The sequence below is a fragment of the Molossus molossus genome, unplaced genomic scaffold (genome assembly GCF_014108415.1).
Source record: "Molossus molossus isolate mMolMol1 unplaced genomic scaffold, mMolMol1.p scaffold_m16_p_6, whole genome shotgun sequence".
In the NCBI taxonomy this organism is placed as follows: domain Eukaryota; kingdom Metazoa; phylum Chordata; class Mammalia; order Chiroptera; family Molossidae; genus Molossus; species Molossus molossus.
The window spans coordinates 60034076-60163529 of NW_023425399.1; the positions used below are offsets into that span (position 1 = coordinate 60034076).

The 129454-nt window shown below is 42.3% G+C and overlaps 1 protein-coding gene and 1 pseudogene across 2 annotated transcripts; both read right to left on the reverse strand.

Annotated features, from left to right (window-relative positions):
• Window positions 1-52613: 52613 nt before the first annotated feature.
• On the reverse strand, window positions 52614-104876 carry IMPA2 (inositol monophosphatase 2). Of its 2 annotated transcripts, XM_036245747.1 has the most exons (8): window positions 104595-104876; window positions 81733-81866; window positions 74027-74131; window positions 70736-70781; window positions 68657-68765; window positions 55029-55137; window positions 54144-54295; window positions 52614-53537 (listed from the first exon to the last, which is right to left on the reverse strand). In XM_036245747.1, the coding sequence occupies exons 1-8, from the start codon at window positions 104688-104690 to the stop codon at window positions 53422-53424; spliced, it is 867 nt and encodes a 288-aa protein (XP_036101640.1). In that variant the 5' UTR covers window positions 104691-104876; the 3' UTR covers window positions 52614-53421. The 2 variants fall into 2 exon arrangements, with proteins under 2 accessions (XP_036101640.1, XP_036101641.1); XM_036245748.1 differs by lacking the exon at window positions 81733-81866.
• On the reverse strand, window positions 96757-100468 carry LOC118618370 (annotated as a pseudogene).
• Window positions 104877-129454: the final 24578 nt, after the last annotated feature.

Below are 129454 nucleotides of genomic sequence, written 5' to 3' on the forward strand. Positions count from 1 at the left end.
CCCCAGATGTTCCACGGGTCACTTGATGGTCGCGTGTCAGCCTACGTTTGTCTTGCACTTTCTGGAGGTTGGGGCAGTTGACATCATCAACCCCGACAAAACTGCTTTGACTGTGGAAAGGCGGATGTGCTGTTTTAAACCCAGGTCACAGGTGGGGAGAGCTAGGCACAGGGTGTGTGCATTAGAGACCCCCCAAGCCGCACCCGGTCAGCTCTGGGGCTGGAGCCCCCACGTCGGTTCTGACTTCCTTACAGAGGTGAGGACGTTGCCGCTGACGCTCCGACACACCAGAGGCACATTTGCTTCCTTCCAGTTAGGTTGCCTCCTGGCTGTATCAAGGACATTCGGGGGCAGTAAGAACGAAGGGCATCAGAATCGAGGAGTGAAGGAACCGTGTGGACTTCATTGACAATCGTTTAGCCGTAGGTAAGGGACTTTCTCAAAGTAAGAAAGGAAAGAGGGAACCGAGCCATGGCTGAGGGGGATTCTATTCACCTCCCTCTTGCACAGATACCCATATGGGAAGATACAGTTCTGCATGTTTTAGACCTCTGAAGAAGGAGGTTTGGGGTGGCGCTTCTCAGGGATTCGGTAGAACTCTTTACAAAACTGAAGGAGTCTCTCGAGCAGGTGAAAGATCGGAACAGACCCTTCATTCCAGCCCTTTAAAAGATGTAAACCTTTTGGGATAGAGATTTGCTAGTGCATACCCTCCTGCACATAACAAGTGATTGGTTCTACCGATTACTAGCAACTGCTGACTGCCCTGTTGTGAACCATGTTTCCAAAGAGCTGTAACTTGACCTGAAATCTCTCCTGACTCAACTTGGTTTCAGCATATTGACTTGATCGCTTAAATCGTGCCCACTTCTGTCTGCCTTCCTTCTCAATTGACCACACAGAAACAAACACACAGTTCTTCCCCTACAGTCACTGGTGCCAACAAGCCTCATTTGACATGCAGGAATGTTGAAGCCAAAAGCAATTTACTTCCAGAATCCTGGACCCCAAAGGGCCTTCTGGGAAGGACTCAGCTCCAGGGCTCGTGGAGGGTGGTTCCTGCCCTGAGCCACTGGGGCTGGATGGGGCCTTAAGAGATCACTAGCTGCCTGCCCTGGCCGGTTTGGTTCAGCGGTTAGAGGGTCGACCCGCAGACAAAAGTGTCTTGGGTTCTATTCCGGTCAAGGGCACGTACCTCAGTTGCGGTTAGGTCTCAACAGTTGCGGTTCTGTGCCAGCCCTGGTTGGGGTGGTGTGGGAGGCAACAAGTCGATGTTTCTTTCCCACATTGATGTTTCTCTCTCTCTCTAACCATCTCTCTCTCTTCCCCTCCCACTCTATCTGAAAATAAATGGAAAAATATCCACACAGAGGCTTTTTTTTTTTTTTTTTTTTAAAGAGAGAGATCTGCCCAGTCGGTGTGGCTCAGTGGTTGAGCCTGGATTCATGCAGGAAGAAGTCGCTGGTTTGATTCCCAGTCAGGGCACATGCCCAGGTTGTGGGCCAAATCCCCAGCGGGGGTGCTGCAGGAGGTGGCCAATCTATGTTCTCTCTCATTGATGTTTCTATCTCTCTCTCCTTCTTCCTTCCTCTTTCTCTAAAATCAATAAAGGAAAAAAAAAAAAAAGAGATCATTAGCTGCCACTCCCACCGACACCCTGCTATGGCCTGAGTGTTTGTGTCCCCTCCCCCCAGTCCAATCCTAATGCTCAATTTAATGCTATTAGAAGGTGGGCCCTTTGCAAGGTGGTTAACTCATGAGGGTGGAGCCCTCAGGGACGGGAATAGCACCTTAAAAAAGAAGCTCCAGAGAGATCCTTAACCCCTTCTGCCATGTGAGGACACAATGAGAAGTGACCAGGAAGTGTCCTCACCAGAAACAGACTATGCTGGCACCCTGATCTTGGACTTTCAGCCTCCAGAACTGTGAACAATACATTTCTGTTGTTTTAAGCCACCCAGTCTATAGCATTGTGTTAGAGCAACCAGATCAGATGAAGACACCCTCCAATTGGATAGATGAGAAAATGGACCCAATGAATTCAAGTCAATTCGCCCTTTAAGAAACATTTTATTATGAAAAATTTCAAATATAAAGACATTACACAGTCCCTGGATGCAACCACTGTTAACATTTTGACACATTTGCTTATAATTTACATATATTTTTATTTGAACCCCTTCACATAAAATCCTTCAACTTGCATCTCTGTAGAAACAAGATTATTTTCATATATACTATAGAGACATTATCACTTCTAAAACAAAATAAAAATGATCTAGTAGCACCTAATAGGCTATATTCAAACTCTCCAACCATTCTGGTTTATTGCCACCTTAGGTATAAGGCAGTATACCCATGTCTGAGATACAGTGTATTAGATCTGTTCTGGAGCAGTGAAGGTCAAGACCACAGGTGATTCTCACACATCAATAACCAATCAGGGCAATAGGTGCTATTCATTTACTTATTCCTAGGGCCTAGAGAGATGCCTACTGTCGGAAAGTATTTAGTATAGGCTTGTTAATGACTGACTGACTGGATGAATGAGGTCCTATGTTAGCAGTAACATATGAATGCAAATTGTGAAGGTAACAAAGTGATAAATTTTGACCTTGTCCAGGAAGGGACAAGGGTGAGTGAGGTGAGTGGTGGTGGTGGAAGTGGGGGTGTGGTGAAAGTGGGGGTGTGGTTGGGTTGGGGGTGGGGTTGTGACTATTCCTAACGGCTTTTAGGAAGACCAAAGGAACAGAGGGACAGACAGTAATGGTGTATCTGGAAGTCCTGGGTGGGTGTGGGGGGTTCTAGAGGCAAATGGTAGAAACCAGTTAGGCAGACATGTTGGAACAAATAGCCCTGAACACATAGTGGGTATCTCTCAGTGAGGAACAAGCCAGGGTGGCAGGGTGACCTGCTGAGACATAGATCTGAGGAGGACATCTGGGGATGGCACAGAAGCCAGAATAGACCATGGAAGCCTGTAGGTGATCCAAGTAAAAGAGTCAAGAGTCAGACCGAGGCACTGACAGTGGGCATTGAGAGGAGGAAGGAGCCAAGGGAGATTTTGTAGAATGTGGTGATGAACAAGCAGGAGGGTAGCTAGAGACAGCTACAATATCTTCAGTTTGGGTAACTGGAGAGGTGGCATGCCTTAACTGAGATGAGAAATACAGATAGGGAAACAAATGTGTGGTTAGGATTGAGATTATATTGAAATCCACGGACCTGTGGACCACACTGAGCAAAGATGTGGAGCAGAATTTCTGGGCCTGTGGACCACACTCAGATGTGTGGGCTGGTGCTTGGGGAGAGGCCCTAGCTGGAGTCAAGGCCAGTCAGCTACCTGCCTGCTCATAAGTGGAGATCTGTATTATATAAGTGGGTAGTTCACTCTAGGAAGGTGTGTGGAGGACAGGGTATGTTGTGCTTCAAAAGGCTTGGCTGTAAAACCTAACAGACAACCACAAAGAAAATGGGTTAAGAGCCAGCACTGTGCTGGAAGGGTACCTTTCCAGCCATCTCCATCTTCTAGCTCTCACACAAGCTCCTTTCTCATGCAACATCATTGAGTACATCTTTATGCAGCAACTACTATGTTCCAGTGCAGCCAATACTAGAAATCCAGTGTTTTGTGATTAATTCAGCCACTGATTGCTGACATGGTCCTTTTAGAGTCTGTGTGTGTCCCCCTGACATTGCGCCTGAGGGAGGACTTCCAGCATGCTGAACTTCCTATTCCCTGCAGCTGTCTGTGGGTTTGATACTGCAGTTGGCTTGGCACCTTCTCCAAGGCAGGGCTTCCTCCAGCCTCTCAGAGTCTGGGCAGGTGATTGGCAGAGCACATACTCTGGAGCACAGAGACCTGGGTTGCTAGTCCTACCTCATTCCAGCAGAGTAACCTCACCCAAGCCTTAGATCTTTATCTGTAAAAAGGCACAGGGCTCTCTATCTCATAGAATGGGGGAAGAATCAAATCCTATGGGGACAGGCTGGCCTAGCCCAGAGTCAAGATGACCACCATACAGGTGATGGACAGCTGGACTCCAGCCCCTAGCTACTACAGAAACTGCTTCTCATGTTATGGAGATACATTGCAGAGAACATAGATGCTTAAGCTCGAAGAAACTTTTGCAAACATCTAAACCTATTTCTATATTTTGTGAACAAGCCGGATAAAACAATGACCACTGAGTCTGAATCCTGGCCTTGGTACGTTCAGATTCTTTGACTGTGGGCAAGTTTTCTATTCATTTCTTCTTCTTTTTTAATGAGTTTCAATTTCTTTATTTCTAATAATTCCTGATGATCAGTACTCCTTAGCAGCTTTCAGTGGGTTGAAGTGAGAGTTAAATGAGATAATACTTTTGAAATACATTGTAAGCTGTCAAGCACTAACAAGTGTTATGTCTTATTCTAACAGTGATGAAGGAATAGAGCCCTGGAAACATACTAACTCAGATGCCCATAACCAGGGCATCTTCTACAGAATTGTCAATAAGGCAAATAATTTTTTTAGTTTGCTCCACTATTTGCCACAGCCAAAGTTCCCAGGGTCCTCCTATTCCATATTGCTTCCTAGCAAAGCTTACTGTTAAAATAATTCCATATATTTATTCATACTAAGGTGTAAATGGTTGCTATCCCAAACAGCAAACATTTACTGAGCATGATGCTAATTATTCCACAAACCACCCCCAATCCATTCTCCACCCAGACCTTAGGATTGCTCTAGAGGTACCTTGCCCTTTGGCTTCCAATTGGTTTCATTAAAGAGAGGCACTGGTGGACTTTTAAAAAAAGATTTAAAAATAATTGTATTGCAGAATAACATACATATGGTATGGTGCACAGCTCTTTAGTGTACAACTAATAAAATTTATATGTTCATAAATAGTTTAGATAAAGATAAAGAATATTTGCACTCTGGCTGGTTTTGCTCAGCGGTTAGAGCATCAGCCTAGAGACCAAAGGATCTCAGGTTCCATTCTTGGTCAAGGGCACATGCCTGGCTTGCAGGTTCGATCCACAGCCCCATTTGGGGTCATGTGGAAGGCAACCAATCGATGTCTCTCCCTCACATCTCTCTCTTTCTCTCTTCCCCCTCTCTTCCTTTCACTCTATCTAAAAAACAAAACAAGCCCCGGCCAGTTTGGCTCAGCTGTTGAGTGTCGGCCTGCGGACCAGAGAACCCTGGGTTTGGTTCCTGCTAGGGGCATGTACCACAAAAAAACAAACAAAAAACTTGTAGCAAAGATTTTTTGTTACCAAAAGGTATCCATTCTTCTCTCCTTCACTAGTAAAAAAAACCCAAAATATTTGCAACACCCAAGTAGGCTCCCTCTTGCCCCGTCTAGGCAGTACTCTCCACCCTCCACCATCCACCAGCAATAACACTATTTTGACTTCTACTCAGATTAATTTTACATGCTCTTGAACTTCAGATGAGTTGAATCATATGGGATGTTTTCGTTTGTGCCTGGCTTTATTTGCTTGGCATTGTGTCTGTAAAATTCATCCATGTCATTCCATAAATTAATAGATCTACTGTTGATGGGCTATTGAATCCAAGTCACAAACACACAGAACTATGCCTTGATCATGAGCCAGGTAACAAAATTTGAGGTGAATTTTCATAAAATTGGGCAGCATTTCTTGTGGTCAATGAAGCTTTTTCTTTTCATATAAATTAACTAATGAGATCAGGGACCACAATTAGGAAAAAGAAACTGGGGGATCCAGTGTGTTTATAGTCAGGAGAAGTGGGATCATAAATGGGGGCATAAGCCAAGTCACGTTAACAGTCCCAGGGGCTGAAAAGCCCCTGTGGTTTGGAAGGGATGTTCAGAAAGTCAGCTCACCATCTCGCATTCGTACCCCAGGCGTCTCACATTCACACACTGGGTAACCGGAATCAGGAAGGAGCATGAGGAGAACTGTGGTGTGTGCAGCAGAGCTGAACTGGAGCCAGCCCGACCACTTGCTGAATGAGACCCTGGACAAGTCACCCAGTCTGCCTGAGGCTTAGTTGTGATACACTCAGAACAGGATACGTGACAATTCACCTCCCTCAGCACAGCCTGATCTAAAGACAGCGGTGGGTTTGATCACTGTAAGCATGGCTGCCAGAGGCCAGGGCCGGCAGGAAGCTTGTACAGGAACCCTCAGTCTAGACAACCATTTTTCCAACTAGGTTAAATGCAAAAGTGCCTTTAATGCTGAAATGGATATTAAGATTTTCACAATTTCTTTTTATTTTGGTCAGATAGAGTGGGAGGGAGAGAGAGGAAGAGAAAGAGAGAGAGAAACATTGACGTGAAAGGGACACATCGAGTGGCTGCCACCCACATGACCAACCAGGGCCGGGGACAAACTGCAACCGAGGTACATGCCCTTAGCGGGAACCAAACTCGGGACTCTCTGGACCGCAGGCCGACGCTCTAACGGCTGAGCCAAACTGGCCAGGGCAGATTTTCACAATTTTTTGTGAGTGCTGGCCAGTGTGGTTCAGTTGATTGGAACCATTGTCCTGTACACTGAAAGTGGCAGGTTCAATTCCGGGTCAGTGCCCACACTGGGTTGAGGGTTCGATCCCCCATCGATCAGGAATTGGGAAGCAGTAATTGGATTGATGTTTCTCTCTCTCTCTCTCTCTCTCTCTCTCTCTCTCTCTCTCAAATCAATAAAAACATATCCTCGGGTGAGGATTGAAAATGAAAATACAATTAGTATTGAGTCTTCAATACAATGAGGCCTTCAATGCGGTGGTTCTTAACATTTTGGGATATAAGTTCCCTTAAATATCTGATAAAAGCTATGGCCTTTTCCCCAGAAAGTCTCATATAATCACCCCACTTTGAGGGTCAATGTGCCGCAGGCTGGAAGCCAGCCCAGCTCCTGGTGAGCAGGCTGTGCTGGGCTGTGAGCCACCTGGGGTCCTTGGCCCCCTGTCCCCGCCTGACTCCTGTTTTGGTAGTTGTTACTGGGTGTGAATGTTTCTTTTCCTCCCAAATGTAGAAACAAAGGTGATGTTCTCTTCCACTGACTTCAATTAGAATCTTTCTCTCCAAAGAAAGTGTCCAAAGGAGCCTGTATTTTGGGGCTAATTCCAGGGTGAACAGTCCTTGGCCTTCCCCACTGGGCAGAAGGGCACAACAGAGCTCTGCTTTATGCAACCAGTTGTGCCAACGTCAACAGTAACATGGCTACAGAAACCAGCACCAGGCTCTCCCTGCAAAGGGTGCTGACCTTTTAATAAGGTTTCATTGAAATTTTAATTCTATAAATAATACACTAAAACCCTGTCATTATGAGACATTTTTTTCTTAAAACATTACAAAATATGGTTGTCTAGACCACTGTCACTAATTCTGGCCCCTTTCCTGCCCAGTTTCTCTGCTCAATCTAAATTTTTAATGCCTTTTTCTATGCTATTATATACATACAAAATATGAGTATTTATTCATGTGGTTTGTTTACATAAAAGGTATCATATTATGTCTAATGACCCAAAATTTGAGTGTTTACTCAGTAATATGTAGCTTTTCCTGTCTTAGTACTTACCCATATAACTCAACTCAGACTTTTTAACTGCTACATAATATTCTACAGCATTTATATAACATATCATGTTTAACTTTCCCCTTTTGCTGAATATCAAGCTGTTCCAATCGCTCATGAGTATGAAGAGTGCTGTACATGCAGACTGTGTGCTTTTGTTTCTCTGGAGTATGAAATACAACCTCAAGAAGTAAACTTGTTGGTTCTTAGGGTATGTACATTTAATTTTTTTTTTTTTTATCTTCACCTGAGGACATTTTTCCATTTTTGTTCAGATAGAGTGGGAGGGAGAGAGAGGAAGAGAGAGAGAGAGAAACATCAATGGGAAAGGGACACATCGAGTGGCTGCCTCCCGCACGACCCAACATGGGCAGGGGACAAACTGCAACCGAGGACCGTGCTCTTAGTGGGAACTGAACCCGGGTTTCACCAGACCACAGGCTGACGCTCTAACTACTGACCCAAACTGGCCAGGGCACATTTAAATTTTTATATTTTATTATTATTTTTTTAAATTTTATTTTTGTTACAGATGTTTCTCCTTTTTTACCCCATTGACATCCTCCTCCCCATCCCCCCGACTGCTTCCCCGGCTTTGTTGTCCATGTCCATTGGTTATGCATACATGCATATAAGTTCTGTGGTTTATCTCTTCCCACCCCCAACACCCCCTCTTCTGAGAGTTGTCAGTCTGTACCCCACTTCCATATTTCTGGGTCCTCAGACTTTTATGTTCATTATATTCCATATATAAGTGAGATCATATGGTATTTGTCTTTTTCTGCTTGGCTTGTTTCACTTAGGATAATACTTTCCAGGTCCTTCCATGTCATCTCAAAGGATAAGAGATCTTTCTCTCTTACAGCTGCATAGTTCTCCATTGTGCATATGTACCACTGCTTTTTTAACCATTCGTCTACTGATGGACACTTGGGCTGTTTCCAGATCTTAGCTATTATAAATAGTGCTGCTACAAACATGGGGGTACATGTATTCTTTCTGATTGGTGTTTCAGGCTTCTTAGGGTATGTTCCTAGAAGTGGGATCACTGGGTCAAATGGAAGTTCAATTTTAAATTTTTTGAGGTAACACCATATTGTTTTCCATAGTGGCTGCGCCAGGCTGCATTCCCACCAGCAGTGTACTAGAGTCCCCTTTTCTCCACACCCTCGCCAACACTTGTTGTTTGATGATTTGTTGATGGCAGCCATTCTGACAGGTGTGAGGTGATACCTCATTGTTGTTTTAATTTGCATCTCTCTGATGATGAGTGATGTTGAGCATTTCTTCATATGTCTCTTGGCCATTTGTATGTCCTGTTTGGGGAGGTGTCTATTCAGCTCCTCTGCCCATTATTTAATTGGGTTCTTTGTCTTCCTTTTGTTGAGTTGTATGAGTACTCTATATATTGTGGAAATTAACCCCTTATCTGATGTATCATTGACAATGATGCTCTTTCATATAGTGGGTTGCCTTTCCATTTTGATGATTGTTTCTTTTGCTGTGCAGAAGCTTTTTAGTTTGATGTAGCCCCATGTGTTCATTTTTTCCTTTATTTCTGTTACCTTAGGTGATGTATCAGTGAAAATTCTACTGCGTATGTTGTCCAAAATTTTGTTGCCTACATTTTCTTCTAGAATTTTTATGGATTCACAGGTCACATTTAAAGTCTTTTATCCATTTTTAGTTTATTTTTGTGTATGGTGTAAGTTGATGGTCTAGTTTCATTCTTTTGCATGTAGCTGTCCAATTTTCCAACACCATTTATTAAAGAGGCTGTCTCTACTCCACTGTATGCTCTTGCCACCTTTGTCAAATATTAATTGAGCATATTGCCTTGGGTCCATTTCTGGGTTCTCTGTTCTGTTCCACTGGTCTATATGCCTGTTCTTGTGCTAGTATCAGGCTGTTTTGATTACAGTGGCTTTGTAGTATAACCTGATATCTGGTATTGTGATCCCACCTACTTTGTCCTTCTTTTTCAAAATTGCTGTGGCTATTCGGGGTCTTTTTTGGTTCCATATAAACTTTTGAAGTATTTGTTCTAGTTCTGTGAAATATGTCATTGGCATTTTGATGGGGATTGCATTGAATCTATAGATTGCTTTGGGTAATATGGACATTTTAATGATGTTAATTCTTCCAATCCATAAACAAGGTATGTGCTTCCACTTTTTTATATCTTCCTCTATTTCTTTTTTCAATGACCTGTAGTTTATTCCTAAATACCTTAATTTTTTTGCCTCAATGGTAAATGGGATTTTTTTTGTTTCTTTTCTGTGAGTTCATCATTGGTGTACACGAATGCCGTGGATTTCTTGATGTTAATTTTGTATCCTTCCACTTTGCCAAATTCATTTATTAAGTCTAGTGAATTTTTTATGGAGTCTTTGGGGTTTTCTGTGTATAGTATCAAGTCATCTGTGAATAATGACAGTTTCACTTCCTGTTTTTCAATTTGGATCCCTTTTATTTTTTCTTTCTGTCTGATTGCTGTGGCTAAGACTTCCAGTACTATGTTAAATAAAAATGATGAAAGTGGGCATTCTTGTCTTGTTCCTGTTTTTAAGGGAAATGCTTTTAGTTTCTACCCACTGAGTATGAAATTGGCTGTAGGTCTTTCATATATGGCCTTTATTATATTGAGACATGATCCCTCTTTTTCCACATTGATGAGCGTTTTTATCAGAAATGGGTGCTGGATTTTGTCGAATGCTTTTTCAGCATCTATTGATATGATCATGTGGTTTTTATTCTTCATTTTGTTTATGTGGTGTATCACATTTATTACTTTGCAAACATTGTACTAGCCTTGCATCCCTGGGATGAATCCCACTTGGTCATGGTGAATAATTTTTTTTGATGTATTGCTGGATCCGATTTGCTAGTATTTTGTTCAGGATTTTGGTGTCTATGTTCATCAGGGATATTGGTCTGTAGTTCCATTTTCTTTCTGTGTAGTGTCTTTTTCTGGTTTTGGAATTAGAATTTTTCTGGCCTCATAAAACAAGTTTGGAAGTCTTCCTTCTTACTGAATTTTTTGAAATAGTTTGAGGAGAATGGGTGTTAGTTCTTTTATGAATGTTCGGTAAAACTCCTCCATGAAGCCATCCGGGCCTGGGCTTTTGTTTGCTGGGAGAGTCCTGATTATGTCTTTAATTTCCTTAGTTGTTATTGATCTGTTCAAGTTTCTATCTCTTCCCGGTCCAGTTTTGGGAGACTGTGTGTTTCTAGGAATTTTCCATTTTGCTTAGATTGTCGAATTTCTTACCATATAATTGTTCATAGTAGCTGTTAACAATCTTTTGCATTTCTGTGGTGTCAGTTGTTCTCCTCTTTCATTTCTGATTTTGTGTATTTGGGTTCTCTCTCTTTGTTTCTTGGTGAGTCTAGCTAAGGGTCCATCAATGTTGTTTATCTTTTGGAAAAACCAGCTCTTTGTTTCCTTGATCCTTTGAATTGTCTTTTTGGTTTCCATGTCATTTATTTCTGCTCTGATCTTTACTAGTTCCTTTCTTCTACTTGATCTGGGGTTTTCTTTCTGTTTGCTTTCTAAATCTTTAAGTTGTGAGGTTACACATTCAACTAGAAATTTTTCTTGTTTCTTGAGGTAGGCTTGTAGTGCTATGAACTTCCTTCTCAGAACTGCTTTTGCTGTATCCCATAGATTTTGTGTTGTTGTGTGTTCATTTTCATTGGTTCCCAGGAAGTTTTTAATTTCTTTCTTGATCTCCTCGGTAACCCATTCATTGTTTAATAACATGATATATAGCTTCCATGTGTTCAAATGTCTTTGCATGTTCTTGCCGCAATTGATTTCTAGTTTCATGCCATTGTGATCTGAGAAGATGCTTGATATGATTTCAATCTTCTTGAACTTGTAGAAATTCAGTTTGTGTCCTATCATGTGGTCTATCTTTGGGAGTGTCCCATGTGCACTAGAGAAGAATGTGAATTGTGTAGATTTGGAGTGTAATTCTCTGTAGATATCTATTAAATGCATATGTTCTAGTGCTTCATTTAGAGTCTCTGTTTTCTTGCTAATTTTTTGTCTAGAGGATCTATCCAGTGGTGTCAGCGGGGTGTTGAAGTCCCCTGCTATGATTGTACTGGTGCCGATTTCTCCTTTGAAGTTTTCCAGAAGATTTTATATCTATTTTGGTGCTCCTATATTGGGTGCATATATGTTTATCAAGGTTATATCTTCCTTTTGGATAGATCCTTTCAATATTATGTAGTGGCCTTCTTTGTCTGTAGTTATGGTCTTAATTTTGAAATCAGATATGAGTATTGCTACCCCAGCTTTTTTTTGCTTTCCGTTTGCTTGGAAAATTTTTTTCCATCCCTTCACTTTCAACCTATGTAAGTCTTTTGTTGTGAGGTGGGTCTTGTAAACAACATATAGATGAGTCATGCTTTCTTATCCAATCAGCTACTCTGTGTCTTTTTATCAGAGCATTCAATCGATTTACATTTAAGGTGATTATTGATATGTACTTATTTATTGCCATTTTTGTTTAGTGTGGTTATATTTTTCTTCCTATTTCTTCTACTAATTGCAGCAGTGCTTTTAACATTTTTTGCAGTGCTGGTTTGGTGCTAATGTATTCCCTTAGCCTTTTTTTTTGTCTGGGAAGCTCTTTATTTGACCTTCTATTTTGAATGACAGCCTTGCTGGGTAGTCTTGGATTCAGATCCTTGTTTTTCATGACCTTGATAACCTTATGCCATTTCCTTCTGGCCTGTATGTAGTGTTTCAGTTGAGAAGTCAGCTCAGAGCCTTATGGGGTTTCCTTTGTAGGTAACCCAATGCTTCTGTCTTGCTCCTTTTAGGATTCTCTCTTTGTCTTTAATTTTTGGCATTTTAATTACTCTGTGTCTTGGTTTGGGCCTGTTTGGGTTTTCTTATTTGGGGCTCTCTGTGCTTCTTGAACTTGAATGCCTTCTTCCTTCACCAAATTAGGGAAGTTTTTTGTCATTATTTCTTTGAATACATTCTCTCTAACCCTTGCTCATTTTCTTCATCTTTGGGGACTCCTATGATGAGAATATTATTACGTTTCCAGTTGTCCCACAGTGCTCTTAAGCTGTCTTCCTGTTTTTTAATCATTTTTTCCTTTTGGTTTTCTGATTGGTTGATTTTTTCTACTCTGTCTACTAATTCATTGATCCGGTCCTCAGCTTCCTCTACTCTGCTGTTTAGACATTCCAATGTGTTCTTTATTTCTGATATGTCATTTTTTATCTCTTCTTTCTGGTTCTCAATTTCAAATTGGTTTATTTTCAGCATCTCTATGTCCTTACTCATGCTGTTGAGCTTCCTCAAGATCATGGCTCTGAATTCTAGCTCTGTTAACTTGCCTAACTGCTGCACATTGATCTCATCTTCGGTTGAGGTCTATTGTTCTTTCATTTGGCTTTTGTTTCTGTGTTTCACCATTTTGGCTATCACAGTGGGCTTTGGAGCCTGCCCAATTTTCCCTGTGGGTGTTGGTGTTCTGCTGTTTGTGGCTCCCTCTCCTGGGTTTAGATGAGTGAGGGAGAACCCACATTAAACAGCACTGTCAAGTCTTACTTTCCTGGTTAGAGTTGCTAGCCCAGGAATGGTACTGTTATCCTCTAGCTTTTTTCCTGGAGGCTAGCAGTCAAGGTTACTTGAAGAGTTTTGGGTTGTCAGTTGATTGAAAAACTCCCTCAGGTGCTCAGCGTAAGGGGATTTCCTGAGGGTGGGGCAGATACTGGTTGTTAGTGAGCCTCAATTTGCATTTCAATGGTCCACCTGGGTGGGGTTGAATCTCTGAGGGAGGGGCTACCATCTTTCCCCAGAGCCCTGGGAAGGAGCAAGATGGCCACTGTCCTGCATGTCTGCAACTCAGCAAAAGCTCTGAGTGCCCTCCAAATCCCGAGTGTCCCCAAGCAGTTCCAGTCCAGTCTGCCCTCCTTTTGCCAGAGCCCAAGGTGAGTGGCTGTGGTTATTTTAGCCTCTGTGCTGTGGAGCCACTTGGGACTTTAACCCGAGGGCGCTCCTCACAGCTATGGCTGCTGCTGTCTGTGGGCTCCCGGTCCCCCTCTCATGCCTTTGCAGTCCTACCAGGATCAAGTCAGTGTCCCTGGTTATATGGTCCTCTCAAGCTGCTTTTCCGTTGCTTTTCCCTGTCAATTTATCTGTATTAGTTCTAATTCCAGTTTGGTCCTGGGAGACAGTCTGTGTAGCTTCCTTTCACTCTGCTGCCATTTTGGAATCTCACATTTAAATTTTTGAATAGATACCACTTTGCTTCTTATTCCTAGTATGCATGCATCTTTGTTGGTATCTATCTAGGCCCTTTCCCTGTCAATTACTGTATTGATCATGCAACTGGCTGACAGATTTCTCTGGAATGTCCTTCTCCTCTTCTATTAAATTGTCATCATCACAAGTATGATTAAATAGCTGTCATTTATGCTTTTCTTAAAAACTTACCTTTATCAAATAACATAAAAATTATTTCCAAAAATGGAAAAACAATGGCTTGTGAGAAATATACTTGAGAAGATGTTTATGCTTGCTGATGATCAAAGGACTAGAAATTAAAACAGTACCCAAATGCCACCTTTTGTCTAGTCTTTAAGTAAAGATTTTTTTAAAAAACCATCAACTCTGTTGAAGATGTGACAAAATAGGAATTTGTACTTTTACTGCTGGTGGGAGCATAAATTGTCCCACCACTATTGAAAGTAGTTCAGGAGTATAAATCATACACGTGAGAAATGGTCATTAGCTTTGATCTGTTAGTTCTACTTCAGAGAATCTATTCTGGCAAATACCAATATCATTTTTGCATATTTTATCTTCTCAACTAATCCATTAACTCCATGTTTCTCACATGAACTTGGTACAGCAGGAGGATTCAGTCCAGTCTACCGGATCATGCAGTTCTAAATGTTTGCTTGCTCGCCTCAACTGTCTCCTTCTTTCCTCCAGTGGGACCCTGCCCTGGCCGTGCCCTCTGCTGCATCCAGCCTGGAACTCATTCTTCTGTTCTCCCTGGCACCTCCACTTTCACTCTGTGGGAGTGTTCATCTTTTGAGCCTGTTGGGTTGGGGTGGTCCTGATTGGAAACCAGCCCTCACCTTGTCTGTGGCAAGGTTCAGTGTCTTAGGAGGAGGGTGGAGTGCAGTGATCTCAGGGCCAGGATCACTCAACTTCCACATGTTCGCTGCCAGGTGGTATGCATCCTTGCTCTGAGGGCTTAGGGCTCCAGCACATTTATGGGATGCGTAATGTTCCTAGGATCCTCTCTTCCTTTTTAGGTGGAATAAGTTACACTGACTGCTGCTCTGGGACTGACCAAAAAGAACTTCTGCGAAAAGGGCAAAGTTTTGCCCTGGCTGGTATGTTTCAATGGTAAGCATGTTGGACCGAGCACAGAAGGGTGGTGGGTTTGATTCCTGATCAAAGGGCATGTATCTGGGCTGCAGGTTCCATCTTGCCCCAGTCAGGGCACGAGGCAAATGTGGGAGCAACCAATCGATAACATACTAATGTTTCTTTTTCTCTCTCTCTCCCTCCCTTGTTTCTTCCCTTCCACTCTCTCTAAAAATCAATGGAAAAAATATCCTCGGGTGAAGATTATCAACAACAAAAAAAGGGTAAAGTTTTGACATTTCAGAAGGATTTATAGTTGAGCAACAATGGAGCATGTTTTATAAACTTTCTAACTTTATGAATTAGTAAGCACATTTGTTAAATGATGTGTCTGGATTCAATAGTCAAGAATTCAGAAAAAGGGTAGCTTTCACAAAAAAGAAATTGTGTTAACACAGCCTGGATCTTCGTTACTTTATTATTTTATAACACTCAGGATTGGCCCCTAGAGACAGGTAATTCCTACTTTTCATTTTATAATTAAAGCAAATTTGTAATGGTGGAATCCCGAAGACCATATGAATAGGTGATAATTACTTAAAGAAGAGAAAAAAAATCAGAAACCCACTAAGTCTACAGATTACACTCACTATTGACATACATGCTTTTTTCCCTTGCTTTTTAAGAAGTGTATCCTAATTATTACTGTCTTTCTGAGTCCCTTCACTTTTTCCCTATTAAATTTGCAACTTTAGACACTCTTATGGTATAAGGATTCAATGAGTGGTCAATAAATATTGCCAAAAATAGAAAGAAAAAGAAAACAGAAGAAAGCATACCACTTCTCCTTCTGAAGAAACCTAACACTCAGTCATACAATATTTCTCTTTACCTATATAAATGGGAAGGAGAGAATTAAATAAGGCTTGTCAAAAAATTCTTAGGTGCTGTTTCTAATATCTTAGGTGAATGAATCCCTTAGAATGACTGAGGAATTGTTTGTAATACCCAGATCATGCTTTGTACCTGTGACACACACACACACACACACACACACACACACACACACACACTGGGGTCTCATTCAGAATCTCCATGCTGGGTTCCATGAAGTCTGTTTTTAAGTTGCTCAGAAAACTACTAAAGTGTTTGCTTTAATGAATGGCTCTGGAGACACAAGACAGATGAAAAGAAAATTTAATTCTTATTCCATAGCCTTTTGTACCTTCTGAAGCTTGTACCTTTTAACTCAAACCACATACATTTATTACCAATTCAAAATATTAATTGATCAATGTTTTAAATTCGCTCACAAAGCTCTTAGATATAATTTTGGAGAATTCTTAAAAATATATTTTTCTCTATATTGATTTTAGAGAGAGGGGAAGGGAGAAGGAGAGTGAGACAGAAATATTGATGAGAGAGAACAATGATTGGCCTCCTCCCGCATGCCCTCACTGGGGATCAGGTCCACAACCTGGGCATGTTCCCTGACCGGGAATCGAACCAGCGACCTCTTGGTGCATGAGTTGACGCTCATCTACTGAGCCACGCCAGCCGGGCTAATTGTGGGGAATTCTTAAAAGGAAATTAAAACTGATTTAGGGGCCAAGTAAATCCAGTGGGGAAAGGAAATTGTTTTGTAACAAATGAGACAGGAACAGCTAGATATTTATATATGAAAAAAATGAACCTTGCCCCCTATCTCAGTTTATCTGTAAAAATTAATTCAAGATAGATCATAGATTTCAATATAAGAGTCTGAACCATAAAGCTTCTAGAAGAAAACAATAGGAAACAATCTTTGCAACCTGAGGGTAGGTGAAGATTTCTTGGACATGGCATAAAAAGCATTAATTACAAAACAGAATTTGATAAACTGGAATTTATTAAATTTAAAAATGTTCCAGTTATTAAACAATAATCTCAATAAATTGATAGGCACCATGACCAGTGTGGCTCAGTTGGTTGGAGCATTGTTCTGTGTACCAAAAGGTGGCAGGTTTGATTCCCCATCATGGCACATACCCAGTTTGTGGGTTTGATCCCTGGTCAGGGTGCAACGAGAGGCAATTGATCAATGTTTCTCTCTCTCTCTCTCCCCCCCTTCCTCTCTCTGAGATCAATTAAATAGAAAATTGATAAACAAGTTACTAGCTGGGGAAAATATTTGAAGAAAATATATCTGACAGAGAACGCTTAGTAAGAATGTTTAGAGAAGTCCTGCAAATTAACAATAAAAAGGTGAACAACCCAAATAAAAAATGAAGAAGAGACTTGAACAGTCACTTCACAAAAGAGGATATACAAATGGTCAGTAACTACATGAAAGGTGCTCAACATTACTGGTCATTACTGGTCAAGGCAGTTCAACATTTGAAAATTAATAAAGACATTTCTTTATATCAAAAGACTAAAGAAGAAAAACCATACTATCATCTCAGTAGATGCAGAGAAAGCATTTGATGAAATTTAACACCCGTTCATAATAAAACCTCTCAGCAAACTAGAAATAAAATGGAACTTCCTCAATCTGATTTAGGGTACTTAATTAAAAAAAAAAAACAACAGAAAAAACTACACTGGACTTCATCAAAATTAAAATGTTTAATGCTTCAAAGGAGCCCTGGCCAGTTTGGCTCAGCAGTTAGAGAGTTGGCCTGCGGTCCAGAGAGACCTGGGTTCGGTTCCCGCTAAGGGCATGTAACTCGGTTACAGTTTGTCCCCAGCCCTGGTTGGGTCATGCAGGTGGCAACAACTCGATGTGTCCCTTTCACATCGATGTTTCTCTCTCTCTCTCTCTCTCTCTTACCCTCCCACTCTATCCGAACAAAATATTGAAAAATATTCTCGGGTGAGGATACAAAATAAATAAATAAATGCTTCAAAGGATACTAACAAGAAAACTGAAAAGACAGTTCACAAACTAGGAGAAAATATTTGTAAGTCATATATCTGATAAGGGTCTAGTATCCAGAATATATATAAGAAGAACTCTGACAACTTAACAATAAAATTAACCTGATTAATAAGTGGCAAAGGATATAAATAGACATTTTCCAAAAAAAAGATGTCCAAATGACAAATAAGCACATGAAGGATGCTTGACATAATTAGCCATTAGGGAAATGCAAATTAAACCACAATGAGGTACCCCCTCACACCAACTAGGATGGCTATAATATGGAAAACAAAAAACAACAATGGAAAATAACAGGTGTTAATGAGAAATATAGAGAAATTAAAACCTTCATCCATTGCTGGTAGCAATATAAAATGGTATAGTTGCTATGGAAAACAGTTTGGCAGTTCCTCAAAAGCTAAATAAAAATGAGTTCCCATAGCCCTAGAAATGAAATGTATATACTTGAAGGAATTGTAAACATATGTTCACACAGAAATCTGTACATGAATATTCATTGCAGCATTATTTATTATAGCAAAAAGTGGAAATAACCCAAATATCCATCAACTGGAATGGATAAATAGAATGGGGTATATTAATACAATATGATACTATTTAGTCATAAAAAGGAATGAAGTATTGATGTATGTTGCAAGATGAATCAACCTTGACCCTATTATGCTAAGTGAAAGAAGCCAGGAATATTCAGATTGGGCAAATCTATAGAGACAGAAAATAGATTGGTGGTTGCCAGGGCTGGAAGGAGAGAGATGTGGACTGACTGCTAGTGGGTGTGGGATGATGAAAATGTTCTGGGTTAGATAGTAGCAATGGTTGCAGAACTTTGTGAATATACTAAAAACCACTGAATTATAAATGTTTAAATTGTGACTTTTATGCTATGTGAACCATACCTCAAATTTTAAAATCCTGCAGTTAACATTATACTTACAGTGAAAGATTGAATACCTCCCTCCTAAGACTGAGAACAAGGCAAGGCTGTTCACCCTCACCACTCCTATTCTACATCGTCCTGCAGGTTCTAGGCAGAGCATTAGGCAAGAAAAAGAAATAAGAGGCACACAGTTTAGAAGGGATAAAAATAAAACTTTCTCTTTCCTTTTTTAAAAATCCTCGCCTGAGGATATTTTTTCATTTATCATCAGATAGAGCACAGGGAGGGAGAGAGAGGGAGAGAAAGCAACATCAATGTGAGAGAGACACATAGACTGGCTGCCTCCCACATGACCGGACCAGAGCCAGGGATTAACTGCAACCGAGGTCCCTGCCCTTGACCAGAATCAAACCTGAGACTCATTGGTCCGCAGGCCCACACTCCAACCGCTGAACCAAACCAGCCAGGGCAAAATAAAACTTTCTCTTTTCTATGACATGATAGTCTACATAGAAAACTCAAAGAATCTACGAAAAGAATGACTAGAAACTAAGAAGTGAGTTCAGCAAAGTAACAAAGTATAAGGCCAACATACAGATATCAATGATATATACATATACCAGCAATGAATACTTGAAATTGAAATTTTAAAAAGGATCACTTACAATAGCACTGACATATGTAAAATAGTCACTGTCAAGAGAGTGAAAAGGCAACTCACAGGTTGGGAGAAAATATCTGAAAAATGATATATCTGATAAAGGATTAATATCCAGAATATGTAAGAACATCTATAAATCAACAACAATAAAGCAAACAATCCAATTCCAAAAAATGGGCAAAGGACTTGATATTTCTCCAATGAAGATATACAAATGACCAATAAGCTCATGAAAAGGTGCTCAGCATCACTAATTATTAGGGAAATGCAAATGAAACTTGCAATGAGACACCACTCTACCCACATTAGGATGGATAATTTAAAAAAAACAAACAAACACAGAAAACAATAAGTGTTGGTGAGTATGTGGAGAAATTGGAACCCTTGTGCACTGTTGGTAGAAATGTAAAACGGCACAGCTATTGTGGAAAACAATTCTGTGGTTCTTCAAAAAGTTAAACGAAATTACCAAATGACCCAGCAATTTCACATTAGGTATACACTCAAAAGAACTGAAAGCAGGGACTCAAACAGATATTTTTACACCCACATTTAAAGGTAGAAACAACCCAATGTCCATCAGCGAATGAACAGATAAACAAAACATGGTATATTCATACAATGGAATATTATTCAGCTTTTGAAAGGAAGGAAATTAGATGAACCTTGAAGACATTGTGCTAATTGAAATAAGCCAGTCACAAAGAAACAAATATTGTATGATTCTACTTATATAAGGAACCTAGAGAAATCAAAGTCATATTGACAGGAAATAAAATAGAGGGGTTACCTGGGACCAAGGGGGAAAGGAATAGAGAATTGTTGTTTAATGGATATAGAATTTCTGTTTGGATTGATGAAAAAATTCTGGAAATGGAGAAGTGCTGATGATTGCACAACACTGTAAATATAATTAATGCCATTGAACTATACACTTAAAAATAGTTAAAATGATAAAATTTTATGTTATATTTATTTTATCACAATAAAAAGTAGAAACCAACAACAACAAAAGTACTTGGGCAAAAACCCAACAAAATATGTACAAGATCTGTATTCTAAAAACTACAAAACACTGATGAAAAAAATAAAGTAAAATATAAATAAATGTGAATTTATTTATTTGTGGATTCAATATAGTTCAATATTGTTGTTTCTAATTTCTCCCCAAATGATCTATAGATTTAATGTCGTAATCCCAATCAAAATTCTAGCAGGAATTTTTTCTTTTAGAAATTAAGAAAATAACTGAAAATTTTATATGGAAAGACAAAGGAACCAAAAGAATTTTGAAAAAGAATGAAGTTGAAAGACTCACTCTACCTGTCTTCAAGACTTACTATAATGCTATAGTCATCAAGACAGCATAGTATTGGTGAAAGAATAGACAGATTAAAATGGAATAGAAGAGATTTCAGAAACAGACCCATACATATGTGGTCAATTATTTTTCAACAAAGTATAAAGATAAATCAATGAAAAAAATTATAGTCTTTCAACAAATGGTGCTAGAATATAGCATATCCTATGAAAAAAATGAGTTTTGATTCATATTTGTAGTATATACAAAATTTACTCAAAATGATTCAAAGACCTAAAAGTTCAGCCTAAAGCTATGAAATTCTAGACGATAAAATAGGAGAAAAATACTTTGACCCTGGCTTAGATAGAGATATCTTAGCTACAACACCAATGTTATGATTTATAAAAAATTTGATAAATTGAATCTTGTAAAAATTAAGAACATTTCAAAAGGCTGTCAGGAGAATAAAAAGACAAGCTATATATTTGGAGAAAATATTTGCAAATCAAATATATAATAAAGGAATTATATCCAGAATAAATAAAGAATTCTCAAGTTCAATAATAAGAAAACAACCCAAGATAAAATGGGCAAAAGATTTGAACAGAACTAATAACAACTAAGAAAATTGAAGAGGTAATCAAGACTCTCCCAGCAAACAAAAGCCCAGGCCCGGATGGCTTCACAGTGGAGTTTCACCGAACATTCATAAAAGAACTAACACCCATTCTCCTCAAATTAATCCTAAAAATTCAAGAAGAAAGACTTCCAAACTTGTTTTATGAGGCCAGCAAAATTCTAATTCCCAAACCAGAAAAAGACACTACACAGAAAGAAAACTACAGGCCAATATCCCTGATGAACATAGACGCCAAAATCCTGAACAAAATACTAGCAAATTGGATCCAGCAATACATCAAAAAAATTATTCACCATGACCAAGTGGGATTCATCCCAGGGATTCAAGGCTAGTACAATATTTGCAAATCAGTAAATGTGATACATCACATAAATAAAATGAAAGATAAAAACCACATGATCATATCAATAGATGCTGAAACAGCATTTGACAAAATCTAGCACCCATTTCTGATAAAAACGCTCAGCAATGTGGGAATATATATAATAAAGGCCATATATGAAAGACCTATAGCCAACATCATACTCAGTGGGCAAAAACTAAAAGTATTTCCCTTAAGAACAGGAACAAGACAGAGATGCCCACTTTTGCCACTCTTACTTAACATAGTACTAGAAGTCTTAGCCACAGCAACCAGACATGAAGAAAAAATAAATGGGATCCAAATTGGAAAGGAGGAAGTGAAACTGTCATTATTCGCAGATGACATGATACTATACATGGAAAACCCTAAAGACTCCATCAAAATTCTACTAGACTTACTAAATGAATGTGGCAAAGTAGCAGGATACAAAATTAACGTCAAGAAATCGACTGCATTCGTATACACCAATGATGAACTCACAGAAAGAGAAACTGAAAAAACAATCTCATTTACCATCGCGGCAAAAAAATTAAGATACCTAGGAATAAACTTAACCAAAGAAGTAAAGGACCTATTTGCAGAAAACTACAGGACATTGAAAAAAGAAATAGAGGAAGATATAAAAAAGTGGAACCACATACCTTGTTCATGGATTGGAAGAATTAACATCATTAAAATGTCCATATTACCCAAAGCAATCTATAGATTCAATGCAATCCCCATCAAAATACCAATGACATATTTCACAGAACTAGAACAAATACTTCAAAAGTTCATATGGAACCACAAAAGTTCCCAAATACCCACAGCAATTTTGAAAAAGAAGGACAAAGTAGGTGGGATCACAATACCAGATATCAGGTTATACTACAAAGCCACTGTAATCAAAACAGCCTGGTACTAGCACAAGAACAGGCATATAGATCAGTGGAACAGAACAGAGAACCCAGAAATGGACCCAAGGCATTATGCTCAATTAGTATTTGACAAAGGTGGCAAGAGCATACAGTGGAGTAGAGACAGCCTCTTTAATAAATGGTGTTGGGAAATTGGACAGCTACATGCAAAAAAAATGAAACTAGACCATCAACTTACACCATACACAGAAATAAACTCAAAATGGATAAAAGACTTAAATGTGACCCGTGAATCCATAAAAATTCTAGAAGAAAATGTAGGCATCAAAATGTCGGACATCGTATGCAGCAGAATTTTCACTGATACATCACCTAAGGCAACAGAAACAAAGGAAAAAATGAACACATGGGACTACATCAAACTAAAAAGCTTCTGCACAGCAAAAGAAACAATCATCAAAATGGAAAGGCAACCCACTATATGGGAGAGCATAATTGCCAACATAAGGGGTTAATTTCCAAAATATATGGAGTATTCATACAACTCAACAAAAGAAAGACAAAGAACCCAATTAAATAATGGGCAGAGGAGCTGAATAGACACCTCTCCAAACAGGACATACAAATGGCCAAGAGACATATGAAGAAATGCTCAACATCACTCATCATCAGAGAGATGCAACTTAAAACAACAATGAGATGTCACCTCACACCTGTCAATGGCTGCCATCAACAAATCAACAAACAAGTGTTGACGAGGGTGTGGAGAAAAGGGGACTCTAGTACACTGCTGGTGGGAATGCAGCCTGGTGCAGCCACTATGGAAAACAAAATGGTGTTACCTCAAAAAATTAAAAATTGAACTTCCATTTGACCCAGTGATCCCACTTCTAGGAATATACCCTAAGAAGCCTGAAACACCCATCAGAAAGAATACATGTACTCCCATGTTTGTAGCAGCACTATTTACAATAGCTAAGATCTGGAAACAACCCAAGTGTCCACCAGTAGACGAATGGATTAAAAAGTGGTGGTACATATACACAATGGAGTACTATGGAGCTGTAAGAAAGAAAGATCTCTAATCCTTTGAATCAACATGGAGGGAACTGGAGAGTATTATCCTAAGCAAAACAAGCCAAGCAGAGAAAGACAAATATCACATGATCTCACTTATTTGTGGAATATAATGAACATAACAGTCTGAGGAACAGGGTAGACCCAAAGACGTGGAAGTAGGGTACAGACTGACAATCCTCAGAAGAGGTGGTTGAGGGGAGGGAAGAGATAAACCACAGAACTTATATGCATGTATGTATAACCGATGGACATGGACAACAAAGCTGGGCACGGGGTGGTGGGGGGATGGGGAGGAGGTTGTCAATGGGGAAAAAAGAAAAAACATCTGTAACAAAAATAAATTTTAAAAAATAATAAAAAATAATGAAAAATAAATATTTATTTAAAAAGAAAATATTTGAATAAATACTTCACTAAAAAGATCATTCATGTGCAAATAAACACATTCAATGATGGTTAAAACAAAACAAAACAAACACTAAAACTATATAACCATGATGAAGAAAATTAAAGACAAATAAGCGGAGAGAAAAAAAGATGTACAACATTATCAGGCATTATAGAAACACAAGTTAAAACTATACTAAGGTACCACCTATTAGGATGTGTAAACTTGTAAAAATCTTACAATACTAAAGGCTGACAAGGGTGCAGAACAACTGAAACTCTCATGCATTGCAGGTGGAAATGTAAATTGGACAGCAGCTTAGCAGTTCAACCAAACAACCCAGCATTCCAACTCCTAGTTATTTACCCAAGTAAAACAGAAACGTATGTTCACAGAAGTTTATGATGTAACTGGAAACAACCCAAATGTGCCTCAGTGGGAATGGATGAACAATGGATTACTGCTCAACAGTAAAAAGGCACAAAGTAAGCTGATACATGCAAAATATGATGAACCTGAAAAACATTATGCTAAGTGAAAGAAGCCAGATTCAAAAGACTATAAACTACAATTCCATTTATGTGACACTTTGGAAAAGACAAAAATAAAGGAACAGACCTTTGGTAAAGGAGCTGGGCTTGGGCAGAAGGTGACCACAAGAGAGCACAAGGGATTTGGAGGGTGATGGGTTTGTTGAAACTCTTGGTTGTGATGGTAGCCACACAACTGTATGCATTTGTTCAAATGTGCAGAAATGTACATTAAGAAGGGTGAATGTTACCATATGTAAATCGGACTTCAATTTAAAAGAAGACTAATAGGAGTGCAAAAGAGTATCACTTTGGAATTCTTTTTGGCAGTTTTTAAAAATAATGCTAAAATACATTTATTCTACTAGTTAGCAATTCTACTACTCCCAGTAATTTTATCCAAGAGAAATGAAATATTTGTCCACAAAAGTACAATAATATTTATAGCATCCTTATTCATAATATCCCCCAAACTGGAAACAGCCCTAATCTCCATGAACAGAATGGGTAACACATTTTCAGTACAATTATACAATAGGATACTACTCTTCAATAAAAAGGAACAAAGTATTGATCCACAAGCAACATGGATGAATCTTAAATACATTCTGCTGAGTGAAATAATCCAGACATAAAAAAGCATATATTGTGGGACTCCATTTATGTGAAGTTCAAGAAGAGATTAATCAATCTGTGGGGACAGAGATGGGAACAGTGACTGCCCCAGACTGGGGAGGGATATAGGGAACTTTCTAGAGTTAAGGAGAAGATCTAGATCTTGATTAGGGTGTTGGTTACATGATACAGACATTTGTTAAAACTCACAAGTGATACTATACAAATTGTGTATTTTACTGTAGGTAATTATAAACTAAATGAAAAAAATATATATATAGTGATAAAAGTCAGAAAATGATCGCCTGTGGGAGTTGCTGACAGGAAGAGGGAACAAGGGAACTTTCTGGGATGAAGGAAGTATTTATATCTTGTTTGTAGTCAAAACTTATCAGACTAACCACATAAGAACAATAAAATTTATTGTATGTAAACCATACCACAATACAAAATAATGTAAAAATATAAATAAACAAATAATGCTGCAAACAAAAGAGAACAGTAAGGCCTTTAGGCATCATATTTTTTAAAATATTTTAATTGTGGTAAAAAAATACACATATAAAATTTACCATCTTGACATTTTTTTTTTTTAATTTTTAAAAATTGATTTTAGCCCTGGCTGGTTTGGCTCAGCGGTTAGAACGTCGGCCTGCAGTCCAGAGAGACCCGGGTTCGGTTCTTGCTAAGGGCGCGTGCCTAGGTTGCAATTTGTCCCCGGCCCTGGTTGGTCGTGCGGGTGGCAGCCACTCGATGTGTCCCTTTCACGTCGATGTTTCTCTCTCCCTCTCCCTCCCTCCCACTCTATCTGAACAAAAAATGGAAAAAATGTCTCCTGGTGAGGATTAAAAAAAAAAATTGATTTTAGAGAGAGAGAGGAAGGGAAGGTGACAGAGAGAGAAACATTGATAAGCTGCCTCCCACACACCCCCCGAATGGGGATCGAACCTGAAACCTGGGTATGTGCCCTGACTGGGAATCGAACCTGCCACCTTTGGTGTACAGCATGATGCCTCAATCATCCGAGACACACCAGCCAGGGCCTATCTTAAAAATTTTAACTGTACAGTTCAGCAGTGTTAGATATATTCACACTATTGTCAACAGATATCCAAAACTTTGTCATCTTGCAAAACTGAATCTCCATACCCATTAAACAATTATTTTTTATTTCCCCCTCCTACCCCAGCCTTGGCAACCACCTTTCTGTCTCTATAAATTTGACTTCTCTAGTTACCCATGTAAATAGAATCATTTGTGTTTTTGTGACTGGCTTATTTTACTTAGCGTAATGTCCTCAAGGTTAATCAATGGAGCAGATTGCAGAATTTCCTTCCTTTTCAAGGCTGAATAATATTTCATTGTATTGTTCAAATCCCAGTCAGGACATAAGCCCAGGTTGTGGGCCAGGTCCCCAGTAGGGGGCATGCAGGAGGTGGCCAATCGATGTTCTCTCTCATAGATGTTTCTATCTTTCTCTCCTTCGCCCTTCCTCCCTCTCTTAAAAAAAAAAAAATTAATAAAAAATATTTTAAAAAATAATTCCCCTTAAAAAATAAATGTAAAATAAAATAAAAATAAAAATGACAAAAACAGGGTCACATACTGTTTTACTGTCATCTTTTCTTTCCTTTTCTGCATTGACCTTGCTGATGACCAGAAGTTTGTCAGAGACCAGTGTAGTAACAGGATATGACACCCATGCCAATGATTGAATAATGAAAGTGACCCTGGCCCGGCCCATGTGGCTCAGTGGATTGAGCATCATCCCATGGACTGAGAGGTCCCAGTTCGATTCCTGGTCAGGGCACATGCCTGGGGTGTGGACTCTATTCCCAGTAGGGGACATGCAGTAGGCAGCTGATCAATGTTTCTCTCTCATATTGATGTTTCTGCCTCTCTCTCCCTTCCTCCCTCTCTAAAAAATCAATAAAAACATATTAGAAAGAAAGAAAGAAAGAAAGAAAGAAAGAAAGAAAGAAAGAAAGAAAGAGAGAAAGAGAGAAAGAGAGAGAGAAAGAAAGAAAGAAAGAAAGAAAGAAAGAAAGAAAGAAAGAAAGAAAGAAAGAAAGAAAGAAAGAAAGAGATCCTGGGTGAGCAAAAGTTCATGTTATTCCCAAAGGCAAAAATGTGTCTTTGGAGGCAATGTAGAAATACAGTTGGAGATTATTCCAAGCCAAGAGATAGCAAAGGTCATCTTTTGTATGCACCCAGGCACAAGCCCCTCTGGAGAAGTAGCTCTTGTTTTCTTACACAACGCTGACTCCTGGCCGCATTTGGCCCCTCACATGGCCTTCCACCCACATGAGGAGGGATAGCAGAAAGCCTGCAAGGAGATGTGTATCTATCACCAGCCACCAGGTGGTAGCAAGTAGGATGCTTTCCTGGGCACACTGACAGACTTCGGTGTTCAGCTGAGAGGTGAGACACTTAGATGACTGGCTGGTTTTTCTCTGGCCTGTTGTCCTCTCTCTTTCCTGAACCTGTCTGTTTTTTCACACTATACGCTTTGCATGAAGATTCTTCAGCCACAGCTGTCAAAAGATGAATTAGTGACACCACTGGGGAAGCATTGAGGCTTATAACCTGTTGCTTTGCAAACTTATACATTCTATAAAACTCTGGGTAAGACAAAATTGTGGTGGATTGTAGTCCAATCACCTGGGCCCTTCCAGAGCCTGTAGTAGTGATATAGTAGTTATTTTTGCATCCCCTGCACCCATGCCCAGTGCGAGTACAGCTTCTGTGTCCCTGAACAATACCTTCCAAGTCCATGGGAGAGTGCAAACCCCATCTCCAGGTGCACTCACAAAGAGATGGACTGGGAAGCCAGAAACTTGCCTTCCATGGGTAAATGTGATTTTCCACAGATCCTTAGATAAGAATGTGGAATGCACATCCCTCCAGCCCAGAATGACCTTTTTCTGTCCTAGCTCAGTGATTAATCTCCTCCTTTTCACTGCCTCGGGCATAAGATCCTTCACTGAGATGCTCTATGCTTATGTTCAAGCTTTGTGGAGCAGGGGTCCTAGATAGAGAGAAACTGCTTTCCTACTTGTCCTCATAGTTTTTATTGATTATAAAACAAGCCATGTGTCTTGAATATTGTGCCTACTCATTCCTTCTAGGTATCAACTATATTTGGACTATGTCATTACTAGTATGTCTATTTTATATCCTTTTTTATCTGTCTGGGACTTGCCATCAGATACATTCTTTTCACCACCCTCTAGTTCAATTTATTTTAACAGGCATTTACCGAAAGCCAGCTGTGTGCACCATCCTTCTGCAAATAGGGAACTGCTCAGATATCTTTGATGGCTCCTCATTGTCTGTAAGACAAACTACACATGGCTCATAAGGCCCCATGATCTTCTCCCAGGCCACTGTGCCTGCATTGGGTAAGCCTTTACCAAATGCTCACTGACTGCCTGCTGCCCCAGACCCTACTTCTATTCCCATTGTCCAGTCAAACTGTCCAATGGATGATGCTGAATTTACTATATACTTTCATGATATCTCAGTGTTACTGTTCATGAAATTCTGGCAAGAATATGTCTCTTCCTCCATCTAAATCCTAACTAATTCTTCAAAATCTAGCTCAGTATAACCTCTTCCATAAATTCTTCTCCCACTCCAACAAATACATTTTTCCTCTTCCTCGTCCCTAAGCTCTTTGTTATGTTTTCATGGTATTTATCATTTATAACCTTACATACCTCTTTATGTACACACTTATCTCCCTTTGCTCCAAATTGTAAACTTGAGGACAGGAATCATGTCTTATTATGAGTAACTCCAGCACTGTAGTAAATATGAAAATAATAAACATTTAAATGAGCCCTCAGTATATCCAGCAATGGAGCTAAGAATTTGTGTGTGTGTGTGTGTGTGTGTGTATACACACATATATATAATCTTTTACTTCTTACCCTGTGAGTAGGTATTATTGTTCCCTATTTGAAAGATGATGAAATGAAATGAAGGCACAGAAAATACAAGAATCCTACCCAAGGTCTCACACAGATGTATTAAATAAATGATTATTAGTATGTTGAATTGAGTTGAATTAAAATTTTTTCTAGTGTTCTGGGAAGATGTTGGAAAAATAAAAGCCATGGTCCCTGTCCTCGAAATACTTCACTGACAACACTCTTCACCATCACAAAATTGGACATGTTAATTTCCAGAAGTATAACTCCAATTTACATATTTAATTTAACTAAAAATCATTAAATGGCTTTCCCAAATATATTATTTTATTCATGAAAACAAAACAACACACACACAAACTCTCTAATCAAAAACGATTAAACTCTGGATGAGCTAGTTCAGTTATGTCTTTTTTTTACTATTGGACTTAAATTTTACGTGTTTTTACTTTAGCCATGAACTATGTTGACATTTTTGGTTATACACAGGCAGTATACATTACATTAAATCCTGTGTCCACACATTCACGGATACATGAACACCGCCGCTAAGCTCTCCCTGCCGTGCAGAGACAAACAATCTCCTATCAGTCACAATGGCTCAGGGTAGACTGCGAACCCACCTGATTTGTTTTTGCCGCGTGCCAACATCTGAGAGCCCTGGTGTCTCCGGCGCCGCGCAGTTCCTCAACACCGACAGCAGGCGGCGCGCTGCCCGCCAATGGGAAAAAAGCGCCTTCGTCTACCAGCGAGCTTTGAGGAGTACTGGACCCGGGCCCAGGGGTGCTAAGAATCACCCCGGGGGTCGGGGCCAGTTTCCCCAGAAGCAAGTTCCTCTTAGAGGTGGTTCAGCACGTTCAGTTCGCAGCGGTCACTGGTCCGTGGCTTGGTGCAAGAGTTTGTGTCTGCCTGGACCTTCACAGCCCAGGGCTCCATTAAAATGAGGACACAGCTGCCATCAGCCAGGACTCACATCCCTGCAGTGCAGGTGGGCAGCCAGGCTGGCGTGGTCCCGGGGAACTGGTGTAGTCACCCGTCCAAAAGCTTTGGTGGACCAAGGATTGCAGTGTGACCATAATGTGGGGATAACCCTTGGACATGGGAGGCTGCTTTCAACGTTCTTCCGAGCATCACCGGGCTAACTGCATGTGTGTTTAAGACGGGCACACACTGTCCAAATGCCCTTTCTTTCTTTCTTTTTTTTTTTTTTTTATCCTCATCTGAGGACATTTTTCCTTTTTTGTTCTGGTAGAGTGGGAGGGAGAGACAGGAACAGAGAGAGACAGAGAGAGAGAGAGAGAGAGAGAGAAACATCGATGTGAAAGGGACACATCGAGTGGCTGCCACCCGCACGATCAACCAGGGCCAGGGACAAACCGCAACCGAGGCACACGCTTTTAGCGGGAACCGAACTCGGGCCTCTCGGGACCGCAGGTCGATGCTCTAACCGCTGAGCCAAACTGGCCAGGGCCCAAATGCCCTTTCTTTAGCAGCGAAATGGACTTTCCTGCTCTGGGGAGAAATAAAATGATTCATGGGCAGGCTGGCCCTGAGATAGGCTTGGGGCGCTGTGGTGAGGCAGGGTTAGGTAATGTGCACAGGGCATGGGGAAACTCACCTGCATCCTCATCTGAGTGCCTTAGTGCTGGAGTGATTTCAGTAAGAGTAGAGTATCAGAATCCCAAAAGATCTAAAGGCCACACAGACAAGGTGGAATGCTACAGGGGAAAAAAACAAAAGCCCTAAAAATAAGTCTAAAAGCTAAGTCTGCAGGGACATGAGGATGGAGACATATCTTCATAGTAACACATGTTACGGGCTTTAAATTTTTGTAGTTGAAAACTGAAATAGAGCCCTGGCCGGTTTGGCTCAGCGGTTAGAGCGTCAGCCTGCGGTCCTGAGAGACCCGGGTTCGGTTCCCGCTAAGGGCGCGTACCTCAGTTGCAGTTTGTCCCCGGCCCTGGGCAGCCACTCGATGTGTTCCTTTCACGTCGATGTTTCTCTCTCTCTCTCTCTGTTCCTCTCTCTCCCTCCCACTCTATCTGAACAAAAAAATGGAAAAATGTCCTCGGGTGAGGATAAAAAAAAAAAAAAAGAAAGAAAACTGAAATAGAAAACTGTATACCTGCTGTATGTGACTTTAGGTCATTACTATATTAATGAGACTCACTCTACTCCAAGCTGAGGAGTCGCAGCCTTGGCCCTGTGCCAGGTGGGTCAGGGTAGGAAGGATAGGGAGTTGTCTCACTGTCAAGAACAGAGGTCTAGGGGCCACCTTGTGACATTCTAGCTGAGACCTGGGGAACCATAGACATCAGGACCCAAACACACTTCCAGTCAGCAGCAATTAAAGGCTGAAACCTAAAACAAGGACTAAGGGGCTTTTCATCATCCTAACCCTTCTTGAGATGGTTTTTGGTGAATCTGGTCCAGGTGCCAGATGTTTATGGTGCTTGGTCAGCACAGGGGTGAGAAGTGAGGGGATGGAGGACATGCCCTTTGTTGAGTCAAGCCATGTTTTAAACCTGCTGGCCATCTAGACCTAAGGAGTGATTATGAGACTGCACACTATTTGATCTGAGCAATTCATGGTCTTGCATGTCCTCTTTCTCCCTCAAGGTAGATAGGCAATTAATTGACCAATACCACTGTTTTCTAGTGTTGAACATGTCAGGCAATCTGCCGTAAATTTAGTGACTGGTGGGACCTGGAGAGTAGAGGTCAGGTCACTTACCTGTGTAGAAGGTTGAACCAGATGATTCCTAAGCCTCCACCCTCCAAGATTCCATTGTTCAGTTGGATAAGCCTCCAGGAGATAATGTTAAACCCCCAATTACTTTATACTTAGATGTATCGTATCATTCAAATGAACAGAGAATAACCCTACTGCATGACTGATGAAGCAGTCACACTGCACCGACCACCTACCTGACAGCTCCCTTTCCTCTCATTAAAAATTATTATAACCAGCTCTCCAGTAGTGTGCTAACACATAATCTTGACAAAAATACTCTCCAGGTATTTTCAGCATGAAGAAAGGACTGCTTCGCAAGTGCCCAGGGCACTCTGAGTCAGCCCCAGTGCCTTTATCATCACTTTCTAACTCTTTTCCTGAGTGATAGCATGTCCCTCCCAGCCATGCAGCACTCCAAGACTTTCCTCCACTGCATCCTTGGGGCCAGTCCTCTCTGACCACACCTGGAATGCCCTGCTCCTAATTTTTGACCCAAACCCTGTTCACTCTCCCAAACAGATTCATTCTCTCTTACTCCAGAAGGCCTAGCCCCATGGTCCTAGGTGCTCCTGGTGCCCCAAGCTAGCCCTGTTCCAGACCTCTCTAGTCAACCTCCCTTGCAGCAGGCACTGAACAGGGTGCTGTGGGCTTGGAGGGCAGGGGCTTCATGATTACAGACTTGTATGTTAAAATGGGATGCATGAACAGTCACAAATAGGAAAACCTTTGCCCTCTAAGAGCCCAAGCAGAATGTCACACTCCAGGGAGCTCTGTTGCTTTTAGCACACGAACGTGTATATTCTGTGTCATACCTAAAAATCTTTCAGTCCCTGAAACCGGAATCAGGTTCCACCTGCTGCCCAACTTGGTCTTCTCCTTTACCTTCCCAATTCCCTCTTCTTCTGAGCTGCAAGTTTAGGTTATTTTGACTTCTTTAGTCATTTAGTGATGGTCCTGCCCCTCACTTGCTTCCATGGGCTTTAAGGATGCCTAGAACTTGCCTGCCTGCTTTTGAAACTGCCATTTTGACCCGGCCAGTGTGTTTCAGTGGTTGAGCATCAACCCATGCACCAAGACGTCACCAGTTTGATTCCTGGTCAGGGCACACACCCAGGTTGTGGATCTGATCCTCAGTGGGGGTCATGCAGGAGGCAACCAGTTGATGTGTCTCTCTCATGTTGGTGTTTCTCTCTCTCTCTCTCTCTCTCTCTCTCTCTCTCTCTCTCTCACACACACACACACACACACTCTATCCGAAGATAAATGGAAAAATATTCTCAGGTGAGGATTTTAAAAAAAAGTTGTTATAAAAAAAAATCCGTTCTATTTAAACCTTGCCTCATGGAAAAAAGCATGATGATTCGAGTGTTATGTGTACTTGAATGTAGTTACTACTAAGGAAAGCCACGAGAAGCATTTTCTGAGATTGTCTAAAGCCTTGGGTGCAGAATAATTATAGAACTGATTGTAAATGGTTTAGTAAATCAGACAAAGCCTGTTTAAGCTGTGGTATAATCTGACTAAATATTTCTAGTTATCTTCAATAGCTAAGCTATCATTTGGCTATAAAAAATACCATGACCTTTTCATTCTTAAGTAATATTAATTGTAAAAAAAATCACTCATTTTATAGCCTTGATGTTTTCACATATTGTCCTGTGACATCTTCACAATAGCCTTGGGAGGGAGTTGGACAGGTTCCACATTACACATTTCACCAAAAACCAACATAGGTGAAGTGACTTCCTTAAGGTCATATAGCTACTTAAATTTGGGACCTGAATCCTTGTTTCCTGACTCCTGGTCTGTTTGTATAGTGACACTTAGTGATGTACCGGGGCAAATGTTTTACATTTTATTTGAGGTTAGATTATAAAGGCATCAAAACATTTCACATCTCTGGTCCAAAAGATACTTTGATCAAAGTTGTTGAAATAAAAGGGAAAACTTGGGGTAAAACCAACACATTTAGAAATCTACAAGAATTATGAGTGAATGTAATCATCAAAGAGTAGGTAAATGTGGGTTTATTTTATTTTATTTTTGTTACAGATGTTTCTCCTTTTTTAGCCATCCTCCCTGCCCCATCCCTGGTTTTGTTGTCCATGTCCATTGGTTATACATACATGCATATAAGTTCTGTGGTTAATCTCGTCCCACCCCTCACCACCCCCTCTTCTGAGGGTTGTCATTCTGTACCCTACTTCATATTTCTGGGTATACCCTATTCCCCAGACTGTTATGTTCATTATATTCTACAAATAAGTGAGATCATGTGACATTTGTCTTTTTCTGCTTGGCCTGTTGCTTAGGATAATACTTTCCAGGTCCTTCCATGTCGTCTCAAAAAATAATAGATCTTTCTTTCTTACAGCTGCATAGTATTCCACTGTGTATATGTACCACAGCTTTTTTATCCATTCATCTACTGGTGGACACTTGGGCTGTTTCCAGATCTTAGCTATTGTAAATAGTGCTGCTATGAACACAGGGGTACATATATTCTTCCTGATTGGTGTTTCAGGCTTTTTAGGGTATATTCTTAGAAGTGGGATCACTGGGTCAAATGGCAGTTCAATTTTTAATTTTTTGAGGTAACACCATATTGTTTTCCATAGTGGCTGCACCAGGCTGCATTCCCACCAGCAGTGTACTAGAGTCCCCTTTTCTCCACACCCTCGCCAACACTTGTTGTTTGACAATTTGTTGATGGTGCCATTCTGACAGGTATGAGGTGATACCTCATTGTTGTTTTAATTTGCATCTCTCTGATGATTAGTGATGTTGAGCATTTCTTCATATGTCTCTTGGCCATTTGTATATCCTGTTTGGAGAGGTGTCTATTCAGCTCCTCTGCCCATTATTTAATTGGGTTCTTTGTCTTTCTTTTGTTGAGTTGTATGAATACTCCATATATTTTGGAAATTAACCCCTTATCTGATGTATCATTGGCAATGATGTTCTCCCATACAGAGAGTTGCCTTTTCATTATGATGGTTGTTTCTTTTGCTGTGTAGAAGCTTTTTAGTTTGATGTAGTCCCATGTGTTCATTTTCTCCTTTGTTTCTGTTACCTTAGGTGACGTATCAGTGAAAATTCTGCTGCGTATGATGTCCGAAATTTTGTTGCCTACATTTTCTTCTAGAATTTTTATGAATTCATGGGTCATGTTTAAGTCTTTTATCCATTTTGAATTTATTCTTGTGTATGGTGTAAGTTGATGGTCTAGTTTCATTTTTTTGCATGTGGCTGTCGAATTTTCCCAACACAATTTATTAAAGAGATTGTCTTTACTCCATTGTATGCTCTCGCCACCTTTGTCAGATATTAATTGAGCATAATATCTTGGTTCAATTTCTGGGTTCTCTGGTCTATTCCATTGAGGTATATGCCTGTACTTGTGCCACTACCTGGCTGTTTTAATATAGTGGCTTTGTAGTATAACCTGATATCTGGTAGTGTGATCCCACCTACTTTGTCCTTCTTTTTCAAGATTACTGTGGCTATTCGGGGTCTTTTTTGGTTCCATATGAACTTTTGATGTATTTGCTCTAGTTCTGTGAAATATATCGTTGGTATTTTGATGGGGATTGCATTGAATCTATAGATTGCTTTGGGTAATATGGACATTTTAATGATGTTAATTCTTCCAATCCATGAACAACGTATGTGCTTCCACCTTTTTATATCTTCCTCTATTTCTTTTTTCAATGTCCTGGAGTCTTCTGCAAATAGGTCCTTTACTTCTTTGGATAAATTTATTCCTAGCTATCTTAATTGTTTTGCCATGATTGTTTTTTCAGTTTCTCTTTCTGTGAGTTATCATTGGTGTATAAAAATGCCGTCGATTTCTTGATGTTAATTTTGTATCCTGTTACTTTGCCAAATTCATTTAGTAAGTGTAGTAGATTTTTGATGGAGTCTGTAGGGTTTTCTATGTATAATATCATGTCATCTGCAAATAATGAGTTTCACTTCCTCCTTTCCACTTTGGATCCCATTTATTTGTTCTCCATGTCTGATTGCTGTGGCTAAGACTTCCAGTACTATGTTAAGTAAGAGTGGCAAAAGTGGGCATCCCTGTCTTGTTCCTGTTCTTAAGAGAAATGCTTTTAGTTTCTGCCCATTGAGTGTGATGTTGGCTGTAGGTCTTTCATATATGGCCTTTATTATATCGAGATATGATCCCTCTATTCCCAATTCCTGAGTATTTTTATCAGAAATGGATGCTGGATTTTGTCGAATGCTTTTTCAGCATCTATTGATATGATTATGTGGTTTTTATTCTTCATTTTGTTTATGTGGTGTATCACATTTATTTATTTGTGAATATTGTACCAGCCTTGCATCCCTGAGATAAATCCCACTTGGTCATGGTGAATAATTTTTTTGATGTATTGCTGGATCTGATTTGCTAGTATTTTGTTCAGGATTTTGGCATCTATGTTCATCAGGGATATTGGCCTTTAGTTTTCTTTCTGTGTAGTGTCTTTTTCTGGTTTTGGAATTAGAATTATGCTGGCCTCATAAAACGACTTTGGAAGTCTTCCTTCTTACTGAATTTTTTGAAATAGTTTGAGGAGAATGGGTGTTAGTTCTTTTATGAATGTTCGGTAAAACTCCCCCGTGAAGCCATCTGGGCCTGGGCTTTTGTTTGCTGGGAGAGTCCCAATTACGTCTTTAATTTCCTTAGTTGTTATTGATCTGTTCAAGTTTTCTATCTCTTCCTGGTCCAGTTTTGGGAGACTGTGTGTTTCTAGGAATTTTCCATTTTGCTTAGATTGTCGAATTTCTTACCATATAATTGTTCATAGTAGCTGTTAACAATCTTTTGCATTTCTGTGGTGTCAGTTGTTACTACTCCTCTTTCATTTCTGATTTTGTGTATTTGGGTTCTCTCTCTTTGTTTCTTGGTGAGTCTAGCTAAGGGTCCATCAATGTTGTTTATCTTTTGGAAAAACCAGCTCTTTGTTTCATTGACCTTTGAACTGTTTTTTTTGGTCTCTATATCATTTATTTCTGCTCTGATCTTTACTAGTTCCTTCCTTCTATTTGCTCTGGGTTTTTCTTTCTGTTTGCTTTCTAAATCTTTAAGTTGTGAGGTTACACATTCAACTAGAAATTTTTCTTGTTTCTTGAGGTAGGCTTGTAGTGCTATGAACTTCTCTCTCAGAACTGCTTTTGTATCCCATAGATTTTGTGTTGTTGTGTGTTCATTTTCATTAGTTTCCAGGAAGTTTTAAATTTCTTCCTTGATCTCCTCTGCAATCCATTTATTGTTTAATAACATGCTATTTAGCCTCCATGTGTTCAAATGTCTTTGCATGTTCTTGCCGCAATTGATTTCTAGTTTTATACCATTGTGATCTGAGAAGATGCTTGATATGATTTCAATCTTCTTGAACTTGTAGAAATTCAGTGTCCTATCATGTGGTCTATCTTTGAGAATGTCCCATGTGCACTAGAGAAGAATGTGAATTCTGTAGTTTTGGGGTGTAATTCTCTGTAGCTATCTATTAAATGCATATGTTCTAGTGCTTCATTTAGAGTCTCTGTTTTCTTGCTAATTTTTTGTCTAGAGGATCTATCCAGTGGTGTCAGTGGGGTGTTGAAGTCCCCTGCTATGATTGTACTGGTGCCGATTTCTCCTTTGAAGTTTTCCAGAAGATTTTATATCTATTTTGGTGCTCCTATATTGGGTGCATATATGTTTATCAAGGTTATATCTTCCTTTTGGATAGATCCTTTCAATATTATGTAGTGGCCTTCTGTTATGGCCTTCGTTTTGAAATCTATTTTATCAGATATGAGAATTGCTACCCCAGCTTTTTTTTCCTTTCCATTTGCTTGGAAAATTTTTTCCCATCCCTTCACTTTCAACCTATGTGAGTCTTTTGTTGTGAGGTGGGTCTCTTGTAAACAACATATAGATGAGTCATGCTTTCTTATCCAATCAGCTACTCTGTGTCTTTTTTTTTTTTTTTTTTTTTTTTATCCTCACCTGAGGACATTTTTCTATTTTTTGTTCAGGTAGAGTGGGAGGGGGAGAGAGGAAGAGAGAGAGAAACATCGATGTGAAAGGGACACATCGAGTGGTTGCCACCCGCACGACCAACCAGGGCCGGGGACAAACTGCAACCGAGGTACATGCCCTTAGCGGGAACCGAACCCGGGTCTCTCGGGACCGCAGGCCGACACTCTAACCGCTGAGCCAAACCGGCCAGGGCTACTCTGTGTCTTTTTATCGGACCATCAGTCCATTTATATTTAAGGTGATTATTGATATGTACTTATTTATTGCCATTTTTGTTTAGTTTGGTTATATTTTTCTTTTTATTTCTTCTACTAATTACAGCAGTGCTTTTAACATTTCTTGCAGTGCTGGTTTGGTGCTAATGTATTTCCTTAGTCTTTTTGTTTTTTTGTTTTTTTTTAGTCTGGGAAGCTCTTTATTTGACCTTCTATTTTGAATGACAGCCTTGCTGGGTAGTCTTGGATTCAGATCCTTGTTTTTCATGACATTGATTACTTCATGCCATTCCCTTCTGGCTTGTAGTGTTTCTGTTGAGAAGTCAGCTGAGAGCCTTATGGGAGTTCCTTTGTGGGTAACCCGATGCTTCTCTCTTGCTGCTATTAGGATTCTCTCTTTGTCTTTAATTTTTGGCATTTTGATTACTATGTATCTTGGTGTGGACCTGTTTGGGTTCTTCTTATTTGGGGCTCTCTGTGCTTCTTGAACTTGAATGCCTTCTTCCTTCACCAAATGAGGGAAGTTTTTGGTCACTATTTCTTTGAATATATTCTCTAACCTTTGCTCATTTTCTTCTTCTACAGGAACTCCTATGATGCAAACATTATTACGTTTCCAGTTGTCCCACAGTTCTCTTAAGTTGTCGTCCTGTTTTTAATTGTTTTTTTCCTTTTGGTTTCCTGACTGGTTGATTTTCTTTCTACCCTGTCTTCTAATTCACTGATCTGGTCTTCAGCTTCCTCTAGTCTCCTGTTTAGACCTTCCAATGTGTTTTTTTTTTTTTTTTTTTTAATCCTCACCCGAGGACATTTTTCCATTTTTTTTGTTCAGATAGAGTGGGAGGGAGAAAGAGGAAGAGAGAGAGAGAAACATCGACATGAAAGGGACACATCGAGTGGCTGCCAGCCGCACGACTAACCAGGGCCGGGGACAAACTGCAACCGAGGTACATGCCCTTAGTGGAAACCGAACCCGGGTCTCTCTGGACCACAGGCCGACTCTCTAACCACTGAGCCAAACCGGCCAGGGCCCAGTGTGTTCTTTATTCCTGATATGTCATTCTTGATTTCTTTTTGGTGGTTTTTAATTTCCAATTGGTTGATTTTCAACATCTCTATGTTCTTACTCATGCTATTGAGCTTCTTCAAGATCATGGCTCTGAATTCCATCTCTGTTAATTTGCTTAACTGCTGCACATTGATCTCATCTTCAGTGGAGGTCTATTGTTCTTTCATTTGGCTTTTGTTTCTGTGTTTCACCATTTTGGCTATCACAGTGGGCTTTGGAGCTTGCCAATTTTTTTCTGTGCGTGTTCATGTTCTGCTGTTTGTGGCTTCCTCTCCTGGGTTTGGATGCACGAGGGAGGACCCACATTAAACACCACTGTCAAGTCTTACTTTCCTGGTTAGAGTTGCCATAGTACAGTTATCCTCTAGCTTTTTGCCTGGGGGCTATCAGTAGCAGTTACTTGAAGAGCCTTGGGTCCTCAGTTGAATGACAAACTCCCTCAGGTGCTCAGTGTAAGGGGATTTCCTGAGGGTGGGGCAGATGCTGGTTGTTAGTAAGCCTCAATTTGCATTTCAATGGCCCACCTGGTTGGGGTTGAATCTCAGAGGGAGGTGCTGCTGCCTCTCCCTATAGCCCTGCGTGCCTGCAACTCAGCAAAAGCTCTGAGCGCCCTCCAAATCCTGAGTTTCCCCACATGGTTCCAGTCCAGTCTGCCCTCCCTCTGCCGGAGCCCAAAGTGAGTGGCGGTGGCTATTTTAGCATCTGTCCTGGCTCTCCGCTGTGGAGCCGTTTGGGAGTTTAACTCAAGAACTGCTCACAGCTAAGGCCACTGCTGTCTGTGGGCTCCCAGCCCCCCATCTCGCGCCTCCCCTATCCTACCAGGATAGAGTCAGTGTCCCTGGTTATATGATCCTCACAAGCTGCTTTTCTGCTGCTTTTTCCTGTTGATTTGTCTGTATTTTAGTTGTAATTCCAGTTTGGTCCTGGGAGTTGGTCTGTGTAGCTTCCATTCACTCCGCCGCCATTTTGCAATTGGTGAATGTGGTTTTTCAAAGAGTCAAAATATGATGAGCAGTTTGCTAACTTTGTAGATCACAAAAGTTAGCAGCCCATTGGGTTTTTGGGAGGCCATCTTAGCTCAGGACATCTGGACCTCAACATTCCCCTGCCACCCACCTCAGGGTCTCGGATACACCCCTGTTCTCCAGGGGGGTCTCTCTGCTGCTCCTGAAAGGGCAGTGGTAATGCTCAGGCCAACCTGACCAATGTCAGCTTCAGACTGTCAGTGAATGAGCTGGTAGAAACACATATGGAAGGTGAGAAACACAAACACACGTGGAGGATGAGAGGGCCCTTGACACCTATGTCCTCCAGGGTCTCTACTGCCGGTAGGGCCTTTGCATAGGCTTTTCCTGTGGTGAGGATTTCTTTGAAGGAAACCTCCATAAAACATTTAAGAACTAAAAGACATTACATGATTAATGAGCAGTACACCTCAAGATGCACGTTGAAGAATGTAAGAAATTTCTTGTGCAATTGCATATACCCTCAGAAAAGTTGTTAGAGTATATGTTGAGAAAACAGAATCTTGCCAATCTAAGCTTAAAAGGATAATCAGCAATTTGGTGAAGCCTGAGCATAAAATTTTAAACTCTCATTTAAAAAAATCCATGCCATTTATCCATTTATATTTTAAAAAGTCCCATTAAACAAAGTTTATACAGACAAAGCAATAAAATGACAAATAAAGCTACTTCCAGAGATGAATGAAAGTCCAGTCTCCTGAAAGATGACTGTAACTTGCCTTTGGAACAAGTCAGTAGCTTGGAAACTGTGAGGACAGAGTACTGGGGAGATTTGGGGTTTTCTCCACGGTTGCCAGTCAGACACCGGGCAAACTCTTTATCTTCAAAGACCAAACTGTTACGAAATGTGATAAGACACAGAGTTCACTCTAGAGTGAACTTATGGAAGTATGCAGAAAACCCAAAATTAGTTAAAAACAAAATGTATTTACTGTTACAGCTAGAAAACACTCACCCCTTTCTCTTCCTACCAGGAACTGTGGTGAGGCATGGTACTTACTCGGTTCACAGACCAAGGAACGGAGTCTGGAAAGAGTCCCAGATAGCTCCATTTCCTTAAATGATTTGCCCAAATCATATGGCTAATTAGTGTAGAGTCAGGACTTGAACACAGAACCAGAATTCTGACCCTCGTCCAGGGTGCTATCCACACTTCTGTACATTTAGCCTTGAATCTTTAAGCATTAAAAAGTTATGTCCAATAAACCACATCAATGTGTTTAAAGATTTCCCCTTTCCTTACCTGAGGATATGCTCTTTATTGATTTGAGAGAGAGAGAGAGAGAGAGAGAGAGAGAGAGAGAGAGAGAGAGACATCATTGTGAGAGAAACATCCACCCCAACCAGGGATCGAACCCACCACCCAGGTATGTGCCTTGACTGGGAATTGAACCTTTCAGTGGGGGATGGTACTCCAACCCATTGGGCTCCACATCAGTGTTTTCAAAGTTATAAATGTATGCCGAAAAGATATTAATTTTTGTTAAAAATGATATAAATCTTATATTTTGGTGTTGCTCTTCATTTCTATTTGTTTCTTCCTGTACATGTAGGTTTCTCAGAGGCTCTTTCACTTCATTGTAATGGTATCTTCATCTCAGAAGTTGGTTCTCTCAAGGCAGTATATAAAATGGCTAAAACCCATCTATGTGTGCATGTAAATATAGCATACAGATTATTAGACTGATATTCAGGAGAACATTTTTTTAAGTTGGCATTGTCAGGGTACCAGACAATATTCCAGTGTCATCTATACTGAGCCCAGATGATAAAATAGGGGTATGGCCCTGGCCAGTTTGGCTCAACAGTTAGAGCGTCAGCCCATGGATCGAAGGGTTGAGGATTTGATTCCTGGTCAAGGGTGAGTACCTGGGTTGCAGGTTCAATCCCCGGCCCTGGTCAGGGTCATGTGGGAGGCAACCAAATGATGTGTCGCTCTCACATTGATGTTTCTCTCTCCCTCCCTCCCTCCTTTCCACTCTATCTAAAAAGAAAATAAATGGAAAAATATCTTTGGGTTAGAATTAACAACAACAAAAATGAACACCAGTGGCTGTTGTAACTGCACAGTAGCATTTCAGAAAGCTTGGAGAACCCAGAGGGCAGATGAGTTCTGCTTACTTTGTTTAACCACTGCCTTTACATATATTTAGTATGGACACAATCACTTCAAGGGCAGTGGAACAACTATATTTTGAGCTTATGAATATCATTTATTTTTATCCCTGGCATTTTTGTATTAAGTAATATCTCATATACATACCTAAAATCTATTGAGGTGTGAGTCTTTTACCAGGTTTTTTATTAAAGCAATGAAAAAACATCTCCTCTTTTACAGCCTGCAAAGCTCACATCCAAGTTCAGTGTCTACTTAACTACATCTAGCACCTGAAGTGAAGCCTGGTACCATGAAGATGGTAGGGGAAATTCAATAGGGTGAGGTAAATTTTAGGAAAGAGACTCACTAAAGCAATTTAAAAGTGATTGTAATCTTTCCTATGGAAAACTTAGTAAATTAAGTTACAATAGAGAATTAAATTGAGAAAGTATCTCATTTCCTTATATATCTGTTTTTATATAGGTTTCCTCTTGGTCGGTTATGCTATCAGTTTAATCTGTGCCCTGCTCTACCCCCCCCCCCCCCCCCCCAGGAATCTACAGGGCTCACCCTCCTCAGTGGGAATAACGTTTTTTATTTATATCACTAATCTTCAAAAATTGTTAAAACTAACCTCATTTAGAAAGCCTTAACTAAGTGCTTACATATTTCAGTTGCCCCAAATTCATTTGAACATAGCTGGTAATATATAACATATATTTATATGTATTACAGACACATGTGCACACACACACACATATGAATAAAATACAGGTGGTTTTCACATGTAGACAGAACTCCAAGATTCCCAAGGGTACAGATGATGTCTCCTCTGCCTGTGATTCTAGAGGCTCCCAAAATAGTAACACATGAAACTGCTCCCACAGAGGTAGGCAAGTGCTAAAAACAAACTCCTCAGGCTCCTTGAAAAGTCTAAGGTTCCAATCCCCACCCCCACCCCTTCCCCAGCCAGTCATTCCTCACCAGGCAGAATGCGGCCAAGTCAAAGCTCTCAGATGTAGGGCTGCTGAAGCCAATGCACTTTCTAGTGATAGATAAGCAGGATAAAGACTGGGAAGGAGAACCTACCAGTGCTCATGTACTGGAATTAATGGGGAAACAAAATATTCTTTTATTGTTGTCATATTACTTTCACATAAACAGAATTCAGAAAAAAAGTTATTTGCTAATCTCTGGCTGGCCAAATTGGTTCTATTCATTAAGCAGTTGTTGAGCACCCATTTAACAGTGTCCTGAATGTTCACTGAACTTGGAACCAGGACTTGCTGCTGGGCACACAAATGGTCCTGGGTTTTAACACCATCTAAGAAAAGCTCTGAGAGAGAAAGTTCTGGATGCTGGTGATGAGCTGGTGTGCACTGAGCGTCACTGGCAGTCTGGTTCTTGCATACAGCTCAGGCAGTCCCCTCAGCAACCTTGGGAGGGCAGCATCTGCAGTTTTCAGGGTGGCATCTGAGGCCAGGCAGAAAGAAGCCTGTGTTAAAATCGGGTTTGTTGAACCCAGTGGTCTTTCTTTGGCAGCAGTCGGTCGGCCTTCAGGTGGTTGTGAGGGTCGTGGACAGAGAGGATGCCCATGGAGAAGAGACAGGTCTTCCAGCCCGTTCTAAAAAAGATTTGAGGCTGCCATATGAGCATCCAGCTCACAGTTGCTCTTTCCACTGCCCCCCCCCCCCCCGAACCAAGGAACAACAGTCCCACCACTTTCTCTTTCTGTGAGGTTTCCCCTTTAAGGCTGCCTTTACCACAGAATTGCCTATAATTCTAGATTCTGTTCTGGTCCGACCTTTGCAATAACATGGCTTGTAACAACCTTGTGGTGGCCCTACACTGGCCTCGGGTTAGCCTCCTGCTCCACAAGCCCCAAGCACATTACATGGTGATGGTGACAGGGGGCCACCCTGCAGGTAAGACTGCTACAGGGAGTCTTGAGGACTGAGACTGACGAGGGCTGATCTGATTTCTAAAAATCAGGAAAAATGTAGATTACACCAAATAGAGGTGGAAGTGTGCTATATAAAATAAATCGATTAGCATACGTTAGAGTGTTGTTCTAGGCAATGCTATCCAATAGAATTTTCTGAAATGATGGAAATATCTGCTTTTTATCTACATTGTCCAATATGGTAGCCACTAACATTTCAAGTACTCCTAACGTGGCTAGTGTGACTGAGGAACTGAGCTTTACATTTAATTCAATGTAATTTTAATTAATTTAAATAACCACATGTGCTAGTGGCTAATGTGTACCTAGCACAACTCTATCAATCTAGATTTCAGCAAGACATGTGGCAAGACTTGCACTATCTTGTGGACAGTGGAGAGAAACATGGGCTGGCTGATTCTATAATTAGATGTACTCAAACAGGTTTGAACAGCCACTGGGATTAAGGGACTCCCGAGAGCCTGAAAGCAGTCTTGAGTGAAGTGCTGAAGGATTCTGTGCTTGTCTTGATCCCAGTCAACATTTCCCCTCAGGATTTGAATAAGAGCTCTTGATGGCAGGCTAAGCAAATGTGTAGATAAAACGTTTCCAGTCTGCCACCATACTGCAAGGGAACCAGGATCCCCTAAATTCCTATAGTCTGCAGTTATAGACTGTTGAAATGCAGCGTGGCCAGAATGGCCTACATGTACTTTTATAATCCAGCAGTGTCAGGACAGCATGCTGGAGGGTGTCTTAGCAGCTGTGCACATCGGGGCTCTGATAACTCACGGCACATCCACAGGGTGGTGGGCATGACCAAAAGCAAATGGGAACTTGGACAGGTCAATCAGAGGGAGAGGAGAAGCTGTTTCACTCTACAGTGACACTCAGATCAAACCTGCAGTCTAGAAGACACATCTAGGTGAAGGGATGAACCCTAGGTGCTTAGAAAGAAAACCAGAACTACTTGACCCAGAGAAAAGGGAAAGGATGAGACAAGTATTTATGTTCAACTACCACACATGAAAGAAGACTGGCTTGGCTCTTCATGGACCTACAGGTGAAAATTCACCTGTAGTGGAGATGGAAGTTATAAGGGACTCACTTTGGCCCTACATAGGTAGAACATTTTAACAATCTGAAAGATCCTGGTGTGGGCAGGTGGTCTCTGGAGTAACAGTGTGTGTCTGTGTGCTGGAGGTCGAGAGGCTGGACACTGGTCAGGGGGTGTAGAGGAGACTTAGACTCTGAGGGGTGGCAGGAGCACCAAGTGGCCACTAAGACCCCAAACCCTGAAGTTCTGTGGCTGTGCAATGTGCCATCTTCCTGAAGGTGTCAAAAGCAGGGGCCTCCTGCCTGCACAGCGGGAATTAGACTTCTTAGTCCCAAAGGAGATCCCCATCCTCACACATCCATCTGGGCCCTTGAACTGTGCGCCTTTTGGGGTTACCTGGTCATCCCAGTCAGATCATAACAAAAAACGTCTTCCTTTAGATAGCAAATCTATCAATTACTAACCCAAGGGGAAGTGGTGGTAGGGCACCTGGGTAATTTATTCCCATAGGGAAAAATCCACTAGGGTCTGCTATCTGCAGTGAGTGGGCCCTATACGCAGCTTGCCCTGTGAGGGGCGGAGGGTACACAGGAGCTAAGTGTGAAGAGATTCTGAGGTCCACCAGTGTCCACAGAGACCTTGGGGGCTAGCAGGGGCTTGCTGAGGACTCTCCAGGGGTTCACTTTGGTGAAAGTGACAGGATTACCATCAAGGTCAACCTCTGAATTTTAAGAGCCAGAGAAAGAGGCTCCCACATGCTCTGTCATTGTTGATGACAAATTAGCAACAGGAGAGAAAAAGTTAAGAGTGGTTGGAATTTTCTGTCTAAAGATTGACCTTCTGAATTCTTACACTTCATAGAAGATACCAGACCAGTCAGTGAATATCCTCATTAGAATTATTTTTATATATAATTCTACCTCCTACAGAGGATAAAAAAAATAAGGTCTAGAAAATATTTTACAGTTTCTCCTCATTAAATATGTGGATCACAAAACAACATAATTTCAGGTTTGTTTTTGAGCTATTAGTTTTCCTTCAATCTGACCCATGTCTTGAATTTTAAATACTAATGTGTGCTACCTTAATTAAACAAGGAAGTGGCTTGAATGCCACAGCACACATGTGAGCAAACCAAAATCTAAGCCTGTAAATACCTCAAGGTTATGAAAGTAAAACCTAAGGACAACTAATCACAGCCAACTAGATTTTAAGCCATAGCCAATTGGTAATTTTCTTACTTTGCTTCTGCCTTTTTCTTTTAGAAAAATTTATTTTTTAATATGTTTTTATTGATGTTTTTAGAGAGAGAGGAAGGGAGAGATAGAAACATCAATGAGAGAAACATCAATCAGCTGCCTCCTGCACATCCCCTACTGGGGATCGAGCCTGCAACCCTAGCATGTGCCCTGACTGGGAATCGAACTGGGACCTCTCAGTCCACTGAGCCACAACCAGCTGGGCCTGCCTGTTTCCATATCAAAGTTTTCCCCAGCTCTGGTGGACAGAGAGATTCTAACTAATTCTGATTTGGTGCTGTCTGATTCAAACCAAATTTTTTTTCTCAAATAAATACCTAAAATTTAATTATGCCTCAGTTTATCTTTCAACATTTCTGGTGTCAGAAGCACAGCCTGTGGAAGACCCCAAAGGCCCTGGAGCAACCAACAGCCGGCGAAGGCACCTGTGGAGGCAGTCACCCCTTGCATCTGACCTTGCAGTTGTTTAAGATTTCTCCAGATTTAGCCCTGGCTGGGCAGCTCAGCTGGTGAGAGCATCACCATGATATGCCAAGGTTGCAGGCTTGACCTCCAGTCAGGGCATATACAAGAATCAACCAATTAATGCATAAATAACTGGAACAACAAATCGATGTGTGTGTGTGTTTTTTTTTTTTTCCCTCTCCCTCTCCCTTCTTCCCTCTCTCTCTCAAATCAATTGGGAGAAAAAAAAAAGCCCTGGCCGGTTTGGCTCAGTGGTTGGAGCGTCAGCCCTTAGACCAAAGAATCATGGATTCAATTGTGGTCAAGGGCACGTACCTCGGTTGCAGTTAGGTCCCCGGCCCTGGTCAGGGTCGTAAAGGAGGCAGCCAATCGATGTGTGTGTCTTTTTCTCCTTCCCTACCACTCTAGCTGAAGATAAAAAAATAAAAAATAAATAAATAAATCCTTGGATGAGGATTAAAAGAAAAATCAATAAAAACATATTAAAAAAACAGAGAGACCTGGTGTAGATAAGTTGGTTGAGCATTGTCCCGGGCACCAAGAGGTCACCAGTTCAATTCCAGGTCAGAGCACATTCCCAGGTTGCAGGCTGGATCCCTAGTGGGGGGCATGCAGGAGGCAGTTGATCCATATTTCTCTCTCATCGATGCTTTTATCTACCTCTCCCTTCCTCTCTGAAATCAATAAAAACATTTTTTTTTTTTTTTTAAAAAAGAGAGAGCCCTGGCCTGTTTGGCTCAGCGGTTAGAGCATTGGCCCGAAGACCAGAGAGTCCTGGGTTCGGTTCCCACTAAGGGCATGTATGTTGGTTGCAGTTTGTCCCCAGTCTGGTTGGGGTTGGGTGGGTGGCAACCAGTCGATGTGTCTCTCTCACATCGATGGCTCTCTCTCTCTTCCTCCCTCTCTCCCTCCTGCTCTATCTGAAGATAAATGCAAAAATGTCCTCAGGTGAAGATAAAAAAAAAAAAGAGAGAGAGGAAACCAGACTGGGCCCAGTGTGAGGCCTCAGGTAATAAAAGAGGGGGGCAGGGGAGAGAGAAAGAGAAATGGGTTCCTCTGCATCCAAACAATCTGACTCCTCCATCTGGGACCCGGGCTGACTATGTGTGTAAAAATTATAGGCCTGTGTTTTTCTGAACCATTGGGTTAAACTTACCAAAGATAATTTTGAATTATCATGGCCATAGTGGGAAACTTTTAAGCTAGATAAGCTTATAAGATGCTTTAGAGAAAAAAGGCTCCCAAGTTTCTCCCAAACAATGGGATGCATTTTTTATTGGTATGCAGAAGCTTCTAAGAAACTATGAATCAAAAATTGCTTGTTTAAAATATTTTTTTACCAAAGGCAAATTAAAAGCTTAAGCAACAAGCTAATGGCAAATCTAAAAGGCAGTATACAGTAACTCACTGGACAGTGACTGCTCCTACAGCTCCTTCCCTCTTCTCCCTAAATATTCGGAACCTACTAATCCCTCTATTCAACTGCTTTTTCACTCTGAAGAAGCTACAAATGAAACAAATGCCTTTTAAAGTGAGACCCCCTGCTGAGCCGGGAATACCAGATGTAAACATCTCTTCATGGTCAAAGGATGGACTTAGGGCCATCTCTACCGATTTCCCAAACCCTGAAGAAAATTCTCAAACATTTTATAAGAATTTAGAATTCTAGCCCGGCTGGTGTGGCTCAGTGGATTGAGTGTTGTCCCATGGACTGGGACTTCCTGGTTTGATTCCTTGTCAAGGCACAAGTCTGGGCTGATCCCCAGTAGGGGGTGAGTAGGAGGCAGTTGATGAATGTTTCTATCTTTCTCCCTTCCTCTCTCTAAAAAAAAATCAATAAACATATTTAAATAAAAAGAATTTAGAATTCTAATTAGAGTATATAATTCAGGGCTCACAGATCTCTACCAGTTTTTCATGATACTAGGACCTGGTGTCAACCGAAAATGGATGGCTGAAGCCAAATGGGAAGATCCCAGGAGTGATATTAAAAACCCACACACTGCCCTGCTGGTTTGCTCTGTGGTTAGAGCACTGGCCTGCTGACCAAAGAGTCTTGGTTCAATTCTTGGCACATTCCTGGGTTGTAGGTTCAATCCCTGGCCCTGGTCAGGGTCATGCCGGAGGCATGTGTCTCTCTGACATTGATGCTTCTCTCCTCCTCCTCCCTTGCACTCTAAAATAAATCAATGGAAAAATATCTTCAGGTGAAGATTATTAACAACAAAAAATCCACATACTCATTGCTGTGCCAGGGATGACCCAAAGCACATGAGAAAAATTGCCTAAGCCCTGGCCAGTTTGGCTCAGCGGTTAGAGCGTCGGCCTGCAGTCAGGAGGAGAAAAATTGCCTAAGACTACTTGGAAGTATTAATAGGATATTTCCTCAAGAAATTGGGTGGTCTATTATTCAATCTTGCAAATAAAAGGAAGAATAAACTAGTCTCAGGCTATAATACAAGACTGGGAACCTTTTTAATGAGACATACTGGGCTTTTTTAAGTGAAGGTGCCCTGACTTCCTTATTCATTAGTGGGCTTCAGCTGGAACTAGTAGCCAATAAAGAGATGCGCAAGCTGAGCTGAGAAGCTAACCCTCTTGCTGAATTAACAGCCCTAGCAGAGCATTTTGAAGGAAATAAACTTAGAGCAAGATAAAATTTAAAACATTCAAAAAGCCAATAAACTTATGGCCCTACAGTTACAACAGCTCCAAGGGCTGAGTGGCCTCCATGAACACATTTCAAGTCAAAACCTAGAGGTCTGCCACTTAGGAATATTGCTCCCCCAAATGTCCGCCTTCACTGTGCAGTGCCAGGGCCCTGGAGGAAAGCATGCCTCGTCCTGAGCCCATCGTTCAGCAGACCTCCACCTATTAACCCAGTTTTCCATCAGGGAAAGTCTTTAAAAATTGATTATTGAAATAATAAGCATTGATGGGGCTTTGAGGGGGTCTACAGTAAACCAGCCCCCCCTGTGATACCTCTAAATGTGCAAGGAAAACTAAAATAAAAATGAAAGGAGACTCCTGTACAGTCTGTGGACACTGGAGCCACTTTATCTACATTAACCCACTTTCATAAAACAGCAAATCCCTGGTAGTAAAGAGAATATTTCCACAGTGGGGGTTTCAACCCAATTTAAGGTACCTCTGTCTAAACTAGTCCAGATGATGCTAGGGCCATTTTTGGGAAACCATACTTTCCATTTGTGTGAGTGTCCCAGTAAAACTGTTAGAATGAGAATTGTTTTCTAAACTGAAAAGACATATAAAATTGAGCCTGAGCTACTCTCTCTCTGCAAGCAGAAACTGATGAATTAGAGGCTCTAAAGTATGAAAGCCCTGGCTCTCAGTGGTGCCTGAACGCTGGTGGGCCCCATCCTCAGCTCACATAGTAAAATTAAAAGCGCTTAACTCATAAAAATCCAAATAGATCCTTCCAAACCCCTGCTTAAATTGCCTTAAAGGAGGAGGGTAGGTAGTGGTGGAAGAGGGCATAGAGGGGATAAATGGTGATAAAAAAAATAAATAAATAAATTGCCTTGATACACACTAAAACCAGGAGCTACCCTAGGGCTCTCACCAACTATGGGAGACTTAACTAAGCAGGACATAACTGTATGCACTAGTCCCTGTAATACTTGTCTTACCCATTAAAAACTGGTGGACAAAGCTGGACTGTGGATCTGCATGCAGTCAATAAAGTGTGACGCTGAGGCTCCCCACAGCTCTGAACTCAAATACCTGTTACCTAATGTACCTACAGACTCAAAATGGTTCAGTGGTGGAGCTTTGTTTTGCTTTCTTTAGTATCACAGTTGACAAGGAGAATCAATATTTATTTGCCTTCCCTTGGAAAAATAAAGAATATACCTGGACTGTAATGCCACAAAGGTTCACTGAAGCCCCATCCTGTTTTTCAGAGGATTTACATCAAGATTTGACAACTTTACAGTTCCCTCCTAAGAACTCTACATTTATTCATTATGTAGATGACTTATTGCTATGTTCCCCTACAAGGGAGGATTCAGAAATAGATTTGATTTATCTGCTATAGTAATTAGCTTGTAAAGACCATAAGGCCTCCAAGGAATGACAACTCTCAAAAGAGAATGTCTACTACCTAGGACAGGATTTGACTACAGAAGGTATTTCCCTATCACCTGAAAAAATAAAGAGCATCCAAAACTTCCTAGATCTACAACTAAATGACAATTATGGGTTCCTTTGGATTTGCAGGATATTGCAGATCTTAGGTTCCAAATTGTTCTCTGATTGCATCTTCCATATATGAGCTTATAAGGAAGTGAATTCCAGAGCCCTTACCCTGAGAAGATAATCACGAGCAAGCCCTTAGCCAATTAAAATTAGCCCTTCAACAAACTCCAGCCCTAGAGCTCCCAAATTATACAAAACCTTTCAGTTCACTTGTCCACGAGCATGATGACCAGGCTCTAGGAATTCTAACACAAGAGCACAGGGGAAGCCACAGATCTATTACTTACTGTAGCTCACAATCAGACCCAGTAGCCACAGCACAGCCAAACCATTTCAAAGCAGTAGCTGCAGCAGCTAAATTAGTGGAAGCCTCCGTTGGATGGGTATTGAATATGACTTGTACTTACAAGTAGGCATGCTGTTGAGTCTATTAAACTCTGATCAGACTCTACGTCTTTCAGCAAGTAAACTAACATCTTATGAAATCCTTCTCCTTTCACCTTTAACCTCCATCTTAAGTACTGTATCTTGCTCAACCTTGCTACCCTGCTACCCTTGCCTACACAGATACTCATAACTGTATAGAAGTGTTGTCAGTTATTGATCCCTCACATTGACTTACAGGACACACCATTAGAAAACCCAGATTTGATATGCTTTGTTGATAGGTCCTATACTAAGAATGCAGAAGAAAAATATCAAGCAGGGTATGCTGTGACAACTTCATATGAACTATTAGAAAGGGGAATCTTTCCCCAGCTTCAGTCTGTTCAACCGGAACTACAAGCCCTTGCTCAGGCTTGTCAGATATCCAAAGGAAAAAGCAGTAAACATTTATACTGATAGCACATATGTCTTTGGTATGTTATAGAAACAGAAAGAGTTTCTCACTTCTACTAGAAACCCAATCAATGGATTCCAAGTAAATGAATTGCTCTCCTACATTCTACAGTGTAAATCAGACCATTTATAGGCTTAGTGTCAGTCCTGCACATTTAGGTGGTCTTTCAATATGTAATACTGTATTTGAGTCTTTTTTGAATGATACTAATACCTCTGTACCAACCAATGGATCCATAAAAGGTAATGTTTATGAAGAAGCCCTGTAAACACCTTCTGGCTACTCCTTTATATGGGGAGGTTTTATCAATGGCCTCTATGTTTGGGCAACTCATTGTCTTGATAGCTGGAGAATAAAAGATGTGTTCTTGCTGTATTTACTGTCCCTTCACAATACCTCAGAAACTCAACATTAGTCCACACCCTTGAATTTACACAACTGACCAAAAAGAAGTTTACCAGCAGATAGGCGACATTTGGATGGTCCCTTCTTGCTTGGCTTGGAGTTAGTACAAACAAATGTGTGATTAGAAACTTATCCTTAACTCTGGCAACCATTGCTGAGTCTACTGCTAAGGCCACAGCTACACAACGGAAGTCCCCAGGCTCTGTTGCTAAGTTGTTTTAGAGAACAAAATTGCATTAGAATACTTGTTGGCTAAACAAGGAGGAGTGTACCTGGATCAACACCCCTGGTACTATAGAAACTGAAATATAAGATATTAACAAACAAGCTACTTGGCTAAAACAGGTTGATACCTCATCAGGTTCATTCTTTGATTTGATACCAGCTGGTTTGGTTCATGGAGAACCTGGCTAAGGAGAATACCTCTGACACTTAGTATTATCCTCCTAATAGTCATCATTAGAGTCTTAAATGCATCTACAGCTGTGGATATTGTACATTGCTTGGGGAAACAGGTGACACACTTATGAAGGGAAGCAGATAAGTATAGCGCCATTATATTTATTTATTGCATTCTGAAATACCTGGGGAGGGCCTGAGAACAAGTCCATTTTATCAGCAGTTCTAAAGCCTCATTACCTGAGATTTGTATTCTGGAAAAAGAAAATCGAGACTGAATTATCAATATGCACGTCATGAGATTTGGGTTTTGGCCCTGATGGAAGAACCTGTACTAACCTGGAAACGCTTATACGAGATCAAAAAAAGAAATCAACTAAACACCAAATCCTGGTGAAAGATGTGGATTTAACCAGAGCCACACACGGTAGCAAAACACCTCCCCTTGGGGTGGTTAGGAATGCAGGGACTTGATGCGAGCACAGGCTGCTCAAGGCAGCTTCCTCCCCAGGGACTGGCTGCTCGCCTCAGCATTCCCAGGAAGAACCAGTCCTTGGGTCGCATTTCTCTGTCCTCTGCTCCTTTTCACTTCTCATCGTCCCGTCCATAGTTAATTGTTTGTAAGGCCTGAGCTATGAGCATAGCCATTTCTCGGGTGCCCGCAGCAACCACTCTGCAAGACATGAGGTCAAGAGGTCCTCCTGAGGACAGAAAAGAGAGCACCTGGGTTACTAAAGAGGGCAGAACGGTCCTGGATCACAACTCAGCATGTACACATTCCAAGAAACACAAATCTCCCAGGCTGTGCTTGAGGCTGGACCAAGCAGTGTGGTCTAGACATGAGTGTGGTCAGAGAGCGATGACATCTTTCAGCATTGGCACCACCCCGATAGAGTGCAGTGGAGGAGCCACAGACCAATGCTGTCCTGGAGGCTGTGTTGGAGAGTGTAGTTTGAGGTGCAACATTCAGGACTGAGATTCCAGTGACTTGTGGGGAGCATGATGCTTGCTCTGCCAGTCTCATTGGACTGTGTGCTTAGAAGACGGTCCAATGTTATGCAAATGTAAAGTGATGGTATTGTTCCTACCCCGCCACATATTCTGACCGTAGGGTCTGTTTTAATGCCTAGAGGCATAGGGAAGGCAGGAAAGGTGGTAAGGAGCTGGACCACTGCTTTTCCAATGCCCTCTGATCAGTAGAGACTCCGAGGAAATAAGGGACATTCAGTCTGGAGCTGTTACTCAGTATAGTCTCTGCTGTCATACCCCTGCAGACTGAGGGCAAGCCAGGGGTCAGATGGGCTCACCTGAGGTGTCCATCACGATGCCACCTGCTTCTCTGATGATGACGGTAGCAGCGGCCAGGTCCCAGCAGTGCAGGCCAAACTGGTAATAGGCATCTGCAGCCCCTGAGGCCAGGTGGCAGAGTGCCAAGGTGGAGCTCCCAATCACTCGGACCCTGGAGGAGAGGGAAGAGAACAATACACAGGTGAGCAGCACCATGCACAAATCACACTGCTTTTAAATAGTGTTCATGACTGCTTCATCCAAGGAGTCTCTCCTGCTGCTAGCATTCCCAGTAGTTAAAAATGAGCCAGAAGGCGTCTACCAGTAAGCTCGAGATTCAAAATCCAGAGTGCAGTGCAGTGCTGTCCAATAGAACCTTCTGAGACGATGGAAACATTCTGCACTGTGGTAGTTCTAGCCACCTGTGGCGGTTAGGCACTTGAAATGTGGCTAGCACAACTAAACAACTCAATTTTTAACTCTATTGAACTTCAACTTAAATTTAAATCACCTTATGTGGCCAGTAGCTAAAGCACAGACCTAGATGGAGGACGAGAAATGGAGAGGATTCAGTTAGACTTGGATTTATTTTCCTGAATGTTTACTGGGGGAAGATAATTTAGGAAGGCCTCTATGCACACCCAGGATTGGCTGATTGGGTGGCTGGAGATCAGTCCCTTGGCTTCTCCAAGTTGCTCGGAAAGGAAGCCCTGTCAGTTTCCAGTCAACTCCCATGCTGGACAACACAGCAGCCATGTAGCTGCCGTGGGCCTCAGCACAGGCTGCATGTGCTCCTGTCACAGGGATCTTTTTCTCTTTCAGTCCCCAGGGAGTTTGTAGCAAGACTGTGTGTTTGGCACATTCCTTCTTGGCCCCAGGATGTTCCAGGAACTGAAGAGTCATACCCATGAGCTTTGGCGTGGAGTAACCTCTCCATGTTGCTCAGGAACAATTTCAGAGTAGCAGGGTCACGTTTGGGACCGATTTCTGTTAGAACCAAGGCCTTTGAAAGATCTGCAACAGAAAGAATGTCCCATAATCAGAAAAATCAAGTCTTGGTTCTAACTGAATAGTCGGGGTTTTCCCTGAAGTGAACTTCAAATATCAGATTCTTATTCCTTCTAGAATAAGTATCTTTTGAGTGGTTTATAAAGTTTTTCTAATAGCCATGTTGAAAAGTAAGGACACAGTAACAGAGAGAAACAAAATTCATACTCAACTATTTCATCATCATTCCTTTAAAGCCACTTTCTTATTCAGATTTCAGAGGGAGATTTTTCAGTTCTCTCTTTTTTTAGGAATAGTGTTAGCTTGAAAACTTGAAGAGTGGTGTCTTATGAAAATCACCATCATTCAATCACAAATAAAAATAAACTGGGACCACTTGATGTTTGAAGGAAAAAAATGCCTCATCAATTAAATCTGTCTTTAAAAACTTTTCTCTAAGTGCTGGGATCACAAAGATGGAAATACCATTATCCCTATGGGGAAAGCAACTTTTAAATAATGCCTTTGGAAAGGGAGTCCTCAGGAGTAACCTCAGCACAAAGGCTGATGCAGTTATTGTGCAGCCTCAGCACAGAGCGGAGAGGCGCTCACGTCGAGCCCATGGTTCCTGTGATAGCAGGGAGGACTGCTCATGCCAGGAAGCTGGCCTGTGGGCATGGAGGGGCGTGACTGGGCTCCCTTCCTGTGCCTGACTCACTGGTGGGGATCACAAGCGGCTTGTCCTTGCCTGGTTATATACCTAAACACAACCAAATGTATTCAGTCACGTCTCTTCGGTCTGTTGCTCAGGCACGATCAGCCACACTAGGTATGTTCAGAAAACAGAACAAAGCCACTCATGGAGTGGAAGGAACACGTACTCCACAAGTTATTTCACTTGGTGGGCGCAATCCCACATCGAATCTGCAGTCATCTCACTGAAGAACCAGATGACCCTGAGAAGGCAATCTCCTCTCAGACAGAATCTACACCCAGTTCCCCCTCTGATATATAATTTCTTATATCAGAGACTCTCATTTTTTACTTTAAACACTTTCTGAAAAACCACTTGGCTCCACATCAAAGCTACCTGCCTTCAGGAGGTCTGAATCATTCCTCGTCAGGCACGCCAGGCACGTCAGGCACGCCTAGCGCTAAGGCTGAGCTAATGCACTTCCCCCATGATCTCCATGGATAGGATGCAGTTAACCCTGCCAAAGGTTACCTCCTACCCCACTCCCAGGCTGTAAACTGAGATGCTCTTTTCCCTGGAAAAACAGACTTCTTTTAAAGAAAAAGATATCAAGAAGGCCAGGCACAGTAGACATTCAATACATAGTTATTGAAGCAATTAATGCTTTCCTTCAAACACTGGCATTAAGGAAACATTAATAAGAGTCTTCTTGTTTGGGTTGGCTTGTTAAATTGATAGTATTTTTAAATTTATGAGAGCAATTTTTGAGTTAAGTAGAATTTTGTTGGCTAGCCTAAGAATCTAATCACTATGTACAACAGTATTTTTGGGGGAAGGGGATGAATTCTGAATTATAAATATTTAACTAAAAACTCCCCTTTGAATGATAACATATTACACTTTGTGGAGTTCCCATTAAATTAAAATTAAAACAGAAATTAGACTGTGCATGATTTCAGCCAGGAAAACATGGGAGTAGGATGAGCAGTTTCAAAGGCCGTGAAGCAGCAGTGGCCTCCTGTCTGCTCTCACTTCTCATTTCTTTACCTGACTTCAGATCTCATACACACCAGCCCATGTTTGTGAACACCAAATTTTTAAAAACAGTTTAACAGGTTATTCTGTTACTTGCTCTTTTGATATAACAATACACCGAGTACAACTTTTTCCATCCTTCCGTATTTGTAACAATTGAATGCTATTCTAACCAATGGAAGAATGGTTTAACCTTCCCCAACAAAAAACATTTTCAATTCTTGTTATTATAAACAGTGTTATCTCTTTTTCTATATAGGTTTGTGCAGTCATGTTGAACTATTTTTCAGGGTAGATTAATAGAAGTGGGGTTTCTGAATGAAAGAGTGCATATTTTAGATTTTGATAATTAAAGAAGACAATAAAGATTTCCCCCAGGAACTAGAAAGCCAGACAATCAATTTCCATAGGGAGATAAGTACCCACTTTTAATCATGTTCATAAGATGCGACTACTCCTCTAGGCCAAGGTCCAGCCCAATCTGTCCTTATCAGAGGAAGGGCCTGGCTGTAGGATGAATAGAAAGGAAAGCCCCCAAAGTGTCAGCCTAGACAAGCAAATACCCCTCCATGCAGGGCTGGTACAGGAAGAGCAGGGATTTTAAAAATAAGTGCCATCAGGCTATTTCACAAGAGACATTAAGCAAATTGTGCAAACAGCAATTGTTCCCATCCTACTCCCTTCCAGACACTCCCATGTATGCTTTCAGTCCTCCGTCACACTGGCTCTCTCACTGTTCTTGTTTCACAGCTGAGAAACAAGGAGGAGACCAAGCTTACAGAAGTGACCTGCATAAGGTCAGGTCAGGTCGCCCTTCAGTGGTAAGGCCCAGACTTAAACTCAAGCTTGTCTGGAGATATGTGAAAGAAGGGTTTTTTTTCCATTTTTAAATTTGTGAAAATATATCTCTGTATCTCTATATCCTCTTCTTCTAGCTGCAATGTATCTATTCTTTCTAATCTTGCTAATATTTTTTTTCCCCAAATGAAATCAAGAACAGAATAAAAAGGAAGTCTGAGTACTGCCACCTACAGGCAAAAAACTTTCTACTGTTTTATTTTGCCCTAAATAAGGAAAAAGGCAAAAATTACAAGTCCCTTTTACTTAATATCTTCATATATTATTAGTCCTGATTAATTATCTATAACTACTATGATTCTTGCATTTTATTACCACTTATTCAATATTTATCATAATATTTTATTTTTTATTTATTTATTTATTTATTTATTTTATCCTCACCCGAGGACATTTTTTCCATTTTTTATTAAGATAGAGTGGGAGGGAGAGAGAGAGAAACATCAACGTGAAAGGGACACATCGAGTGGCTACCACCTGCATGACCAACCAGGGCTGGGGACAGACTGCAACTGAGGTACATGCCCTTAGCGGGAACCAAACCCGGGTCTCTCTGGACCACAGGCCAATGCTCTAACCGCTGAGCCACACCGGCCAGGGCAATATTTTAGTTTTTAATCAAATGCTAATTATACTTATAATTAAAAATATTCCATGTCTTATCCAGCCAGTGTGGCTCAGTGGTTGAATGTCGACCCATGCATCAGGAGGTCACCGGTTCGATTCACGGTCAGGATGCCAACATTGTGGGCCAAATCCCCAGTGGGGGGTATGCAGGAGGCAGCCAATTAATGTTCTTTCTCATCGATGTTTCTATCTCTCTCTCCCTCTCACTTTCTCTCTCTCTAAAATCAATTAAGGAAAAAAAAATTTTTTTAAACATTAAATATTCCGTGTCATCATGGGTATCTGTATTGGGAATGGAGAGTTATTGCTTAATGGGTACAGAGTTTCTATTTGCAGCGATAAAAAGTTTGGAAATAGGTAATAGTAATGGTTGCACAACACTGTGAATGTAATTAATACCACTAAATTACACACTTAAAAATGGCTAAAATCGCTAATTTTATATTATGTACTATATATTTTACCACAATAATAAAAAAAAAAAACCTAATAGATTTTGAAGTAGGGCATTTTTGTACACTCTTTCAATAAACAGATTTTATTTAGGGTGAAAAAAAGTAGTCTATGATTTCCAACAGTCTGAAAACTTTCTAGTTGAGCAAAGTTAAAAATACCCAGGGTATCAAAGAGTACTGTTGTCTTAAGAGAAATTTTATGACTTAAAGGCAAGAGAAGCAAGTTGCGTCTATACATTGAAATATGTACTCATGGAGAAAGAGGCTATTGTGCTTAAGCCTGGAAAATATCCCCTCTGGGCATTGGTTGGTTTTGCTAAATGTAGAGAGCTCCTGAAACAACACTTATACCAGCATGCAGTTTTATAAACATGTCCTAATTCTTTCAAGACTTCTTATAGACCATTACAAGCTATTCATATAAAAATAAAACTTAACTGTACTTAAATTAGAAACATAAGTACCGCGATGAAGACTGGTGGTTGGGGGGAGGTAGAAAGAAGTGTTGTAGGGAGAGAGTGCTTCATGGAGAGTGCCTTGGAGAATGCAAATGCGCAGCACTGTGAATGCACTGCCACTGTTCACTTTAAAATAGTTAATTTTATGTTATTTGACCTTCACCTCAATGAATTACTTTTAAAACACAAACAAGTAATTTGGAAATACAAAGTACTGTTTAGAATAATGGGGAAGACAGAAATGGAAATCTATGCAACAACCACCTAGATTTTAACCTCTCCAAACCCTCTCTGATAAAAACAGACAAAACAACTAGGAAAGTAAAAAATAAAACTATAGACATCATTTACAAAACAACAACAACAAAAACTATATTATCAAGATATATCAAACCGCAAAACCCAGTGGGTGTAGCAAACTTCCAGCAGCTATAAGACCATGTAACATCGTGACATCAGGAGGAAGCGAGAAGAAGTGAGCATCTATTGGACCTGAGAACAGGAAAACCTCAAAATCACCAATAGCCACTCACCAGAAACCAGCTTGGGCCAATGTGAAAGGAGCTGTGCACATATCAATTCATGGTCCCTGGTATGAGTTGTGGGATAAGGTCTGAAGGTAGGGAACCAACCAGCCTTGTGACCTCTTATAACCAGGGCCTTGTAGGGCAGGTCCCGAGTAGACAGGTATGAGAGTGAATTCCAAAGCCACTACACAAAAATAATAGAGGCAAAGGAAAAAGAAGATCCAGGTAACAGTGAAGGAGGGAAACAGATTAAAAAAAATCTAAGAACAAGGCCAATTTTTTTTTAACACATCACAACAACGAAAGAGGCAGCTCTAGAACTGTGAAAGTAAAAACACTGTTTTAACAACCCCCACCCCCACCAAGTTTAGAAAGAAAAAGATTCATTGCTGAGTCCCATACACAAGTATCATAAGAAAAAAGAATCGGGAGCAGAAAAACAACTCTCTAGTCAATCAAAGAATGCCAGGAAGATTCGTTCAGAAATAGCTTTATGTAAAAGAAATAAAGAATATAATATTGCGTATCAATATTGAAATATAAAATTTTTTAAAATAAAAAAGAAATAAAGAATATATGAAAGAACAGCTAACTAAAAAGTAGAGGGGACAGAACTTAGAATCAGAACACATTTCAGATGAGAAGATTAAACTAAAGAAATACAGAATGAATAAACTCAATCGATCAAGCTTTACAAAAAATAAAGATGAAAAAGAGGAGAAAGGTGAAAAGGATTAAAAAGAAAGTGATATAAAGACAAGGTAAGCAGAGAAGACCCAACATACATATAATAAGAGACCCAGAAGACAAACAAATAAGCGATTGAATTAGGAAATAAATACTAAGAATTATAATTCAAGAAAACTCTGCTGCACTTCTTTTTCTTTATTGATTTTAGAGAGAAAGGAAGGGAGAGGGAGAGAGAGATAGAAACACCGATGAGAGAGAACATGGCCACCTCCTGCATGCCCCCCACTGGGGACCGGCCCACAACCTGGACATGTGCCCTGACCAGGAATCAAACCAGTGACCTCTTGGTGCATGAGTCAATGCTCAACCACTGAGCCACACTGGCAGGGTTCTGCTGCATTTTTTTAAAGGACTTGAAATTACATATTAAAAGGGCATACCATGTACCTAAGAAAACGGACTCAGAAGAAACAACACTTTATTGAAATTACTATACTCTAAAGAAAAATAAATCCTTCGAGCATTCAGGTTAAAAACTAAAGTCCCTTATAAGGGAAAGAAAAACTGTCTTTAGACTTTTCAATAATGTGCTTATGCTAAAAGATAACAAAGACAAGTTGAGGCATTCGACACAAGAAAATGTGAGCCACGTGTTTTACTACCAGAAAAATGGATTTCAAGTATAATGGCCACTGATAAACTTATGAACATGTAAAAACTCCGGGAATATTGTTCCCATGAGCCCTTCCTGAGAAATCGGTTGGAGTAGTTCTCAAAGTGTGGTCCCTGAGCTTCTTTTAGGAATCTGTGAAGTTAAAACAAATTTTTTAATAATGCTAAGATATCTTTGCATTTTTCACTGTGTTACTATTTGCATGATATGCAGAGAAAGCAAGGCAAGGCCCTATTTGTTCTAGTAGTCACTGCAGTCTTCTTTGCCACAATTACATAGTGGGAGAAAAGTCAATTTTACTTAAGAATTATAAAGCTGTAAAAATTATTAATTGTACTAAATCTTGAAACCTAAGTACTATACATGTTGTTTGAATATTCTATGTGATTAGATGGGAAGTATGCATAGATAACTTAAACTATAGTTATTCAGAGATGGGTATTTGGAAGATATTTTCTTGAAAATGAAAAAGTGAACCCATCACTTCAATTGACAAAGTTACCACTTATGGAATTCAATTATAGGCCTAACATCTTCTCAATACCTGAACACTTCTCATGAGAAGGATGAATTGTGATATTAATATATATGACTTTTTAAGTATTTATAAATGAAAACTATTTGGAAGAGCTGAAAATCTCAGTGAACCCACATTTTTCACATGACTAGTGCATGATATTACAAAATCATCCATGAGCAAAAGTTCCATTTAAAGTAGGAGATAGCCCAATGGATTTCAATGTAACAGAGTACACAAAAATTTCATTAATATGTCATTATATTTCACATGCAACTAACCTTTAAGAAACCCTGGCCAGTGTGACTCAGTTGGTTGGAGTGTCATCCCATACACCAAAGGGTGGTGGGTTTGATTCCACATACCCAGGTTTCTGTTTTGATCCCTGGTCGGGACACAGTCAATATTTCCCTCTCATATAGATTTCTCTCTCACATCGATTCTCTCTCTCTCTCTCTCTCCCCTCCTTCCTCTGTCTAAAATAAATCTAGAAACAAGAAGAAACCACCATTTCTTGAGTTTCTGTGTAGCATCAAAGAATATCCTCAATTATCTGAAAAGTCTAATAAAATATTCCTCTCTCCCGTCTTTTCTATTTGTGTGTGTGTGTGTGTGTGTGTGTGTATGTGTAAGGCCAGATTTTCTTCACACGTCTAAACAATATATTACAATAGGCTCCAAAATATACTTTTAAATGAAAACAAGCAAACAAACACTATATTATAATAGTTTGAATATAGAAGCAGATAGGAGAGTCTAGCTGTCTTCCATTAAGCCAGACATTAAAGAGATTTTGAGAAAATTAAAACAATGTCACTCTTCTCACACAATTTTTTTTTTGTTTCAGAAAATATGGTTATTTTCCATAAAAATATATTATTCATGTTAACATTTGATGAATTATTTATTTTAAAATATTAATTAATAAGTATTTTTAAAATTTCTGTTCAAATTTCTAATATATAAATGTAGTTATAACTTATATAAACAAAAGCTCTTTGGGGGGGGTCCTAATAATTTTTTCAGAAATATGCATGGGTTGGCCCTAAGATCAACAAGTTTGAGAAATGCTCACAACCAAATGTGAATGAACTCACAACCAAATTGATTGGAGAAACATCAACATAAAGTGGTGGGTATTAAATCTACATGTATCTTTGGAATCAAGACTAAATACGAAATGACAGTTTTAGGGTAACAGCACATAATGGCTAGTTGCTCTGCCAACGCATTGATAGCACAACCATCCAGAACAGGAAAGAAACGGGGTGAGGATGTGACAAATAGAATAAGCTCACCTATAGTGTTATAGTTATAGAGAGTAAAGGAATATCGTTTTTAAATGATATACTGGAGTATATAAAGAGTGGGGACAAGAGATTATTATTATTATTATTTTTTATAATATGTTATTTCTTTTTTTATTGATATTTTAGAGAGAGATGGAAACATTGATGTGAGAGAGAAACATTGATCGGCTGCCTCCTGCACAACCCCTAATGGGGATTGAGCCCACAACCCAGGCATATGCTCTGGCTGGGAATTGAACCAGGACCTCTTAGTCCATGAGATGATGTTCAATCCACGGAGCCACACTGGCCGAGTGGGAGAAAAGATTATAAGCTGAGTTTAGTATTACTGATAACAGGGAATTAATAGGTAATAACCTCCCCAAAAGAGGACTAAGGATATTATTTTTAAAATTTTAAATAAAGAGAATTATTGAAATAAAAATATAAACCTTTCTAAATACCAAAAATTACACAGAAACAGAAATAAGACAAACAACACAGATGCTTATTTTTAAAAACATATCAAAATAAACAATGGAACAATAAACTATTAAATTTTTTTTTTTTTTTTTAATCCTCACCCGAGGATATTTTTCCATTTTTTGTACAGATAGAGTGGGAGGGAGGGAGAGGAAGGGAGAGACAGACAGAAACATCGACGTGAAGGGACACATCGAGTGGCTGCCACCCGCACGACCAACCAGGGCCGGGGACAAACTGCAACCGAAGTACGTGCCCTTAGCGGGAACTGAACCCGGGTCTCTCCGGACCGCAGGCCGACGCTCTAACCGCTGAGCCAAACTGGCCAGGGCAAAACTATTAAATTTTTTAACAGTTATCTATAGAAGCTAAACATTTTTGAATATATTTTGTTTTATAGATTTGACTTTGGTACCCTGTACTTTTGTTTCTTACATAATTACAAAATAAAATCAATTTTACAAAAATCACTCTTCTAAATTAAAAATAAAGTAAAGCAAATGTATCTAAGTGATTATCTTCAGTTGTGGCATAACCTAAGGAAAAAGGGATCTGATCCTAGACCCTATGGGATATTCACGAAGGACAAAAATAATTCCAAAAAGACAAAACAAAATACCACCAAAAAATTCTTCAAACTACTTTTAGTAATCATTTGTTGTTGTTATTTTTTAAAATAAATATGTAAACAAGTGTGTCTCGGAATTCTGTACTTCTATTTTGTGAGGAAAAGTTCATAAAAAGGCCTTCTTCATTCTCAACCTGCCCTCCTCCAAAGTTTATAAATTGGTTAATGTTAAAGGCAATTAATTTGTTAAATATCAACATTTTTTTTTTTTTATCCTCACCCGAAGATATTTTTCCATTTTTTGTACAGATAGAGTGGGAGGGAGAGAGAGAGAAAGGGAGAGAGAGAGAGAAACATCGACGTGAAGAGACACATCGAGTGGCTGCCACCCGCACGACCAACTAGGGCCGGGGACAAACTTGCAACCGAAGTACGCGCCCTTAGCGGGAACCAAACCCGGGTCTCTCCGGACCGCAGGCTGACGCTCTAACCGCTGAGCCAAACTGGCCAGGGCTAAATATCAACATTTTATTTGATATGTTTCAGTATACAAGCAATATAAGTTGTTTTTGGGAGGAGTATTTTAGCTTTATTTGTTGTTAGTCATTAACTCTTTGAGTATTTATAGTTAGTTTCACTCTTAAATTTGGTAAGAGGCATCAATGATGGTTATGTCATAAATTTCTTTCTTTTACTTTGGAAATATAGCACAACTCTCATGTTATTTTGTCATGTGGAGATAGGGACAGTTTCAGAATCTTCCCCAAATAATGTAATCAGTTGTTAATAGAAGGGTTACTATTATTATTCTGAAACTGATATGTATGTGTTGTGGGATAAAGCAAACATGGATTGTGTGACATTATTAAATTCCTGGTATCACTGTGCACTAGGGTTTTCAGCATGGGCCAGAGGAGACATACATAGAAGACTTAAGAAGAGACCCTGTAGTCATAAATTTGAATAGGGAACACCAGTATGGATTCATGATGAATTTCATATTATAAAACAATTCATTTCCTTGCTCCATCCACTGAAAAGGCATCATAACAAAGACAGATCCAGGGACTACAATGCCCCCTAGACTCTGGACTGTGGTTCTGAAAGGTCATTTTCCATACATGAGACAAGTAGAAATTTTTTTTTTTTTTTATCCTCACCTGAGGACATTTTTCCATTTTTTGTTCAGGTAGAGTAGGAGGGAGAGAGAGGAACAGAGAGAGAGAGAGAAACATCGATGTGAAAGGAATACATCGAGCGGCTGCCACTCGCACAACCGACCAGGGCCGGGGACAAACTGCAACCGAGGTACGCGCCCTTAGCGGGAACCGAACCCGGGTCTCTCAGGACCACAGGCCAACACTCTAACCGCTGAACCAAACCGGCCAGGGCGAGACAAGTAGAAATTTGAATACTTACTGGATACTTAATGATTTTAGAAATGATTGTTAATTTTTGGAGGGGTGTGACATTGGTATTGTGATTACATTTTTCAAAGAACTTGCCTGTATGTTTCAGAGATCCATAGGGAAATACTGGCTAGAAAGTGTTATTATATTTGGGATTTGTATCAGGGAGTTGTTTGGGGTTCTGGGAGTTAGGTGGGGGTGTGGGTGAAGCAGAACTGGCCATACTGGAGTTGTGTGGTGGGTAATGTGAGCTCATTGCACTTTTTCTGTCTGCTTTGCACATGTTTGAAAGCCTGGTAAAATTTGAAGAAAAAGCTACTAATAAAATTCTGGCCTCATCTAATCCTTTACCCCTTTCCAGTGTAGTTTGTTTTTGTTTTTGTGAGTTGAAGACATTCCAGAAAGGTTTAATAGGAATTGGAAAAGCTAAGGCAAAGAAAGCACAGGTAAAAAGATCGGTGGTGGGTGTTTTAATGGCTGTTTCCTCCAGAAATGCTTTTTAATTTTAACAATGGGCTATAATTGATCTTGTATGAAGACAAGTTTCTTCTTTGATAATGACTCTCATTTTTGGGTACTACATGCCAGGGAATTTGCTGAGTGCTTTCCATATATAATTTTATTTAACCATTAAAGTTTTCATCATCGTCACCCCGCTTTATATATGAGGACTAGGTTTGGATAGGTTAACTGACAAGTCACAGTGTTAGCAGGTGGCAGAATCAGGACCGGAATCCAGGCCTCCACACGCCTAACGACTGTGCTGCTCAGGAGTACGCTCCATCACCCCAAAGAAACCTAGTTGCCCATCAAATAGAAAATGACTGGTTGAAACACACACTGGACTTTATAAGTTAGAATTTAAAAAAAGAAAAAACAGCCATGGCTGGTTTTTCTCAGTGGTTAGAGCATCGGCCTGTGGACCAAAGAGTCATGGGCTTGATTCTGGTCAAGGGCATGTGTCTCTGTTGCAGTTTGGTTCCTGGCCATGGTCAGGGTCATGCAGGAGACAACCAGTTGATGTGTCTCTCTCACATCAATGTTTCTTTCTCTCTCCCTCCATTCCTCCCTCCCACTCTATCTGAAGATAAATGGAAAAATATCCTTGGGTGAGGATTAAAAGAAAATCACAGAAGAGCTTTGGAACCTGTGTCTAGCCAAGGAGGGTTTATGACAGTGAGCAATGAACACTCTGGGACAATAGGGCCTATGACGGGCGAAATCATCCCTGCCCACATGGGCGGGATGAGCCAGTGCTGGGCAAGCGGTCTGGGAGACCCCCTGAAGATGTGAAGTCTTAATGCACAACTGAGCAATGCAGGCAGCAGACCAGGAAGCCGAGTGTGTGTGAACAGAGTTGAATGTTATAATCAAATGAAATATAGAGCAAAGTTCACATAAGCGTGTTTAATAACATGCTTTCTCACTACTGAGTTACACAATTCAGCTTGAGTAGTTGCCTCTTGGCATGTGTGGCTGTAATTGTGTTACACAGCCAAACAAAACATTTCTGGGAGAGGGAGAAATGGGGCAGGGCTGGGGCTAGAGCAGTAACTGGTTAGTGTGCCCTGCTGCTCCTACCTCTGTCTGCAGCCTCCTGTGACCGTTTCCCTTTCCCCTCACCCTGAGCATGCTTGTGACTCTCATGGGGAGCCTCTTCAGACTCCCTGAGGCAGTCCTTTGCCCTGCCCTCTCCTTCATACGACAGGCCACCACCCTAACAGACCAGCTGTTCGTGGGGTCATGGCACTGCAAGGAGGAGTCTGTGCCACAGCAAATGCCTCCTGCTGCACCTAGACCAACACCTTTGGTGTTGCAGACACCCAAATATAAGAAATTAACAATGCAGGGCTCCTGGATGACACGCTCTCACCCGGATCATCTAGGGTCACAGCTGGAGAACCTTACTTCTTACTAGATGAGGAGCTGCTGGAGGGCAGGGCACACCTTAGTCCTCTCATTGCCTTGGAGGCCATCGAGGCACACAGGTGTCATCCACGGAGGAATAAAAGGCATAATAAATAGAAAAAAATGGAGAATGGACACTAGGAAAGAAACTTTTTAAAAAGAAGCTGGAAGTGGGTAGACAGGGGAGGCAGTAAGGAAGGCAGAGGAAGCTCAGAGGAGGCGTTGACACCACAAACTGAAGCCATGGTGGGTAAATGAAATAACTGGGGGAAAGGGTACCTTATGATGTCCTGCTGCAGGAATATGCAAGTGAAAAGTCAACAGGAACTGTGCTTTCTACTTTTCCAGACCCAAACATGGACATTATGGACCTTTTTAAAAAAAATTTTTTTTTTAATTGATTTTAGAGAGAGAGGAAGGGGGAGAGAGACAGAGATAGAAACATCGATGAGAGAGAACATCGGCTGGCCACCTCCTGCCTGCCCCCCACTGGGGATCGGGCCCACAACCCAGGTATGTACCCTGACTGGGAATTGAACCAGCAACCTCTTGGTGCCTGGGTCGATGCTCAACCAGTGAGCCACATTGGCCTGGCCATTATGGACCTTTTAAAGTCCTCTCCTAATCTGCCTGCTCCTAGTCTTAGGCTCTTCTCTTATCTTGCAATTTTTTGTCCCTGACAGTATCTGCCCTACAAAGTGCTAAAATGTCACCAGTTTAATCAGTAAGAAAAGCCAAAAAGAGTCAGTGAAACACCTAAACCAGCGTACTGTTATTGATACGTAGTAATATGCAGATTAAGTATGATGTAGTCCCTTTGTAAGAGCTACTGGGTGCCCTTGAGGTTCTGCTTGAGGAATACCAATGACAATGGAACATCTGCATTGAGTGAAAATATCACTTATGTACAGGACTTCTCATAGAAACTGATGCCAGCTACTGTTGATCCACATCCAGGGAGCCACAGATTGTACCTGGGTGACATCATCCAGGTGACATCATGATGACTGACATTTACCTGAATGCTCTGAGGCCACAGGATGCTCCTGATTCTGCCCGTGGCATTGGACTGCTAGAGACCAAATCATAACTAAAGACTGATTTCTTTTAGCATTCAGGATGAAAGACGTGAGTACAAAACAGAATGAGACTATTTAAAGCTCCTGGCCACATTCACAAAAACAAGAAACAGACTAGCTCGATTTCCAGTTCTTCAGGGACACAGTGTCCTTAAGAAGAGATTAAACTCTCAGCAGGAGATTTCCACCACCATCTCGGGGAATGGTGATTTCTGGCATTTTCCATTGACATTTCTCAGTCTGAAGTGAACTAAGACAAACCACATGGAGCCCCACCTGTCTCCCCGGAGACCTGCAGCCGCTGGCCATTGCAGAAGGCGCCCCGGCCCCGCCGGCCGGTGTACAGTCGCTCCTCTGTGCAGTGGTAAATCACTCCAAATTCAAGCTGGAGGGCAGGGGCAGGACAGAAAACAAATGCTGTTCACTTAATAGATAAAGAAAATTACACAGTAATTCAAAGGTGAAGGTGTTCTAAGTGTTCTGAATCATGCAATAACAATGCGATAGAAAATATTTTCAAAAGAAAATTTAAAAAATTGGCATCTAGATTCAAAACTAAACCTGGGCATGGTAGCAAGCTTTCTTTCTTTTTTTTAAATTAATTACTATATTTAATAATGTACTAAAATAAAAAAAAAAAACTATATTAAAACGTAACATCATAATCAAGCATTAGTAACTGAAAGTTATTGAAAAAGCTTAATTCTTTAGAAAGGCTTTTTTTTCCCCCCCTGGGATGGTGGGAGGCTACTTGTGACTAACCATATTCCAAAAGTAATCCTCAAAATTGCTGATGTGTGAAGGATGAAGAATGTATCTGTAATGCCAACAGAATCACGAAACCCAAGGTTAGTCCAAGGTAAACAGACACGACTCACCAACAGGGACTCATCCCTGAGCAGGCAAATGCTAATCAGCGGCCACACCAGTGACTAGGCCATGGGCCACAGCTCCCATTCAGGGATGGTAAAAAGGAATAAAAAAATGCTGCCTGACACCCATGTGTTTTTGTGTCTTTCCTCTACGGACTTCTCACTAGTCAGGGTTAACAACAGCAAGTGTGCTCACTCCGGTGGGTAGCCAAGTATTCATTCCTTTGGAAAATGAAGAAAGACCCAGGCCAAATGCCCGAGGAAAGTCTCCGTCAGCCCAGGCTGAGCTTGACTACAATGGAAGGGGTTCTCCAACCTGCAAAAATTGGTTTTATCACCGGGGAAGATGGGTCGGGCAGCACGTACCAGGGGCATATGGCCTTCCAGCAACACTCAACCATCCTCCCCACTCTTCTACCCTGGCTTTAAAGGGCTTCCCAGACACAGGTCAGTCCTAGAATTGGACTAAACTTGGGGAGCCTGTGGGAATAGTGAGGAAGGGTGGGATGCTGCTCTTGACCAGGGGCCCTCTACTAAAAGCCCAGCCCACCTGGGTACCGTCACAGGGTGTGGGCCTCACCAGCTGGCGACCTTGCCAGCCCACAGCACTCTGGCCCTCCCTCAGTTACTCACATGGCAGTCGTGGGCATCACCCTCTGAGGTGACTACTCAACCCCCTACTCAGTTCAATGACAACATTCAGCAGAGAAACAAGTGAATAATTAATTCCTTGCCCAAATTTCAGAATTAAAAATCTTGCTTCAACTTAAGTTTTATGGGTATAAACTTCTCTGTTTCCATGCTAGAGAATCTAGGCTAACACTGAGGATTAAAATGAAAAAAATGGTGTTCTAATGGAGGGTTGCTTTTGAAAAACACTGAGCCCCTAGTCTTATTTAAATATAACTATAGTAACTACAAAGAAATTACGGCTTTTCTAAGTATTATAGCTTAAACTGATTAATAAAGTTTAAGCCGTGATCCCATGCCTTTGTTGCAAGCCCTTTGATGTTGCTTAGCTCCAAGGGGCTATGGGAACCCTGCAACAGCCAGGTTCTCACACTAATAGCTACAGGAAGATAAAGAAGAATTAACAGAATATTGGGATTAAAATTGTCCTCCAAAAATAGTTCTCATTATGTATGACTAAATCACACGCCCCAGGGGTCACATGGAGACTAACTTGGACAATTTGCTCAACCTCCCCTTCCACGGTCACGTCAGAAAAAGACTATGGCGAAAACAAGGGCCAGCCAAAGCCCCAAGCCTGCACACCCCAAACCAGTTTGCATTTGTTTACTTTCTCAGATTTGAAAAACACATGCTTGGATTTACTAGTCATGATTAAGGCCCATGACAAAGGGAGAAAAACAGGCATGCAGAGGTTGAAACCAAAAAGGAAGACTACATGAAACCTGAACTGGAGCCCTAGGGACCCAAGGGGCTTGAGGCTGCTGGCCCAAGGGCCCCACCCACCACATACCTCTTGGTTCACAGCAAATCCAATGCTTACTGCCACAGTTGGAAATCTGCAAAGGAAAACAGAATGGCTTACCCTCTAAAAGATAATAGCCTCTTGCACACCAACATGCAAGCGTTCAGGAGCCTGTGTGTGGCTGCGCAGCATCGTCACCCAAGACACAGAAGGACCTTGCTACAGTGCAGTGGGTCTGTTTTTCAAAAGCTACTTCCCACAATTTCACTAACTGCTTCCAAGACAAGTAGGCTTAGCTGACCATGTTGTAAGATCTTGAAAGAAAGTAGTATTCTGAAAGTCATGTAAAACTCATAAAATTCAACAATGACCAAGTACCCAATTGAGAGGGATTGTAATAATCAACTTTCTGGGTCTCAGAGACCTAAAGGGACAGCCAAGACTTCCAAAAAGGCCTGACTCATGCCCAGGTGGAGTGATGAGGGGCCTCCAGGAGGTGACATCACTGGCCCCAGGCCATAGCTTCCAGAGGCTGGGCCTGGGCAACAATAACAGCGGTCCTCACCCTATTTTTCACATGAGTACCCAAGCACAAATAGCAGGCGTGGGCCACAGTGGTCACAGGCTGGTTATGACATTGCAGTTTGCCTATGGTTTTATTTTGTGATTTTTTTTTTTTTTTTTGCTGCTCTGCGTCTTTAAAATAAGTTTTCCTTTGTGTGAAGATCATTAGAACTTAACAACAAGTAGGAACAAGGAAAGGCTAGGAACTGCTAACCTACAGAAAAACTTCAAAACCAGTCATACAGATCTATGTGCTGACTGCCATGGTGGCAAGCCATGACTATGATCGTTGGTGGCTGGCTCACCAAGCAAGTGCCCTGTAAGCCAGGCCCAGCTTTAGTTCTGACTCTCAGAGGAGCTCTCTGCCACCTGCTTCAGTCCCAACACTGCCACTGCTGAACATAAGGACAAACAGGTCCTACTGAGCTGCAGCGGCCAAAGGCTTCACGTGTCTTTCGGCTATGAGAATCACATGGCTGTGGCCCTTGACAGTGTTCTGGAACTGTAAGGGTCAGCACCACAGGGTATTCTCCAGATGATGCTTTTCTCCAAGTTGTCTCTCTGGCTCCATGTTCCCCTTTACTACACCATGGGGCTCAGCCACCCTGTCCCCATTACCAGCACATAGAATGGTGAGTGACAAAGAAGTAATAGGTGCTCCACTCAGAAAACACACCTAAGAAGGGAGATCTGTGATTCCACATGAATTCCCCAGGGGGTGTCAAGCCTTAGTATCTAGCCTGGCCAGTATGGCTCAGTGCATCAAGCACAGTCCCATAGATTGAGAGGTACGGGTTCAATTCCCAGTCAGGGCACATGCCCAGGATGTGGGCTCATCCCCAGGAGGGGGCCTGCAGGAGGCAGCTGATCGATGTTTCTCTCTCACATCGATGTTTCTCTCTCTCTCTCTAAAAAAACAAATCAATAAAAACATACGTTTAAAATATCATAGTCTAGTGACTGTTGCTTTATCACCAGATGGCACTATTCATTTGCCTAAAAAGGGTCACCTGGCCCTGGCCAGTGTGTCTCAATAGTTAGTGTTGGCCTGCACACCAAAGTGTCTTGGGTTCAAGTCCTGGTCAAGGGCACGTACCTGGGTTGCAGGTTCGATCCCTGGCCCTGGTGGGGGCACATGCGGGAGGCAATCCACGATCTCCCCCCCCCTTCCTTCCACCCTCTCTACAAAATAAAAACCAATGGAAAAATATCCTCAGATAAGGATTAACCAAAAAACCACAACAAAACCAAACCAAAAAAAAAAAAGGTCACTTATGTGGGCATGACTGACAGAATTCTTAGATAAACCACATTTAGCCTGGCTGGTGTGGCTCAGTGCATTGAGAGTCATCCCATAGACTGAGAGGTTCCAGTTCAATTCCCAGTCAGGGCACATGCCCAGGTTGCTGACTCGGTTCCCAGGACGGGGTGTGCAGGAGGCAGATAATTGATGTCTCTCTTTCACATCGATGTTTCTATAGCTCTCCCTTCCTCTGTCTCTAAAATAATTGATGAAAACGTTAAAAAAAAAAGAGAGAGATAAACCACATTTAGGAAAGGGTGATGATTAATGTGCTACATCAGAACTAGTTTTCCTACTTACATATAAACATATTGCTTACAGCAACACATAAGAGGACAGTGACAAGAGTAAGAACCCCATCATCTGGCTGAGCCCACACTTTATTACTTAAAGTGAGGAAATGGAGTGTTTTCACATCATCTATGACAGGGGTACCCCACGTATGGTCCAGGAGTGCAGATCCATGGGATGCCCCAACCTACTGAGTGGGGACCTGGGGATGGGCTAGAAAGCTGTGTCAACCAGGAATCCAGGGTTCTGTCCGTGTTCCCATTAGAGAACCACCCTCTATGGAAACCACATCCCTTTCAATGCCCACAGTCCTGGACAAGTGGGTACAGCTCCAACGCCTACCCCGTTGGTCAGAGCTTCCAGGACACGTCTGTCACAGCCCGGCCTCTGTAGCTCACTACCCTTCCCTTACCTCCAAAGGCCCTTCTGAGCTCCCTACAACCTGCTATTTGGCTGTTTTTAGTCCAGTCAGATTAGTCCTGACCTGCTTCTAATGGGCTCCTCATTCCATCTCATGGTGACATGAGGTTTGCTCCCACTCAAAAGGTAGCACTGGAATGTCAACCCTCACATGCCTCTGCCTACCCCTCATGCTCTGGTAGCTAATGGGCTGTACACACTTGCTTTCTAACCATGCTTACATCTCTAGGAGTCCTTCTTAATTCAACCCAACATTGTAAATGTAACAAAGACAATGGTTTTAAACAAGTGAAGACTTCTCACAAAATGGAAAACTTTATTTTTTTAAATTAATTAATTAAAATCCTCACCTGAGGATATTTTTCTGTTTATCTTCAGTTAGAGTGGGAGGAAGAAAGAGAGAAAAAGAGAGAGAGAGAGGAGAGAAACATCGATGTGAGAGAGACACACAGACTGGTTGCCTCCTGCAGGACCCCAACCAGGGCCAGGGACTGAAATGCAACCCAGGTATGTGCCCTTGACAGGAATCAAACCTGTGACCCTTTAATCCATGGGGTGATGCTCTAACCACTGAGCAATGGGCCACGGCTGGAAACTTTATTTTAAAAATATTGTCTTGATTACCTTTGTAATGAGACTATAAACTTATTAGATATTTGCTTATATATTTCTGCCTCCAAAAATGCTGCTTTGGGAAAGACAAAGTCTTAGAGAAGAGGACAGTTTAGGCACTAGATTGGGGTGACTGTGCTTATGCTCACCTGTGCACAAAGTTGCAGGTGCCATCAATGGGGTCAACAATCCAGGTGGGGCTGGGGGTGAGCACGCACTTGGCCCCTGCAGCCGCAGCCTCTTCTGCAATGAACCTGTGGTGGGCAGGAGCTCAGCCTGAGAAAATGCACCAAGAACTCAAGACAAAGTGCTTCAAACTGCTTCTGGTTCCATCAAAGACAAAGCAGACACAGTAAAGAGATTTCATTATAATTTCTCTGGGTCAAACAGGGCAGAGTCTGAAATAGATCATCTGGGTTTCCATCTGTCTGCCAGTCTTCTGGCTCAGCAGGATTTAGAAAATGCAACGTAACATTTTGATGTAGGAGTTTTGGAAAAGCATCAGGAGGGGTGAGTAGGCCAAGCAATACAAAAAATACAAGAATGAAGAACCCTGGAAAGCAGATCTTATAAAGCAATGCTAAAGTCTGTTTTAACTTTAGTCTGGAGGAGAGAAGACCGAAGACACGTGAGAAGGAAAAGCATGAGGAACGCCAGCCTCAGACAGAGCCCAGGCTCGGATTCTCCCACTAGTAGTACTGTATCCTGGGGAAGACAGCCTCGCTGGACCTGAGATGTTAAATGTCACCTACAGCTGATACCTCCCAGGTCTGTACCAAACCTGGCTTCTCCTGAACTGCAGACAAGGTGACAAGTACATCTGTGCCCACAGGTCTCCACCCTACGAGCTCAATGGGAGCTAACAATTCTCCACAGAGCACCCCTCCACTCTAGCTTCTGCACAAGAACCCGAGGTGGGCTGCCCCTCGGAAAGGCTGCCCCCTGGGAACCCAAGGGAAAGGAGAAAGTAGGAGAGTATTGCCCTGTCCCTTCCTTTTTGTATTTTTATTTTTTTATCCTCACCTGAGGACATTTTTTGTTTTTTGTTCAGATAGAGTGGGAGGGAGAGAGAGAAACATCGATGTGAAAGGGACACATCGAGTGGTTGCCAACCGCACAACCACCGAGATACATGCCCTTATCGGGAACCGAGCCCGGTCTCTCTGGACCGCAGGCTGACGCTCAAACCAGCCAGGGCCCTATCCCTTCCTTTGAGCATCCCCCACCCATCTTCCCCGGCAGCCCCCACAGGAGCATCCTAGCCTCAGGCCCATGCACCACCCTGCACCAGCTGGAGGGGCCCCTGTCCCTGGACCCCTCCTTTGTAATTAGTCCTCTGTAGTCCAAACCCTCCTGAAACCATACTCATTTGAGTGGGCCATCTATTTCCTGTTAGGAACCTGAACAAACCAACCAACATCTTGAAATTAGCCTGTACAAAAGGGAGCTGCTGGTTGTCTTTATTCATAGTTATCTCAGCAAACGGCATCTGCAAGGACCCTTTGCAGATGAGGGAAGGTATCCTAAGTTCTTTCTTCCTGTCCTTCTCCCTCCTCAAACCATCCACACAGGCTCAGCACAGCCCAGTGATGGTCATTCAGGCACTGGTGTGCAAATCACAGTTGCTGCCTATGAGCTGGTGTCCCTGCCAAGCTGGCCCTTGCTTATGCCTCCTGGAGCTGTTCTTGGGAGTAAAGAGCACATTCTATCTAAAGCAGACAAGACAGTACTCAGCACAATGCTTGGTATATGTTCCTGTCACAGCACCAGGTTCGCCAAGGGTGGGGCCTCTGCCTCTGCACTGCCATGTCACCAGGGCCTGGCTCATGGCAGGTACCAAGCAAACATTTGTTTTATGTGCAAATACAAGGCCCTGCTAAGAGGTTCTCCATTAGCATCTCATGTCATATCCATATCTGTACTAGAGAAAAAGGAGACCTGAAGACAATATATTTTTACTAAGAAGGAAACATGAGTGATGAACAAGAAATACATATCCCACTGCTGTCATGGTCATCAGGCAGCTGCCTAGCCCCTGATGTCAGAGGCTAAGAGGTCAGAGTGCTGGGCAGGACGCTATCCCCTCAGCTGTAAGGTGCTCCTAGAAATAACTCGTCCCAGAGGAACCATGTGTTTTAAGAACTGTGATCAATGAACTTATAGATGAGATTGACATCATATCGTTAACAAAAAGACTGAAATGGAGCCCGGCGAAGGTGGCTCAGTGGTTGAGTGTCAACCCATGCTCCAAGAGGTCACTGGTTCAATTACCAGTCAGGGTACATGCGGCTGTGTGCCAAATCCCCAGTTGGGGGTGTAAAAGAGGTGGCCAATCAGTGTTCTCGCTAATCGGTGTTTCTGTCTCTCTCCTTCTCCCTTCCTCTCTCTAAAAAAAAAAAAAAAAAATTAAAAGAAAAAAAAAAGACTTAAATGAAAACTGCTCTGGGCAATCCAGCAGCGACTAGCTACCTATGGCTGTTTAAATTTAAATAATTTTAATTAAGTAAAATTTAAAATAATTAAAAAGTCACTTCCTTAGTCTTACTAGTTACATTCCAAGTGCTAAAGGCTATCACAGTGGACAGCCAGAGAGCACATTTTTGTCTTCACCGAAGTTCTGAGGGCCAGGGTTGTCCTTGTCTGTAGCGCTATGAAGCAAGAACAAGTCCCTTGCATTCTGATATCACTTCTCAGTTCATTTCCATTGCATAGATTATGAAATGCATGCTCTATATGCACACACAGTCATCTAGCCCCTTCCATCTAGATAAATTGTGTGGAAATGCATCAGGGTACATGACAAGTGTACATATATCATTTTCAGGTTGGTGTTTCCACCTTCCCCTCTTCATGGTCTCCTAGAGAAACCGATGCAGGAGCAGGCAAAGCATTGAGGAGCACTGAGTGACACCTGAGGGATTTATGCCTGAAAAATGGCAGCTGTGCAGGAAGGCTTGGGCCAGCACCATTTGCCCCCAGATGCTTACAATCTAGAGTTGGACTGAAGGGAGTGGACACTGGTTCCCTGCTTTTGACCACTCCAGCTGGGATCGGCCTCCCTACCATCACCTCCCTCTATGGACTGTTGGATCCTTTGGATCACACCATCCAGGCAGCAAGTCCAAGTGGAAGAAACCCATGGTAAAAGGCACAAGGAAGTCAGAGGAGCCATGCCGGGCAGGGTGTGGCCAGGCAATGACACCCAAACTCCTGAACGCAGCAGAAACACAGGTGATGTACACAAAGAATCACTCCACTTAGCTGATAATTAAACATGGAATTAGCTCTGCCCACTTACTTGGCCAAAGTCTTAAGGAATTATCTGTTTTAATGTCTTCTTCTATGGCTATATGATTTTCCCCTGAAATGGCTTATGAATAGGTTCTTAAAGAAAAGTCTCCACACCCTAAAAATACACAATGATCATGTGCCAAAGTTTACATTGGCACATGTTTAACAAAGCAGTAAGAAGACATCAGTGAGGTCAAAATGGGAATGGAAATGACTCACATGCAAAGATCAGTTCCCAGGAAACTGAGGAGGAACGTAGAATTTTTTCTTTTTTGAAATTAAACGTGATTTTAAGTGGGAAGTTGGTACCCACCAAAGTTGGAGGGGAGACTGCTGAGGTCTTCTGGAGGAGGAAAGCACCTGCAGGACTGACAGCTAAGGCGCGTGTCAGAGAAAATGGCCTGCAGCTCAAAGGCCATCCATTCAGCACACGGAGGGGGCTCCTGAAAACACCAGGGCCACAGGTCTGCTACTTCATTAGCAAAATGTGTGGGACTCGGTGTCTGAGGCCTCCAAGCACCTTGTTCGCATCAGCACCCATAATGTTCCTGTTAGCACAGCTTTTGCTCTGCACAGCATTTCTGATAGGAGTAACTCAAAGCACTCTGAACTTTTTCAGTAGCTGGTTATTCATGCTCAAGAGTTCTTCTCTTTACCTGGTTGCCTGAGTGGAAGGAGGTGAAAGGCACATCAGTACCTGCCTACCTGCTCCGTGCCTGTGGCTGGTACTCTGGGGCAGGGCCGCCTGGAAGCTAATGGGTGTGGCCTGTGTCCACTCTTGAGACACTAAAATTACCTCACTGGGGAAGGATGTAGAGGTTTTATTCACTTAAACCTGATTGTCCTTGTGTGGGAAGCTAATACCACCGATGAGAGAGAACATTCTTCAGGTCTCCACAGAGGGAGTGGGGACATCAACTTGGACAAAGGGAAGTGAGAAAAGAAAATGTGAGACCTTAGTAAGAGCACTGGAACATCTACATAAAATTAGTGACACAAATAGGAAAAAACAATGCATGTGGCTACATTTGAGGACGTCAAGGGCCATTTCATTAGTCTATCTAATATGTAAGAGAAAAAGAGCAAATGAGATAAGGTTCAAAGTTAGATGAAAAATTAGAATGATATATTCTGCTGCATAATTTACTTTCTTCTTTTCCTAATAGTCATAACTGATGGCCAAGTGCATCTGGGGCTTTTCTTCCTGTCTAGTATTTACTCTGTGACAAGGTCAGGCCACTAGGGAGCCAATTAATGTTCCTCAGCTCCAACTTCTCAGGCTGCAGCCCTCCCCACCCTCAGCACTACAGCAGTTCTGCTGCCCAGACATGGGTACCCGGAGCAAAACAAGTGGGAATAGCAAGTGTCTAGCTGGTAGTGGCTGGGAACATATTTTTTCCAAGTCCAGGACTGTGCTGGGCACACTGCAGGGCACAGATGTCACCACAATGGACAGGCCTCATGCCACAAAAGGGGGTCCAGACTACGACAAGGCAGGTGGCTGTTGATACTGAGCAGCTGAAGCTGCTCTCTTCTTCCCTTCGCCTGTGTCAACCCAGACCAAAAAACAAGGACAGGTGTATATACATATGGTTCAGTGATGCTACTGAATATTTTCAAAGTTGCAAAACTTGGATCTAACTCAAAATCAACTGAAAACAGGTTTAAGCATGCAATAGGGGCAGGCCTGGATGGAGAACTGGAACTCTCAACCTTGACCTGCTGGCTTGCTTTCTGTCATCACCACCACATGTCAGCCTTAGTTCAGGAACTGCAGAGCTGACCTTGTTTGGGTACTTCATTCCTAGATGAGACCCTGAGAAGCAGGGTGATTGCCAAAGCTGGGGGCAGAAGCAAATTTAAACCTTTCTAATATTTGATTCAGTCTACGTCTGAATCAGTCTATGATCTGATCTGTCGTTCAGATCAGGGACCTGGACTTTATATTTCATGAATGAATAAGGTAAAATAATAAACCAGGGAGCCTAAATCAAGTTGTTAAAACAAAACAGTTACAATCTATCTTTAATATTCTTTCATGAAAGACTAAGATGAGAAAGAACATGAGTTCAGAATGAAAGAAAATCCTTCCTAAAAAAGGATGATAGGCAACCTTCTGCTAACATGTTGTTTAAGGGCTATAGTGTAATACTGTGGAAGCAGAGAAATTACAACATATTGTTTTATTTGACAATATGAATGCAATTTTTCCCATCATAAATTTATCTATGATATAGAACATAATTAAATGATAAAAATTCTGGTACTTTCTTTTAAATCTTTGTCATTGGCAAAAACCAAACTTGACCATAGAAAGGTTGAACAATGATTTCATTTCATTTGAATTTTCTGGGCAAACTGAGCAGAGAATAGGAGCAGTGGCATCCAGCCTTCAGTCATGTCCCAGCATTGCCCTCAAAGCAGAGAAGCGAGTCTGGGTAAAGACCCACGGGCTGACCACAGGCCAGCCACATCTCTGCCCTCATGCCAGGTGGTATGAGCTCATGGACCGCAGCTGGGGAGCCACTGCTCTGAATCACTGATTCCTGGTCAGGTGTGCGCATCTGCACCTCCCAGGGCCTTTTCAGAAACAGAGGCTTGGTGTTATCCAGCTGACACTCCCAGATGAGCCTGATGCATACTCTAGGTGAGGTGCACTGCTCTGGGTAGATGGTTTTCCAAAGGGGCTTCGGAGCCTGATGGTCCCTGGGTGACCATGAGGATGCCGAGTGGAGGTGGGAGAAGCTGCATTCACGCATATAATATGTTGACCTTTATTCTGTGATACACAGCAATACTTAAATTTACTTTGTGAAAATGGAGTCCACACCCCTTACTGATACAATATTGGATCCAAACCACTAGCAGATGCTGCCAACACACACAATAGGGCCTATAATTTTAGAATTTGGTTTATCAGAGTACTGTAATCTGACTGAAAACAGCCAGAACCCTGATAATGCCATGATGCCTACTCTGCAGTGGCCTCAAAGTCTTTACTAGGACCCCACAAAGCTGATCCAGCCCTCATTTCTGTCATAGCCAACTGGACCAATCCCATTGAAATCTCGAGAACCAAAATAGTTCCTCAACCAGAAACAGCTGGCTGTTTTTTTTTTTTTCCTCTCAAAGAGTAAAAGCAAACTATATAATTCTTTTGATATTGCCATTTAATTTAGATTTTTAAAAGTTTAAAAAATTATAAACATTTTAGAGCTTATAAAAATTATAACAGATGTCAGAGATCCCAACTTCACATAGAATAAGGAAATATGAAATAACAGACACTCAAACACAAAGGTTATCAACAAAACAAAAGAGAATAAATAAACCCATTGGCAGAGAGAATTCTGAAGGGAGAATTGGTGACCCTGAGGTAACCTAACCAGCTGGAAGGAAACAACAGGAAATAAAGGAAGAATTTGAACAGCAGCTTGTCCTTTCTTTCCTTCAATTAGTTATTCACAGGGAGAAAGTTTACTGTGCCTACCCTCTGCTAGAGAGATGCTGAGGGAGATGGCCTTAGACTTTCTGCTCCATAAGTACATAGAAATGTGGAATCTTGCCATTACAGTGATCTATACCCAGAAATCAACACTGATATTCCAGTTTTAGCCATTCTCCATAAGAAAGGAAAGAGAACTCTCAAATCATGGCAGTGGTTTTCAAAGTCTGTTCTGCAGAATTCCAGGAGTGAGGGAGGGACCCAAGGAGCCCCCTAGAGCTCAATGACAGTCTTCCTCTGAGGTCTGTGGCTCCCTTGGAACTAGATGCAAAATGCTGTGTAAATATTTTAATTTTTCTGAGGAAAAAAATTTATAGTTTGCATTGGATTCTACACATGGTGACTCCAAAAATTAAGAACTTCTCTAGAGAAGAGGGTGGGTCCTCATAAAGACTTAGGGAACGAGAGCAGCCTTCCCTGTCGCTTGCTGTGGCCTGGAGAGGAGACTGCCACACCGCGTACTAGCAGGCACACCAGCAGGCAGTGGACCTGGGCCCACACAGTCACATCCTTAGAAAATATGCATGGCACTACCAAGAACACACGGGCTGCCAAGGAACATTACTGCTCCAAGTCCCTGCAGAAACATGCTAAGTGGCTTAGTAGAGGGCAGCAGAGCTCTTCCCCTGAGCATGCGTTGTGGAAAGTGAAGCCTTTTTCGTATTTGTAAGGTAATACAGTGACAGGAGGGTTATCAAGATGGTAGTAAAAGAATGAAAACAAGGGTCAGTTTGTTCTCCACACAATCAAAACATCAGGGACCACCCTGGTGGGTTTGGTTCAGGGGTTGGAGCATCGGTCTGTGGACCAGAGAGTCCTGGGTTCGGTTCCCGCTAGGGGCATATACCAAACCAAACCAAACCAAACCAAACAAAACCAAACAAAACAAAACCAAACAATACAACAAAACAAAACCACATTAGGGGGCCGATGGCAAGGCCTCTTGTTTGAGGGCTGCCCCTATCGACCAGCAGCGTGGCCTCCCCAAGTTAGACCCTGGCCTTCTTCATGAATGTGGCAACGTGTGCCTGGGGTGCTTTCCCCGAGGAACACACCTACCTGTGTGAAGGAAACCTCTTCTGCAGCTCAGAAATAATTAAATCTTCCACAAGGTGATCTGTTTCTGTCACAAGATCTGCAGCTGATGTTTTTGTTGAGACCTGCTTTTCCTCAGAAAGGGCTTTTCTGATGATCTGGAATACAAGCCCAGGAGGCTAGGTTAAACTGATAAGCATCCTCTTGCCCCAGACAAAGGAACTCTCCCCTCCTGTGGGGCCAACTCTGACTTTGGTGAGCACTGGGAAGAGGCAGTGGGTGTGAGCCTGCAGAACACCTACCTCTGCCATCACTGACAGGCCTGCAGGGCTTAATATTACACCCAAGACTCCGTGATTGGGTTTCTAGTGAGCCTTCATTTCATTACCCACTATTCTCCTCATAAGAATGACACACTCACTTGTTGAAGTTATTTTTGTTCTCATAAATTTCTGTGTATGAACTTATTTTCCCTAATTCATTTTATATATCACATGAAATGGATTATGCTCTTGCATCCAGATTACAAATGTTCAAACTGAGAAGCCTGGGAAAGCTGAAATGTTCTTCGAGAACATGGAGTGTGTTCTCCCTGCTGCTCTGGGTCAGGGCATTATTGACCATCCAAGGAGCACTTACACACCAACTAGCTTTGGTGCCAAGGGGCTTACGGAGCCTCGGGGCTGAGCTCGTGGGCAAGCTCTGCAGAAGTGTGGGCTGCCAGCACATCCTGTCTAAACCCACTGTGCCTAAATATAGGGATCCCTACGAGACCAACAGGAGGACATGTAGAGTGGTTAATCAGTCACAAGATGTTTGGGAGAGGTCAGTTCTAGTTTGTAAAATCAAAACCACCCCTACTCCAACTCAGTCCTTTCTTGTAATTTCTGTCTTTTTTTTTTTTTTTTACCGTGATGACAAAGTTAGAACACCTAAAAAGGGCTTCAGATGCAGACCTTTCCTCCAAAACTAGACACCACCCCAAGATCTTGCAGTTCTTCCCAAAGCACCTCAATTGTTCAGCTGCCCAGATAGACATCTTTTGCCTGTTGGGACACTTATTCTTTGACCTTAGATAAGCACTTCGCTCATATCTTTTTCATTCCAGCCTGCACCATGTACTAACCAAACTGAAGAGGAGGGCAGGAAGAGATTCACCAGGAAATCTGAGGACAGGAGGCAATGCTCACATGGAATTTTTTTTCAATTATCTTTACTGTTGAAAGTATTACAGATGTCTTCCCCTTTTCCTCTCACTGATCCCCTCCTCCCTGCTCCCACTCCCCTCCTGCCTTCCCCACACTATTGTCTGTGTCCATTGGTTATGCATACATGCATATAAATTCTCTGGTTTATCTCTTCCTGCATCCCACACCCTCTGATGTTTGTCAGTCTAACAATCATTTTGTACTTCTTAATCCCTTCACCTTTTTAGTCTATCTCAATCCCCCTTCTATCTGACAATCAACAAAAAGTTCTCTGTATCTATGAATCTGTTTCTGTTCTGTTTGTTCATGTTGTTTGTAGATTCAATTATTTATTTATTTATTTTTTTAATCCTCACCCAAGGATATTTTTCCATTTTTTGTACAGATAGAGTGGGAGGGAGAGAGAGGAAGGGAGAGAGAGAGAAACATCGACGTGAAGGGACACATCGAGTGGCTGCCACCCGCACAATCGACCAGGGCCGGGGACAAACTGCAACTGAAGTACGTGCCCTTAGCGGGAACCGAACCCGGGTCTCTCCAGACCGCAGGCTGACGTTCTAACCGCTGAGCCAAACTGGCCAGGGCTGTAGATTCAATTATTGATAGATATGTATTTATTGCCATTCTATTGTTCATATTTTTCTTCTTCTTTCTTCTCCTTCTCCTTCTTCAAGAAGACCCTTCAACATTCCATATAATACTGGTTGGTGGTGATGAACTTCTTTAGCTTTTTCTTGTCTGGAAAACTCTTTACATGTCCATCAACTCTAAATGATAGCTTTGCAGGATAGAGTAATCTTGGTTGTAGGTCCTTGCTTTTCATCATCTGAGTATTTCTTGTCACTCCCTTCTGGCCTGCAAAGTTTTTTCTGTCATTAATTTTTCAAATAGATTTTCAATTTCTTGTTTTCTCTCTTCTCCTTATTGCACTCCCATGATGCGAATGTTGGCACATCTGAAGTTGTCCCAAAGTCTCCTTACACTATCTTTGGATTCTTTTTTCTTTTTGCTATTCTGATTGTGTGTTGTTTGCTTCCTTATATTCCAAATTGATGGTTTGATTCTTGGCTTCACCTACTCTACTATTGATACCCTGCAAATTTTCCTTTATTTCAGTTAGTACATCATTTATCACTGGTTCTTTTTTTATGCTCTTGAGGTCTTCATTAAGTTTCTTGAGCATCCTTATAACCAGTGTTTTGAACTTTTCATCTGTTAGATTGCTTATCTCCATTTCGTTTAGCTTTTCCTGAAGTTTTGTTCTGTTCTTTCACTTAGGATATGATTGTCTCCTCATCTTGGCTGCCCCCCTGTGTTTGTTTCTATGTATTAGGTAGAGTTGCTATGTCTCCTAGGCTTCCTAGAGCGGCCTGTTATAGCAGGCATCCTGTAGGGTCCAGTGGCATAGCCTCCTTGATTTCCCCAGCTGGACACTTAAGGTGCCCCCTCCCATGTGGACTGTACACCCTTCTGTTATAATTGAGTCTTAATTGCTGTTAGCATGTCAATGGGAGAGATTTTCTCAGGCTGATCAGCTGCAAGGACTGGCTGTGACCACTGGCCACTGATCTCTGACCATTTCGGAGTATTAGCTGTGCAGGGGCCCACCACCCAGAGCAAGACTTAGTTGAGCAGGGTTCTGGTACCCACTGCGTCCACCCCTTCAGTGTGTTGCTTGTGGAGGAGGCTGGGGGGTGGTGCTTCAACATGGTCTGAACCTGTCCAATGGGTGTTGTGGCTCTTGGGCCTCCGGGAGGAGCAGGCCAAAGTCAGCCAATATGTGTGTTCTACTCGGGGCCACCAGGCATAAACTATAAAATGACATGAAGATGGCTGCTTCTCGTGCTGGGCTTGGAGGTGCCTGGGAGAGGCCAAGCTGTGAACCAAGGCCAGCTGCTGCTAGTGCCAAACCTGGGGCCAGATGTTGCTTGTTTGAGAGATTTTAGGAAAATCCAAAGCATGAGCCAAGACAGGCCAATCCTATGGTAAAACCTCTGGAAATAGGTTGGGTGGGCCAAAAAGTTGGGTGGGGCAGGGCCTCAAGGAATCACCAGGGTGGGGCAAAGAGTGTGAGCCAGATTGCTGGAGTCCCAGATATGGCGCCCATCTACCTGCCCTGGTGGGGAAGGGTTCACCAAAGGAACAAGGGCTTCTGCCAGCATATCTGTCCCAGAGAAAGCTGTCCCTCCAGCTCTCACCCCAATGCCAAACAACTCAGGTCTTTCCTAAATGTCTCTGGTGCTTTTCAAGCTGCCTCCCCCATGCTGGAGCCCAGAGGTAGTGAGTCTGAATAAGTCTGTGCCAGGCGCTTTAAGAGGAACTGCAGAATCCAGTAGCCTCAGCCTCAATTCCCACTGGTTTTTACAGCCAGAAGTTATGGAGACCTCTCTTCTTGGAACTAGAACCCTGAGCTGGGGCTCCTGGGGGTGGGACAGGGACCCCTCATTCCTTAGTATCTTCCCAGTTGAGGTAGCCCTCCTGATTTTTTTTTTAAATCCTCACTTGAGGATATCTTCCCCATTTATCTTCAGATAGAGTGAGAGGGAGGGAGAAAGGGAGAGAGGGAAAAAGGGAGGGAGAAAGGGAAAGAGGGAGGGAGGGAGGGAGGGAGGGAGAGAGGGAGAGGGAGAGGGGGAGAGAGAGAGAGAGAGAGAGAGAGAGAGAGAGAGAGAAACACCGATGTGAGAGAGACACATCGATTGGTTGCCTCCCACATGGCCCCGCGATTGGTTGCCTCCCACATGGCCCCGACCAGGGCCAGAACCGAACCACAACCAAGGTACATGCCTCTGACTGGAATTGAACCCGCGATGCACTGGTCTGCAGGCCGACGCTCCAACCGCTGAACCAAATTGGCCAGGGTATGCATCCTGATTTTTATCCCCCTCATGTGGGTATGGGACCAGCCCATACGCACCTCCGCCCCCTCCATGTAGCTTCTTCTTTAAGTTCATAGTTGTAGGACTTCCATTCAGCTCGATTTGAGATTTCATGCAGATCTAAATGATGGTTGTTCTGTAGTTTAGTTGATTTTTGATGTGGTTTTGGGAGGAGGTGAGTATCTTGTTTACCTACACTGCCATCTTGACCGGAAATCTTACATGGAATTTTAAAGAATAAGCAGAATTTCCTAGACTTCGAGTACTCTCTCTTTTTTATGTTTCTCATAGTTGTCCCCCCGTCCTAGTACTGGCCCAAACAATAGTGAGCCTAGAAAGGCTTTGTATGGTTTTTATTTTTTTATCTTAGTTGCAAAGGTAATAGACACAAAATGTAGAAAGTTTGGAGTATAATATATTTTGTAAGTAATACAAAAGACAAAGCATAAAGCAGTCATGCATAATGTATTAACCAAAGAAACAGTCCCATTAATATTTTGGAATATGACTGCCACCTGGGGCCTTCCTGTTCTTTTTATTTACAACATCCTGCTCATCGCTATCAGGTTCATTTCTTTAAAACACCAATTTGCACACAGCAAGTGCCCACCAAATAAATCCTCAGGGGTTCCTTGTTTATTAATATCAAAATCCTCAAATCCAGCTCATGTAGAACCCACCCCATCCTCCAGGAATCCCTAAATTTTTAGCTAGTCCAGACCTCCTGACCATAGGTTATTTGATAGTGAGCATGTATCTTGTATGGCAATTCAGTGTAGTGTGCATGCATGTGTATGTATGGGGGGGGGTGTATGTAGTGTATAGGAGGAATATGTGGGGGGGGTGTATATGTATGGTTTATATGTGTTTGTGAGGGTGTTGTATATGATTTGTGTGGTGTGTGTACAGGTATGTATACATATAGTTAGAGAGAAGGATTGATAAATACACCCTAACCAGAGGACACACCACTGGAGCTTCTCAAATACTAATGCACATGAGTCACCTGGGGTCTTGTTGAAGTAAAGGCTGTGGTTAAGTAGGTGTGGGTTTTGGGTCTGAGACTTGCATTTCTGACCAGTTCTGTGGTGACACTAATACTGGGGCGCACACCTGAGTAGCAGGGACTGGAACAGGCTCTGAGTGAGGAAGGGTCTTCCCAGCATAAAGCACTTAATGGCTCCTTATTACTCCAAGGATAAAGTCAACACCTCAGTGATAGTAGTATGCAATGGCTTTGGAGAGTTGGCTCCAAATAGCCAGTCTCCCCTTCTTCCTTTTAGCAACAAAATTCCCAAGTTTAGCAAGGTATGGAGCCACTTCAGAAGTCTGCACCTCTCTGCCTCTCGTGCAGGTAGGTGTGGCCTGTGACCAAGTTCTGAGCAAGAGGATGTAAATGAAGTGATATGTGCAACTTCTGAGTCACATAGTTAAAAGGTCATTTCCTCTTGTTCTTTTCCCCTTTGCCACCAGGTGTGATGTGGATATGGTGGTGAGAGTTCAGCTTTGGTCACCTGGAAAAAGAACACCTCCTTAATGCAACAAGCAAAAATAAATCTGGGTCCCTGAGTGACTTTGTGAAGCAGAGGCCCTGCTCCCCAGACCTCTGATAGGACTTCTATGAGAAAGAGCCCTGGCTGGTTTGGTTCAGTGGTTAGAACATTGGCCTGTGGTCCAGAGAGACCCCGGGTTCGGTTCCCACTAAGAGCGCGTATCTCCATTGAAGTTTGTACCCGGCCCTGGTCGGTCGTGTGGGTGGCAGCCACTCGATGTGTCCCTTTCACGTCGATGTTTCTCTCTCTCTTCCTCTCTCTCCCTCCCACTCTATCTGAACAAAAAATGGAAAAATATCCTCGAGTGAGGATTAAAAAAAAACAAGAAAGAGCCCTGGCCGGTTTGGCTCAGCGGTTAGAGCATTGGCCTGCGGTACAGAGAGACCCGGGTTCAGTTCCCGCTAAGGGCATGTACCTCGGTTGCAGTTTGTCCCCGGCCCTGGTTGGTCGTGCGGGTGGCAGCCACTCGATGTGTCCCTTCACATCGATGTTTCTCTCTCTCTCTTCCTCTCTCTCCCTCCCACTCTATCTGAACAAAAAATGGAAAAATGTCCTCAGGTGAGGATAAAAAAAAAAAACAAAAAAAAAAACAAGAAAGAGAAAGAAATTTGCCTTGCTTCTGTCATTGGTCTCTGTGAAGGAAGCCAAATCGTCAACCTAACAATTACAGGCCTCACTTAACCTCTATTCTCATCTCCTCTACCCTCCTCATCGATGCATTACTATTATGCTCCAGCCAAATTGCATCATTCACCCTAAAGTCTCCTTCTGACAGAATTACCAGCCTTCCTTTGGCCCATATGTTGTTCTCTTCCTTTGCAACCAAGTTCAAATGTCACCTTTTCTATGAGGAGTCTCCAACATTTTTGGACACAGCAGGGCATCCACCCTTTAAGTGTGCTCCTAGGGCATTTATGCAAATCACATAACTGAACCCTTGGGATTCTACAGCAATTCACTCCAGCTGAAGGACCCTTGTCTGTCTGTCTCGATATCCACCTCCCACAGGTATGTTTTGCAGCCTATCCAGGGTCTCAGTGAACATCTACTGAGTGAATGAATAAAGATTTCTTTACTGCCGCACACTGAGCTCACACAGGTCACTAAAGTCTGGAAGACTTTTTAGCAAGTGCTCTTGTGAAGTCATGTCTAACCTCACTGGCATTTATGCACTTGGTCTTCCAGATCCAAAATATACACAATTCTACTATGTTGAGCAAATGCATGCTCAGGGGTATGTGTGGGCAGTTTGTCATTAGGGAAAATTTTCCAGAGGAACCAAGCCCTGATTGAGAAGGAGCCTGTTGTATCATGTTCTTTAGGCATTTCTTTTCTGGTTTTTTTTTTTTTTTTTTTTTTTTTTGGTTTATCATTGGGCTATGATCATTATGTGTGGCATGAACCATAAGGAAGGCCACAGGCCTGAATGTTCCTGTGTCCTCTAGTAGCAGGGAAGGCCACACCACAGTGCTTTGGCTAGCCCTCTCTCATCTGTTGCTGCTCCTTCAGGCCCGGGCTCACGAACCACTGATCCAGTTACACACCCAGACATTTAGATTGTATTTCTGAATTATTTTCTAAAAGTACACTGTCCTTCTCACATTACCTATCATCAGTTGCCTGCATTGCTAAAACAGCCAACAAATACCCTTTGGTCATGCCCCTCTGAAGCGCTGCCCACCCTGTGCAGAATGGTCTCTCTAAAAAGCAGACCTATCTACTGGCACTCTCTGTGGCTTGTTGGGCTCATCAAGAGGATGGTGGGCCCATGTCCGATGTGAGGTCCTCCACAACCAGACCTGGCAACACTTGGCCCCACAGCACCCTGCGCCCTGTCCCCCTTGCCATGCTCAAGCACTCTTCAATATTCTCCCTCCCACACCTTTATGTCTTTGGACATGATGTTCTCTGTGCCTGCAATGGCCGTCCTGGATACCTCCTGCCCATTTGTCCTTGAGGATACCGCTTGAGTCTATTTTCTCAGGAAGCTGTCTGTATAGCCCTCCATCCACCCACCCTGGGGGAGACTCTTCTCTTGGGTCAGTGGTTCCACAGCACTGAATTCATATCTCAGTACTGCACAGACCTTGCTGTTTCAGCAGTCAGGATAGGCCTGTCTCTTCCATTAGACTGTAAGCTTCCTAAAGGCAGAAGCTCTGCTTTTCATCTTAGTAGCTCCAGACCACCCTTTCCTACAATACTGAGTAGGTTCTACTCTCCCTCTCTTGGCCCCAGACCCACTAGGGCAATATGCATTGTAATGGGAATTTACCAAACTTATCTGGTGTATTTCCATAGAGGAGATCACTATCAAAATTAACTTCCTTTCAGTCACAATGAGTTAATGGCAGTAAGTTAACCTAAAAAACTACATCAAACAATATACAGGTTTAATGTAAACCCTATCAAAAGTCCAGAAATAGAAAATAAAATCCTGAAATTCCATTTTCACAGAAATAGAAAAAAGAATCCTGAAATTTGTATGGAACCATGAAAAACCCCAAATGGCCAAAGCAGTCTTGAGAAAGAAGACCAAATCTGGAGGCATCACACTCCCTGATTTCAAACAATATAACAGAGCTATGGTTACTAAAACCATATGGTACTAGCTGTAAGACAGATACACAGATCAATGGAATGGAAAAGAGAGCCCAGAAATAAACTTACACATACATGGTCAGTTAAGTTGCAACAAAGGAACTGAGAATATACAATGGAGAAAGGATAGTCTCTTCAATAATAGGTGTTGGGAAAATTAGACAAATACATGCAAAAGAATGAAACTGAATTACTGTCTTACACCATACAGACAAATTTAATCAAAATGGATGAAATACTAAACTTAAGACTTAAAACCAAAAAACTCCTAGAAGAAAACAGGTGATAAGCTCCTTGACATAGGTATTAGAGATGATTTCTTAAATCTGACACCAAAAGCAAAAGCAACAAAAGCAAAACATCAACAATTGGAACTACCTCAAACTAAAAAGCTTTTGCACAGCAAGATAAACTACTAACAAAATGAAAAGTCACCATCTAAAGGAAGAAAATAATTGCAAATCATGTATCTGATAAGAGACTAATATTCAAAACATATAAATAACTCATATAACTCAACAGCAACAAAACAAACAACCCAATTAATAAATGGGCAGAAGATCTGAATAGACATTTTCCAAAGACGTATGGATTGCCAACAGGTATATGAAAAAGTGCTCAACATCACTATCAGGGAAATTCAAATCAAACCCACAATGAGATATGACCTCAAACTTGTTAAAATGGCTATCATTAATGAGTCAAGAATAAGTGTTGGCAAGGATGTGGAGAAAAGGAAACTCTTGTGCACTGTTGGTGAGAATGTCAAAGGTGTTGACATCTGGGTTGTAGCCCATAATAAAATAACTTTAAAACAACTTACAGCCCTGTCCAGTGTTGCTCAGTGGTTAGAGTGTCTACCCCTGTACAGAAGTGTCTTGGGTTTGATCCCAGTTGCAGATTCAATCCTTGTGCAGGAGGCAGCCGATTGATGTCTCTCTCACATCAATGTTTCTCTCTCTCCTTCTCTTCCTTCCACTCTCTCTAAAAAAAAAAAATCAATTGAAAAATATCCTTGTGTGAAGGTTAACAAAAAAAAACAAAGAAAGAGGGAGCCCAGCCAGTGTAGCTCAGTGGATTGCGCATCATCCCTTGGACTAAGAGCGTCCCAGTTCATTTTCCAGTCAGGGCATTCAGGCTCGATCCCCAGTAGTGGGTGTGCAGGAGGCAGCGGATCAATGTTTCTCTCTCACATCAATGTTTCTGTCTCTCCCTTCCTTTCTCTCTAAAAATAAATCAATAAAAACAGATTTTTAAAAAAGAAAAGTTTAATTTGTAAATTTTCCTACACAGAGAGAAAAGGCAGTGATAGAATGTTGTATTTTTCAAATTAACCAGTATTAGACTCAAATATCCCTCCCTTTAGCCACAGGTGCATCCATAGGTCAATGGCCTGTGGAGCTGCCAGGTGAGTTACCTGCTGAAAGCCCTTCCCCATGGCTATTTTCTCTCAGTCTTGGAGATTTTAAACATTCTCACTCTGCCAGCAATAAGTTAGTGTATGCTGTTTTTGAATTAATGTTTTTCAGCTATTCATGAACTATGCATAAACTTCACCTCCTGACCTGAGTCTTTCCCCCCAAATAACATTCTGTTAATGTTTAAAATATAAAAGATGACCTTCAGTCACTAAAGTCTAAATGTCATATCTAAAGAAGAACAAAATCAGCTCCAGCATCAGAGGCATCATTTATAAACATGTCCAATGTCTCTTTATTGTTTGTACACCAGCTTGGCTCTGTTACTGCCCCCAAGCCTACCATATGATTGTTATCCAATACTACAGAGCAACTTATGGAACAGCATGTCCAAAGAACTCTGCTGGAAGTGGGGTTTTCAACAAGCAATGTGTCTTTCCTTTTCAGATCAGGAAAATGTCACTACCAGAGGTATGGTCCTGATGATATTGCCACATTTCAGACTCTAGATTTATTCGAGCACAAATGAATGTGATGTGATAGCTAATTTTATGTCAACTAGACTGTGCCATGGGGTACCCAGATATTTCCTCAACTGTTATTCTGGAAATTTATGTAAGGGTATTTCTGGATTACAGTTTAATCAGTAGTAAAACAGACTGCTCTTCATAATGTGGGGGTGGACCTCACCCAATCTGTAGAAGGTCTGAATAGAAGGAAAAAACTGATCGTACTCTGAGTAAGAGAATTCTCCAGCAAATTACCTTTGAACTTCACATGCAACACCAAATGTTGCTGCTTAGAGCCTCTGAATTTGAACACTGGCTCTCCCTGGGTCTCCAGCCTGCCAGCCCACACTGCAAATTGGAGTTGCCAGTCTCCAAATGGTTGTTTCTCTGGGGAACCCTGACACATGTGACAATCAATAAAACCTACATAGTAAATCAGATACCCAGGTAATAATGTGGCTATCACATGGCACAGTGGTCAGCAATTCATATTTGGTAATACATCACAAATGACTGGAGAACCTTAATCACGGGAAAGAGGAGGAGGAGCTGGTTAAAGCAGAGGTGGGCCAAGGACACCCGATTCTCTGGGTGCTCATGCCAGTGAGTCTCAAGGCTCTCCAATGCAACTGCCTCCCTCTTCAGCGTCACAGCTAAGTTTCCTCAAACTTGCCATCTCTATTTTCTAAACTCCCATCACCCTCAGCCCACTGTCTTCCCTTGCACCCCAGCACTCTTCTGAACCTGCCTTGCCAGGCACCTAGCCACCTGCTATGCCGAATCCAGGGGGCCCTTTGCACCCCTATCTCAGCTGTATTCTCGTTGTCCTCTAACCCTCTTGGCCAGGGCCTCTGAGACCACTGTCCTCCTTTGGTGCTTCTCCCATAGACTATTTTTTTTTTTTATAAGAACCAGGCTGGGGCCCACACTCAGGAGCCAACCTCCCTAGAGCGCTCACCTGCTCCATCACCATAATGCGCGCACTCGCACTTGCTGAGGGCTTCCTCTGTCCCAGGCACCATTCTAAGCAGTTTGTGCATAACAACTTATTTAACTCTCACCATTACTCTGAGGAAATAATAACAATTATTCTTGTGTTAAAGATGAGGAAACTAACCGCTGGCCTGTGTTGCTCAGTGGTTAGAGCATTGGCCCAAGCACCAAAGGGTCGCAGGTTAAATTCCCGGTCAAGGGCACATAGCTGGGTTGCAGGTCTATCCCTGGTCCTGGTCAGGGTGCATGTTGGAGGAGACCAATCAATGTGTGAGTGTATGTGTGTGTGTGTGTGTGTGTCTCTCTCTCTCTCTCTCTCTCTCATTTCCCTACCCTCCTCCTCACTCTCTCTAAAAATCAACAGACCTCAGACCTCCTCAGAACTCAGGTGAGGATTAACAAAACAAAACAAAACAATAGTTGAGGAAACTGAGGCACAAAGAAACTAGGGAAGTTGCCCAGGGTCATACAACCGTATATGCAGGAGAAGGGATTCCCACACAGGTGCTCCAAATCTTCCATCACTAAATGGAGCCACCTCTCTTGGGCTATTGTTATGATTGACTGTTGTCAAATCCCTCTCTGGTGCAGTTTCTTCTTTAAAGCAATGAAATCCACCCAGCTTTCCAAGCAAAAAAACCCTGTGTCCCCTTCAACTTACAATTCATTACCAAGTCCACCAACATGCAGTTAATTATTCATCAAAGATTCCCCTTGGTCAGCTTTAAGTACACCCACCTGCACCTCTGCTCTTCACTGAGGGCTTCCTCATATCCTCCAAATTTCTCCTCTTCTATCTTAAGCTTCTGCCACAGTGTAATTCCTGGGTTCCGCCTTCACTTTCACCCTTTGCAGTGCCTATCTTCCTTCTTTGCCTTGACCCCATTCTCTACCCTCCCTAAGTTTATCATCCAACTTCTACAGGTGACTCCTGCTTTTCCTTTTAAAGATATTTCTTCCAAGAAGCTGTCCCCAGTCTCCCAGGGCCTGGGATCACCCCCACCATAGTCATCCAGACTTAGGCCTCTGTCCCAGGGCAGCCTGTGGTGGTGGTGGGGGGGGTGGGGGGGCTGCCATTGTCCACTCTGCTTCATGATGAATACATCACCCAGGTGGCCAAGGCACTGCCCTGGCTCCTGAGGCTGGGAACTGGGGCAGTGGATACATGATTCTAAGAGTGGCTTAGCTACATGGATATGGCATTGCCTCTTGGTTGAATTCTTCCCTTATCTCCCTGGGAGAAAAACGTGAGCCAGACCAGCCTTAGGTTCTGGTGGCATGACGCCAAGAGACGAGGAGGAGTTTGGACTCCAAACTCTCTTATCACTCCAAACTCTTATCTCTCCAAACCTGGTTCTTGGAACCTGAGCTCCCCAAGCCAGACCCGACTCCTAGTGCTGGGGGTTACGTTGAGCCTGGAATCCACTAGCCACATTTCCATCCTCTGGCTACTCTCCCCGCAACCCCAAAAACAGAATTCTCTACTACTAAGTACTTCATTTGGATTAGCAAGTAAATATCCACAGAGGCTGATTCACTTACACGTGAGGTGACACCAGCCTTTTCTCCTATCCCTTAGTGAGACCCCAGTGGGATTTTACTGACACTCCTGCACCAAGGGCTGGGCTGATGCAGGGCTGTGCTGATGGAAGGGCTGCAGGTGCAAACGCCTCTGGAAAAAAGTGCTCATTTTTCTTGAACAGCTTTTGTTAGCAAAATGGGCATAAGAAACATGCCGCTTTCCTTACAACCATGTATAAGGAAAATGACAGTTGGTCTTGTAAACAGTGTCGGGGAGTAGTAGGCCTTCGACTCTTGGACCCACAAAAGGACAGCTGCTCACTCTGCACCTGCCAGTTGTTGTCTCCCGGGGATTCTATCTTGGCTGAGGTTTTAAATGTTGGTGCAACTTTTATAACTGTCAATGCAGGCTGACCCCACCCTGTGGAGCTCTGTGGAAATTGGAGACCTGGACTTGGGGCATGGAGCAGTGTGGTACCATGGTTAAGGCAGGAGACTAAAGGCAGGGGAATGGTGAAATCACCACCTGCCACCTCCCTTCCTCAAGCAGCAGGCACATTCAGCTCAGGCAGGAAGTACAGAAGTCTTTTCTGAAGAAATGGACAACTCAAGACATCCACATGTTGACATTTGGAAAAAACAGGAGCTTGACTTGGGGATCATCCCATGGCAGAGCCCAGGGGTAGACAAGCCTGCTCTCTCCCTGTCCTGGATCTGGCCTTAATATCATCCCGGGCCAATGACTCTCAAATTGGAGTCTCCACCCTTAACTTCTCCTCTGAACTCTGGTTCCAAACTTAACATCACTTAGAAAAACGCATGGGCAATTCAAGCTTAACATGCTGAAAACACAACACTGGACTTCCACCTCCAAACCTGTTCCTCCTGCAATTTCACCATCTCAGGAAATAGCAAATACATTCAACCAGTTTTTCAGGCCTGAATCCTTGAAGGGATCCTTGCCTCCTCTCTCTCTTACCCTAGTTCGATTCCAACAGCAAAACTAGAACCTCAGCCTTTGAAATACACCTGTTTTTACCACCTTCTTCACTACACCCCTTCTTTACTACATCCCAGTCAAACCCACCTTCATTTCTCACTGGGACTATTATTTTAACAGCTTCCTTTCAGATATCTGATTCTGGTTTCCCCATGTCGTGGGGCCCCAGGTATCACAGGGCAGGCCCCACACAGGACTCTGACCTAAACCTCTTACCATACTCAGAGTAAAGTGTAAAGTTCTTTCCAGAGTTACGCTATAAATATTTGTTGAGCAAATAAATCTCTAATCATCATTTAATATCACCATTTTAAAAAAAAAGACTATCCAGGAGGTCAATAAACACACAAAAAAGCACTTAACTTCATTAGTCATATGGGACATGCAAATTAAAATCACAATAGGCCCTGGCCGGTGTGGCTCAGTTGGTTGAACATCATCTCATGCACTGAAAGGTCACCAGTTCCATTCCTGGTCAGTATCCAGGTTCAGGTTTGATCCCCAGACAGGGTGCATATGGGAGGCACCAATCACTGTTTCTCTCTCACATCAATGCTTGTTTCTCTCTCTCTCTCCAATCAATAAAACATATTTTAAAAACACACACAATACCTCAGACCCATCAGAATGGCTAAAATGGAAAAGACAAACAATATCATGTGTTGTCCAACAGGCACAAATATAACTTGGTACATCCATTTTATTTTATTTACAGGAATAGCAGAGGATTTTATATAGGTGGATTGGCCATAAAATTATAAATGGTCATTTTTAATTCTCAGTTACTTCTTTACTGTCAATACGCTTAAGTACAAAACAACTTTAAGATATGGTTCTTACCCTGGCCAGTCTGGCTCAGTGGTTAAAGCATCGGCCGGTGGACCATAAGGTCCCAGGTTTGGTTCCTGCTAAGGGTACGTACCTCAGTTGCAGTTTGTGTCCCCCCCAGGTTGGGGTTGTGTGGGTGGTGACCACTCGATGTTTCTTGCTCCCATTGATGTTTTTCTCTCTCTCTTCTTCCCCCTGTCCTTCCTACTCTATCTCAAGATAAATGCAAAAATGTCCTCAGGTGAGGATAAAAAAAAATATATGGTTCTCAAATGGTGGCATATATATCAGGTTAGTAATTACTAACCTTCTAAAAAATATATATCTATGGAAAAGCTTTCAAATGAACACAACTTCAATATCATTTTTAGTAGATTTAAATTATATCCATTCTGGAACTAGTAACAGCATTCTTTTTTTTCAAGATTTTTAAAATATTTTTTTATTGACTCTTTTAGAGAGAGAGGCAGAGAGAGAGAGCGAGCGAAACATCGATTGGCTGTCTCCTTCAAGCTCCCCACTGGGGATTGAGCCTGCAAACTGGGCATGTACTCTGACCAGGAATCAAACTGGAGCCTCTCAGTCCATGGGACGATGCTGGATCCACTGAGCCATACTAGCCAGGCAGTAACAGCATTCTTTGATGGGGCTCACTATAAGACACTGAACTGGAAGTGTTACTTATGATATGCATCATTTTCCCAGCTGGAGTGTTCATCCAGAGATTTCCTTATACAGTTCTTTAATTTATCAGTTCCTCTTCTGTAATTGCAGAGATAGAGATGATATGTTGGAACTCCACAGTCCGCTCTGGAATCTTGTTTTGTTTTGTTTATTTTCAAATAAATGCAGAAAATATTTAGGATTCTGGAGTTGGTTCATTAGTACATGGAATTTATCTTGAGCAACTGGCAAGTTTATTTTATTAATTCTTAAATGTCTGAAGTTCCTCTGTGTACAGCTCCAACTTTTGTAAGAAGTATTATAGTTTCAAAAAAAAGAAGTATTATAGTTTCAAGGGCAATTCTATACTGAGTTCAGGAAGAAAGCTGAAATCTAGAAATTATCGACTTGTTTGAAATCTTTATACATAATCTTTCAAGTTCAGGCTTCAATGTTTTAAATGCATAATCTGCAACCACAGATTTTGCATGAGAAATCTGACTTAGCAAAGAGAATTTGCCAGCATTTGGGAAATCCCATTAGCCTATATCAGCTTTAAGTTTTAGATCAAGGTGAATTACTCACTTATGGCCTTTTAATGGCAAAAAATTTGTAAGTAATTTACCACCAAAATCTCTTTCAGATACCAAAATTATGTCTTTCTCATCATTGAGTTCTGCTATAATTTTACCATTTTCATCAGTTATTGAAATACCCACAGCTACAGGAATTTCAGTCTTTTCCTATTTGTTCCTTCTCTAGCCACAAACTGTTTCTGAGGCTATTTGTCTCTAAGTTTGTTTTTGTTTTGTTTTTTCTGTTTTGTTGTTGTTGTTGTTAATCCTCACCCAAGGATATTTCTTTCCATTGATTTTCAGAGAGAGAGAGTGGAAGGGAGGAAAGGAAGGAGAAGAGAGAGGGACAGAGGGAAGGAATGGGGGGAGATAGAGAGAGAAACATTGATGAGAGAGAGACATACTGATTGGCTGCCTCTCACACAGGAATTGAACCTGCAACCAGGATCAAACCTAAGACACTTCTGTGTGGGGACAGACACTCTAACCACTGAGCAACACTGGCCAGGGCTGGAAGTTGTTTTAAAGTCATTTTGTTATGGGCTACAACTCAGATGTCAGCACCTTTGCCACCTCCTCTACCTGAATGAGGATAACCCATTCCACCACTTGCCTGGTGAAGAGTCTTAGGTTATCAACGAAATTTCCGTAACTCCACATACACTGTATTGCATGTCTAAACAGCAGACAGGTACGCCAGCTCTTCATCCCACATGCACACAATTTCCCAGAGGAATCTCAAATTCTGTCCCCAAACAACAGTCCTAACACACCTTTCTCACCTCTCAGAGGCCAACCTTGACTTCTGGAGAGACAGAAAGACTATGGTAGAAAAAAGCAAAAAAGAGACCCCCAAAAGAAAAGGAGGGGAGTAAGGAATGGAGTACCAGAGCTCTCAGATGGGGCTAGAGGGCACCTGGGCCCTCAGGCATCAGGAGGAGGGGCAATAATCACAGACCTTTCTGAACATGCAACTGCTATGCACCATGACTGTGATGGGCCAGGATTCACTCCCTCAAAAGGTGTACACACTTTGTACATTCACTTTAAAAATCTGGCAGAATGAATAAATTTCATATATTCACATAATAAAATACTATACAGCAGTGGTTATCAAAGTATGTGTGTGTGTTTTTTTAATCCTCACCCGAGGTTATGTTTTTATTGATTTTAGAGATAGAGGGAAGGGAAAGGGAGAGAAGGGGTGGGGTGGGAGAAAAACATCAATGTGAGAGAGAAACACTGATCAGGGTTGCCTCCTATATGCGCCCCAACCAGGGATCGAATCCATGCCCTTTTGGTGCACATGAGGACACTTCAACCAACTGAGCAACCGGCCAGGGCTATCAAAGTATTTTGAAAACAGAGAGTAGTTTGATCTGGCCAGAGAAAGGGCTGATTTCTAGATCAGCAGTAGCAGTATCAGCTGAGAATTTGGTGAAAATGCTAATTTACTCCAGACTTTGGGAATCAGGGACCAGGGGTGGAACTCAGCTTGCCCTGAAAAGACATCCAGGTGCTTGACTGTAGATAGGTACATAGAAAACGAAGCAAAACAACAACAAAAAACAAACTCGTTTGTTTTACTTTAAGAAAAATACAGATTGTGCCCTGGCTGGGTGACTTAGTTGGCTGGAGTGTCATCCTGTGCACCAAAAGGTCGCGGGTTTGATTCTCAGTCAGGGCACACCCAGGTTGTGGGTTTAATCCCTGGTCAGGGCAACCAGTTGATGTTTCTCTCTCACATCCATGTTTTCTTTTCTCTTCTCTCTCTCTCTCTAAAAAAAAAAAAAAAAAAAAAAATCAATAAAACATATACTCAGGTGAGGATTTTTTTAAAAAAAAGATAATACAGGTTGTATAAGACTATGTAATATAGCTATACTGACTGATTCAACCTTGCATTGCAATTATATGGTCATCAGAATGTGTGCTTTGGTTGCCAATAGACTCAAACAGGTAACTCAGCCACACAGCATAATATAGTGTCTAAATGAGCAGTAGAATTTTATTATTTAGAAAGTGGGTGTAACTCAGAAAACTGAAAACAGTGATCTCTGGGGAAAAGTATAAGGATGACGTGAGCCAAGACATTGCTGTTTTTCATGATAGTCCTTTTAGTGGGATTTCACTTATTAAATTTCCTCTAAAAATTAAAATCTCAAGTCAAAACAATACTTTGTTGTCAAAGCAAGCCAGACAAATAGATGACACTGGGTCAGAGTCCACCAATGTGTGCTCTCTGCTCTGGGGAGAGCCACATTCACAGCCCACTGTGGGAAAAGCACACCAACCAGACCAGGGACAAAGTGTCAGCAAGATGGAGGAGAGGCACAGGACAGAGAAGGTAGGTCACCTGGGAAGGTCCATGAAGGAAGAGGCATAGGGACCTGGCCCAGGAGGTAAAGTATGGTTTTCAATAAACATAGGCAAGAAGGGCCGAAAAAAGCAATGTGTGTTTTGAAAATGCAGAATAATCTGATCTGGCTGAACAAAGGGCTGGTCTACCCAGGGACTATTGGGACAACCATCCCCACTTCTCAAGACTGGGCCTTGAGAAGCATAACTGCAAAGGTATGTAAGGCCAGCTAGAGAGGCGATGTCTGAAGTACTAAGGGTAGAGGACTGGATTTTTGTTTTTTGCTTTGTCCTGAGATTTTGTTACCAGTAAACAGAGATTAATTTACTGTGAAGCTAATGACACTGAGTCTTCAAGGCCCTTTACTCGAGTGGGTATCATAGTAAAGTGTGTTGACATGATAGCACATAAATACTTTTTTAAGTTTGCAAAACTCAGCTCTCTCACTGCAGATCTAACTGCTCCTTCCACTATGACCTCCCCTCCATCATATTTTTGTATCGGGTGACATTGGAGTGGGGTATTGGCCTTTTTGGCTATACAGAAGTTAAATGGATTTACTTTGGGTTTGACCGGATATAGCTGTAACATCTGTCTGCAATAGGAATGGCTTCCAGAAATGCTTCTACTGTCCACTGCATCAACTGATCTGGCATGGTGACATAAAGGGCAGGGCCAGAGGGGTGTGTGAGCACAAACAGTGGCAGCTGACACAAGGAATCATGGAAAGAAACAAGGCTTCAACTCTATGAAGCCAGATGCTAATCTGTGGAAAATTCTCTCATATCTTACAAGTAATATATAAAAGAAAATTGACAAGATTCTCAAATTTAATGGCAATCCTAAAAATTTATGACCTTACCAGTAATAAGTTTGAAGCCTAAATAAACCTCTAAACTATCAGTGTTCAATTTTGATCATCCATGCTATAAGAAAGCCTAAATTTATCTTTCTATTCTTTCCAGAGAAAATATTACAAAATCAGTCATTTGAAGATCCAGAGTATGAAGCCAAAAAAATGTGAAAAACATATTATAGAAAATTGAGAAGTAGTTAAAGAACTATTTTTATGTATTTTGTTATATTATTAGCATCTTAAAATGTATACTGATTTTTCCTATTCTAAGTAAATTTTATATCTAATTTTGAATTTGTAATTTTGTATAATTTTTTTTGTTAAAGGGGGCTCCTAACTTGTTCAAGCCTCAGGCCCAACAAAACCTGGACCTACAAGTGTAGGACTATTTAAAAAGCATCGTTTTCTTTTCTTTTTTTTTTTATCCTCACCCGAGGACATTTTTGCATTTATCTTCAGATAGAGCGGGAGGGAGAAAGGGAGGAAGAGAGATAGACACATCACTGGTTGCCACCCACACGACCCCAATCAGGGCTGGGGACGAACTGCAACCAAGGCACGTGCCCTTAGTGGGAACTGAACCCGGGACTCTTTTTTTTTTTTTGTTAATCCTCACCCGAGGACATTTTTTCATATTTTGTTCAGATAGAGTAGGAGGGAAGGAGAGAGAGAGGGGGAAACATTGATGTGAAAGGGAGACATCGAGTGGCTGCTACCCGCATGACCAACCAGGGCCGGGGACAAACTGCAACCGAGGTACGTGCCCTTAGCGGGAACCAAACCCGGATCTCTGGACCGCAGGCCGACGCTCCAACCGCTGAGCCAAACCAGCCAGGGCTGAACCCAGGACTCTTCCGTCCACGGGCCAACGCTGTAACCGCTGAGTCAAACTGGCCAGGGCAAACATAGTTTTCTATAACACTTTTGTTTGCCTGTCACAAAAAATATGACAGACACCCATTTCAGTGAATACTACTATATGTATTTGTGGTAATGATGGGGTAGGTCTGAAGTCACCCCCCACCCCAAAGAAACCCAACAGACAAGGAGGGACTCCTGCTGTGGTGTGGGTGGATGAGCCTGGAAGGGAAAGGATGAGTTTGAGGCATTGCAGGAAAGAATGTGTGAGAGTCAAGGAGGAAAGGAGAATTGGAAGGCCATCGTGCAGGGGCAGCACTCTGGAGAAGGGAGGGTGCTTTTGTGGAGACTCTCGGGGCCTATCCATGGGGAGCAAATTGTCTAGGGCTGCCCTGACCTGAACCAATGTCTGAAAGATCAAGGGCAGTGACAGTTATCTCTTGGGAGGTCCCTTCCTCTTCTTCCACCTTTCAGCTCAGACACAGAACTGTCTCAGAAGCAGCTGAGGGTAGCAAACTCAATACAATAGCAGAAGACTGGGTACTGGTAAAGGGGTGGGCATTTTGGGCCACAAGGCCATGGAAAATGTGCCAAACGGTGCCTTAGTTCAGAAGGACCTTTTCATTCCTCTCTGGCCTGTCTGGCTAAAGGCCAGATTTTCCCAATCAGCACCCCATTGCTGTGAGAACACTATTAAGACAATTTGTCCCTCTTTACACAGGTTGCAATGACCTTGTGTGGCTTGTTTGTCCCAGCCACAGACCATTCGGCCATCCTCCTCACTGCCCAGCAGGCAGAAAGCATCAGCATAATGCTCAAGAGGGAGCCTGGAGTCCTGGGCTCCCTGACCAGACTTCTAATGGCAGAATCTTTATTTCACCCTTCCCCCACTCTTAAAAAAAAAAGTGTTTCTGTTGTTGGCAAGTTGCAAACACATTAAGATATCTCCTAAATAAGTTAAAATCCGTAAGACTCTTAGAACTGTGCCTGCCATATTGCAAGCTCTATATAACCAAGTGTTAAAATGTTTTCAAAACCCTCCATATCTTCAAGGATCTAAGTTTGAAAAACCACAGAAACACGTAACAACTCACCAAGATTTACATAGTAGTGCCTGACTCCTAAGCTGGCTTCTCCTCAAAGCCTCAAGGAAGAAAAGTTTTATGATAGAACCTAAAAGTTACTAAGTATTCTGGTGACAGTCACTATGAAAAGGAAGTGAGGGGGCATGGAGACAGGGGCAGGAGAGCAAATGCCTCTCCCGCCTACACACACACACACACACACACACACACACACACACACACAAATACAGTGGATCTGCTTTCCAGGAAGAATGTTCCCAGGAGCTTCATCATTCTAGCTCATAAGGTTTGGGATCTCCTTTCTGTACAGGAGGGAAAAGTGATGAAGCCAAAGGATAGCTTCACAACACTCCTTTAAGTCATGCATTCCTTACAGACTAAGTCTTGAATCTTTAAAACCACAGAGGGAGCCCTAGCCACTTGGGCTCAGCAGTTAGAGCATCAGCCTGCAAATCAAAGCATCGCGGTTCGATTTCTGCTCAAGGGTGAGTACCTTGTTTGCAGGTTCAATCTCCCGCACGGGTTAGGGTCATGCGGGAGGCAACCCATCAGTGTTTCTCTCTCTCTCTCTCTCTCCCCACTCCCTTCTTTCCACTCTATCTAAAAATTAATGGAAAAATATCCTCAGATGAGGATTAACAAAAATAAAAATAAAAGTAAAACCACACAGGGAGGACTCTCCAACACTAAATGTGTGCACTCAGTGTTGAAGATTAACTTTTAAAGGGGATCAGAAGATTCATACCAAGGTGAAGCACTATCCACTATGCACATGTTGCTTTACTTCAAATTTAGGATTAAAAACAGCCTGATTTTAACACTGTGGGAAAATTTACAGAGCATTTTCAGACTGCTAGACCTGAAAAAGAAAATGCTGTTTGGATATAAAGTCAATCTCCTCTCACAGCTCCTTCTCCTCTCCATCTTCATCCTCCAGATCACCAGAACACAATCATGTACCTTAACAAGCAAAGCAGGAGTAAGTCATCTTCCCACTCAACCTAACCCCGCCCCGACAATCCTTGGAGAACCAACACCCACTAATTCATCCCACAATATGAACAGTATCCCTAATATGTGTCAGGCACTGCTGAATATACTGAGGAAAATGTGGGCAACAAAATGCACAAAAATGAAAGTGAGAAAAGAGAGGGGCTACATTTTCAAACTCTAATCTTAGGTTTAAACTCTGCTGCTTGGTTTTCATCCTTCTGGTCAGTTTATTAACAAGTTCCTCCAATCACTGAGTGGAACCACTTAGAGACTGTAGAGCAGAGTAAGTTTGCATTTAGGATGCATGAGGAAAGATAAACAGCACGCCTCCCAGGCTTCCACGCAGCTGGGATTTAAACCTGGGGGAAACCACATACAAGTCCTGGCCACTGGATCAATTCAAAGGTCTTTAAAAACCAACAGCTGTCGTATTCATGCCTGGGAGAAAAATGTGAAGCCCTGGACTGATTTCCATAGTCAATACATTCTAACCTGCAATCTCCTACGCAAAGGTCAAGTTACCTATAGTTAGCCATTCAACTGACAAAGGAGAAGGACTGTGTAGGACATGCTTTATAGGGTGGCTGCCACCGCCGTGGGAAACAGAGGTGCTCACTTCCCCGGCTCCGGGGTCGAGAAGGTAAAGGGAAGGTTTATGCAGGAAACGAACACAAAGACTTCTTTCACTGTATCACACCTCGGTCCGCCGTCAGCAGACACCCACCGCACACCGTCCAGTAGTGCGAATCCAGCTTCCCACTCTAGGACCTCCCCACCCTGGCCTAGCCCGGGCCCACCAGCCCCGCGGCCGCACGTGGTCCTGGGCCTGGCTCCTCCGAGCCCCAGAGCAGACCCCTTGGTCTGACTTTATTTCTGATCGGACTTTCATAAGTGCCAAGTGGGTGTGATGCGGGAAGCGTGCCCGCCCGGCCCGCGGGGCTGCGCTCCCCCGGATTGTGCCAGGGCAGAGGAAAGGGCTGCAGCGCTCACCTGTCCCGCCCGCAGCGCCAGCTGCACAGCCAATTCAAAGCAATCTTCCCAGGGGCCCCCGGCGGGCGCCGCCTCATCTTCGCCGCTTGGCTTCATCGCGGCCTCGCCCGGCCCCGCCACCTCCAGCCCTCCACGCCGATGCCCCACCGGCTCCTGCCGCTCCAAAACCAGACTCCGCACTCCCTCTTCTTACTCCCGCCACTCGCACCTCGGACTCCCCGAGCCCCACAGCTGTGCGAAAGGAGGGCAATAAGCGGGCCCGGACTAGGGAAGTCGCGCCGAGCGTCCCAAGCCCCGCCCCGAGCCCTGCCCTCACGCTGAGCCCCGCCTTCACCACTTCTCGTCCCGCGCCTCGCCCCACCCAGCGCCTCCCCGCCCCTCCCAGCGCCAAGCTCCGCCTTCCTCTGCGAGCATTACGACCCTGCGCGGAGCCTCGCCCCCCTCCGCCGCGCGTTCTTCTCCACGCCCCAGCCCCGCCCCTCCGGCTCCCAGCCCTGCTCCGCGCTTCACTCCCCAGCCCCGCCCCGAGATTCCGCTTCAACCCTCCGCCCCTTCTGAGCCCCGCCCTGCCCACGGCTGAGTGCGGCTTCACATTTCACCTGAGCCCCGCCCCTCCTCGCCGAGCCCCGCCCCTCCCAGAACTGAACACTGCTTCACATTTCCTCCGAGCCCGGCTCCTCCGAGCCCGGCAACATGCCTTCCGCTCCTCCCAGCCCCCCCTCTCCGCGCTCTCGGTGGAGCTAGAACCGGGACTGGTTGGGCGGGAGAAAGGAGGGTGCTGGGGACGGTGGGCCTAGGGTAGAAGCCTTCGATCCTGAAAGGAGCTGGGTCCCGGGGCAGGCTGCCACGGCAGCCCAGCGTGAGTGTGCTGTGAACGTCGGTTCGTGGGCGCCTCCGACCCTCTCGCAGGGCCTAGCGGCCCGCGCACACGTGGCCCGAGGGGCGGTCAGATCCTTAAAGAACTTTCTTCAACTCCTAAGGGATCGCTCTCTGCGTGGAAGGCCACTGGATGCCCGGTGTTGTTCCCAGTCTGCTCGGCTGGTCCTCGGGGCAGAGAGCACAAAGCTCCTGTGTTCCATAATGCTTGGATGCAAACGAGAAGCTTTCACCCCAGCTAAAAACCAAACACTTCGATGACAGTCTCTGGATTTTGTAACTGTCTGAACTCAAAACTCCGATGTGGAGCCCCAACTATGTGACTAGCCCTCTTTGTAATGAGTAATGACCTTTTCCACCTTGGCTCCTTTAACCTGGTACCACTTATACATAAATAAACAAAAGGCATTTCCCCAGAGAGAGACTACACGGTTTCCAGGAGTTTAATTTCATAAGCTGCTCTGCCTACTATTGCTTTATAAAAGATGCTGACCCACATAAAATTATTCTGGACTGCCAAGTCTCAGAGTTTAGGAGAACAATGGGAGTTTGTACAAAACCTTGATAGGATATTTTTTACCCAGTTAACCTAATGATAGGATTAAATGTTTAGCTTTTGTTCCTGAGCACTTTATGTTAAAGTTTGACAGTACTCATTCTAGAGAAACTCCAGGTGCATGGTATGAGAAATAAAAACTACACAGAACAGCCCAGCTGGTGTGGCTCAGTGGATTAAGCCTTGTACCAGTGCACAGAAAGGTCCCCGGCGACACTTGCCCAGGACACATGCCCAGGTTGAGGCCTGGATCCCCAGTAGGTGACAGGCAGGAGGCAGCCATTTGATGTCTCTCCACCTCTGCCTCTCCCTCTCCCATCCTCTCTATCTAAAAATCAATCAAAAACATAATTTTTTAAAAAGTTGCAAAAACCCGGCCGGTGTGGCTCAGTGGTTGAGCATCAACCCATGCACCAAGAGGTCGCCAGTTCAATTCCTGGTCAGGGCATATGCCCAGGTTGTGGGCCAAGTTCCCAGTGGGGAGCATGCAGGAGGTGGCCAATCAATGTTGTCTCTCATCAATGTTTCTATCTCTCTCTTCCTCTCTCTTCCTCTCTCTCTAAAACTCAAGACAGAAAAAAGAAATTAAAAAGTTGCAAAGAACAAGGAGGAATTAGGAAGCTAAAGCCAGGTAAGGCTTTAGTCTCTACTCTTGCCTTGCCTAGGCTTCTAGTTCCACAGCTCTAAAAACTAGGCCCAGAATTGCCTGAGCTCCAACAACAGGCCATTTTGGGGCAACTAAAGGCATGCTTTACACCAACATTTTTGTTCACCTTTTTCATGATTTTTAAGATAGGAGGCTAGACTTCTAAAAATACTTAAGACTGTGCTCTGAATGCTGCATTTAAAAATTAAATACATTCAGTTGATTTTCATGGCAGCTTTTCATTAGATATTACCAAGCAAAATTGGAAGTGATGAAATTTCTCTTTGGCCTCTTTTAGGCTCCCCTTCCTGAACACCACCCCTGCCCCCTCCCCCACTTTCTATCTGAACCTATCTGAAAGATCAGTTATATCTTTAAATAAACTCTTACTACAGACTTCGGCCTATCTAAATATCTAGAGGGAAAGCCTTCATAACTTCCTTGCCTAACTTCCAAATATTTTAAGGCAGAATCATGTTTTTTTTTTTTTACCAGTATGAAGTTTGTAGCCATCCAAATTTTCCTAAATTAAAATACTGACTTCAGCCCAGGCATTGTGGCTCAGTAGATTGAGAGTTGTCCCATGGACTGAGACGTCCTGGTTTGATTCCCAGTCAGGGCACATGCCAGGCAAGAGGAACCAATCAATGTTTCTCTCTCACATCGATGTTTCTATCTCTTCCTTCCTCTCTCTCTAAAAAATCAATAAAAAATATATTTTTTTAAATTAAAATATTGGCTTCAGTTTTTCCTTGTTGTGTAAACTTGAGCAAGTTACAAATAACCTCTTTGCCTCAGTTTCCTCAACTGTAAAAAACTTTTGGGTAAGTGTTATATGGGCTAATATACATGTGCTTTGTACTTAGGTGATTACTTTACTAAACACTTGCTCACCAATGTAGCCTTCAGTCATCTGCTTAATAAATGTCTGTTAATCACTGAATACTGAAATCAGCTTTTTCTAATAGAGTATCTAAATTTCTCATGCTTTAGTGATGATTCTCCATGGCAACATAAAATATTTATCACCACTAGTCTGCATGTTGCCTCTTTAATGTGTGAAACCACATTAATTTTGGTAAACCCCCAAAGTACCATGCTCTGCCTTGAAAGACTTTCCTAACTGCCCCATTACACCTCTACTCCAAGGGTGCAGCCTTAGGGGCATGCTGGTCACCAGGAAGAGGTATACAATGTGCCTTGACAGGGTCCTTTGTCTCCTGTGTCTTGCCTTTATGTCCTTATTAATCTGGGAGTCCCCTCCCCTCATGTGCTTTCTGGAACAAAGCAAAGTCTAAATAAACAAAATGTCAAGTTAAGTTTTTCTTTTTTTTCTACCTACTTCTCTGGCTTCCCACTTACTTTGAAATCTGATATTATTCTCCAGGGCCAAGAAGTGCTGATTTGAACATTTGCTGAGTGTTTTTTTCTTTTTTTCCATCTCATCTAAATCCCTAGAAATGTGCTCGGGATAATATCTGGCCATTCTTAATATTGTAATATCATTCATATATGGAAAGTTGTTGTCATGGGCTGAATTGTGTCTCCCCCAAAATTCATATGTTGAACCCAAATCCCCAGTACCTCATTATGTGACTGTATTTGGAGACAGGCTATTTTAAAAGAGATAATTAAATTAAAATGAGGTAATATGGGTAAGCCCTAATCCTATATGACTAGTGTCCTGCAAGACAAGGGGAGAGGCTTCAGGAGAAACCAAACCTGAGGACACCTTGATCTTGAATTACTAGCCTCCAGAACTGTGAGAAAATACATTTCTGTTGTTTAAGCCCCCAGTCTGTACTACCCTGTCATGGCAGCTCTAACAAACTAATATAGTTGCTAGGCAAAGAGGTTTGCCTCATGCATGCACCACTATGCTTTGGGTTATCAGGAGCTCTTCTCGGCCAAGAGGCCTTTCAAAGGGCAGTAGGGAGCATAGCTCTTCAGAACAGAATAGCAGAGGGAACCGTTCTGCCCACAACCTGGCGGTTAATTGGGGTCACTTAAGCAATAGAAGCAGCCAGCACCACAATTTCTCACTAAATTAAGTCAGACAGGCAATTACCAGCAAGTGCTCTGTATTTTGATATCTCAAAATATTCTGTGTACAGCTCGCAACAAAGAACAATTCTAGTAGTCCTTGTAAAAAGCTCTGCTACAGCAGAATTATCTCTAAAAAACATTCTCTGAAGGATTAGTTCTTTTTCTCATTGATTCCCACTGTAAAACTGAAGATGCTTTTTCCTATTCTGGAAAAACCTCCCAAGTCACTATTTTTTATTGAGAAAAGGATTGGTGTGGTGGTCATTACTCTGCCTGCTGAGTGTGAGCTGTACCACATACTGCTTGAGAATTGACATGATGCGTTGCCTTTCAGAATGTTGCAAAGCTTTTCTGGGACTCCTATTTCTTCTTTTCTATGCCCTCCATTCACTTCTACCATGATCCACAGTCATAGATAGGTCCTAGAGACAATAATGTGTATTTCAATAATTGGTGCCACCTTCATTCTGTTAAACTCTAACCTGGAAGGCCTCAGCCTTGGGGGGGGGGGGGGGGAAGGGCACAAAAACTATCTATGATAAATAGGTCCCTATGATATCATTGTGATTAGCTAGTTATTAATAATAGGAAGGGAGCAAAGAGAGAAGCCAGACATTATAAAAATGGTCGTTTGGACAGCTTCGCCAGGAAGCTGCAAGTTTGCACTCCCCATGGAACCACTGGTTCATTCCCTGCAGGTTATTAGGGGAAGGAACTAGACAAAGGGGAGATGAATGCATTCGAAGTGAGTGGAGGTGACATAGGGAAGGTGTCTGTCAGTCAAACATGGGAACAGATATCATTGGCCAAAGGGTGCAGGGCCACTGAAAGCCCATGAAAATTTAGGGATACATATCCCCCAAACAAAGAAGCTCTTGGCTTTTGGCTCTCTTGTGCCTCCCTTGTATTTGCCTGTGTGGCCCATGGCCATGTGGACCCCACTGCATTGATGGACTGATAGACTGCGGTAGAAAACACCAACTAAGCTAGCCTGATGCTGAATTGGACTATGCCCTAACATTGAGCAAAAACTCTGGACACCAGCTTTAATTCTAGTCCTACTGAAGTCACAGCTACACTTATTCCATGGCAGGACGGAGGGAAATGGAACCTTGTAAACTCAAGAGTGTAATTCCACAGAAATAAAGCTTTCTACATACTTCATCCTCCTGTGTGAATTGGCTGGGGGGGGGGGATGCTCTGGAAATTATTACTCCAGTGGCACCCCAAGGAACCCACTCCCACCAGCAACCAGTGGGACAAGGTGATCTCCCCACCCATAATGCCACCAGGAAGGGGCCTGGGCTTCCTAAAATATTTAGTATTTTTAATATTTCCAATTCCATGTATCTGAAATTCTTCATGATAATATTTATAAAATTAATGATACAGAGCAGAAGATATTTCATAATCTATAGACTCAGAGGTATACAACTTATAACTCTCTTTATTTCCTCATAACTGAATTCTCTTTCTAGCTTCCTCTCCTGAATGATAGCAGAAAACTGAAACTATTTATTTCTAAGACAACTCAGACATGTCAATGATTTTTCATACATTTCACATTTAAATGTAATCAATTCAACTTTGAGCTGTCCCTCTTTCCCCAGGTGCCTGGCCTTAGGATTTAACTCTTCCTTTACTGTGCTCCTTCTTCACCCATTTGCCGTCCCCCCCCCCCCCCACACTACTTGAATAAAAAAGGTTTGGGGGGTTGAAAATAAAGGGAGGTAGGAACATACTAACCAATTCTCCTGAAATACCTGTATTTCAAAACTGGATAGTTTACAAGGAAATGTTTCTCTGCCTTTTTATTAAAAGCTTATGTTCCATTTGCAAAGGTTTTTTGTTTTTGTTTTTTAACCTAAAGAGGCATTGTTGCATTACCCTGGAGAAAGTTTGTGGTACATACAAAAACGCTACAAAGTTAATAAAACTATTTGAGAGGAGGACACAATATTCTGCTTGGCATTTTGAAGTGAATGGAACGATGACCAACACTGAGCCAAGGACATTCATCTCCAAGTTTTATGTTTTCATTATACACTGTTTTTTGTTTTGTTTTGTTTTGTTTTTAATTCTCACCTGAGGATATTCTTTATCCATTAATTAATTTTTTCTTTATTGATTTTAGAGAGAGAGGAAGGGAGAGAAAGAGACAGATAGAAGCATCGATGAAAAAGAACATCGATTGGCCGCCTCCTGCATGCGCCACAATGGAAATTTGGCCCACAACCTGGGCATATGCCCTGATTGGGAATTGAACTGGCAACCTTATGGTACATTGGTTGACACTCAACCACTGAGCCACACCAGCAGGGCATCTTTTTCTATTGATTTTTAGAGAGAGTGGAAGGGAGGGAGAGATGGAGAGAGAGGGAGAGAGAGAGAAAAACAGCAACGTGAGACACATCAATTGGTTGCCTCCTGCATGCACCCTGACCAGAACTTGCAAGCCAGGTACGTGCCCTTGACCTGGGGTTGAACCCATGACCCTGAAGTCTGACTCTCTAACCACTGAGCAGCACCAGTAAGGGCCAAACACTGGTTTTGAGTGTTGATACATGCACTCTCTTTCTCAGGTTGTTTATGTACCACAGCAGAAAGGGGGAAATGCATGAACGTGCTAAGCCCTGACAGGTCTCTTTCTTCACTTAACATATCTGCATTTTCATATATCCTTCTCCATACTTTCACATGTTTATACTCCCTCTTTAGTAGCTGCCTGCCTCTTGCTCCAATGCTTAGAGTTTAAGAAACAATAAGCAGGCTTCCTAAACCAGCTATGTTGTATGGAACACTTAACAAATTTCACATGACTTTTGGCCCTGGCCAGGTGGCTTAGTTGATTAGAGCACATACATGAATCAATCAAAGAATGCATGGATGGGTGGGTGGAGCATCAAAGTGATATTTCTGTCTCTAAAATCAATGGACTAAAAAAATAAAGATGAAATTTATTAAAATGGAATACCTGGAAATTATCAAAGTCAGTCATATTTTCATTAAGGCAACAATTTATATTAAATTTTTAAAAATCTAATTTGAACTTAAAAATAGAAAAAACTTTTTAGTATAGGCATGTGTGTGTGTATGTGTACACACAGGAAAAGAAAGAAAGAAAGTCAGTGAATGCATACATCATATACCTTTTAGGAATATATAGCTGACAGAAGAAACTTGTATAAATAGAATTTTCTACTTGTCTGTGTCATAAAAAGGAAATATTATGATCAGCACTAACATTTGAGTCTCTTCTACCAAGAGAGGAATCCAATTTAAGGGGAAAACAAAATGAACATAAATTTCACATTTTGATGTAGATTTATCCTTATATATAGCATTTGTTCATTCATTCATTTGTTCTCTTATTCAACAGGTATTTCTTCATTGCTTATTGGTTGTTGGTGGTTAGGGAAACAAGAAGAGAGAGTGAGTTGTAGAATTAGACATTATCAATTATTTCCGCCGGTGGCCCTGCACAAGGAAGGTAGGAACCACCAACTGTCCTGGATTGAGTTGGAAATGTGTCTGGACAGGAGAAAACATTATGTAAGGTGTAAGAGAATCAGGATGGCAAACCAGTCGGTGGGTATAGCAAAAGATTGTCATTAGAATGGCCTTGGAAATTGGTTTGCAGAGTCAGACAAAAACCAGGAGAGAGATGCAGAATTCAATTAGCTATCATCGTCACATCAGTAAGAGCTGAGGTCCCAGCAATAGGGAGAATATAAAAATGATCCAGGGTTCCATTAAGTGCAAAGGCCTGGAGGAGAAACCTCATCTTTGTTGAATTGGGTTGAGCATTGTTTCCTTGGTGGATGAGCATCTTTTAGCCATAGCAGGAGGTAAAATTACATAAAGAAATACTAAAAAGAAAGAACCAAATTCATATTATCAATATCTCCATGTTAAGAAATTATCAGTGAATATTTTATATAGTAAACATATAAATGTAATCCAGTAGAATTAAACTCACTTAAAATTTGCAAATAACCATAATAAAAATAACTTTTAATAGTGATTATTAAAATTTGCTGAATAGAATATTAACTAAAAACTGAATAATCAAGTATTAATTTTTAGGACCAAAGTCAGCTCTGAATAACATGGTTGAGGACACTAAACAATTCATTGACTCATACAACTTCCCCTTTTAAGTATATTTCTCTTGGGGTGATGATGGTATAGTGGGGGGCCATCACTGAGACCTGAGACAGAAAACAAAGTATATGGAGATGTCTCTTTTATTTCCATATAGGCCAGCTCTACTGAAGTTGTTATTAAAGTTATATTCTACAAAGTCAGTCCTAATTCATGTTTATATCATCAGCACTGTTCTCATGTCATGTGCATTCCAGAACTTAATTTGCCTTTTGTTTGGCTATTTGCAGTGCTTTCTAACATTCCTAACCAATGACATACTCGAACCCTCAAATTTCTCAAGTTCTGTGTTTATTTCACATAAGTATACAGTTTTATTAACTTTGTGTTCTGTAAGACTGTTTTACTTAACATGAGAGTGTATTTCTCAGGTTTCCGAATAGTTTTATAGTAAATGGTGAAGATTTCTGGAAACAGTGCAAAAAGAGAAAGGGAGTACCATCCATTGCTCCCTAAATATCAGGAGAAAAAAACAAGGAGTTGCATTCTGACTCAGTATTGCTAAGGGTGAGCCAGAGTATGACTATCTAGGTACCATATGATCCCACCCACAGGAATGTCATTGTTAGGACTGTAGAGCACCTACTCCTGTTAATTCCACAAGCTGCCAGATGGCCACCTCCCAACAACCCTAGGGATGTTTGCGGGAGGCTCCAGATTTAAGCAGGGCCACAGAGAACACATTCCTTATTTTACAGTGTGAGCACATGGAAGGATTCTGAAATATCCCCAACAGGACGATAGGAAATTTTAGGCATAAAGTTCAGCTGGGTCAAGGAGTTCCTATCTCTTTATGCTTGGCTTTGCTTGACCACTTGAATTTGTGCCACAATTGGTTTAAACATACCTAAAAGGAATATCACCCTTTCCCCAATGTGCAAAGAAATTATGCAAACATGAATAGGCGGTTGGAGACATTCATGTAATTAATTTGTAAAATTAAAAGATTTGTGAAAGATGCTGCCAAAAACATAAAGACTAATTTGCTTAAAACGAATAAAAAAGAATTCAAGTGAGAAATTTAAAAAATAATGTAGCATTATTCACAATAGCAAAGGTATGAAAACAACCAAATTTTCTGTGGATGGATAAATTAATTAAAATGTGAGATTTCATATATATATATATATATATATTTTTTTTTTTTTTCAGCCTTTAAAAAGAAGGAAATCCTATAATTTCTGACAATATGGATAAACCTGGAGGGCATTATGCTAAATGAAATAAGCCAAACAGAGAAAGACAAACACTGCATACTATCACTTACATGTATAATAAAAAAAAATTGTCGAACTCAGACAGAGAGTAGAAAAGTGGTTGCTGCCGGCTGGGGACTGGGAAAAATAGGGAGAGGTTAATAAAAAGGTACAAACTTTCAGATATAAGATGATAATTTCTGAGGATCTAATGTATAACATGGAGACTCTAATTGATAACACTGTTTCGTATAACTGAAATTTTTTAAGACAGTAGTAGAACTTAAATGTTCTCACCAAAAAAAAAAAAAAAGTAACTATATGAGGTGATGGATATGTTAATTAACTCAGTGAGGAGGGTATCATTTAACAATGTACTCATACATCAAATCAGCATATTGTACACTTTAAATATCTCACAATTGTATTTGTCAGTTATACCCCAAAAAGCTGAAAAATAGTAAATGATGCATTTGTTCAGCAATGATTTGTTGTTTAGACTAAATTATTGTTTTGGATCAGCTAGTTCTTTACCAAAATATTTGGATCAAATAATCTGCTACACAAAATGCAGAAGAAGGCATATAAGGCAAGGGTATAGGATGGCATCATATTTTTTTTTTCAAGTGTCATCTAAACCTTGTCCTAAGGCTAATGGGACTCTTGTAGGTGCTTATGCTGGGAGAGGAGCGGAAAAGGGGGAAGTGGATGGAGGGACGATAGTATTGGCTAAGACTCATTAATACTTCCAGGTCTTCTAATTGTGATGTTGGTGGCATGAAAGACCTTTGCCTGGTTTATATTGTGGCTCCCATAGCTCTCGGGCATTACTAACTCCCTACAGTCCAGGGAACTTTTCTTCCTTATCAGTTGCACTGTGTTCTCTATGGAAAAGGCTGAGGCAGGAAGAAGCAGATTTGCTCAGTACTGAAAACACAGCAACAGCAGAAATGGTTCACAGCTTCCACACCTTCCAACACTACAATGCTCATGTCTTTTAGAATAATGTCCTGTGACTGCTGGGAGGAGAAAAGAGCATAAGGACTCCTTTAAGAGATGTGATTTATCAGGCAAACATCACCATTCTCTCTCAGAGTTGGACAATGGGACATGAATACAACAAATCCTGATATTTCAGTGTGTTTGGATGGGCATGGGCAACTTCTCCTTCGTACATTTATTCTGCTTGGTTAGTACAATTAGTGACAGAAATGGTATGTGACCCTCTGAAAGGAGCACTAGAGGTGTGGACAAAGGAAGTTTACATCTGAACACTTCCTGGTTCTAACCAAAACTTAGATCAACCCTGAAAGTAAACATGCTAGACGACTGTTTTCTTCCTGGGCTGAGCCCAGTCCCATTCTCATTTAGTCTCCTCTCACTGCTGACACCTGCCAAGAGTCATTTCCCTGTTAGCCAGCCTCCTCCCCAACACACACACATTTACCTCTTCATAGCAAGCTCCTCCTCTCTTCTGCCCCAGCTTTAGGTAAGGATAGAAGAATGGGGGTGGGAAGAAGGAGGATGTGTTAGCATTTCCTCACCTCTTCACACCTCACACCTTGCTCTTCTGTCTGCAGCCAGGACCACAATCCCTGGGACGCCCCTGCCATGCAGCAGCTTCCCTGTCCTTGTGGTGTTAATTTCAAAGTCATCATTCACATTCCTGAGTCTGTCCTCAGTTTATAATTTTTTTACTCTGACTAAACCTTTCTCATTTTTCTAGATTTTGCCAACTTTTAAAAGAATGGCAGGCTGCATACCCTACATACACTCAGAGGTCCTTGATGTCCCGCCTCCATTGTATTCACTGCCCATCCTCTTCTGCAGCTCCTCTGTCCTCCCAGGCATACGGTCATTGTTTATCGGTCATTGTTCATCGCCTGGCCCTTGATCATCTCTGCAACCCATCTCCTAAATTCCATTCCCTGTCTGAACTGCCCATCCTTCTTTCTCTCCTGTACTTATTCCCACTACCTTAACTGTCCTGGAAGCCTCCAGTAGTGAAGTACTGGAACAGACATGACTTTTTGTTTGTTTGTTTATTTATTTATTATTATTTTTTATCCTCACCCGAGGACATTTTTCCATTTTTTGTTCAGATAGAGTGGGAGGGAGAGAAAGGAAGAGAGAAAGAGAGAGACATCGATGTGAAAGGGACACATCAAGTGGTTGCCACCCACATGACCAACCAGGGCCGGGAACAAACCGCAACCAAGGTACGTGCCCTTAGTGGGAATTGAACCCGGGTCTCTCTGGACCGCAGGCTGATGCTCTAACCATTGAGCAAAACCGGCCAGGGCTTTTTTTTTTTTTAAATCCTCACCCGAGGACATTTTTCCATATTTTGTTCAGATAGAGTGGGAAAGAGAGAGAGAGAGAGAGAGAGAGAGAGAAACATCGACATGAAAGGGACACATCGAGTGGTTGCCACTCACACAACCCAACCAGGCCGGGGACAAACTGCAACTGAGGTATGTGCCCTTAGTGGGAACTGAACCCGGGTGTCTCTGGACCGCAGGCCAACACTCTAACTGCTGAGCCAAACCGGCCAGGGCAGACATGACTTTTTGAGTCAAAGCCATTTGGGTTCAAATTCCAGGTGTGCTACTGGCTCAGAGCTCAGGCAAGTGACCTCACCTCTTTCCACTTAGTAAATGCTTATTAAATGTTGGGTGCTTTTTACCCGTTTCCTTTACTTCAGTGCTGCTTAGCAACGTATGTTCTCTCCCCTTTACTGTCATTTCCAAACCTCTGCTCACTTTTCAAATTTGCTATTGCCTCCTATTTCACTAGAAGATAATTTACCCCACTTCACCCTGGTAACATAAAATGCCCTTCCCCATACTTATTTTTTTGTTGTTGTTGCCAAGGAAGAGATGTTTCTCCTCTATTATATTTTCTTCCCCTTTGTGCTCTGGCTCTGTCAACTATATTCTTTTTCGGTGCTTCACTTCACCAGTTACCTTCTTTCTCTAGTATGTATACTCCTTACATCCACTGCTACTGACTGTGTCTTCCCTATTGCCCAACCATAAACATGCTGATATCTCCCTCTTCTTCAATGTACCTTGGTGATCTTGCACACTTTCTAATCACCACTTTACCAATTTGTCTTAATCTCCTTGGAATAATCCTCCATCTCCTCACTACCCACCAGTCATTCCACAGCCCGCTGCTGCAAGGCTTCCTTCTGTCACTCTGCTAAATGTCTCTCACAACCCTTTTTCTTACTTGAGTTCTCAGCATTATTTCACTCTGAGGGCTACTTCTCCTTATAACCCAAGACCTTGTTTGTTTCTAGGATTCATCTCTACTGATATATTTTTTCACTTTTCTGACTCCACCTCTTCCAGTTTCCTTTTAAACTCTTGATTTTTTTGCTTACCTCCTTGTCTAGGTCCACTCTCTTCAACAGTTACTATGTGCCTGTTAAGTGCCAGACTTGTGTGCATAGATGTGTCCCAGAGAGAATAAGACAATAATAATGGAAGTATTTCTTTAGTTCAGAGCAAAGACAGAATCAACCTTCAGGAGGGATGGAGCATGGTCAGAGGAGGCTTCACAGGGAGGTGAGGGAAGAGTAGGTATCTACAAATGGAAAAGGAAAGAAAGCAGAGGAAACATCCCAGAGCAATGCCAAAAAGAAGTAGATTTGTACAAGTAGAACTCAGAGCAACTCAACCTGCAGAGTTGTTTTGTTCCTTTATTTCCATGTTCTCAAGCAGGTGATTGTGCCCCCCAGAGGACATGTGGCAATGTCTGGGGACATTTTCAGTTGTTACAAAGTGGGAAGTGCTATCAGCATTTAGTGGGTGGAGGCCAAGAATATTACTGCTAAACATCCCACAATGCACAGAATGAACCCCCCCCCCCCCCAAACAAAGAAGTCTTCAGCCAGAAACGTTAATAATGCCAACTTTGAGGAATCATGTTCTACTTTACCTCTAGTCTTAGGACAAATCTCTGTGTGATTTTTTATAGACAACTGTACATTTTAGCTGGCAATTTTCACAAGGGGTGGGGTCTCTGCTCCCCATGTGATATGGGCTTCACAGCCAGTGCACCACAGATTTCTGCAGTCAAGGCTTCAGAAACAACACCCACCCTTCTTCCCAACCCCAGCCATGCCCTTAGGTATGTCTGCAGCCCTGGCCTAGGCTCCTCCATTCCTAGGCCTCCTTTTGTGGGGGAGGTGTGTCTAAATGAAACTGGATGATGAATAGGTCTGGGCCACCTGTCACTATTTGAGCCAATTAAGCAGAGACAAGGTTAATAGTGTATGAGCATTTATTCCAATATTGCCAGCCTTATGGGAGAGCACCAGGTCATTCCGTAAAATCTACTCTGCCCTCCTTCACTTGCCAGCTACTTTTAAAGAGCAGAGAAACAGACTTCCGGTCAAGATGGCAGCGTAGGTAAACACAGCAACTTTATTACAGAAAAACCATCCTTCAGAACCACCTGAAATTAAGCTGAATGGAAGTACTACAACTACGAACTTAAAGAAGCAGCCACATCAAGACTGGTAGGAGGGGCAGAGGCGCAGACACCCACATGTGATGGATAAAATTCAGGAGGATACCTCGGCTGTGAAGGTCCTCCCTGAGGAGTGAGGGGTCCCCATCCCACACCAGGGTTCCAGTGCCAGGAAGAGAAGTCCCCAGGACTTCTGGCTGTAAAGGCAGTGGGAACTGAGGCTGAGGGAGTCTGAGGCTGCTAGAGCCCCAGGCAGTTCCTCTTAAAGGGCTCACGCATAAACTTACTCAGACTTGCTCCTTCTGGGCTCCAGTGCAGAGGGGAGGCAGCTTGAAAGGCACCAGAGACATACAGGAAAGAAATGAATTGTTTGGCATTGGGGCGAGGACTGGAGATGTAGCTTTCTCCTGGACAGATGTGCTGGTGGAGGTTGATGCACCTTTGGTGAGCCCTTTCCTGGGGCGGCAGACAGCCACTATATCTGGGACTCCAGCAACCTGGCTCACACTGTTTGTCCTGCCCTGGTGATTCCCTGAGGCCCCACCCAACTTTCAGGCCCACCCAAGCTGTTGCCAGTGGCTTTACCACAGGATTGGCCGGTCTTGGTTCCTGCTTCCGATTTTCCTAAATTTTCTCAAACAAATAGCATCTGACCACAGCAAGCCCCATACCTCTTGCTAAGTGGCCCCAGGCCTGGCACTAGAAGCAGCTGGCCTTGGTTCACAGCTTGGCTTCACCTGGGCACCTCCAAGCCCAGGACAAGAAGCAGCCATCTGCAGACTGCTTTGTAGCTTATGCCTGGTGGCCCTGGGTAGAACACAATGGCTGATCTTGCCCCAGAGCCAGCGCACCCAGTGGACAGCTTCAGGCCATGTCGAAGCCCCAACACCCAACCACCTCCACAAGTGACATATTCAAGTAGACTCAGGGGGTACCAGAGCCTTGATGAAGTAAGTCTTGCCCTGTGTGATGGGCCCCTGCACAGCTGATTATCTAAGGTAGTCAGAGGTCAGTAGTTAGTGGACACAACCAGTCCTTGCATCTGATCAGCCTGAGTGAAACCCTCCCATTGATGTGCCAATAGCAATGAAGACTCAATTACAACAAAAGGATGTAAAGTCCACACAAGAGGTGCACCTCAAGGACCCAGCAGGGTGATCAGGGAGGATGTGCCACTGTGACCCTACAGGACACCTACAACAACAGGCCACCTTGGAAGCCTAGAAGACTTCCAAGTCTACCTAAATACATAGATACAAACACAGGGAGGCAGTCAAAATGAGAGAAAGAAACATGTCCCAAATAAAAGAACAGAACAGAATGCCAGGAAAAGAACTAAATGAAATGGAGATGTAACAAATGTAACAAATGCAGAGTTCAAAACACTGCTTATAAGGATGTTCAATGAACTTAGTGAGGGCCTCAAGAACTGAGGACCAGTCATAACTGAAGGATGCACTAACTGAAATAAAGAATAATTTACAGGAAATTGTAAGAATGAGGTAGAACGAGGCGGTGCAAGGTCTCCAGAAGTGCAGGTTTATTGGGAATCAGCCTGCTGGACTACCTCTAAGGAGAGAGTAGCAACCGGCTTGTACAGACTAGGGATTTTTAAATTTAGGGATGGGGGGAGGGGGGTCATTTAGCCGAGGAGACGTGGTTATCTTTGATTGGTCGGGCCTGGGGTCTCCCGAGTTCTTGATTGATCAGGGGCTGGGGTCTCCTGAAACTTGTTTTTCTTGTCGAGCAACCGTTGGCAGTTTGGGGTGGGTTAGGGTGGTTCCATCATTCCGTTCTGCCTGACTGGAGTGATAGGTTTTGGTTTTCTGGAATGAGAGGCTTAGGAGAAAGGTTAAACGATAAGAGTGATGGGTTTTGGTTTCTTGGAATGAGAGGTTTAGGGCAGTAATATGAAAGTTAAGAGCTAACAGAAATCAATAGTAGAGTAGGTGAAGCCAAGAAACAATCCATTGATTTGGAATATGAGGAAGCAAAAATCACCCAATCAGAACAGCAAAAAGAAAAAAGAATTAAAAAAAAATGAGGATAGTATAACCAGTCTGTGGGACAACTTCAAGCATACCAACATTCACTTCATGGGGGTGCCAGAAGAAGAGAGAGGGCAAGAAATTGAAAACCTATTTGAAACAATAATAACAGAAAACTTCCCTAACTTGGTGAAGGAAACAGACATATATGTCCAGGAAGCCCAGAGAGTCTCAAGCAAGATGAACCCAAAGAGGTCCACACCAAAACACATCATCATAAAAATGCCAAAGATTAAAGACAAAGAGAATTTTAAAAGCAGCAAGAGAAGTGCAGTTAGTTACCCACAACAGAGCTCCCATAAGGCTGTCAGCTGATTTCTCAAAAGAAACTTCAGGCCAGAAGGGAGTGGCAAGAAATATTTAAAGTGATGAAAAGCAAGGACCTAAAACCAAGATTACTTTATCCTGCATAGCTATCATTTAGAATCAATGGCCATATAAAGAGCTTTCCAGACAAGAAAAAGCTAAAGGAGTTCATTACCACTAAACCAGTATTATATGAAATGTTGACAGATCTTTTTGAAGAAGATAAAAAAATATGAACAACGTATAGAACCAAAAAAGACCCCAAATAGCCACAGCAATCTTGAAAAAGAAGGACAAAGTAGGTAGGATCATGATACCAGATATCAAGTTATACTACAAAGCTACTGTAATCAAAACAGCCTGGTACTGGCACAAGAACAGGCATATAGACCAGTGGAACAGAATAGAGAACCCAGAAATGGACCCAAGACATTATGCTCAATTAATATTTGACAAAGATGGCAAGAGCATACAATGGAGTAAAGACAGCCTCTTTAATTAATGGTGTTAGAAAAATTGGACAGCTACATGCAAAAAAAAAAAAAGAAACTAGACCATCAACTTACACTATACATAAGAATAAACTCAAAATGGATAAAAGACTTAAATGTGACTCATGAATCCATAAAAATCCTAGAAAAAAATGTAGGCAACAAAATTTCAAACATCATATGTAACAGAATTTGCACTGATACATCACCTAAGGCAACAGAAACAAAAGAAAAAATGAACACATGGGACTACATCAAACTAAAAAGCTTCTGCACAGCAAAATAAACAACCATCAAAATGGAAAGGGAACCCACTGTTTGGGAGAGCATCATTGCCAATGATACATCAGATAAGGGGTTAATTTCCAAAATATATAGAGTACTCATACAACTCAACAAAAGGAAGACAAAGAATCCAATTAAAAAATGGGCAGAGGGCCCTGGCAGGTTTGGCGCAGCAGTTAGAGTGTTGGCCTGTGGTCCAGAGAGACCTAGGTTCGTTTCTCGCTAAGGGCGTGTACCTCGGTTGCAGTTGTCCTTGGCCCTGGTTGGTCGTGCGGGTGGCAGCCACTCGATGTGTCCCTTTCACGTTGATGTTTCTTCCTCTCTCTTCCTCCCACTCTATCTAAACAAAAAATGGAAAAATGTCCTTGGGTGAGGATTTAAAAAAAAAAAGGTCAGAGGAGCTAAATAGACACCTCTGCAAACAGGACATACAATGGCTAAGAGACATATGAAGAAATCCTCAACATCACTAATCATCAGAGAGATGCAAATTAAAATAACAATGAAGTATCACCTCACACCTGTCAGAATGGCCACTATCAACAAATTATCAAACAACAACCTTGGAAAGGGTGTGGAGAAAAGGGGACTCTAGTATACTGCTGGTGGGAATGCAGACTGGTGCAGCCACTATGAAAAACACTATGGTGTTACCTCAAAAAATTAAAAATTGAACTGCCATTTGACCCAGTGATCCCACTTCTAGGAATATACCCTAAGAAGGCTGAAACACCAATCAGAAAGAGTATATGTACCCCCATGTTCATAGCAGCACTATTTACAATAGCTAAGATCTGGAAACAGCCCACGTGTCCATCAGTAGACAAATGGATAAAAAAACGGTGGTACATATACACAATGGAGTACTATGCAGCTGTAAGAAAGAAAAATCTCTAATCCTTTGAATCAACATGGGGGGACCTGGAGAGTATTATCCTAAGCAAAACAAGCCAAGCAGAGAAAGAGAAATATCACATGATCTCACTTATTTGTGGAATATAATGAACATAACAGTCTGAGCAACAGGGTAGACCCAGAGACATGGAAGTCGGGTACAGACTGACAACCCTCAGAAGAGGGAGTGGGGGGGGGGAGGGAAGAGATAAACCACAAAACTTATATGCATGTACGCATAACCGATGGACACAGACAACAAAGCTGGGGACAGGGTAGAGAGGATGGGGAGGAGGGTGTCAATGGGGTAAAAAAGGAGAAACATCTGTAACAAAAATAAATTGATAAAAAATTTTCTTTAAATGTGAACAATAAAACGGCAATAAATACATATCTATCAACAATTGAATCTCCAAACAAAATGAGCAAACACAACAGAAACAGACTCAGAGATACAGAGAACTTTTTGTTGGTTGCCAGATGGGAGGGGTTTAGGTGAAAAAAATGAAGGGATTAAAAGGTACATATTGGTTGTTAGACTGATGAACCTCAAAAGGAAGTGGGGAGGTGGTGCAGGAAGAGAGAAACCAAAGAACTTATATGCATATGTGCATAACCAATAGTCATAGACAATAGAGTGGGGAAAGCAGTAGGAGGGTGGGATTGGGCAGGAGGGGGTCCTGGGGTGAGGGAGAAGGACATCTGTAATACATTCAACAATAAAGATAAGTTTAAGAAAAAGAAGTAGAGAAACAATGACTACATGAGAAAGGACAGTTGGGCAAAAAGAAAAAAAATGGGTAAATTGTTTATAGGCAAGCAGGGAGGAGTGTTGGAGGGGGGAGGGGGGTTGTGGATTGTAAAAGATTTTGGGCAAGGGGGAGAAATGCGGGCAGGGGCTTCAGGGGCTGGTCACCAGTGAGTTGTAGTCACAAGTCCAGTGTTTCAATAATCAGGTTGTTAATCTTTCCATGATGTCAGGTAGTCCCCCTTGTCCTCAGATTAGGAGAATGGACAGCATTCCTGAGGCACACACCTCCCAACCAGGTCAGAACGGGCTTTTCTTTAATCAGAACAAAGCAATCACGATTAGCATTGTAAAGGATGATTAACATTTCTTATAACTTGGTTAGTAAGCTACTATAATTACTTCTCTATTCTATTATTCTCTTCTGCCCCTTTCATAATGAGGCCTTTCTCAGGGCATCTGCCAAGATCACGTTGTTTGGGAGCCTTGAAGACACCTTTCTCCTTCCTGACTCAGTATTCAGTGTTTTTCTGCTCTTGCCCTTCCCCTCTGCCTCCCTACCCTCAAGGTCCTGCCAGCTCAGTTCTTTCCAGTTGAACTCTAGATCTAAGCACATTATGCAGTTACTTGGTTTTCTTTGTCTTTGAATCTAGTAGGCTCTTAATAATTTTAGCAGGTGATAGAATAAGGCTTTAAGGAATTTTATGGACAGCATGGCAAAGAAATGTAATTGGGGTCAATGTAAACTCCTCTATTTAGGTCTAAAAGAATAATTTACAAGAGTGGAGTGGGTGCCTAGAGTTAACTGGCAGTTGTAGGAATCAGCACACCAAAGCATTTAGAGCTATTTAAAGCTATGTAGGTTATAATCCGATTGTGTTCTGGCTGGACAGGTCACCTAGAGTATCTTGTTCAGTTCTTGGCATGATCGAAAACATCACTTACTTGAATATCAGATTAAAGGCATTTCAGTGTGTACCCTACATGCCCATGACACAAAGCTTCAAGAGGGCCTGTATTGGCAACTATCCTTCCATCTCAGGCACCCTTCTCCCATCTGCCCTCTCCAAAGGCAATTGCTGCTTACACACCATTATGTAGGGACGGTCACTGACAAACCAGAATATGTCCAAGGAAACAATTGGGTGAATTAAGGATGCTTAAGACTTCTCAACATGGTGGAAAAGGGGCTGACATAAAGATTTCTCAGGCAGAGACCAGGATGGAGGTGGATTTGCAATGGCTTTAATGAAACAGAAGGTTCCAGGCCCCTCCCTTGTATGGGCCTCTTCAAAGCCTTCAATCTAATTTGGTTTGTGTTCATAACTGTTATTCCTCTTTTTCTAAAAGAGAGACTCCCAAATTTAGTAAGATTAGCTCCACTAATTCAGGACCCAGCCCTGAGCTAGAATTAGTTTGCATAATTCCTTGGGACAAAAGTAGGACTAATTGTAATAAGTTACAATGAAGCAAACATTACTCAAGATCTGGAAATTCTCCCAGAGTTGTTACAAATTGGGATAGGCTGCAGAAAACTGGTGACCACATCGCTGGAAACCTTGAATAGAGGCCAATGAATACCTGCAGAGGTGTTGAAAGAGGAAGTAATAATCTGTTCCTACTCCAAGAATCAAAGTCTCTGTGATAAACTAGAGAGCACTGAGAAGTTATTTTTTGGTTGAATATTACAGCGGGTACCCCAAGTCCAGACACGTATCAGTTTGTTAGCTTTGTTTAAATTACTATATTATAATACAGTAATAAAAATACATATTCGAAGGCATTTAATATTTCAGAATACCTTTCTCAAACACATTCAAATTGGTAGGAAATTACTGATATTACTTTGCAATAGACTCCTAATCTACTCTTCTAGCCATACTCTCAGCTACTGGATTTCTCGCTCGAAAACAGCTAGAGGAATTATTATATTATTTCTGTAAGAGCTCCAGTGGAGTGAGAAGTAGTAATCCACCCCACAATCCCAGTAATGGTTGTGACTGCTGTGACAGTCAAGTGCAGTGGCTACTTGGTTCTTCAAGGCATGTTAGTAGACGCTTCATCACGATGAACCACTGGTGATAATTTGACTAACAGTGATGCTGCCATATGCTGTAGATTACTAGTGTTCCATTTCCCGCTAGCAAGGAGCTCAGTACTACATTCAAGACCAAAAACACATCTAGGTCAATCCCATAATCTGACCTTAGAGAGCTGGTTTTCTTGGGCCACTCACATCTACTATGACATCATGGTCCAGTCAGGATAACAGAAACAACCTTAAGCATTTCAACAGAGAAATGAACAGAAGAAATTGGTTAAGCAAGTAAAAAGACAAAAACAGAAAATGGAGGCAGCAAAGATAGTAAGGACAGGAAGCAGCTGCCAGCCATAGGCCTGGGGAAATGAAGCAGAGACCGAGGTTGCCAGAACCCGCCAGCTGGAAGGGGCTCCATGGGGCTGGGAGCCAGGCCTCGGTGAGGGCACAGCAGAGGTTCAGAAGAGGGGTCTGAAGGCAAAGCTGCTACCTGGTGGTTCTGCCACCTCTGCAAGGTACAATCAGGCTGGTTCTGGGGTGTGGAAAAGAGCTGGTTGTTTGCCAGAGAGACGCTGACAAAAACAGCAGGAAAGCAGGTCCCCTCTCCCTCCTCCAGCCTCCCAGTCTTTGCAGAGCTTTAGCATCAAACAGCAGAGGGTATAGCGTGGCACTGAGCTGGGAGGCGATAAGTAACATAATAACCAGAACAACCTCCCCTGTCTGCAGGAGAATGCATGGATCCTTAGGGTGGCTTCTGCAGCCCTCACCATCTGGCCTGCCGACCACACTTGGCATCTCTGTGTGTGGGAAGTGTTGCTTTCCACTAGGAAGCCCTCACCTCATCTCTCAAGTAGAACTGACATGCCCTCTTCCATTCTGCTCCACTATACCTGCCCAGGTAAGTAGGAAAGCATGAGGAGCACTTCTCATTTATTCATCAACAAGTCTGTTTCCTCTAGTAAAATGAGTAAACCCCTTAATGGACAAAGATGTGCTCATTATTGTATCTCCAAAGCCAATGCAATACTATGGTTGCCACATAGTAGGTAATTTAAAAACATCTGTTGCCCGGCTGGTGTGGCTCAGTGGATTGAGTGTCCTCCCATGGACAGCAAGGCCTGGTTTGACTCCTAGTCAAGGTACATGCCCAGGTTGCAGACTTGATCCCCAGTAGGGCGTGTGCAGGAGGCAGCCCATTAATGTATCTCTCTCACATTGATGTTTCTATCTCTCTCACCCTTCCTCTCTCTCTAAAAAAAATCAATAAAAATATATTTTTTAAAAAAGGGAGAAGCCCTGGCCACTCTGGCTCAGCAGTTAGAGCGTTGGCCCGCAAACCAGAGTCCCTGGTTCAGTTCCTGCTAAGGGCACGTACCTCGGTTGCAGTTTGTCCCCCACTCCAGTTGGGGTTGTGCAGGTGGCAACCAGTCGATGTGTCTCTCTCACATTGATGTTTCTCTCTCTCTCTCTTCCCTCCTCTCTCCTTCCAGCTCTATCTGAAGATAAATAAAAAATAAATAAATAAATAAAAAAAAGTCCTCAAGTGAGGATAAAAAAAGAGAGAAATACTTAAAAAAAAAAAAAACTCTAATATAACTTTCATTTAGTAATCAAATATATTGAGGAGCTTTTCAGTAAGTTTTATGCTCTGGGAGTCTACAAGTGCATGAGATAGATAACACACAGAGAAAATATTTGTGGTCTGAAAATAGGAAGTGTTTTTATATATGAATTTTTTTTTTCCCCTCAGCGTTCTTTGGGAAAAAGTTCATTCTTTTATGGAAGACAGAATCAGCGAAATAATACTAAATTTCCTCTCAGGAAAGCACAGCAGTACAATAGGAGGACTTTGGGCTCAGGATTGGCCCAGTGACAACTTTGAAGTCTAACATAATATTGACTTATCAGTTGAAAGACACATTAATCAAGCAGCTCAGATGCTTTAAAGAGAATGAGGCTGACACTTGGCTCACTGACAGGGTCCTGAGGGCTAGGCAGTTCAGGGCTCTTCCGGAGGACACAGAGAAAGAAGCAGAGCTGTTCCCGAGCATGACCGTGCCCACAGTATGGTGATGGAGTTGGGCTGGTTTGAGTGCAGAAACCCTGGCTCACAATCTGAAGCAGATGTGACCGGGGCAAGACTGACTGCACACAGACTGTTCTCTGATTCCCAACTGGGGACTGGTCTGTCCAGTGACAGTTACACCTCCATGAGGGCAATATAGACAACCTCATGAGATTTCATTCAGCTGTGTATATTTCATATTAAAAATTGTCTTTAGTCTAAGTCATGTCCTTTCTGCATTAAAAAAATTTTTTTTCTTTATTGATTTTAGAGAGAGAAGAAAGAAAAGAGAGAGAGAGAAACATCGATGAGAGAGAACATCGACTGGCCGCCTCCTGCATGCCCCCCACTGGGGATTTGGCCCACAACCTGGGCATGTGCCCTGACTGGGAATTGAAATGGTGACCTCTTGCCCTGGCCAGTTTGGCTCAGTGGTTAGAGCGTCGGCTGTGGTCCTGAGAGACCCGGGTTCGGTTCCCATTAAGGGCATGTACCTCGGTTGCAGTTTGTCCCCAGCCCTGGTTGGGTTGTGTGGGTGGCAGCCACTCGATGTGTCCCTTTCACGTCGATGTTTCTCTCTCTCTTTCCCCCTTCCACTCTATCTGAACAAAAAAGAAAAAGAAAAAAAAAGAAATGGTGACCTCTTGGTGCATGCATCGATGCTCAACCACTGAGCCACACCAGTTGGGCTCCTTTCTGCATTTTAAATATTGTTTCTGTAATAAAATAATTGTGACAGGAGATAGCAGGATGTGTGTGTGTGTGTGTGGGGGGGGTGCTGCTGCAAGGTTCTCTGTGAGAAGTAAAGAGCTTGTCCCAGGGGTGGGCTGTCCAAAACAGCAGCAGAGGAGAAGGGCCCAGGGCCACCACAGTCCAGGCCAGCAGCTGACACCAGCCCACCCCCCTACCTCCCCTTTGAGTAACAGGTTGGGGGAATGGGGACACAGACACAAGGCTTCTGGTCCTTGGCCACTAAGGAGTAGGTCTCCAGGTGGTTTAACCCAAAGGAGAGCACCAGGCCATTGTCAGTCCTAGGAAAGGGTACAGCAAGGGGCCCAAGAGGGGAGAGGGGTAGCCTTTTCCTGGGAAAGCATGATAGGCAGGCAGCATGGGCCAGGGCCAGGAGGAAGAGAGCTAGGCCTGGTGGAGGCTGCCCCTCTGGGCATGGTCCTCTCTACAGGGCCTGGGGGCAATTCCCCCACCCCCACCCCAGCACACCCTATCTGGCGAAAGTCTTCTCCCTGCCAAGCCATAGCATAGACCAGCAAGACTGCTAGCGGAGGTGGCAAGACCCATGATAACTTTGTTTGGGGTTCTCCAGGAAGGGACTTTTAAAAATAGCCTGGCTAAATGGCTGCCATCAACATATCATCAACAAGTGCTGGCGAGGGTGTGGCGAAAAGGTGACTCTAGTGCACTGCTGGTGGGAATGCAGACTGGTGCAGCCACTATGGAAAACACTACGGTGTTACTTCAAAGAATTAAAAATTGAATTGCCATTTGACCCAGTTATCCCACTTTTAGGAATATACCCTAAGAAGGCTGAGACACCAATCAGAAAGAATATATGTACCCCTATGTTTGTAGCAGCACTATTTACAATAGCTAAGATCTGGAAACAGCCCATGTCCATCAGTAGATGAGTAAATAAAAAAGCTGTGGTACATTTACACAATGGAGTACTATGCAGCTGTAAGAAAGATCTCTTATCCTTTGAGACAACATGGAGAAACCTGGAGAGTAGAAAGAAGCCAAGCGAAACAAGCCAAGCAGAGAAAGACAAATATCACATGATCTCACTTATTTGTGGAACATGATGAACAAAACAAGCTGGTGAACAAAATAGACCCAGAGACATAGTAGGGTACAGACTGACAAACCTCAGAAGAGGGGGTGGGAGAGGAGGGAAGAGATAAGCCACAGAACTTATATGCATGTATGCATAACCAATGGACACAAACAACAATGCTGGGGACAGGGTGAGGGGTGGGATTGGGAGGAGGGTGTCAATGAGGGAAAAAG

Excerpts from the sequence above, each read along its gene's own strand:
- IMPA2 (XM_036245747.1), bottom strand. The coding sequence starts at position 104,690 with ATGAAGCCAAGCGGCGAAGATGAGGCGGCGCCCGCCGGGGGCCCCTGG. Across the intron at positions 55,138-68,656 it reads GCAGGTCTCCGGGGAGACAG|ATCTTTCAAAGGCCTTGGTT; the intron begins GTGGGGCTCCAT and ends TTTCTGTTGCAG. Across the intron at positions 54,296-55,028 it reads CTCCACGCCAAAGCTCATGG|GGTCCGAGTGATTGGGAGCT; the intron begins GTATGACTCTTC and ends CCTCTCCTCCAG.